Source organism: Carcharodon carcharias, chromosome 25 (genome assembly GCF_017639515.1).
Source record: "Carcharodon carcharias isolate sCarCar2 chromosome 25, sCarCar2.pri, whole genome shotgun sequence".
NCBI lineage: Eukaryota > Metazoa > Chordata > Chondrichthyes > Lamniformes > Lamnidae > Carcharodon > Carcharodon carcharias.
The window spans coordinates 41,239,372-41,383,550 of record NC_054491.1 but is presented as its reverse complement, the minus strand read 5'-3'; the positions used below and the strand labels follow the sequence as shown (position 1 = coordinate 41,383,550).

Here is a 144,179-nt window from a genome sequence, read left to right as displayed (position 1 = left end):
AGCTCGGTGCCCAGCCATCCACGGTGAGCAGGAAGGTCTGAAGTGACCTCACGTCGGTGCAGCAGCTGCCTGGTCTCTCTGTGGCTCCTCTCAGGGCGTTCTGGATGAGGGCAGCAGCTCCTCCGCCCCTCTGCCAGTGAGCGCTGCATCCAATGAGGCTGTGATGACTGGGGAGATGCCAGCTGTGGAACTGGCAGCTCCCTCCCAGGCGGGGCCAGAACAGGCTCCACGGGCCAGAGGACGCCCGCCAAGGTCATTGAGGCCAACAGGACAGCAGAGTGGACAGTCTGTCTCAGATGCCACTCCGAGCAATGGGGCAGCACCAAGACGTAGCTCCCGGAAATGTAAACATAAGGCACTTAGGCACACCACGGGTTTATCACTGGTGCTTTTGTGTTGGCCCGAGATGAGGTCTTTATGAGTTGGTATAATGTTTAATGCCTTTGTCATTTTGTTTTCTTAAGTTCCTTTTGTTATAATATTAGATTCAGACATATCACCATGGCTGAGGGTGCCTCTTTTCTTCTGCAGGTGGATGGTTACCAATAATGTTATGAGTGCTTTGTGGGAAATTCAGCTTTATTAACAAGGCCCCTAGTTAATGTTCCTATCCAGGCAGATTTTGTACTCAGGTATCGAGTATGGAGTCTGCAGCCCAGGCTTGTCCTGGAGGTCCATATGTGTTGTGCTGGTTGAAGGTTCATTCAATTAAAGCCTCCCGGGTGTCCCTGCCTCCCTGGAGTATGCCCGGGTCAGCGTCTACCCCCTCAGCATTTCCCTGTGTGTGCTCATCCTCAGACTCACTGCTGGACTCATCGTGTGCAGCCGCAGACACTGTGTCAATGTCTTCATCGTCCGTGGTGTCCCCCTCTTTCCAGCGCAAGATTGTGGAGAGCACAGCCTGCAGCCACTATCACCGAGACACAGTCTGGGGAGTAATGGAGTGCACCTCCTGAGTGGACCAGGCATCGGAAGCACATCTTGAGAAGACCAATGGCTCTCTCCACCACAACCCTTGTGGTGCCGTGGCTTCTATTGTACCGCTACGCAGCTTCTGTTCTTGGATGGTGGAAAGGCATCATGAGCCACCTTCTGAGGGGATAGCCCTTGTCACCCAGCAGCCATCCATCCAGCCGGGCTGGAGCACTGAAGAGCCCTGGCACCTGGGAGTGTCTGAGGATGTAGGCATCGTGGGAGCTGCCTGGGTACCTTACACAGACTTGTAGAATCAGCATCCTGTGGTCACACACTATCTGCACGTTCATGGAGTGGAAGCCCTTCCTGTTGACGAAGGCACCGGGCTCACCCGCTGGTGCCTTGATGGCCACATGTGTACAGTCTATAGCACCCTGGACACTGGGGAAGCCAGCAATGGCCGGGAAGCCTCTGGATCGCTGTGTCTGACTTGCCTGGTCCCGACGGTAATGGATGAAGTTCAATGCCCGTCTGAACAGAGCGTCTGTAACCTGCTTGACACAAGTGTGGACAGCTGAATGGGAGACGCCGCAAAGGTCACCCACCGAGCCCTGGAAGGAGCCAGAGGCATAGAAGTTGAGGGCAACTGTGATCTTTAGAGCCACTGGCATGGTGTGTCCACCCACACAGTTAGAGGAGATCTCAGGCCCAATCATCTGACAGAGATAGCTGACTGTCTCCCTTGAGAGACAGAGCCTCCTTCGGCACTGCACCTCAGTCATATTGAGGTAGCTGCCTCACCACCTGTAAACCCTGGCAGCAGGATAATGGCACCTTCTGCAGCCCCTTCCACCTTGGTCTACCTCTTGGCCCTGCGCCTTGTGTTCCGGCGCCTGTTCTCCCAAAGGTGGCTCCCCACTCCTGGCCACCTCCCCCTTCTAGCCCTCCGTCCTCAGATGAGTTGCCTCCAGTGGACAGATCAGCTCCCATTGCCAGGCTAAGGGAAGGCTTCCTGAAACCTGCAGGCTCAAAGAAGATTCCTCACTGCAGAGTGCTGAGCTGAAGGTTGTGAGTAAAGACAAAGCAGCTGGCGTGTGTTTTGAAATATTGCAGATACTTCAAAAACAAGTATTGGTAAGTTTCAAAAATCACTATTTGACAGAGCATACTCGTGACCCCGCTGAGCCCTCTTATCCTGCCCGTGGATGAGGTTTTTACAAATGTGTGCTACCTGACAGCCCGGTGTGCCTATACGCCAACCTGAAGTTCATACGGGCGCCAAAAAATCACCATCAATTGGCGCATCAAGGGCCTTAAGTGGCCCGTTAATTGATGGCAGGTGCGCATTGGACATCATCGAGCACCAACCCAATGAAATGTCACAAAGGCGCGCAGTGACATCAAGACACTCACCCGACATCACCGAGTGTCTTTTTATGCGTCAGTGTGCGGGTCCCACTACCACAAACTGATGGGAAAATTCTGCACCCTTTGTTAGAATGGGTTTAATAACTCTGTGTTAGAATGGGTTTAATAACTCTGTGTTGGAATAGGTTTAATAGGTCTGTGTTAGGATGGGTTTAATAACTGTGTTCGAATGGGTTTAATAACTCTCTGTTAGAATGGGTTAAATAACTGTGTTAGAATGGGTTTAATAACTGTGTTCGAATGGGTTTAATAACTCTCTGTTAGAATGGGTTTAATAACTGTGTTAGAATGGGTTTAATAAGTCTGTGTTAGAATGGGTTTAATAACTGTGTTAGAATGGGTTTAATAACTCTCTGTTAGAATGGGTTAAATAAATGTGTTAGAATGGGTTTAATAACTATGTTAGAACGGGCTTAATAACTCTGTGTTAGAATGGGTTTAATAACTGTGTTAGAATGGTTTTAAAAGCTTTGTTAGAATGAGTTTAATAACTGTATTACAGTGAGTTTAATAACTGTTTTAGAATGCGTTTAATAACTCTGTGTTAGAATGGGTTTAAAAGCTTTGTTAGAGTGAGTTTAATAACTGTATTACAGTGAGTTTAATAACAGTTTTAGAATGGGTTTGATAACTCTGTGTTAGAGTGAGTTTAATGACTGTGTTAGAATGGGTTTAGTAACTGTTAGGATGGGTTTAATAACTTTGTTAGAATGGGTTTAATAACTCTGTGCTTGAATGGGTTTATTAACTCTGTGCTAAGAGAGGACCATTTGACCCACTGGCACTGGGCTAAAGAGCAACCTTATAATAGTAATTCTAGTTACTGTCACTAGGGATGTGCAATATCTGCTGGCCTCGCCAGCAAAACTCACATTCCACGAAGGAATTAAAAAATGTAAAAAACAATTACAAGAAACCTATCTTGGACCATAATACTACCAGTTCAAAGATAGATATCAGGCTTCATGGTGCCAAATCATTCAGGCTAGTAATCTTGTAGTATGGTAATCGATTATTTTTATGAATTCTTTTTGGGAAGAGCATCATTCTTCTGTAGGACAGCTGCTACTGTTCACTGTTACTGATAATTACCCCAACATTGATGCACCTTTTAGTAAACACACCATATCATTTGTACATTGCATTAGATTATTCTGAATAGGCTTAGATTTCTTGTTATGATGAAATTTAGACAAAGAGCACTGTGAAGACAAACTCAGAGAGAAGATGAGGTAAATTGAGAGTGAGGTGACACTGGGCTAGATGGTGATCTGGCAGAACAAATCATCCATTGGGCCTGACAGATTTTCTGTGAATTAAAATGAATGTAATGAAGATCAGGTGGGTTCTATAAAGAATAAGTAATCTGGTCCAGCAGGTCACCACGCAGGCACTGAAGATGAAATCTACTCCATTGAGTTTGTACTTAAAAGCCAATAGTTTCTAAAAGGACAGGAAGACAAAATGAGGTTAAAAGTCCCACAGTTTGATTACCCATCTCGATCTTCATTCTATTTGTGGCTACAAAGTCCCCATCACAACATCCACTGCCTTTAAATTGACTTCAGAGCTTGTGCCTCCTTTCCCTTGCTTTTCTCTACCCTACTCCACCTGAAAAATGTTCCAAATATCCATCACTCAAGTTGTTAGCTGTTGCTTAGTAGGCAGTACTCTTTCTGAAGGGCCAAAAAGCCAAACCCTGCAATTTGAATACATAAGGCTGGATTTTTATGCCCTTCAGAGGTCTCCATGAGGAAACCTTTTGAATGCTAAGCTCATAAGGCCTTATCCATGCCCCTTTGCCCCTCCACTCACCCCTATGGCCCCTCATACCCTCCATTCCAACCTATGGCACTTCCATGTCCATCCACCCAGCCTACACTCTGTACCGAATCAATGAACCCCATAGTAATGCTGGTTTAAATTTCAAACAATGCTTGGCAGTTATCGGTCAGTCACCATCAGCGGTGCATTCTCCACTGGCAACTCTAATTGCCAGCCAATCAGCATTCTCTTCACATATAGTATAAATTGTTGTTTTTCCTCTTTTATTGGTATTCTTATGAGTATCCTGATGATTACAAGGTGAAAAGCTTAGACATGTCTCTTTTTTCAGCAATACTCAAGTTCTGTACTACCAAACGACTATTTGAACCCTATAATAACAATTGCATGTATGGAAAAGCTTTAAAAAACACAATCATTCAGTCATAACTCTCTACGGCCTTAAAAAGGTATTTTTACTAAGGTGCTATTAAAGTGGAAATCACCCAGACCTTTAAAGTCTCAGTAGCAAAAACTACAAGCACTTGACGCCTCTTTATCTTGTGCAAACAAGCATTGGGCAATTGATAGATTTAATCACAGAGAAAGAGATGTCAATCTCTTTTTAAATGTTATGAGAGCTTCTACCTCTATTATCCTTTCAGGCAGGGAATCCAAGACCCCAACCACCCTCTGGGTGATAACAATTCTCCTCAGAGCCCCTCTGAACTTCCTACCTGTTATCTTAAATCTATGCCCCCTGGATATGGACCCATCAACCAGAAGTGAAAGGGCCTTGCTATCCACTCTATGTGGATGGCTCATGATTTTAACACTTCAATTAGTTCTCCCCTCAGTCTGCTCTAGCTTATCCAATATTCCCTCATAGCCAACATTTTCCAGTCTGGGTGACATCCTCTTTAATCTTCTCCCTGCCCTCTCTAGTGCAATCACATCAATCCTATCATGCAGCAATCAGAATTGCCCTCAGTACTCCAATTTGGGGTTTAAACAGTTCCAGCATGATCTCTCAGTTCTAAAAACCATGCTTTGGCTAGTATAGGCAAATATCCCCTGTGTACTATTGACCACCTTATTTACCTGTCCTCTGACTTGGAATCACATCACCATTCCTTCATTCTTGGGTATAGCTGATTCAGCAGACAGGTATTTAATTCATTTTTAGTAGGATTTGCTCTCATTTTGTGTTTAACCATCTTTATAGACTCCCATTCCATAACTCTACTATTCCCTTGCCATCAATGTTCTTCCTTACTTTATTCTTTCCTATGCACTCCTTTCCTATTCTGTTTATAGTTAGGCTGCTTAAGATTTTTGTAGATCCCTCCCCAACACGCCCCTTACCAGTTTCAGGCTTTTGCCACCTTCTTATATTTTCCACTTGGACATGGGCCCCACCCCAGTTTAGGTGGAGCCCATCCCATTACTACAGTTCCTTTTTGTCCCAGAACGGGTGCCAGTGTCCCATGAGAAGGAACACCTCTTTCCTACCCCAGCCATTTGGCCATTCTGAGAGGCAGGATAAATCTTCACTTAGAAAGGCATGCATTAATCAAAGGCAGTCAAAAGGATATGTTAAATAGTAAAGGAAGGTTGTACATGATTTGAATTTTTTGAGAAAGTAACGAGGGTGGTCGATGAGGGTAATGTATTTGTTGTAGTCTATTTGGATTTTAGAAAGGTTTTTGTTAAGTTCCCACATAGCAAGCTGGTCACAAAATTAAAAGCCCATGGGATTCAAGGCAAAATTGTTTTTTGGATCCAAAATTAGTTCAGAGACAAGAAGCCAAGGGTGTTTTTGTGGCTGGGAGGTTGTTTCCAGTGGGGTTCTGCAGGGCTCAATATTGTGTCCTTAGCCTTTTGTGGTATATATTAATGATTTGGAATTGAAGATAGGTGATATGATTAAGGAGTTTGCAGACACACAAAAAGTGATCGTGTGGTGAAAATGAAGATGAAAGCTGTAGACTGCAGGAAGATATCAATGGACTGGTCAGGTGGGTGGGACATTGGCAAATGGAGTTCAAGCTTGAGAAGCGGATTTAGGGAAGGCTAACAAAGCAAAGGAATTCACAGTAAATGGTAGGATACTGAGGAGATTAGCAGAGGAGAGGAAGCTTGGAGTGCATGCTCACAGATCCATGAAGGTGGCTTATTCTTTCACTGGGTGTGGGTGTCGTTGGCTAGGCCAGCATTTATTTGCCCTTGAGAAAGTGATGGTGAGCCACCTTCTTGAACTGTTGAAGTCTTTGTGGAGTAGGTACACCTAATGTGCTGTTAGATAAGGATTTCCAAGATTTTGATCCAGTGGCAGTGAAGGAATGGTGATATAATTCCAAGTCAGAGGACAGGTAAATAAGGTGGTCAAGAGTACACAGGGGATATTTGCCTATACTAGCCAAAGCATGGAATATAAGAACTGAGAGATCATGCTGGAACTGTATAAACCCCAAATTGGAGTACTGAGGGCAATTCCGATTGCTGCATGATAGATTTGATGTGATTGCACTAGAGAGGGCACAGAGAAGATTAAAGAGGATGTCACCCAGACTGCAAAATGTTAGCTATGAGGGAATATTGGATAAACTAGAGTTGTTTTCTTTGAGACAGAGCAGACTGAGGGGAGAACTAATTGAAGTGTTAAAATCATGAGCTGTCCACATAGAGTGGATAGCAAAGGCCCTATCACTTCTGGTTGATGGGTCCATATCCAGGGGGCATAGATTTAAGATAACAGGTAGGAAGTTCAGAGGGGCTCTGAGGAGAATTGTTATCACCCAGAGGGTGGTTGGGGTCTTGGATTCCCTGCCTGAAAGGATAATAGAAGTAGAAGCTCTCATAACATTTAAAAAGCACTTGGACATGCACTTGAAGCTCTGTAAGCTACAAGGCTACAGACCAAGAACTGGAAACTGGGATTAGGCTGGATGGGTCCTTGTTGACCAGTGAGGACATGATTGGCGAGTGGCCTCCATTTGTGTTGTAAATTTCTATGATTCTATGATTCTGGATCTCCCTCACTAAACCTCTCTGCTTCTCTCCTGTCCCCTGTCCCTTTAAGACCCTCTTGAATACCCAGCTCTTTGATCAAACTTTTGACAATGGGTTGATAACACTCCTGCAAGGCACCTTGGGACATAAGGACACAATTTAAATAAAGAAATGGAGATTTTCACTTCCACAGCGCCTTGCACATCAGGGGACATCCAAATTAATTTTGCAGCCAATGAAGGACTTTGATAAGTCCAGTCGCTGTTGTAATGAATGAAGACATTATATAAATGTGAGCTGTTGTTGTGTGTGTGAAGGGGAAAGGAAATGAATTCACAGCTCATACATATGTTAATTGTTAATGCATTTTCAGTTGGATAATTCACAGTTACGCAAGGTGTGAAAAGCTTTAGGAGCCTGTGGTCAGCTAAAAATGGTGAGCTGGTTATGTTTGTGACATTAAACAAGCAAAAGCTGATACAGAAATGAGTAAGGAATGCCTTGATGTAGAGAATTTGGAGATAATCGGGTTACAACACTGCAGAGCACGAGCATGCATTGTTGTCTGGTTTTATCATTTATTTTTGATGAATTTTGGCCAAAAGGGAAATCAGGTTTTGAGTCAAAGACTATGTTTGTAATCAGAAACCCTAAGTTTAGTATTAGAAAGTGTGCTGTACTTTAATTAGTAAACACTTAAATCTGTCTTCTCAAAAAAAATCAGATGCTTCATTTTCTGCATAATCAGAATGTTTAACACAGTGTGCTTACCTGACATCACCTTTTAAATCAACACCACTCGCCATTTGGAAAGAAGGAATCAATCCTTGGGTGAAAAGGTAAAGTGGCCGTGTGTGTTACACCAACACTGCGCTTTATTTGGTTTGACCAGAAAACCAAAAGACTTACATTTAAACAATCAATCACACTGAATGTTCTTTCCATCTGAAATGAGGTCATCTGTGACCTTATTGCAGATGCCAGCATTGATTGACATTGTGACTTTGACTCAAGGGTAGTTAGACCTAGTCCCTTCCTGAAGCCTTCAGATGTTTTCTATGTTGCAGGTGCCACAAAGTGTCAAATTCCTGGATTAACAATTTACAGGTCTGGAATAATAATTCAACCAGAGCCCATAGCAGTTTGAGAATTTGAACTCAGTTATATAGAAAAAGTTAGTTTCAGTAATTGTGGCCATGAAACTGTCAGTTGTAAAAACCCGACTGATTCACTAACGTCCTCTACCATCTTTACCCGATCTGGCCTATGTGTGACTCCATCCCCACACCAACATGTAGGGTAACTAGGGATAAGTAATAGATTACCAATGACGCTCACATCCCAAAAATGGATTTTTTTTAAATTGCAAGTCGTTGTGCATGTCCTCTTGACATGTTCTCTTAAATCTTTACATGGTCTGTCCAGACCATTAACTCTGGCTGAATTTATAAAATTTATAGTGTAAGGGACATAAAGGAAGAATATGCATGCAGGAATGCAAAGTGAGTAAAAGATATAGAATAATAATCAAGGGAGATTTTTACTAGCTCCAAATAAACTGGCAAGAAGAAACATCAAAAGGGTAAAGGGACTAGAGTTTTTACAATGTGCACATGACTTCTTTCTTATTCAGTATTTTAAAAGTTCAGCAAGGCAGGGGGAGCTCTAAAATAAAAACAAAATACTGTGGATGCTGGAAATCTGAAATAAAAACAGAAAGTGCTGAAAATGCTCAACAAGCCTGGCAGCTTCTGTGGAGAGTGAAACAATGTTAATGTTTAGAGTTGAATATGACTCCTCTTTAGACGGCTTCTTATAAAGGAGAGGGAGCACCACTGGATCTAGCAATGAGAAATAAATCAGGACAGAGAAGTAAGTAAAGGGGAACACCTGGGCCAGGCTTGTCCAGCACGCAGCCCGCGGGCCAGAACGTGGCCCCCAAAGCTATTTCACGAGGCCCCCGGAGCCACTATTCAAAATTCCGATCAGACAGGTAAGTGAAGTTGAAGTGTCTGCAAGGGGCTACTCCTCCAATCACAGGCCACTCCTCTCCCGCAATTGTGGAAGAATGTGGGAGAGAAACAGACTGTGATTAGAGGAGCAACAAACGTAAGCGGCGGTGAGTATGATGAGGAAAGAAACAGATTTTCAGGGGAGTGGGGGAGGAGAGATTGCTGGCGCCACACGGGAAGGAGAGAGAGAGAGAGAGGGAGAGAGTATGTGTGAGAGAGAGTATGTAAGAGAGAGTGTGTGAGAGAGACTGAGCGAGTAGGTATGAGCGAGTGTATGAGATAGAGAGAGTGAGTGTGAGAGAGAGCATGGGCAAGTATTTGTGTGTGTGTGTAAGAGAGACTGTGAGTGTGTGAGAGAAAGAGAGGTAATGTGTGAGAGAGAGTGAGTGTGGGAGAGAGTGAGTGAATGTGTTAGAGAAAGAGAGTGAGCGCGGGAGAGAATGCATGTGAGTGACAGAGTGAGTGTGTGTGTATGAGAGAGTGAGTGTATGAGAGAGGAAGTGAGTGTGTAGCAGAGTGTGTGTGACAGAGAATGTGTGTGTGTGTGCGGCTCAGTATTCCCAGTCTCAGAATTCTCACTCACCCTCATCCCACATACCGACAGATATTCTCACCCACTCACTGTGCGTGAGGGTGAGTCAGTGAGCACCATGAGAATGGGAGCGAGCCGAACACAGACACACACACTCTCATATCTCACACTCCAATGGTTAACTTCATTAATTACTTTGTTAAAAATGTATCAATTTATTGCTTTGACATTGCTTTATTTTGCTCAGCAAGTTGTTTATTTTCTTCATACTCAACTTTTTTTGAAATTCGTGTATCTTTCCAAAATTTGCTTATTGGACCCTTGAGTGAGACAAAAATGGAAATGTCACCTCCTACACAAAAAGGGTAGACACGCCTGCACTAGGCAATAGAGAACACAACATAATATATCATCCCTAAATTTAAAAAGTGGGATAGAACAAACTGAGTGGTGTAAAGGCCAGTTAGCTTCAGGTGGTAGGAGAGATAATGGAATCCTGACTCAAACATGGAATAGCAAAACATCTAGAAACTGAAAATATAATAGAGTGATCATCACAGATAGCAAGGGATCTTGCCAGAGATGGAATCAGACTGACACAGCTTCATGCCCAGTAGATGTCTGACAGTGGCCTCCCAATGGCAAGCTATCAATGCCCTCCTTAAATTTCCCTATCCCAGATAGGGAATCAGGTTCCTGCTCCACAATGATGGCTTTACAGCTGCAGCAAAACTTAATATTTCAAATTGCAGAAGAACATGAAGACGGCCTCGCAGTCTGCTACTTACATCAGCAGCGCCCACATCTCCTTGGGGGCTTCAGTTATCCACAGCATCGAGTGGCCCTCCCACCTGCACAACTTGCCCACTGTCCCCCATTGGACACCAAGCACAGGGATGGACTCTCAGCTGTCTGCAGCTGGGAAAATCCCCCTCACCCTCCTCACCCTCCTCACTCTCCTTACCCTCCAGTCTCTCTCCTCTCCAGCTACTCTGCCTAGCCTTAGCTCACCTCCATTCCTCCTCCAGACCAGGAGCAAGATGTCTATCACCGAGGTGGTTGGAACTCAGGCAGGCTTGGGCTCAGGACACAGAAATGTTCCCAATGCCTAAGAATCTTCCGAGTCCAGAAGATTCCACCCTTTTTGTGCCTGTGTTGTCTCCCGTGGTTGAAGATCTGTGAGGTGTGTCTGAGATGTAAGTTGTTACTGTGAAGAATACGATAATTGTCATTCATGAGATTATCCACGAGTGTTAACATTCCAAGTTGCAAAATATGAAGTTTTTCTTGAGTACAAAGTTGATGATCCACAGGGTGTTGTTCCCCAGACAGGAGAAAGTGGGACACCTATTTGTCCAGCACCTTTCCTAGCCCCCTCCCCACTTGGAGTGAGCAGGGGGTATCCTGAAGACGACTGCACAGTCACAGATGCTGCTGCTCAAAGACTCTGTCCCAACACCAGTGTCCAATGACCTCATGCATCTGCCACTTGTGTACTGATTCTTGACCAGGGACTCCCAGGTTCACAGCCCTGTCCCTGTCGCCAATTCTCCATCTCCATAGGGCCTGGCAAATGGACCCTGGTGGGAGCCTGTGGGTGACTTTGTTTACACAACTACTTTTTAATTCTATCCCTCTGGTAGCCTGTGTCGCTTCTTTTAATGATTTGTACCCAACCTTCTTGGTAAAACGCAGCCTCCTCATGCACTGGTCTGGGGTCTTATGAATGGGGAAATACCATTGTTCCCTGCAGACCTGCTGGATAGAGTCTCCTCACCCTCCACACCCTCCTCACCCTCCTCACACTCCTCACCCTCCTCACACTCTCCTCACCCTCCACACCCTCCTCATCCTCCTCACCCTCCTCACCCTCCACACCCTCCTCCCTCTCCTCACCCTCCTCACCCTCCTCCCTCTCCTCACCCTCCTCACCCTCCACACCCTCCTCCCTCTCCTCACCCTCCTCCCTCACCTCACCCTCCTCACCCTCCTCACCCTCCTCACTCTCCTCACCCACCTCCCTCTCCTCACACTCCTCACCCTCCTCACCCTCCACACCCACCTCACTCTCCTCACCCACCTCCCTCTCCTCACACTCCTCACCCTCCTCACACTCCTCACCCTCCCCAGTCTCCTCACCCTCCTCACCTTCCTCACTCTCCTCAATCTCCTCACCCTCCTCATGCTCCTCATGCTCCTCACGCTCTCACCTGCCTCATCCTCCTCCCCCTCACCCTCCTCACCCACCTCCCTCCTCACTCCCCTCACCCGCCTCACTCTCCTCATCCTTCTCGCCTTCCTCACCCACCTCACTATCCTCAACTTCCTCACCCTCCTCACCCTCCTCATCTTTCTCATCCTCATCACTATCCTCACCCTCCACTCCCTCCTCCCTCTCCTCACCCTCCTCACTCTCTTCACCCTCCTTTTCCTCCACTCTCTCTTCTCCCTCCTCAAACTTCTCACCCTACTTTCCCTCCTTACCTTCCTCATCCCTTTTTCCTCTCCCTCCTCAACTTCCACACCCTCCTTACTCTCCTCTCCCTCCTCATTGTCCTCTCCCTCCTCCCCTCCTCTTCCACCTCAGCCTCCACACTCTCCACTTCACCCTCACCCTCTTCTGCCTCTTCACCTTCATCACCCTCCTTACTTTCCTCATCCTCCATTCCCTCTTCACCTTCTTCACCCTCCCCTCCCTCTTCATTCTACTCACTCTTCTCTCTCTCCTCACCATCCTTAGCCTCCTCATTCTCCTCACCCTCACCCTCACCCTCCTCAGTCTCCTCACTCTTCAGTCTCTCTCTCCAACAACTGGTGCCTAGCCTCATCTCCATTCCTCCTCCAGACCAAGACTATGATGTCAGTCACCAAGCACACCCTTTATTCTGATGATTGCTGTAGGGCGTCCATTAAGGTACATTACTGCAGCACGAACTCTGCATCCTCAAAGTGCATCTGCAAAAACTGTTGACTGAGTATTGGCAAAGTCTTGACCAAGTACCCTGGAAAGCCTCCCAATGTGTTCCAAAGGGTTCTCTTCAAACTCAGTGCAGTCTGTCAATCCGCAGCAATGTGACCAGTGATAGCTGAGTGTGGTTTTCAATGGTGCTCACAATCCTCATTAATAACTTCTTTATTCATGTTCAGCTGCTCATTGTGAGGAGAGGTTAATGACAGTCCTAGCCAGCAAAGTGGCAGTCAACCTCTTTAACCAGTGTTAGGAGCCAATTTAATTGGTTGGGTCGGTCTTTACTAGTGGGCACTCAAACTGCTTTACCAAGAGATGGCATCTTACACTCAAGGCTTGGCAACCAGGTACAGCTCGGGACCCCATCTTTTCCACCTCAGAAGCCTTTAGAACCTAAACTATCAGTGTCACAACAGCTAAACTAAACCCCGAAGATCCAGCTGGCCTTGCTGCCATCACAGTTAGAGTGCAGAACCGAAGACTGCAATCTTAACCAGAGTGGACTCGGTGCCAGGAATCCATTGTCAGGCACAAACTGAACATGAATTTGGAAAGGCGTGGGTTAATCAGGGGAGCTAGCATCAATTTGACAAAGACAGTCTGTCTAACTAACATTATTGACTTCTTTAATGAAGTAGCAGAGAAGGTTGATCAACGTATTGCTGTGTTGATCAAGGCATATCCATGCGTATATGGACTTTCAGAAAGCATTCGACAAAGAGTTACACAAGAGGCTTATTCAGAATATGGAAGGCCATGGAATTAGAGGGAAATTGATGGTGTGGATAGAAAATGTGCTCAGAAACAGAGCTTGGTGGAGGGATGATTTTCCAACTGGCAAGTGGTTTGCAGTGGTCAGTTTTATCAGTTTCCCAAGCTTCAGTTTTACATCTCTTGCTCTTGCTAATCTTTATAACAGAGACAGAACTAAGGGTGGGCGATCTATCTGCTTGCAGGAAGCGGGTTGGTCACTTAAGTATTATAATGATGCAAGCTGCCTTCATTTTAACCATGCTGCATTTGTTGCCTAGGTTGTGTGTGCGCAGTTCTAGTGTTTTACTCCATTATGTCACTGTGAGCAACAGAGTAGTCAGCTACCAGGAGCAAACATCACGCTGATCATAGCATCACGGCTGTGTTTTAGGCACGCCCTTTATTCCTAATTCAAGCAGATTGGCCGGACTGCCTGTCACTCATGGAAAGGGAGTCAGGGCCTCAGTCAAGCTCAGGCCTCAAACAGTGGATTTGCTCCAAGCTGGAGCCTGGCGAGGATTTACAGAGGAGTGGGGTGTTGGGGGGTGAAGGGAAGGAAGGGGATGAGGGCGAGGAGGAGTGGGATGGGTGTGAGGAGCAGGGGGATAGTTGTGAGGAGGAGGATGGCATATATGTATGGTGATGTCATTGGCACATGCACAGAGGCTATTGGCAGGCTGGGTGACATCATTGGATTTCTCCCTATGCACAGATCAGATTCAGGGTATCAGTGGCCATCTTGTGTGCCTATTGGTAAAGACCAAGTGTTTTAACAATCATTCTGCTTGGAACTCATTTCAGCCAGTTCTGAGGCCTCGGGATACCAGGCAGGTGCAAGGAGGGGGCAAAAGCTGAATACATATAGCGAGTGCCTTTATATCACTGCTTGTGCGCCAGGACCAGCAGCAGTGTTACCTCCAGGCCCAACCAGCTATCCGGGAAACCCACTTGTTCCCTCCAACTCCTCATGCGTTGGACCCCCACGACTAACATAGGCCATACAACCACCATCAGACCTCAACCAGAGACCCGGGGCCACCCCCTGCTTTCAGGATCCCTCTTGAAAATGGCACCCCTCTGCATGATCTCTCTGACCTCCACTCCCCCTCCAACCCCGCACTGCGCCTACATGATCTTGAGTGCCTTGTGAAACAGGCTTTCTAGCCTGTCAGTCAGACTGCTTGTGTGTGGGATTCTGACAGAAAAATTCAAAAGGAGCCCTGACGTTAAAAAGTGTAGGACATTCACTGAACGTCTTCCTCCTGGTTTCTTGATCTTACAACAACTCGCCCACACAGAACTGGCCTCTGGAATAACATCCAGGTTAGAGTAATAAGGCTTTTCGAAATACAATTCTCCAGTAGTTTCCTTCCCAGGCTATGAGCTGGGGAAGGGACAATAATCCACAAAGTGTCAAACCCTACCTCGAAAGAGAAGCTGGGAGCTTGAGGAAAAGAATCTCATTTTTGGATTTGGCAATTTACAACCTTCTGATCTCCAAACCTGAATTCAATTTTATAAGCATTGCTCCCATTTTACAGACAACAGCTGCTGGTAATTATTCGATTGTTGTCATTTGCACCTTGTCTAGACTCACTCTTTTTTCCTTTGACTCATTAAAAAAAATTCATTCATAGGATGTGGGCATCGTTGGCTAGGTCAGCATTTATTGCCCATCCCTAATTGCCCTTGAGAAGGTGGGGCTGAGCTGCCTTCTTGAACTGCTGCAGTCCATGTGGTGTATGTACACCCACAGTGCTGTTAGGGAGGGAGTTCCAGGGTTTTGGCCCAGCAACAGGGAAGGAACGGTGATATATTTCCAAGTCAGGATGGTGAGTGACGTGGAGGAGAATGTGAAGGTGATGATGTTCTCACATGTCTGAAGCCCTTGTTCTTTAAGATTATAGAGGGTGCGGGTTTGGAAGCTGCTGTCTAAGGAGCCTTGGCTATTTGCTGCTGTGCTTCTTGTAGATGGTAAACACTGCTACACAATGTGTACACAATGGTACACATTGGTCTTTGTGGGAGTAAATGTTTGGTGGTGGCAGATGGGATGCCGATCAAATGAGTTGCTTTCTTCTGGATGGCGTTGAGCTTCTTGAATGTTGGCGCCACACTCAATCAGGCAAGTGGAGAGTATTCAATCATACTCCTGACTTGTGGATGGTGGACAACCTTATGGGGAGTCAAGAGGTGAGCTATTCACTGCAGAATTCCTAGCCTCTGACTGCTCTTATAGCCACAGTATTTATATGGCTGACCATTAGGATTTTGGTCATTGGTGACCTCCAGGATATTGATGGTGTATATTCAGTGATGCCAATGCTATTGAATGTCAATGGGAGATGGTTAGACATTCTCTCGTTGGAAAAGGTCGTTACCTGGCACTTGTGTCATGACCACAGATCTTCTCCCCGCGTTACTAATGGACAGACTGGATTTTTAAGTAAGGCATATGTTTTTTTTTAAAAAGGATGTACAAGTAAATGCTGGCTGACGCTGTAAAGTAACCACTTGCTGGAAAATTCCTACGTAAATTACTTGACCAACTAATTCAGAGAGAATGGAATGTCGCACCTAAATGTGTGACACGGCCTAATTCAGACAGAGGCACTTCAATGGAAAAGATACAATGCAAAGTGAACTGTAATCTCCTGTGGTTGTGGAGATAATGGGAAATGATTACCATCTCAGCCTAAACCACCTCCTGTTGAGAACAGGGTCAAAGAGTTAAAAGACCATGAGAAGGGACAAGACAGAGAATGAAGTCGGGAGTTAAAAGAGCGCGAGAAGGGGCGAGGCTGAGATAAACACAGTAAATTGTGGTATACATCCGAATTATTTTAAACTAAGATAATAATTAAATTAGTAAATACTTTCTGCCCTGGAGTGCTGCTTTGGGCTGTATTAGAGTGCTTCAGCTGGAGTTTGGTGAGAGAGGGACTTTTAAGTGTTAATTTCTAAGTCTAATCTTTCTTTAATTTAGCGACTATCTAAAAGTTTCTCTTTGGGTTTGGAGAAGATGAGTTTTAGTCCAACTTCAAAACAGAGGTTATACAGGCTCTGCTTGCAGCTCCAGCTGCAGCTAGTTAATTAGTTAACTGGTTTAAACAGGTTTTCAGAAGCTAGACTCAGACAGCATAAAAGCAAGACATCTACAGTGCTGCTTTTGTCTGCACTGAAGTGCTACTTTAGATTGCATTAGAGTGCTTAATCTGGAGTGTGGAGAGAGAGGGAAACAGCTGATCCTTTTATTTTCTACCATCCTCAGTAAGAAGAGCAGCGGCCTTGGTAAGTAGGACCTGGTAAGTATTTATTCTGACCTTAATATTCTTTAAACTATAGGAAGTAAAAGGAGTAATTTAAGAGTAAGTCATGGCAGGGCAGCTCGGCCAAGTGGAATGCTCCTCCTGTGCAATGTGGGAAGTGTCCAGGATGACCATGAGTGCAGAAAGTGTCTCTAGCTGCAGGTTCTCGAAATCAGTATTTCAGAGCTGGAACAAAAACAGAATTACCTGGAAAAATTCAGCAGGTCTGGCAGCATTGGCGGAGAAGAAAAGAGTTGACATTTCGAGTCCTCATGACCCTCCAACAGAACTGATTTTTCTTTACAATGAGAGGGGTGAAATATAAGCTGGTTTAAGGTTGGGGGGTTGGGGGGTGGGGAGAGAAGTGGAAGGGGGTGGTGTTGTTGTAGGGACAACCAAGCATTGATAGGAGGAGGTCATCAAAAGATGTCACAGACAAAGGAACAAAAGAACAGAGGTGTTGAAGTTGGTGATATTAACTAAACGAATGTGCTAATTAAGAATGGATGGTAGGGCACTCAAGGTATAGCCCTAGTGGGGGTGGGGGGTGCATAAAAGATTTTAAAATAATGGAAATAGGTGGGAAAAGAAAAATCTATATAAATTATTGGAAAAAAAACAAAAGGAAGGAGGAAGAAACAGAAAGGGGGTGGGGATGGAGGAGGGAGCTCAAGACCTAAAGTTAGCCACACCTTTTATTTGGAGGAAGTGAGAGGAGTTGAAGGAGAAATTGTTCAGTGTGAGAACAAGTTCAGCCAGACTCTCGGCACGATACTGGACTCTTTTTCCGCCGTCTTCGTCTCCGGGCTCAGTTCTTTGGGCAGGAGTCCTCTCCCCGTTCAACGGATCCTTTCATCCACCTCCAATATTCCCCCTCCACCTGGATCCCTCCCTCTGGATTCTTACCTTCTCTTGATCTTTTCATTGAGAACTGTCGGCGCGACATTAGTCGTCTCAATTTCTCTGCTCCTCTCACCCATTCTAATCTCTCTCTCTCTGAACTTACTGCACTCCATTCTCTCAGGTCCAACCCCAACATTGTCATCAAAGCCGCTGACAAGGGTGGTGCTGTTGTTGTCTGGCGCACTGACCTCTACCTCGCGGAGGCTGAGCGTCAACTCGCAGACACTTCCTCCTACCTCTCCCTGGACCATGACCCCACCACTGAACGTCAAGCCATTGTTTCCAGGACTGTCACTGACCTCATCTCCTCTGGGGATCTTCCTCCCACAGCTTCCAACATGATAGCCGCCCAACCTCAGACGGCCCGCTTCTACCTCCTACCCAAAATCCACAAACAGAACTGTCCTGGTAGACCGATCGTGTCAGCTTGCTCCTGCCCCACGGAACTCATTTCTCGTTATCTTGACTCCCTTCTCTCTCCCCTTGTCCAGTCCCTTCCCACCTACATCCGTGATTCCTCTGACACCTTACGTCACATCAACAATTTCCAGTTCCCTGGCCCCAACTGCTTCCTCTTCATCATGGACGTCCAATCCCTCTACACCTCCATCCGCCACCAGGATGGTCTGAGGGCCCTTAGCTTCTTCCTTGAACAGAGGCCCGAACAATCCCCATCCACCACTACTCTCCTCCGTCTGGCTGAACTTGTTCTCACACTGAACAATTTCTCCTTCAACTCCTCTCACTTCCTCCAAATAAAAGGTGTGGCTATGGGTACCCGCATGGGCCCCAGCTATGCCTGTCTCTTTATGGGGTAGGTGGAATATTCCTTGTTCCAGTCCTACTCCAGCCCCCTTCCACAACTCTTTCTCCGGTACATCGATGATTACTTCGGTGCTGCTTCATGCTCTCATCGGGACTTGGAAAAACTTATTAATTTTGCTTCCAATCTCCACCCCTCCATTATTTTCACGTGGTCCATCTCTGACACTTCCCTTCCCTTCCTTGACCTTTCTGTCTCAATCTCTGGTGATAGACTGTCCACCAATATCCATTACAAGCCTACCGACTCCCACAGCTACCTCTACTACAGCTCCTCACACCCCGCTTCCTGTAAGGACTCCATCCCATTCTCTCAGTTCCTTCGCCTCCGTCGCATCTGTTCCGATGATGCTACCTTCAAAAACAGTTCCTCTGACATGTCCTCCTTCTTCCTTAACCGAGGTTTTCCACCCACAGTCGTTGACAGGGCCCTCAACCGGGTCCGGCCCATCTCCCACGCATCTGCCCTCATGCCTCCTCCTCCCTCCCAGAAACATGATAGGGTCCCCCTTGTCCTCACTTATCACCCTACCAGCCTCCGCATTCAAAGGATCATCCTCCGCCATTTCCACCAACTCCAGCATGATGACACCACCAAACACATCTTCCCTTCACCCCTCCCGTCGGCATTCTATAGGGATCATTCCTTCCGGGACACCCTGATCCACTCCTCCATCACCCCCTACTCCTCAACCCCCACCTATGGCACCTCCCCATGTCCACGCAAAAGATATAACACCCGCTCCTTCACTTCCTCTCTCCTCACTGTCCAAGGGCCCAAACACTCCTTTCAAGTGAAGCAGCATTTCACTTGCAATTCCCTCAACATAGTCTACTGCATTCGTTGCTCGCATTGTGGTCTCCTCTACATGGGAGAGACCAAACGTAAACTGAGCGACTGCTTTGCAGAACACCTGCGGTCTGTCCGCAAGAGTGACCCAAACCTCCCTGTCGCTTGCCATTTTAACACTCCACCCTGCTTTCTTGCCCACATGTCTGTCCTTGGCCTGCTGCATTGTTCCAGTGAAGCCCAACGCAAACTAGAGGAACAACACCTCATCTTCCGAGTAGGCACTTTACAGCCTTGAGGACAGAATATTGAATTCAACAACTTTAGGTCTTGAGCTCCCTCCTCCATCCCCACCCCCTTTCTGTTTCTTCCCCCTTCCTTTTGTTTTTTTTCCAATAATTTATATAGATTTTTCTTTTCCCTCCTATTTCCATTATTTTAAAATCTTTTATGCCCCCCCACCCCCACTAGAGCTATACCTTGAGTGCCCTACCATCCATTCTTAATTAGCACATTCGTTTAAATAATATCACCAACTTCAACACCTCTGTGTTCTTTTGTTCCTTTGTCTGTGACATCTTTTGATGATCTGCTCCTATCACTGCTTGCTTGTCCCTACAACAACACCACCCCCCTCCACTTCTCTCCCCACACCACCACCCCCCCCCCCCCACCTTCAATCGGCTTATATTTCACCCCTGTCATTGTAATGAAAAATCAGTTCTGTTGAAGGGTCATGAGGACTCGAAACATCAACTCTTTTCTTCTCCGCTGATGCTGCCAGACCTGCTGAGTTTTTCTAGGTAATTCTGTTTTTGTTTTGGATTTCCAGCATCCGCAGTTTTTTGTTTTTATTTCAGAGCTGGAGCTGTGCCTGGAGTCACTGTGGAGCATCCAGAAGGATGAGATCTTTGTGGATAGTACACACGGTGAGGTGATCACACTGCAGGTAAAGTGTACACAGAAAGAAAGGGAATGGGTGAGCACCAGACAGAGTAAAGGCACTAGTGAGGTAATACAGAAGTCACATGAGTCCATCTCCGTCTCTAACAGATTTTCCATTTTGGTTACTGCTGGGGAGATAGTTTCTCAGGGGAACGTAGCAAGAGCCAAGCCCATGGCACCACCAGTGGCATGGCAGGATTGGGGGTGGGGGGGTTGCGGTAAGAGAGGGAGAGCAATAGTGAGCAAGGATTCTGGGGAACAAATAGACTCTATTAATTAGCCAGCCAGCATGAAATTGCTGTTGGGGGCTGATTACAGGCCACGGGCTATTTCACAGCCATTCCCAGGCCTGCCCATCGCACCGGCCAGATAACCGGGAAATCCTGTCCATCGTGTAGGAGAGAAGGATTTTGATTCCTGAGGCATTGGAAAGGATTATGGGAAAGATAGGACCTGTACAAGCTGGACAGGCTGCACCCCAGCAGGACCAGGACCGATATCATCGCAGGGGTAGTCGCTAGTAATGTGAGTAGCAATAAATGGGTCTCTTTTGGAGTGGCAGGTGGTCACTAGTGGTATGTTGGCCTTCCTTGTGAGAGGACTTGAGTACAGGAGCAAGGATGTTTTACTGCAGCTGTACAGGGCCTTGGTGAGACCACATCTGGACTATTGTGAGTAGTTCTGGCTTCCTTACTTAAGAAAGGTATAATTGCCATAGAGGAAGTGCCACGAAGGTTCATCAGGAAGAAGGGGTCACAGTCTCAGGATATGGGGTAGACCATTTAGATGAGGAGAAACCACTTCACTCAGAGGGTGATGAGCCTATGGAATTCTCTACCACAGAAGTTTGTGGAGGCCAAGTCACTGAATATATTTATGAAGGAAATAGATTTCTGAACTCTAAACGCCTCAAGGGGTATGGGGAGAGCACGGAATTATGGTGTTGAGATAGAGGATTGGCCATGATCATATTGAATGGTGGAGCAGACTCAAAGGGTCGAATGACTTACTCCTGCTCCTATTTTCTATGTTTCTACAGATTGTGAACATAAACTGAGCTGAAAAGAAAACAGATCTCGGAAAAGACACGTTTGTTATTTTTCTCTTCCAGGAATACACAGGGAATTGGGTTTTAAAAAAAGCCAACTGCAACCTTAGTTCTGTTTGCTAGTTTGGCATTCAGTTCTGGCTTGTATGTGCTGTGAACACCAGCTGGGCACCCCTGCACTTGCAGGTAAAAAGTCTCTCCCTTTCCAATTGCTGGAAGTAAGTCATAGGTCAGCAAAGCCACAGTCTGAAAGGAAACAGGACAAATCCTTTTAGCTAAACTGCAGAACCCAGAATCTCCTGCTCAACTGCCAAAGTCAACGCTACCGGAATCACAACAACTTAACAGCCACAATATTTCACTACCTACCCCTCACGGAAAAGTTAAAGGACCAACTCCTTTATGTTTTAAACATTTTTTGGACTTACATACACGCAGATTAGAAATTAGTAATTGTGTTGTGTTTCTATTATTTTTCTCGTGTTTAGTAACTAATAAACTCAATCTTTCTTTGCCTCAAGACAGCCTGGTTAAATTGGTTCCTTTTAACACCACAAAAACATTTGGACTGGGAAAAGGTGTCCATGAGGGAAGGGATCCCTCTTAAATTAACCTTATCGCAACCAACTGAGGGGGCTTAATAAAGAAAGAGAGGCAGTTCTTCCCTCCTCAGCCAGGAGCATCACAATTTGGTGTACCTCGCCCGGGATCACAAAATATTGGAGAAATCTCATCCGGGGACAGGTCGCAACCAATGTGTGGCATGCTCAAAATCAGCTGCAGGCCCACTGACCTATCAATGGCCAATTGGGGCCATTGACAGGATCATTAATATAATTAAAGGACCTGCCCGTCCAACATTAATTTTGGCAGACAGGCCAGGAGTCCCAGCGGCAAATAGAGGAAACATGAAACCTCATCCAGTGGCGGGATGAACTTTCATGCAGGATTTTAAAAAGTTTTTTACTGTAAATTTTAATCATATCCCATCTCGTGCGACATTGTCACATGAGGGGGACATGTTAAGGATTTTTTTTTCTATTTTTAATGTTTTTAGAACTTCCATCGATCTCCCCGAGGCAGCACTCAGCCTCAGGGAGATGTGCACTTTGTCGTGCACATGCGTGAAAGAGCGCGCTCTTGCTTTTGGGGAATCCCTGCCCCTCCACCCGCACAGGGAGTGCATAGCGCTTCCCGCCGGATGTCACGCTGGGAGGGCCTTAATTGGCCCGCCCACATAAAATGGCGGCGGGGCCCGCTTCTCCGGTGGGGATCAGCTCCCCACCCGCCTGAGATTGGGTCAGGCCCGCCCGCCGGACAGACAGAAAATTCTGCTCAGTGGATTGTTGCGACTCTAACACAGACCCTTATGGGACACCATGAGCCACATTTGTCAATTGGAGTTCTTGTCTATGTTCCTTCTCTCTGTCTCCTGCGCAGCTTAGAGTTCAGTGGCGAGACCGTGATGCAGCGGTGAAGCTCGAGGCCCTGAGACCGGGGCAGAGGGCGTGGAGTTTATACCCCGAGACCGGGGCGGAGGGCGTGGAGTTTATACCCCGAGACCGGGGCAGAGGGCGTGGAGTTTATACCCCGAGACCGGGGCAGAGGGCGTGGAGTTTATACCCCGAGACCGGGGGAGAGGGCGGGGAGTTTATACCCCGAGACCGGGGGAGAGGGCGGGGAGTTTATACCCCGAGACCGGGGCGGAGGGCGGGGAGTTTATACCCCGAGACCGGGGCGGAGGGCGTGGAGTTTATACCCCGAGACCGGGGCGGAGGGCGTGGAGTTTATACCCCGAGACCGGGGCGGAGGGCGTGGAGTTTATACCCCGAGACCGGGGCGGAGGGCGTGGAGTTTATACCCCGAGACCGGGGCGGAGGGCGTGGAGTTTATACCCCGAGACCGGGGGAGAGGGCGTGGAGTTTATACCCCGAGACCGGGGGAGAGGGCGTAGAGTTTATACCCTGAGACTGGCAGGGAGTGGACAGGGTGGATGTAGGATGGGGTAGTGGAATATAGACCCTGAGGTTAAAATGAATTAAAAGCTGATGGGAATCTAGTGGTCTCAAGCATACATAATGGAAAGATATTTTGGACTAAATGAAAAACGAAATAAATTCAAGTGTTATTAAAACAATTAACGTTCTTGTATTTTTCAATGCAGATTGCTGAGGAGCTCATTTGACAGCTTTAAGTGTATTTGATAGCTTCAAGTGTACTCACTGCCTTTGAGTGCCTTTTGCCATTTGATCGCATTTGATGTCAAATGTGGCAGAACGTTGCTCATTGTATGCAAAACTAATTCCAAGCTGGAAAATTTGATGTCAAATTATGGCTGGTCATTTTTGAGCATGTTTAAACACAAAAATAATGTCAAAGTATTCGGGTAGCGGCGGCTCAGTTAACCAAAAAAGACACAACCTAAAGCAAGCTCTTCGCATAACGCACTTTGTAGTTATGCAAATGATCCTGCCAATTTTATGTGGGCAGATTCTGGAATACTGTGCTGGTTGTTAAGCAAGGCCTCATAAATTTTACAACTGGTGCTTCCAAAACCTGATTAGAACATTAAGTGAGTGTTAAGTAGTTGGGGTCCAAAGTTAAATTTCCTAGATTTCCAAATAATTGCACCCATTTTATGCTCACTTATTGGGCTGACTAATTGTACCATGTCACTCTCCACACTTTGATTGGTTGATACAGAATTCAGATGCAGTGAAAATTCAATTGATAACCATATAACTCAAATCATTTATTTTATTAGGATAGACCTCTGATGATTCATGGTTTATTGATCTGTAAAGCACAGCTCCATGTAATCTCCAAACTAAATATCTTTACTCCGAATCAATCCAATACAAGTTTAATGCCACTTGTTAAAAATTATTCATCCCAATTCAACCAAAATAAATTTTAGTCTGTGGACTGATTTTGTTTTTATGCAAAATATGCTTTGAGATATTCTTGAACACTTAAATCAGTTGCTGAATTAATGGGGAGAATGCGGCAACATCAGGCTGAGATGATGCTTCATCGTAACACCTGTCTAATTAACAGTTTGACGAGACAATCTATTTCAGATATAATAAACTACTGCCATTAGAAAATGGTTTGCAAAGAGTTCTCCTGTTTAGGGGCAATTGAATCTGACCAGCAATTGGTGGAGTCACAATCCAGAATGATTGCGAGTGCACCATCACGAGAGCTGCCGTTGATTCAAAGAGAAGGCGCACATTCAGGTTCAAAAGGTCACTTGAGATGGATAACAAATGCAGCCTTGTCAGAGTTGTCCATTTTCTAGGAAAAACAACAGAGAATTGGAGCCAATTAAAAAAAAAATTAAAAGCCAGATGAAACAACAGAGGACATAAGGGGGTAATGCAATGCTGCCATCACAATGCTAACTCAACGTGGAATTATGCAAACTAATTCCAGCTAAAATTTTTGAAATGTTGAAAATCAGGGAGCGTACACTCAGACACCAACAGATGACACACAGGTGGTTAATTTCTCTGCAAGGCAACAGCATTGGTTTGTTTCAAAGCCCAAGGGGCAAATGACAATAATTGTTGATTACTGGTCTGCATGTTCAGATTATTTTATCATCCATCGATTAAGTCACTCAGAACTAGACTGAAAACCATGGCGACCATGCCTGTCAGCCCAGGAGAACTGCAATCACATAGTCAACAGTAGCAGGGCCGATTGAAACATCAGTGGGTGGTTGTCTCTGCCCTTTCACGAGTCACCCCAGGGCCAGGTAAGGGTCCCTTGCTCGGGGTCATGAGCCATGGCCAATGGCAGAACCAGTGAATTTTCAGTGGTCTTGGCAAAAGAATTAGAACTTTGAGTGAGCATATTGTTCACAGGTGGAGGATTCTTCGGGAAGAGGACTTATGGTTCCTTTAAGAACATGTGAGGAAGGCAATGGGAAACCACCTCATGTATTCTTTTCCCTAGCCATACTGCTCATTATTCAAAGTTGAAAATGGGAAGGTCTTACAAGCAACTGAAAAGAAAGCACAGGACCAGAAAGTGTGGAGAAATGAGCAGAGGACCACTCCTTAGCACAGTCCTTCGGCAGGTCACCACTACATATACAGGGTAAAAATAATTGGAGGTAGAAAGACCAGAGAGAATTGTAAAGAATAAGCATTTCTTTTATTGAAATAGCTCTTAATAAGCTTCATAAAAACAGAGTCTTCAGTTCCATCTCAAATGGATATGGAGGCAATAGCAGCCTTACATTCAGGCCGTAGAGGGCAGAGTTTGGATTGGAGCTACAGGAGGTAGATTCTAACAATTTTGATGTAAAAATCATAGAACATTGGCACTGGTATTACATTGGAGTCAAAAATAATCCAAATTTCACAGCTCATTTCTTTTTATGAAGCATTTCCACAATTTGTAACAAAGAGCACAGTTATATAAAATATCTCCAGCAACATGATGTGCCAGCATCAGCAACTAAACTTACAGGAATCTTCACTCTGCTCCAATGAGATTGCTACCTCAGTTTACAAAGCACCAGCTTTCTTTTTGCGTTTTTGTCCTTTTAAAAAATATAAATTATTCTTAAAAAAGCTAAAAAATAAGTCTTGAACAAAATACATAAAATATCTTTTTATATCTACTATTTTAGACTTTAAACCTACAGTAAGAAACTATTTATTCTGTTGAGGCAATTATTTGGATTAGATCTAAAGATCACAGAGCCAATGGACATACAGTGGGTTAATACCTGGTCACAGCAACACTGAAGCAGTGATCTGTGCTTTTGGATTCACACATACAATATATAATACGTGAGGACATTTAGAGGTTGTCCTCTAAAGCACTTTCCACATACTTGCAACATTCCAAATCCTTGCTCACACTACCAGTGAGACACACAAATGTGTTTAGAATCATTTTTTTCCTTAACCAATTGAATAATGAACTGCACTGTATTTAGTAGCAAAGAGGCTATGCTCACATGATGCAACTTGACAGTAGTCAATCCAGGCAAACACTTTTGAGAGTTGGGTTCCAGTGGTAAGTCTCATATTCACTATTAGATAATCCCGGACAACCTTATTCAAAAACCCAGGCATCACCCTTGAAATGGCTATGGAAAGTGGACAACTTGTGAACTACCTTTCCCCTAGTGCAGTAACACTTGTCATACATCCATGGGGTCATTTGTAGCCTGTCATCCTTCACCTATTGCCCTAAGAAGACTTGCTACATCATGTGCCTCTGGGCACCATTCACAACCAATTTATGTAATGTTGAACAAGCTGAGAATCAGTTCTGATCCCTCTCCTTTTTGTGCTCTCAAGGTAAACAATAGTAAGCACTTTATTCGGAAGTCTGTCTATCTCAGCTTTATATAGTAAGTGGAGAGCCTTCCTAAGTAGGATGACTAGCCCTGTGGTTTCTCCCTCTTTCTCTTGGAAATTGAACTGAAAGTTAGAGCTCAACATGTGGGAGAAATTATAGATGCAGATCCATGTCCAGGTCAATATTTATCATTCAGCCAACACCTAAAAAAGCAGATTATCTGATCCTTGTCACAGTGCTGTTTGTGTGACTGCTGTGTTACCTACAATTAAACAGTGACTACACTTCAAAGTATGCATTGGGACATTCTGAGATTGTGAAAGGGGCTAATTAAATACAAGTATTTCATTTATGTTCTTTCACTCCATCGTATTTTGTTTCCCAACGTTTCTGACAAGGATGGTGCTATTGAGAATAGTTCGTAACAAAGCACAACTTGATTGGGAAATTCACACATTTTGCCATTCTGCCAAAATTCATTTGCCCATTGCCCCCATTTTCATCATGTTTTATTAGAGCTGCAAATGCTCATTGGGAAGGTAACATGTCCTGCGGGCCAAGTAACCATGAATTGACCAGCTGAAAACTTACAGTGCAACACCTCGGTTCTTCACTGACAGACACTTAGACTGAGCTACTTAGGTTTGTAAGCAAACTGCATGAGACGGTGCCCCAATGGCATTTCATGGATGGTATAACATCCCTTACAATGGCTGGCAGAAACACCCCTCTAGCAATGTGGCTAGGAAAAGAGAGCAGAAACATGAAGTGAAGTTACACAGTGCATTCCAGACAATGTCCAGGCACCCTGGTCAAAAATTTTAGAATAAAATTATACAACACTCTTTGGCTCATTGAAGATGGCAAAGAACAGCCATCTTCATTTTGTATCCAGTGACCATACTTAAAGTCTCCCTTGTTCAGTAGTGACACAAAGTCACCAGTAAGACTGGCCTTTCCTTGCTTCGCCTTAACAATGGAATTTTTCCTTAATTTCAGACAATCTCCAATCAGGTGAATTTCCTGTCTACCTCATTTATTCCAGACTCTTTGAAAGTTCAAAATGTCCATTAATTTAAGGACACACCTGTCCTTTGAACTCTTTGTGCCTGCAGATTAGACAAAGACTGCCTCAACTCAGTTCATCTGTGAGATTTCAGAGCTGTGAGGCCTCAGAATGGACCTAGGTCTACCTATACCTCTAGTTGGATCAAACTGGAGATCTAATTAAGAATCATATCTATCTCATTGTTTACCCATCTCTTTGGATCTCCCTGACATAACACTAGGACCAGTGTTCAATCTACTTACCTATGTAGCTTTTTAAAAACACGTTCCCAGAAGTGGCCTCGTTGCACAGAATATATAATAATACAGATTCCATATATATATATATATATATATATATACATACATATATATATATATATATATATATACACATACATATATTATATATATATACATACATATATTATATATATATATATATACATACATGCATATAATATATATATATATACATATATTATATATATATACATGCATATATATATATATATACATATATTTATATATATATATATATATATATATACACAGATATATTTATATATATATATATATGTAGTTGTGTTACATAGTATCAGATAACAACCATAGTGCTTCAGAGCATCTCATTTCCTGTCTCTTTGTAGTTCATTATTGTCTATGTAAGAAAATAAAATGTTGTAATGGACCACACTGATTGTCACACTGGACAAAGGACAAGACACAGATTCCAACAGGCTTGACATCATGTGATGTTTTTCAGTACTTCACTCTATTGCAGCCCCCTTTCAGGTTCTTAATGAATCATTCTTGATGTGGTCTTCCCACCTTCAACACTTGATCAGATCAGAGCTGGTAAGGTTCCTACACAATACTGCAAATACTGAGACCAATTTAGATATGAGCTTAAAAGAAAAATACTGGCAAATAAGTAACATAGTATACTACCTAATACATTAATTTCAGTCCACCAATGTGGCCAAGGCTGCCAATGGACAAGTTGCCTAAGACAGTCATGCAACTGCCCTTCAATGGCGATGATTTTCCTTTCAGGCAGCGTGTCTGTGCCTGTATCCTACAATGCTTTAGGTCTTCACAATCCTTGCACAGTCCGTTTGTTGCACTAGTATGGCAGGAAAAACGAGAGGGTACAAAACCAAAAACACAAATAAAAACGATTTTTTTTTTTAAGAAGAAACTGGTTTTGTTTGCCTTGTAGAGCTGTGCATTGTTTTGAAATGTCTATCTTCAAAGCGATGATTCTCGGCTTTCTCTACGAAGCTTAAGCAAACAAACCATATACAAGTTGTGTGTGTGAGCACCGCTTGGAATCCAGTCCCACAAGCAGGTACTCCTTATTCGTCAGCATCTGGTTTAACATCGAGCATGGCGTGTAGTTCCTCTGGTGTGTACCCCAGCAGGCTCTGAAGGTCACAAACAAACCGGTAAACGTAACGCTTGCCCGCTGTTTTGTGAATGATGTTCTTGTCATAATAATAACGCAGGCCTCGGCTCAGCTTCTCATAGTTCATCTTTGGCTTATTTTTCCTCTTCCCCCATCGTCTGGCAACCTGCAAAAGGAGGAGGCATTCATGGAATTACATGGTACAGAAACATGCCATTCAGCCCGAATGGTCTACAGGAAGAGGTGAGCCTCTTCCCACTTTATTTCATCTCACCCGATCAACATAGGCTTCTATCCTTTTCTCCCTTATGCACTTGCCTTGCTTCTCCTTGAATGCATCTAGCTGTTTGCCTCAATTACTCCATATGGTAGCAAGTTAAACATTCAAAGCACACTCTAGATAAAAAAAAATATCCTGAGTCCAGCACTGCATTTATTAGGGGTCATTTTATCACCTATAATTTTCATGGAAGCATCTCCTTACATCTACCCATGAAACTTTTTCATAAGTTTAAAGACCTCTACCAGGTCACTATTTAGGCTTTCCAGACAGTTATAACCGCTCAGTTCCGGTATCAGTCTTGTAAATATTTTTTGCATCTTCTCCAGTGGCCCTAAATCTTTAAAACAATATGAAAACTGTACACAATACTCCAATTGTGGTATAACCAAGAAGTTTAACATTTGCTGAGAAGATGACCTTTTAATACCAAGAAACAGTCACCTTCCTGCATCGAATTGGGTCCAGTACATAGACAATATGATGACCTAATTCACTACTAAACGATTTTCACATGTCTTTCTATTTCATTTCATAAACACTTAACCATCATGAGAACTCTGCCAAAATAATTATTTGCTGGTCTGATTGTTTCACTTATATGAAATGATTCCGTCATTTGATTTCAAATGTTGAAGGGTAAGTTGTTGCAATCTGCAATGCATTTGAATGCTAATGGAAGCACTTTCAATAGTAACTTGCAAAAAGTAATTGGCTAAATACTTGAGAAAAAAATGTTACAGGATTATGGGAAAAGAGCAGGAGAGGGGGACTAATTTGATGGTTCTTTTAAAGTACCAGCACAAACACAATAGGCTGAATGGCCACTTTCTGTTCTGTAAGATTCTATGGGGGGAATTTTACGGCCCATCACGGTGGAGGCGGGGCTGTAAAATGCGGCGAGCCGGTCAAAATCCATTGGTTTCGGAGGGACCGTAAAATCCCGCTGGCGTAAAATTCCATCCTATGATTCTATTGTGGAGAGTACAAACAGCTAACAGGTACTGTAGACTCTAGGTACTGTAACAGGTACTGTAGACTCTGGAATGGTAGCATCCCCAGTACCCAAGCAGAATAGAAGAACATGAACACATGGAATGGCCCATTCAACCCTTAAGGCCTGTTTTGTCATTCTGATCTATATCTCAGCTCCATTTATCCATGCTTGTTCCATATCCCTTGCTAGCGCTCCCGAATAAAAATATTTTGGTAGCAGTCTTGCAAATTTCAACTGACCTATTCTTTTGAGGGAGAGAGCTCCATATTTCTACCATTCCCCTCCTGAACAGCCTAACTTTTTTTAAGATTGTGCTGCCTTATTCTGGATTCCCCAGCAGAGGAAATAGCTTCTCCATATATATTAAATACCTTTATTATTTTAAACAACGCTATTATTTTTGCAATCTTCCAAACTCAAGGGAACCTAATCCTCACAATTTGATGCTTATAGCCATGCTATCCCTTCAATTGGGAAGAGTACTTGTTCAATATGGTTGAGCCATGGAGACTGGCAAGGTCCCAGTATCAGTGGTGGTCTGCGTTGCATTTGTTCATCTTGGAAGAATTCTAATCGAGTTGGAATGGAGCAACACAGAGGGAAAACAAAAAGCCAGTGCTCACACTCCTCAGGAATCTACATTGGGTGAAGCTTTGCAACAGCACCACAACCATTAGGCCAACAAATATTTATGAACCAGGGTCATGTCTCTTGAGTGAGTCAGGCCACTGATTGCCATTGAATGGAACCTTGTCCAATCACATTGCTGCTTTCAGGCTAACGAAGGCATGATGAACTCCTACAGACCAACAATAAAGGCCGAGATCTTCCGGTCTTGTAGAAGGTCAATGGACTTTTGCCTGCCCTGCCGCATTCTCCACGGCAATTCCTGCCATGGTGAAGCCAGAAAATTCCGGCCAAATTCACTTAGGAGTCCTTCTCCAGCAACGACAGCACAGAGAAAAGAGGTGCTTTGATTACTAATTAGAGTGTGGAGACTCGGAATTCTAAGCAAGTTCTTACAAGCTTTCAGAAAAGCCTAAGTAATCCACCAGCTGCACTAATACCAAGTCTGAGAGGCCCTTACCATTCTCTGGATGACAGGAAGGCTCCTGCGGATCTGAAGTTCCAAATGCAAAATGCAAAGGAACTCCAACCATCTCAAGTACCCAGATCTCAAATTGATCTGGGCAATTATGTAATGACAATAAATCCATATGATGGGGACATTGAGGGACAACAAGGCCAGGACTGCAGCTATTATGCTTGCAGAACACAGCAACAAGATTAACTGACTCAAATGTTGTCTTACTGTCATGAAATACCAGGCCTAATATTATTCAGAACTAGAATGCTATCACAAAAAGGAAATAATTAAAACCTTGGCTGACAAATTAGTAGGTTATTTCAAAAATTTCAAATGAAGCTCTGCACTCAAGGGCAACAGAGGGTTAATCTTGAAAGTAGCATTACCATTGTTGAACGCCCCCATCCCCCAACCCCCCACACTCTCCCACTCCCTACCACTATCAACATCCTGGGGGTTACCATTAGCCAGAAATTTAACAGGACTAGCCATTGATACACTGTGGCTACAAGAGCAGGTCAGAGGCTAGGCATCCTACAGTGAGTAATTCACCTCCTGACTCCCCAAAGCCTGTCCATCATCTACAAGGCACAAGTCAGGAGTGTTTTGGAATACTCTCCCCACTTGCCTAGATGAGTGCAGCTCCAACAAAACTTGGAAGGATTGGCGCCATCCAGGACAAAGTAGCCCGCTTGATTGGCACCACATCCACCACCTTCAACATCCACTCCCTCCATCACCATTGCACTGTAGCAGCAGTGTGTACCATCTACAAGATGCACTGCAGAAATTCACCAAGCCTCCTTTGACGACACCCTCCAAACCCACGGCCACTACCATCTAGAAGGACAAGGGCAGCAGACTCATTGGAACACTACCACCTGCAAGTTTTCCTCCAAGTCACTCACAATCTGACTTGGAAATATATCGCTGTTCCTTCACTGTTGCTGGGTCAAAATTCTGGAACTCCCTCCCTAACAGCACTGTGGGTGTACCTACACCACATGGACTCCAGCGGTTCAAAAGGGCAGCTCACCACCTTCCCCAAGGCAATTAGAAATGGGCAATAAATGCTGGCCCAGCCAGTGATGCCCATATCCCATGAAAGAATGAAAAAATAAGATTAACAATTACATGGTCCCAATGACTGAGCATCTGGTAGCTAGACCTCTGTCCCTGGGCTCTGTGATATGAACCTGCAGTCTGTGTAGGAATTTAAGGACATGTCACAAAACCCATGAAACCATGAAATGTTGACAATTGGCCGATGTTCATAACAAACTCAATGTCATCACGCCCTTACCTCATCAGGATCCGCCAGTTTAAACTCCCAGCCATCACCCGTCCAACTGATAAACGACTGGCAAGATTTGTCTGTCAAAAGCTCCAGCAAAAACTGCCACAACTGGATGGGTCCACTTCCTGTCACAGAGAGAGAGAGAGTAGGATGTTCATTTAAAGATCCCAGAGAGATCACAGAGTTTAGGTTCTACTTCAGTAGCCTGTGCTGCTGACAGGAAGGCACACACGCATAAATCTTAGCCTAACTGGGTGTAAAAACTTCAGCATCTCAATCATCTTAGAGCAAAAGAAAATGCTTATATACTACTCACCACCTGCACACTCGCATCAAAGGAAAAACTGGATGACACAGGGAAGGGGGGATGTTGCAAGAGCAGAGTGGAGGGGGAAAGACAGGAAGGGGAAAAGTGGAGAGAGGGAAGTGTAGGAGGGGAAAGAGGGCACATGAAACAGAACGGGTGAGAAAGAGGACGAGGAGGGTATAGGAAAAGTGGGCATAAAGCAAGGTAATAGGGAAGAGGGGGAGCTTCCAGGTAATCTCACTAGCAGAAGAGATTCACAACATTACAGGTTCCAACTAATGCGTCATTCAAAGGGAAATGAAACAGGGTTAATTGTGTCGATCTGCATCATGTTGAAACATAATAACTATCTAAAAAGTGTGAACACTTGCCATTGATCTGGTGTGAAAATCTATTTAAGACCTGCTGCAATTCCATGTATGCATTGGGGCTGAGAGGCAGAATGGAGGCTGAAGTATACATAACATTGGAACATCAACCGCAGAAAACTGCTCTGAAGAAGAGTCATACGGACTTGACACATTAACTCTGTTTCTTCTCTCTACAGATGTTGCCAGACAAGTTGATTTTTCCAAACTTTTCAGTTTTTATTTCGGATTTCCAGCAACCGCAGCATTTTGATTATAGCAGAAAACTGAATTCTGTCTCCTTATACATTCAGTCAGTTGGCAGAGGCCCTGCCTAGGGTCTTGGGTAAGAGACGGTGCCCAGCTTGTGTGAAGAGATCAGCAAAAACCTCCAAGCTGAAAGGAGCTCTAACTGCAGCACAATGGGTGATTATTGTAATCACTCATCATTGACAAACAACCTTTAAACCCATACCTCAGGCAGCTGAACTTTGTAAGTGGAACAATGAGCCCTGAAGGGGGTTCCCCTGCTCTGCTGAGCAACTTGTAGGGGCAACGTCAGCAGCCTGGCTACGCAATACCACTGTTTATCCACCCATCACAGCCCATTTCTGACGTCTGATCATATTAACCTAGAGAGAGGGGCAAATTTTACACAACCGGAACTCTCAAAACCCAAACCAGGGAAACAACATTTTCCTTTGGATAAATTAGGTAGGTTTACACCGGTTAGTTTTTTTTCAGGAGGTTGTGTGTCAAGAGGCTGACTGGGGGTAGGGGATGGAGAGGGGAAGGGGAGGCATGGGGGTGAGTTGGTGAGGGGAAGCAAATTTGCAGCATTGTCAAATTGAAAGTCAGCCCCTGTAACTCAAAGGGATTGTTCTACCCACTATACCTATGCCACACATTCTCCACCAGTGCTCACTCACTCAGCAATGGAAGTCCTGATTAAAGATCTGATTGACTATCCACTAACATGGGATTTTGCACTTTAGTATAAAGGAAAGACGCACTTTTCATCTTTCACCATCTCAGGACCTGCTAAACTTGCCAAAGAGCTACACAGTCAAAGAAGTGCTTTTTGAAGTGAAATCACTGTTGTCATGGAACATGGCAGCCAATTTGCACAAAGCAGGTCCCCCCAAACACCAATGAGATAATGAATAGATAATCTCTTGGTTGAGAGATAAATATTGGCCAGGACACCAGGGATAACTTCCTTGCGCTTCTTCGAAATAACGCCATGGGATCTTTTACCTTAGAAGGCAAATGGGGCCTTGGTTTAACATCTCATTCAAAGGATGGCATTTCTGATAATGCAGCACTCCCTCAGCATTGCACTGGAGTGCTGCACCGAGTCTCTGGAGGGGGACTTGAATCCACAACCTCTTACTCAGAGATAAGAGTTCTACCACTGGGCCAAAGTTGATACCCTAGGAAAAAATTCAAAGTCATCCACCAACTCACTCATCTCCAATAGTCAGCTAACTATGGGGAAGCCTCACAGGAGGCACACAGGCTTCACACTGCATTAACCCTGCCCTTTCCTGCGAACAACCTAAGAATAGAGCTTACACCAGGGATCACATGCAAAAACTTTCCCACAATGAGGGCAGTGTCTGCTGAGCAAAATCCCCCTTCACCCAAAATAAAAAGTTCATGCAGAAAAATTTAAGCAGAACTCACAGATGTACGATGGCATCAGTTTATTAGAATGTGGAAACTGAGCATTAGTGTCTCTCTGCTCCCAATTGGGAACAAGGCAGAGCATTGATGGGACTGTGAAATGCAGCACAGATAATCACACACAGACACTCTGTCAGTGTTTCCATCTGAGATGAGGTGACAGTTCTGGACTCTTTAGGTCTCTCTATTTTTCTGCTGATTTCATTAACAAACCCTTTTATGGCAGTGATGATCCAACTCTGCAAGAATGTGAGCAAGCAGCAAGGGTAGCTCGAGGCAAGTGCCGCCAAACTTTGCAGCCAAGAAACAGTCATTAAGAGCCTTAAATCATAGGCTGTAACTCCCAGCAACACGCTCTTCAACTCCACTCATGCTCCAACCTGAAGAATGATACATCCTTATTGCTCCATCTTTAACTAAACCTGACAGCACCAGTTGTTGGGGTTGTTTTCATTAGATCAGAAGGGATTAAGTGGTTATTTGGAAGAGCTATTGCAATTTATGAAAGGCTGGTACAGAGTAGATAAAAACAAACTGTTTTCAGTGATTCAGGAGTTCTGGAACATAAGGGACATACTACGTACTATTAAATGTGAGGGATTTAGGGCAGTGAGTGGGTGTGCATTACACTACCAGAGTTAGTGATTGAACCGAAACTGTGACACCATTTAAGAACAGGTTAGAAAGGTGGTTGAAGGAAAGGGGGGTGTAAAGAGAAATGAGGGCAGGGTGGGAACCTGGCATTAGGCTACTATTTGTGAGGAAGGTGAGTGCCAACATGCAATGGTTGGGTTGCAATATCCTACTTCTATGTATTAATTTCTACTGCATTAACCCATTGATCAGGTTTATGGTCAGGGCATGGCTGACGTTCTTTTAATACCCCATCTAACTTTTGTTCTTCCATTCCTGATATTCCATGAGAGGCCCAGCTTCAATCAAAGGCAAATCAGCAGCTTTCACATTCAAAGAAGCTGATGCAGGCACTTAAGGGGTATCTTTGAGGCAACTCTGTCCTCAGCTGGTAAATACACACACATGCTCGCACACACACGTGCACACACACACACACAAACGTGCACAAGCACACAGATACAATGACACATATATACGCACCCTCACTCACACAGATAATACACACAAACTCAGAGCGAGAGAGATGCACACACACACCACACAAACACACACACACACAAATAGGCCACCAATGGTCACCAGTTACAATAAGGGTTGAGGAGCTGGAGTGACTTTTTTGCCTCACTAGCCCATGTGGATGTGAATTTTGTTAATCAATAGATTGCAACAATACAGTCAGACAAGGTCTGACTGCTAAGGCAGCTATACAGTACCACTGTATATCAGTGTGACATTCATAGTAGCCATCTGGGAAATAAAACAGATGTCTAGCCATCTGTTTGAACTGCTTCTGTTGATACAGTTGCCAGATGACCTCATTATGACTGCTTAGCTGAGCTCTGAGAACAGTTAATGCACTTTGCTGTCAACAGGCAATTGTTTGACATCTGTATTACCTTGTAATAAGTTATTCTTTCTTTAAAGAGCTTTTTGTATGCCGGTGTGTTTATTTACACAAGATTAAGATGTGTAAAGTGGATACAAGCTTTATGTCATTCATACCATTAATGATTTTGGTTGACACTTTTTGCAAGCTGTGTGAAAAGGGTTCAACTTATTCAGTATGTAGCTGTTCACATCTATTTAATCAGAATTGATATATTAGGAGGTCAGGGGAGTGAAAAGAATCAACAAATCTCTGCAAGCCATCTGGCCTACCAGCCTCACCGTCTGCCCACCTTCACTACCGCCTCAGGCTTTCTTCCAGAAGTGGCGGACCTGATTCCATCCCATCACCACCCACCCCCAGAAAGAAATTATGATGTCAGGGGCCTGCTTAGTGGAGATGGGTTTCCCATCTCCTTAGAAGCTGAAAGGACACTTTCTCAATGAAACAAGGAAAATAGTTTATCATTTGTTACCTTCTCTGTTCCTCTTCCCTCTGGGTGCCCCTAGATGGCAAAACATTAGTGGGACTGCTCCGTGAAATGTTGTGAAGGCTGTGCCGGTCATCGGAAGGGCTGAGGTCTGATTGCTCTCCAATTTTCTTGGGGAACCTGGTTCTACAGAGGGTGCTAACTGAAGCACTCTGTCTTGTTTAGCTGGTAGTTTTGAGATGTATAAGCAATGGGCAGTGCTGCATGGTTGCCAGTGAGGGTTGAAATGTGCAATCTTGGCAAGCTGGGGCGATGCAGTAACATTCAAATGTGTTCAACCTTCATCTTAATAGATCAGCGATTGAAAGAAATAGGGTACTATTGGTGTAAAAGGCCAGATTACAAGAGGGTTGGCAATGAACCAAAGGTTTATTAAATGTCCAGACACTGAGTTTGGAAATGGCACATGAACAGACCATAAACACGATAAGAGTCAGAGTGCAGAAGCCACTACATAAGAGATTTGTTGATTCTTTTCACTTCCCAAGCCTCCTAATATATCAATTCTGATAAAATAGATTGACCAAATGTGTAATGTAGAGTTTGAATTCATTCCACACAGCAGTTCTAATCATACCTTTCATCTCTCACTGATCATCCAAGTGTGATACAGCAGCAGAGCTGTGGGGAGACTAAGGAATCCTCAGAGGAGACTGCACACTCTGAGGAAGCACCATAACAGGATCATGCCCACCCTTCACTTGCTCAGGTACATACACCTCAGTGGGAATGCCAAGGGTGATAGTTAGGCATACATCACAAGTGAGCAGGTGTTGGAGAAAGAGGCAGCATCAGAAGATGCAGGACATGCCAAGCTCTCCTCATTTAGTCACAGCTGCTGTGCCTTAGGGGTCATCCACAAAGAGAACAACTGTGGAGCACTGACAGAAAATGTGTGGGGGTTCTGTCATGATGCCTCCACCAATCCCTGTCCAATGCTTTGTAGTGCCTCAGCAATTTGTTTTTTAAATTCATTTACGGGATTTGAGCTTCGCTGGCTATGTCAGCATTCATTGCCCATCCCTAATTGCCCTTGAGAAGGTGGTGGTGAGCTGCCTTCTTGAAAAAGGACTGCAGCAGTTTAAGAAGGCAGCTCATCACCACCTTCTCAAGGGCAATTAGAGATGGGCGATAAATCTTAGCCTAGCCAGCGACACCCACATCCAATGAATGAGTAAATAAATACACTGTCAAGGTCCATGTATCCATAGTGAGAGAAGCCTCCACATTCAGCCTCAAGATCTGTGCAATTACAATAAATATTGCTTTTCCACTTCTTCTTACTCCTGAACTGAGCAGGTCTCACTTCTAACAAACAACTTCACTCAGGGAATGAGTGGCCGAACTATCAGGAAGTGGTTCACCAGCCAATCACTGCAGGGTATGAGGGTTAAGTTTGTATTTTAGTTTTTGTGCTTTGTAGTGCACTGGTACAACAGCAGGGAAAAACATAACGCAAACCAACAGTGTCAAAATAAGGGAGGGGCTAATGGTGCCTTCTGTTATTTATTGAAAAATGAAGCAACATTAACAACAGTAAATGCATGACTTAACAGGAAATTCAGACATTGCTGTGCAATAGGTTTGCAAATATGTTCCTTCACTGTCTATTCAAATACATTGAAGAGTGTGAAGTTGATGTATTTGCACAGCCAATATAAACTAAGTTCTTGACTTGTCTTATCTCAATCTAAGTCCCCTTTTAACAGTGTGATTAGTCTCAATGGCTGCCAGTTAAGCTCTCTGGCACTGAAAATTAACTATTACAGGTGAGGAGTCTCACTGTTTCAAGTTTTAATTGTTGCTGGAGATTATTATTAAAACCGCAAATATAAAATGAAAATATTTTTGTTTTACTTTCCCCATTTTTTCTCTCTCAATCTAATCTTCCTTTCCCTCATATCTCTTTCTGCATTTGATTTGACATTGAGTTCACCCATTGTAATTAACACTTGTGCTGTTAATATTCTTGGCGAGGAGAAGGTTGGGAGGAAATTTGATGAAGGTGTTCGCAATTGTGAGGTCTCTGGATAGAGTGGCTAGGAAAGAACTGTTCTCACCGGTGGAAGGATCAAGGAAATGGGGGAACAGGTTTTAGGTAATTTAAGGGGGCAATGAAGACATGAAGAGAAATTTTTTGACGCAGTGAGTGGTTAGGATCTGGAGTGTGCTGCCTGAGAATGTAGTGGAGGCAGTTTCAAAGTATTCAAGAGGGAGTTGTATTATTATCTGAAAAGGAACAATGTGCAGGGTTACGAGAAGATGGCATGGAAATAGCACTAGGTGAACTGCTCATTTCGAGAGCCAGCGCATAAACAGTAGGCCGAATGGGCTCTTTCTGTGCTGTAATGATTCTGTGATTCTGAATCTGTGATCATAATCTTTCGATCTGATTAATTATATGCCCAGTATCCTCACTGTGTTATTATCAACTCACATTTTGAGCAACTTGCCATTGAAAAAGTTTTTAACCTAAACATGTAAGAGTCAGTCTAACTAACAGCAAATGTCATTTGATGCCCAGCCACAACGAAATATGGCCCAATACCCACTAAACAATACAGCTGTGGAGAGCATTCTGTACAGTATAGCACTCTATTGGAAAACTCACTGCACTGAACTGCACCATATCAGAGCACCCACTGTCCTGTCCAGCCTTATTTCAAAACACTCACTCTCCTGTATGGCCCTATTTTAGAACACTCTTGGTACAGTTTGGCCTTATATTAGAACACTCTGCACACTACGGCCCTAAATCAAGGTGTTCATTGTACAGTATAGCCCTATATTAAAACACATTGAACAGGGTAGCTAGCAATGTATTATGTGATAATTTGGTGAAAAGCAGCCTTTAACATTGTTTCACTGAATTGAGAATGAACAAACACAGTGCTGCTCTCCTCCTGTGCATTGCACAGCTGGAAGCAGAGACTGTGATAAATGTGAAGTGAATAGCGGGTATGATATCACCGTTGTGAAACACTTCCACATTCTAATGCTGCAGAGTGGAGCGCTGCAATTGAGCAGCACACAATGTTTTCTATGCTGATGGTGTGGTTAGACATGTGTCAATACACAGCACCCTGAGCCCCAGCATAGGCCTTGCTAGAACAAGGGCAGCACCACATCTGAGAACTGGTAGGCAGCTGTACCATACACGTGACTGTGTGGGTGTGCACCATGTTGCGAGACCAAACAGTCTTTTGCATGAAGCCTTCGTGGGTGGCCTATTTACACATCAGGAAGCACAACAACCTTCGTCTTAGTCACAGTCCCAATGAAGTTCAGTAAATTGAAATTGGGTTACATTGCTGAACAGAAACAGAACATTCACCCCAACCAGTCCACACTAATATTATGCTTCACTTGAGTCTCCTTTCATCCTTCCTCATCTACCCCTATCAGCATAACCTTCTATTCCCTTCTTCCTTATAAATTTATTCTGCTTCCCCTTCAGTATTTCTGTGCTATTCCCCTCAAGCACCCACTGTGGTAGCGAGTTCCACATTCCCACCCTTCAATGGATAACGAAGTCCCGATTGGATTTCTTGGTAAAAGCAATCTTACATTGATGACCTTTCAATTTGGTCTTTCTCACAAGTGGCAACACTCTCTCTTCAAGCCCCACAATGTGATTGAACATGCAAGCTGAGGATCAGGATGCACTCTTATACTTAAGAGCTACTCTAGCCCTCAGTTACAGTTCTGGGAATAGAAACGTTGTCCATCAGCCGGAACGCTTTGTGGCACCTCACTGGGACCTGCATGCAATTAAGGTAACTGTTGATAGCAAGGTTGAAGGAAGTGTAAATATGAACCACTCTGCCTGTTAAACAGTATATATACCATCTCTTTAACACTTGTACACAAACGCATACACGCATACATACACACATCGGAGTGCATAAATACACTCACAGACACAGCAAATTAAACCAGAAAATAATGCCAAAACCACACAGTATGTGTTCAAATTCAATTCAGTTTGAATGAATATTCAAGAGCTTGTCTTCCAGGAAAGGATGGCTGATACCAGCTTGAAAGTACAACACTTGTTGGAAAATAATTCCTCATGTCCTCAACTTTGGACCAGGGTTTGGATATAACTCAGAGTGATAAAATAAAAGTTTTGACACTCTCCACTGGCTACTGGAATGCTTCTCAAAATATGTTTGGGTCAGTTAATTCATTAGTGTCTCAAATTCAACACAAACTTTCTCTAAAATTAGCAATGTCACTTCAAGTAGCTGCTCCTTGAAGTAAAAATCCATTCACTTCACTATTATATGGCTAATGGAGAGGGACGGACAACTGTGAACAGCTTAATACAGTGCAATAAGAGACTAAGAAATAGGAGCCGGAGTAGGATATTTGGACCTTCAAGCCTGTTCTGTCATTCCAATAAAATCATGGCTAACCTCCCTCAACTGTATGATCCCACACTATTGCCATATTCCTTAATTCTTTTAATACCCAAAAGAATTGTTTGACCTCAGTCTGAATATACTCAACAAGTGAGCAACCACAACTCGCTGGGGTACAGAATTCCAAAAATTTGATTTAAGAAATTTCTATTTCTCTCAGTCCTCCGACTCCTTAATTTGAGACTGTGGCCTCATGTTTAGATTTACCAGCCAGAGGAAACAACTGCTTAGCAATAACTCTGTCAAGCCTCAACATCTGGGTATGTCCAGCACACCCTTGATTTCAGTTAAGTAAGGTTGCTAACCCTCCAGGCATGGACTGGGATCTCCAGGAGCTGGGGATTAAACTCCAAGACAGTGCCAGGAACAACTGGAGAGAAAAAGCACATTTAAAAAATTGTGCTTTTTTCATTTTCTTTGAACACTTCATGTTTCATAGTAATAAAACATTGGAGAGGGAACAGGCTGTTGGACAGTCAAGGATCATTCGGATTAGCAATGAATTGTCTATTTGTGTTTTAATTGGATTAGGAAGGTAAAGCACCACAAGGCTGCATGTGCTAGGTGACTAATGGTTGCTATGGGGGGGTATGTGATGGAGGACAAGCACGCAATGAAACATCAGGAATTCAGCCACCTGGAGATGGGAACCAGACAGGTAGGCCACAAACACTGACAACCCAGCAGGATGGACAGAGAAGTCACTGAGTCACTCAACATGTACATGCATGGGAGTAGTGCGCATCCTGCCCTGTTGATCAGAGTATAGTGCAGCATGCCAGTGGTGAGGGAGGGGTAAAAAGGACGATTCAGCCGCCATTTTAGATAAGGAATGTTGCAAAGGGAGGTTCCTTTCCATTTCTGTTCAGCTGACTGGTTGGCTGCAGATATACTCTAAAATTCATTTGTTAAAGCTAACATTAGCCAAAATATACCCTTTTGATGTATTACACTGTTTCCCACTTCCCAATCTAGAGGTCTGGCTGTGGTCAGCCTATCTTCACTCAAGTCTTAATTTTACATGGACCTTCCCAAGAATCAGCCTTTAGACCAGTTCCAGAAGACCACAGTACAATGCGATCCTGCTTACCTAGACTGGCAAACACAACAATGTGCCTAAAACAACTAAAAAGCTGCTACAATGAGGTTTGTAGCAAAAGAAGTGAGCTCACTGGCCTCTCCCTTTAACCATCCACCTAGCATTCAGTAAAACCCATGAGGACAGTAAAGGACTGCTGCTTTTCCTGCAGTAGTTCTCTTATCTCCTGTCGTGAAGACAATAACTTTTGGTGCTTCTAATACCTCACCCAATTGTAATGTGCTCCAGATTAATCTTCTTCTTGAGTTCTCTGTTCAAAGGCAGATTGGCTCACAGTGCCACCATCACCACCACAGGTGGGGCAAGGAAGCAGGTCTCAATTCCACCCCAGCCAAAAACGGGATCAAGCACCATGCTGTTGGCACTAATCTGATCCACACCAGCACCCCCAAGGAGTCCAAATTGCTATGGTAACATACGCTTTTACATGCATGTTGTAGCATGGAGTGATGAATAGTGATAAGAGTCCAATTTCTTTCCATCACATGGTGGACCAGAAATCTCTCTCGCTCTTACTGTCTGCCATTGGCATATGTTGGAAGGATCTACAGGTTGATGCGCAACCTGTTTGACCACACTATGAACTCACCATCAAGTCCTGGAGTGGGACTTGAACCCGGAGCTTCTAGCTCAGAGGCAGGTGTTCTACTCATTGCACCACAAGATCTCCACTGTCATATTTTATTCAGTGGCCTATTCAAAGGCTGAGGGCATCCCATCCAAGCTCAACATTGACCTCATGCCAGAACCACACACTTGCCTTGACTGAATTGAAGGGAGAGCTCGAAATTTCTTTTCCCCACTTCTCCAGCTCAAAGCCAATTGCAGTTCTCTCATCACTGCTGAGATTATCTGACAAATGATGACTGAAACTTTTCTACACCCAATGCTGCATTAACCAAACAAGTCAACAAATGAATTGAAAAAGTATCTTCAGTCTCAATTCCAGCGAATGGCCATTCATCGTATTTCAGAACACAGAAAAGAGGATCAATCAAAAATAATAGGGAGGTCTCCAAATCTAAAACCTCTCTTCTGCCTTCACATTACTACTAACCCTCAACCCAGGACCACTGGTCTCTGACTCATCTGTGACAATACTGGGTTCTATTTTATTACAGATAAAGATTTGGGTGACTGTTACTAGCACAGTGAAGCATGCAATCACCTGAGCTGTTGTTCATTATGAAAGTATCTCAGTGCCCGTTGAGCAGGCAGGGTAACAGGCGAAGTATCACTGTAGACCAGCAGACCCTGCACCTTTCTCTCAGTGGGATTCAGTGGCTCTTTTAACAAAGAGAGTCAGCTGGAACTGTTTTTATCTTTCTGATTTCCAGATTAAGCACAGCAGTGTCAACCCACAGTTGGCCCCAATAATGTGGTTTAACCACAGTCCATCAGCAGTGCACTACATCACCAGTGTAACATCGCCTTGACTCACATCAACTATCTCTTCGTCTCTTTTGAGAGTGAATGCCATTTTAGCACCAGTGAGGATAGAATTTTGGGTCGTTTTGATAGAATCATGGAAGATTTATGGCACAGAAAGAGGCCACTTGGCCCATCGTGTCTGCACAGGCCAAAAACGTGTCACCTAGCCTAATCCCACTTTCCAGCATTTGGTCTGTAGCCCTGTAGGTCCTGGCTCTTAAAAGGTGTCTGCATATGCACATCAAATGAGTTGAGGATATAGTCAATTTTAGGAACCATGTAGACGAGGGGCTAGGTTGAGGGTGTCCCAAATACATTTCACTCAGGCTCCTAACAACCAGCACTACTACCCATCCTGCCCCTCAATATAGCCTACCCTCAGCATTAGGGGCAAGCTGAGAATTGATCTTGCAACTTCCCTTGGACTAAAATGTGTTCTAAATTGGCAAATGTGCTGCAGCACCCCGAAAATAAACAGGAAAATGCCTGTAAATGTGTCCATTGGGAAGGAAAAGCGTGAAGAGTAGGCAAATACACCTTCAATAGGCCCAGATATTAAAGAACACCTCAGTCAGAGTCGAGACTCAGGGCGAGGCAACTTCCAAAGCAAACATATAATTCTGTGTCTTTCACTTTCTTTATTTAAAAAAAAAACCTTATTAGTGTGATTCTATCAGTCTCCACAAACTGACCTACTTCTACTAAAGGGTTGAGGTTTCCATGACAACCAAAGGAGGTGAGAAAAAAACAAACTAATTTTTAAATTGTCTCTTTGCAGTACACCTGCTAATGTGTTATAATTGGTGGTGGGCTAAACTAGACGGGAAAATCCAAGTTTAAAAGGGAATTCAGTCTCTAGTACTTGTAGCTACGTTGGGCCCCAACAAGACCTTTGCTCCCCATCTCTAATCTCTAATCTCTCTTCACCATAGTGCTAACCACAGATGATCAATAACAAGCACACATTACTAACTGCCGCGATGTACATTAAATCTTCAGCATTTGCTCAGGTTTGACTTCAAACTATCAAAATAAGCGCACAGCATGTGCTTGAGACGAGGTTCAAAGTCAAATCAAAAGTCAAGCAGGAGGGTTCAAGCAGGAGCAACCTTTTCCTGTTTAAAATGATCAGCTCAAGATTTTTTAAGACAAAGCCTTAACCGGTTGTGAACCAGGCATTAATTTATACATTACCACATGCTTCTAAATGGATTTTTTTTCAGCTTCATGTTATTTTAAGGCTCATTTGTGTAACAACAAAGTGGTTACATTACCAGACCAGTAAGCCTAAGGGTGTAAATTCAAATCCTACCATTGGCAGTTTCAGAATTTGATTTAAAAGTGAGTGGGTCAAAGTAAACGTGACCATAAAGCTGTTGGATTGTCCTAAAGACCCAATTGGTCCATTAATGTTCTTTAGGGAAATAAACCTGCCATCCTTTTATCATGATTCTCGTCACACACAAATGTGGTTGACTCTTAACTGCCCTTTGAAGTGGCCTAGCAAGTTGTATCAAACCTCTTGCAGTGGTTCAAGAAGTTGGTCTGACACCAGCACCTGCTCTGAGCAACTAGGGATGAGCACTAAATGTCAGCCTTGCAAGTGACACCCACTTCTTCAGAATGAATTAAAAAGTGAAGTTGCGATCAAAGGCAGCCCAGGATTTAGCTATAATGTAAATGAGGTGGACATAGAGACCATCAAAGGAAACAGCTGCCCTGTGTTTTGAATTATAATGCTGCTTTTATGCCATTTTATCTCCATCCCAACTGGATACTCAGCCCAACCGGAGGTTTCAGTAACTCTTGATGTACAGAGGCTGATCCAGAAATAACTACTGTGTGTCACTGTAGAATCTCTCTGGAACATTAATTGAGCAAATCCCAAGGTAGTTCAGTTACATAATGACAGCAGCAGAGAAGGATCCACTACTCACACAATGCAGAAAGGCTAGCAAGCTGGACAGTGGGCTGTAGAACTTTACTTTCCAGCTAACCTTGTCTTAACTCAATGGTGAGAGGCTAGAAGTTCACCACTGAGTTGCTTGTGCAGACTCTTTGATACTCTGTCCAATGTCCTGCAGCACCCAACCTTATATTTCTTTTTATCTCTGTTCCCTGACCAACTCCTCAATGCTACTAATATTAGGCATGGCTCAATGGTAGCACTGTCTCTTCTGAATCAGATGGTCATAGATTTAATCCCCCTTCCAGAGACTAGGGCTCAGAATCAAGGCCGACACTTCAGTACAGTACTGAGGGGGTGCTGCATTGTCAGAGTTGTCATCTTTTGAATGGAACATTAAACCGAAGCACTGTCTGAAATATGAGGTGGAAAGCAAGATCCCATGAAAGAAATGGAAGGGAATTCTGGCCAACCTTTATCCCTCAACACGCTAAAATGCTCTTATTTGATCATTACCTTATTGCTGCTTGGGGAGCTTGCTGTGTGCAAGTTGACTGCTGCATATCCTACATTAAAGAGTGACTACACTTCACAAGGGTTTTGGTATGCCCTGAGGATGTGAAAGCTGTTTTATGAATGCAATTCTTTATTTATTTCTGAAAAAGACACATATTTGTGAAAACTAGAGAAGAGCATCCACTTCCAAGCATGAACCAGGACTTTGACCTGATCCACATCTCATCAAGCTATCCAGATTTGCATGCAAACTTCATAATCTCTCCAGCTGGTACTCCCGTTGTTGTACCATCCAGTACACAGGTCACACCCTATAAGCCCAGATAGAGAGGACAGGCCTTACCTGTATATCCAGCCAGGGCAGCTGCAGGGATCACCGGCTTGTCCTTATTTAGGTCAGTTCGTTCTCGGACATAATCCTTGAATGTCCCTTTGGGCTTGTGATTGGGCAGGTTGCTGGAGTAATCCTCTGAGTCAAAACCGTCATAAGAGGGCACCCGCTGGAGGCTGCTGAAAGAGGACTGGCTGCTCCATGATTGTGTCAAGCGGTCACAGCTGTCAAAACTGTCGACACTTTCAAAGGAATCTTGACCACCAAGCTTACCTAAAGAAGCAATATGAGGACAAGTGGTCACCAGACAGTCTGAGTGCCTGGAGATGCAAATCTCTGTCTCCAATCTCAAAAAAGCAATTTTAAGTTAAAGGGAATTCCCCTGTAAGCTGGCTTTCAAAATGCCTCAGTTTGGAATTAGAAGTCACAGACTTAAATTGAGAATTAAACCATACTTGCAGGTCACGACTCAATTAGCAACATATCCTGAAAGCCTATAAGTCTCTGCTTGAGTCAGTTGGCAGCACTTTCAGGCACTTTAGTTTAGGACAGATATCATGGTGATGATATAGAAGAGATTCACTAAAATGACATTAGGATTTGAATATTGCTGAAAAGAGACATGTCAAAGTTTTTTGCCTTGCACTCATCAGGAACTTCGCAAGAATACCAATAGAAGGGGAATACAACAATTTATACTGTATGAGAAGAGAGTGCTGATTGCTTGGCAAGTGAACTTCAATTGGTAGAGTCGATGCCATGGAGAATGCACCAGTGATGGTGGCTGACAGTTAACTGCCAAGCATTGTTTGAAATTTAAACCAGGCAGCTTGACCCTGATTGGTCAAGGCATTGCTCTGAGGAATGAGTCAGCGAATGGCTGTCACTTATTTTGTTTAGTTGAAACAGATGCAATGCGTGTGCATGTTCATTCTGTCTGCTTAAAACAGGACCCTGTGTATTAGAGGCTTCAAGTATGAAACAAGACTCGAGACTCATTATTACAACGTAGGAAGATTCACAGATCTGTCTGAAGTGTTCATATTATTAGGAGATTTTGATAAGATGAATGAGAAAAAATTATTTTCACTGGCCAGTGAATCAATAGCTGTAGCTCAACCTAAGATCATGGGCAGAAGGATAAGACAAAGATTTAGTAGCATTTTCTTTACACAGTTTGTTAGGATATGGAATATCCAAGCAGAAATAGAAACAGTGGCGGAAACAGAATCCATGATCACTTTTATGCGGCGGGGTGGGGAGTGTGGGTAGAATATATTTAAAATAAAAAAATTAAGGGAAAGGTCAAGGAAATGGGACCATGGGTAGACCTTCGGAGAACAAGGACATATATGATTGGCCAAATGGCCTCTTCCTCTGCTTCAAAATTCTACAATTCCCATTCAACCCAGAGCCAAGTCCAACTGTGATCATGCCAATTAGGCCAACATCTCAGTGCCACAGCAAAGACTGCTGCACTGCCACAGATTGAGGTCTCACATCTGTTCAGCTGGATGTTCAAGATTGCATAATCTTCCAAAACAGAACAGGGTTTTCTCCTAATTTCCTGCCCAACATTCCTCTCCCAATGAATGCCACCTTTCATCTCTTTGCTGCTCATAGGTTTTTTTTTTATTCATTCACAGGGATGTGGGTGTCGATGGCAAGGCCAACATATTTTACCCATCCCTAAATGTCCACGAGTAGGCTAGTACACAGAATGATTGTCATGTTAGTCCACGGCAGAGGTGGGGAACCCCGAGCCCAGTGGTTGGATGTGGCCTGTTGCGCTCTCTCATCTGGCCCGCAGGAGATTTCAAAAAAATATATCACGTGCGTATGATGCTTACATCGCCACCATTTGCTGAGTAAAAGTTAACACTCACTGCGGGGCTATTTTGTCAAAATGCGCAGCCAGACTGGGGGAAGGACAGCACAAACAGTTCAGGCAGGAGATTCAAGGAGGACAGTGTCCCCTTCTCTGAATAATCGATATCCAGTCTTTTAAAAAGGGTGGGCAAATCAGTCTGAGAAATGGTGTTACTGTAGTTCATTTGTTGGTTATTTGATTCCTTCACTTTAAACAGAGGTGGAAACTAATTTCAAAACTCCAAACCCCAGAGAACCAACCTGAGAATGGGACTGAAACCAGCAACGACACTGAGAGGCTAAAGACTAAAACTGATACAAGAGCAAAAAGTGAACCGTTCCCAGTCCAATCTCTCTTCAGTTTAAACTCCTTTCAGTGATGCTCTTGGATAGGCTTGGTTGAGAGCTGTCCTGGGATAGCCCTGTAGAGGCACCCCGGTCTCTACTGTTTACTTGGCTGCTGGTTTTGTCCATGTGTGATTGGCCCTTGATAAGAATAAAGTTCCCCACCCCAATCTACAGAGTGACAGTGACTGCAATAGTAATTCAAGAACGTAAGGTGCTTTGGGATATGTTGAAAAATTCAATACGATAAAATAAAAATGCAAGCTCGTTTGGATTTTCTAAATGGTGTAAAAACAGTTCCATGTACGTGATGGGGAGTACCGGGGACATGAGATTAAACTGCGTAAGAGTAGGAATGGACTGGGTGTTGGGCAGCTCTTATTTTCCTGGGGGGTACGGAGCCTGTGGAATACATTGCTGCCTGATTTTCTGGGTGCTGACTCTCTGCATTGCCTTCAAGAGGGAGCTGGGCAAGTTCCTGACTGAGGGAGAGATCGCATCATATAAAAAGTGAGAGGTTAAACAGAAGAAGTATACATGGGCCATTTGATCTGCTGACTTGGTTTCGATCACCTAAAGGGATCAGAGAGGAATTTTCAGTACTTTTTCCCTCTTCTTGGCCCTGGGTTTCTGCCTCCCAGGAGTGCGAGGGAGGAAGGAAAGGGGGAAGGGGGTGTAGAGCAGACTCGATGAGCCAGCTGATCTTTCCTGCCCATCATTTTTAAAATGTAAGATAATCAGCTCACAGCCCCACTCCAGTCGAAGAATGGAGTCAAAAATACTCTGCCACTTTGAACAAACTGCACCTGAATTCCATTAACAAGAGAATTTAATCACGATAGGACTGGGGGCTTCCATAAGCAGGAATGGACTCCCGAGTCAGGGATGTCATGTTACAGTTACACAGGGGCTGGATTTTCACTGAGTTGTGAAGATTCCATGGAGCTTTAAAAATGGAGGGCAGTACCAGATCCTGGAGTCCTGCCTCCCCCACCCTCCTTTCCAACAGATCCTGATTTTGCCAGTGGGGGAAGGAGATATAGGCCCCATTTTGGCTGTAGCCAGGGACTTAAACAGCAGTGTAGGAGCTATGATGTTTTGGAGTAGATGTAAATGCCTATGAAGGACAGATAAGGTCTGTAGAGCCATCAAGCTGTGAAGTTATTTAAATCCCCAGCCCTTTAAAAATGAAAAAAATAGGCTTCCTGTGACAAAATAGCCCCACAGTGACTGCTAACCTGTCACTGAGAGTTGGAAAGAAATCTGTTCTAGCAGCTAAAATTTGTTAACCTTTCTCCAAGGGCTGTCTTTAGGTCATTACTAATGCTTGGTTCCTTTCCACATCTATGGTTAAATCAGCAGGGAGAGTTTAAATTCACAGTTTGACTGACAGCTCAACGAGTTTATTAAAACATTAGCTATCTTTGATGTGGGGTTACAAATACAAGTCTGTTTGTTTTAATAAGGGGTTAAGTATTGAGGGGATTTAAAAATTTTAATAGGCTTTCATGAATGGGTTTTTTTGTTACTAAGTAAAAGCTGTAATAGTTATTTAGGCCTTTATTTTATTTTTTCTGGGTCCTGAGATCTGGACACTGGGTGAGTTGGCATCAGAGTGTAACGGCCAAGGGTAGTGTTTGGAGAGCATGGATTGGCATAGTTAACATGAGGGCTATAAGGGGCAATGGGGGTGGCTGGGGCCCTGATTGGTATGAAGTGACATGGAGACATGGAGATGACTTGGGGGATAGGTGGGCGGCTTATGGTGTATAAGGGCTGAGGTCTAGAGGGCCTAAAATTTAAGGAAACAACTGGGACAAAGTCCTTTAGAACCAAGGTGGATCTTTTGAACAGCCTGCCTCAGCATTCGGCAGCCCTATGGCCAGATCCGATCTGCCTCCAGTGGCAGTGAGCCAGACTCCATTCACATCACCCCCACGCCACCGGCCCGGAGAGAAAATCAGCTCTGACAGGACACCTCTGGCTGAAGCAATTGCGGTGAGGTGAGAAATTTCCCAACTCATGCTGCCTGCCTCAGGAGTGAAAATCTGGCCCACAAAGTTCTGGTTAGACCACAACTGTAATACTGTGTACAGCTTTGGAAGGGGCATTATGCAAATTCACCAGAATTGTACCAGGGATAAAAGGGTTAAATTATGAGAACAGGTTGCATAGCCTTGGCTTGTATTCCATTGGTTGTTGAAGATTAAAGTGCGTTCGAATTAAGATGTTTAGGATGGTTAAAGGTTTTGATAGTTCCTCTCTATGTACCCTATCTCCTCTGGTGGGGTGTGCAAAACAAGGGGTCATATCCTTAACATTAGGGCAAGGCCATTTCAGGATGATGTCAGGAAGCACTTCTTCACAGAAAGGCTAGTGAAAATTTGGAACTCTCTCCACCAAAAACCTGATGAGGCTGAAGGACAATTAAAAATTTCAACACTGGTACTGATAGATTTTTGTTAGGCAAAGGTATTAGTGGTTACAGGACCGAGGCGAGTAAATTGATCTCAGTAAAGTTGTAACAAGCTCGAAGGTTTAAATGGTTGACTCCTGTTCCTATTTAAAACACAGTGAAGCATTCATCAGGCCACTGGAGATCTGAGATACTGTATACCATGACTTTAAAGGCACTCGAATTTTTTGATAGGGCTCCATGATGTCAATGTTTCCAACAGTGACACGTCCTGCCAGATGGGCAGAGATAATTACTGAGATAATTATTGCCCCCATTAATCTTTAGACTCTATATCTTAGTTGTGAAACTATAGTCAGTCGACCCTTTCCACCCAGTCTCTGGTAGTGATATGAAAGTATCTAGTCTGAAGCAAACACCTCGTCTTTCTCAATGCAGGAGAGTTCTGTGGCTTATCTCTGCACTCAACCAGTTGTCCGTGAATGTAATTTTTCTCAATTGTCATCATAGACTTTCAACTTAAAAAAAAAACCGAAGAGGCAACAAAGAAATAAAGCTGATGAGCAGAAGTGAAAAATGTAGCCCAGCACAAGCACTCAGAGATTGGTATCACTCTTTGCTATCACAGGAACAATTTTTGATTCACATATGGATTAGTCACAGGGCACACCTAAGTGTTACCACCAGCCTCCAGCTATATTCATCTTTCACTTTGCCACAGCCTTACACAGTTTTACAGGGGCCATCAGTCCAGGTCACTTTTTCAAAGAAAGTATACATTTTACTGAATTTCAGCAGCAAGTCTCCAACCCACCACTACCCCATTCAATAGGCAAGTCTCGGGTCGCCAGCTCTTCCAGTGTCTTCCTGGGTGATACATCACATGGCCACCCACCTGGATCCACTCTGACCCTGCACTCCTGCCATTGGTCTATCCTCTGGGAGAACCACCTTACATGACCAATTGGAAAGGGAACAACCTCTGTTACTCATTGAGCTCATCTTGCCTATTATTGAAACAGCTTTCTCCCTCATCGCTGATATCATCAACAGCAACAACTCATATTTAAATACAGTTACTTGGTAGTACCGAACTTGAGTATTGCTGCAAAAAGACAGGCTGTCGAAGCTTTTCATCTTGCACTCATCAGGGCAAGAATACTAATGGTAAAGGAAGCAGCAATTTATACTGCATAAGGAGAGAGTGCTGATTGGTTGACAAGTGGACTCTGGTTGGTAGGAGCATTTATTCAGTGCCTTTAATGTACTGAAATGTCCGAAGACGTTTCACAGATGCATGACAAGATGAAGTATGATACTGAGCCACATAAGGAGGTATTACATCAGATAACCAAAAGTTTGGTGAAAGATTTAGGATTTAAAGGAGGCAGCTGAGATAGAGATCCAGAGAGATGTTGGGAGGATATTCGAGAGCTTGGGTCCTGGATAACTGGAACTACAACCACCAATGATGGAGAAATTATAATTGCAAATACGCAAGAGGCCAGAATTAGAGGAGCACAGATATCTCAGAGGGTTGTGGGGCTGGAGGAGATTACAGAGATAGGGAGGGGCGAGGCCATGAAGGGATTTAAAAACAAGGATGAGAATTTGAAAACCAAGCCGTTGCTTGACAGGGAGCCAATGTAGGATTAGCCAGCACGGAGGTGGTAGGGGAACAGGACTTGCTGTGAGCTAAGGCACAGGCAGCAGAGTCTATGGAGTGTAGTAAGTGGGGGACCAGCCAGGAGTGTGTTAGAATAGTCAATAGAGGTAACAAAGGCATTGATGAGGCTTTCAGCAGCAGATGAGCTGAGGCAAGGGGAAATCAAGTGATGTTAAGAAGGTGGAAAAAAGTGGTCTGAGAGATGGCATGAATATGAGGTCGGAATCTCATCTCAGGATCAAATGTGACACAAACTAATAAATGAAAATGTTCAAAGAGAAAGGAAACACTATTTTTGTTTCCTCTTCCTATAATTTTCTTCCCAGGTGTTTTTCTCAGCTGTGGTGGGGAGATGAATCTTTGATTCTTGGAGGCTCCATGACAATTCTGGAGAATTACACAACCCAAACCAAAGCCCAGTCTCTTCTCTCAGGCACTGAAGTTTCCACAGAGTTAACCATTATCCTGGCAGGAATACCACAGGTTTCTTGGCCATCTAGTACCATGTCACCAACCTACCTCGACTGATACGGCCCACACACATGTTGTCGGGTGACACCACCTCCTGTTTGATGTAATATTCAGTCGGCAGTGAGTCCACGGGAGGGTCACGAGTGATCACAGCCTGATAATCCGCCTCATATTTTAGAGACAGCAGCTCCTCCGAGCTGATAGGATGAAGAGTTTGGTAGGATTCCGTAATAAATCCTGGGTCAGAGTACTCAGAGGGAGGGACACACTGAGCATGCTCACTGCCGTATCCTATCGGGAGAGAGACTACAATCAATGCACATCATGGGAAATGACAATCTCAGAGAATCCGAATCGGACCTGCGGCCAGCACAAGGATTATACAAACACAACCAGCCACCTGTTTTACACCGCTCCCGAATCACAACGCCGCACCCCCGAATCACAGCGCCCCCGAATCACAGCGCCCCCGAAGCATACGACCTCTGATTCATATCTCCCAGTTTACACTATGACTGGTTAAGGCCAATGGAAAACAAAATCAGGCTCCCTTTAGACAGCACCAATTGAAATGAGGCTGAACATTCACTACGAAACCATTTGGTAGTATTGATACTGATCAATTTCATCCCTAAATTCTGCAATTCTCCATTCCCTCTAATTCTTTCTGGTGCTGGTACATAGCAGCCACCTTACCCTAAATAAGTCATGATGGTATGAGGTGACTGCTTATTCCACCTTAGGGGCCTGATCCTGTCCTCATGTAAATTCCACACACAACACCGTTCCCAGCACTGGGTTCCTGTTTAGTGAAGGTCAGGGTGATCTTGGCTGACTTTTCCTCCCCCCGAGCCACTGAACTCATTCTAGCTCATTGCACTGCATGGCTGGGTTCAACAATGTGTCATTTTCTTCCTCCATCAGTTACTCAGGAAGTCATCGACCAACGTGTGCGACACAGCCCGGTGCTGCCTCGCGCCCACACCTGGACTCTGCCTCGCGCCCACACCTGGACTCTGCCTCGCGCCCACACCTAGGCTGTATCAGACACCCACACTTTGACTATATCTCACACCCACACCTAGACGGTACCTCACATCCACTTCTAAACTGTATCGCACACCCACACCTAGACTGCCATATCAGATGTACTGCTGTGGTTCAAGATGACAGCTCACCACCACCTTCTCAAAGGCAATGAGGGATGGACAATAAATGTCAGTGTTGCTCACATCCCATGAAAGAACAAAAAGAATTGTCCCCATGTACCAAGTCTGGATTGAAGCCCAATGCGCACACGTGAGAGGAAACCTGGCATCCCCTTGGCACTGCACTCATCCTAGAGACTGGTGACCCTAGACTGACTCCTCTGGAGGTCCAACTATAACTTACCCATGGTATATGTTGAGAAGAGACTGTTCTCGGAGTAACTAGAAACCACCCCATTCACCACATAGGGCTTGATGTCTTCTTGGCATTCTGTCAGAGGTGAAAGGTGGACATTCAGTAAGCAACTTTCCTTAAAACAAGCTTTTGATATTTTAATCAAGTTGAGACAATGTTTATAGATGCTTGCCCTGCATAATGGAGCACAGTGTCAGCATCATACACTCCCAGCCAGATACAGCATAGCTTAATGCACAGAAAGCTCCTTCTACAGAGTCCCCATCAAACACTCCCAGGACAGGTACAGCACGGGTTTAGATACAGAGTAAAGCTCCCTCTACACTGTCCCCATCAAACACTCCCAGGACAGGTACAGCACGGGTTTAGATACAGAGTAAATGTCCCTCTACACTGTCCCCATCAAACACTCCCAGGACAGGTACAGCACGGGGCTAGATACAGAGTAAAGTTGCATCTACACTGTCTCCATCTAACACTCCCAGGACAGATACAGCACGGGGTTAGATACAGAGTAAAGGTCCATCTACACTGTCTCCATCAAACACTCCCAGGACAGGTACAGCACGGGATTAGATACAGAGTAAAGCTCCCTCTACACCATCTCCATCAAACACTCCCAGGACAGGTACAGCACAGGGTTAGATACAGAAGAAATCTCCCCCTTCACTATGCAAACGTCAAGTATATTGCTTTGCTATACAAGAGTCCCACTGTTATTTGGCACATCAGCCATCTTGTATTCTTTGAGTGAGATTGTCAGTTTATTTTCCAAAATTTTCCTCTCCTTATCTGTAATGTACCATGTAGCATTCTCCATATTAAAGGTGTGCTATAGTATATTGGGAGCTGAGTTCAGATTACCCTATTTACTCTGTGCCGAACCTTCTACAAGGCTGAAGACTGAAGTAATCTTCATCCAGCCTGGGACAATGTGGTAAAATTATACAGAAGTTTTCACAACCATACTCAGGTTACACTATGCACCCAGCATCCCAATATTGGCACATTTTGCCTTATGTAACCTGTGAATTACCTGCCATATCAGATGGACTGCAGCGATTCAAGATGGTAGCTCACCACCATCTTCTCAAAGGCAATAAGGGATGGACAATAAATGCCAGTGTTGTTCACATCCCAAGAAAGAATAAAAAGTGCCCCCATGTATCAACATTGCATCAAAACTTGACACATCAGATCAAAATAAACTTGATTTACTGCTGATGAAACAGATGTGTGTGCGTGTGTGTGTCTGTGTCTATATGTGTGTCTGTGTGCAAATACGTGTCTGTATGTGTGTGTGTATGAATGTGAGTATATGTGCGGGTGTTTATATGTGTGCATGTGCATGTGTGTGTAGATCTGTCCGCATGAGTATAAGCATGCATATGTATTTTTGTGTGTCTGTGTCTGTGTGTGTGCGTATGTGTGAGTATATGTGAGTGTGTGTTCACATTCGCACTCAAACAAATTAACTGCTCAACTTGATTGTATATTCTCCAGGTCAAATCCTACTTCCTGCTGCATAAACAAGACCAATTTTGCATACACTGTCCCACGGGATATCAGCAAACAGTGTGAGCGTAGTGTTTGGAGGAAGCCTCATCAGGGTAGGACATGCTCCCAACACCACTTGGTCAGGACAGCAAGAGGAAAAATAAATAATGTTTGAAAAGGAAATGCAAGAAACACACAGCAAGGTCTTAACAAACAAACATCTCATTATATTTAACCATGTTTATCTTTGAATACAGACGCAAGTCAGATAGGGCCTAGGAAAAATAATCATGGCAGAAATGTGCACTCCTCACCAGCAACACTGCAGGCTAGTGCCAATGGTTTACCCTTTTTTGATCAGTGCCAACACAAAGTACGCTAACCTGCTCTTTATGGCCGATGGGCACAAAAATCTGCAGCACTAGGTCATCATAGCTGGAAACAGCTCAGTAGGATGCTGCAGGACACCCTGGGGTAGAGTCTGCAGCATAGTAGGTCAATATCCAATCGATATGCAATATATTGTAATAGAACTAATTCCATGCACTTCTATCATTTAAACTAAGTGAGAGAGCAGTTAAAAATCCCATGGGAATATCCAACACTTAGAATGGAAAGGTTAATGCCATGAATCTGTGGCTTACCTTTCTGAAGCTGCTCAAGATGTTCCCACAGGATGTCACCCACAAAGTCAGGGGCCAGCTCCAGAAAGCTGTCCCTGCCCAGGGCACACAGACTGGCCCCATTCATTCGGAACTGGTGGAAATCCACATTCTTCAAACTGAATTCATTGACAGCCCAGACTAACCAGTGAGTCACGTGCTCATCCATCCATTGCCGTGGGTCTGGGGGAGATATAAGAAATGTGTGATGTTTCTGTATCTGCTAGCAGTCCTTATGATTCTCAAAGCACAGGTTGGGCCATGGTGCGGCTTTACCTACTCCCACAACACCAGAGAGTTTCACAAAAGGTTGTACCCTGGGTAGGGTTACCAGCTCTCAAGGATTGACCTGGAGTCTTCAAGAATCAAAGACCAACCTCCCAGACACAATCATGAGAAAACTCAGGAAAGCTATATAGGGGTATTCAAAAAAAAAATTGTGTTTTTTCTTTCTTTTTCTTTGAACTCTTTTATTAACATATTCGAGGCTATTTGATTGGGCGAGGTGGTTGGAGGATTAAATAATGTGATGAAGCCTCCAGATATATATTCAACAGAGACCCTAACTTGGAACCAGGTTACCTGCAGTAGCGCAGACACTGAACAGAGCTGTGTTAATCACTCTGAGTGATGGCTGGTTGATTCCTCCTGTCAGATAGTTTGGGCACGATTAACTAACATCATACAAACTAACTCACCGACCGAAGGTCAGGGCTGATGGGACCGCGTGTGGGAAGTAGTGGCTAGTAATCCCTAAAGCTCATAGTGGACACTGTATTTTTCACGAGGGACAAAGTATTTGGGACTAAAGGCAGACAGATCGCCAGGACCTGATGGTCTGCACCCAAGGGTTTTAAAGGAAGTGGCTGCAGAGATAGTGGAAGCATTGGTCAAAATATTCCAGAACTCACTGGATTCCGGGAGGGTCCCAGCAGATTCGAAAAGTGTTAATGTGACACCCCTGTTCAAGAAGGGAAGGAGACAAAAAGCAGGAAACTATAAGCCAGTCAGCCTAAAATGCTCGAGTCGATTATTAAGGAAGAAATAGCAGGACATTTAGAAAAACTTAATACAATCAAACAGAATCAACATGGTTTTAGGAAAGAGAAATCATGTTTTATAAATTTGTTAGAGTTCTTTGAGGATATAACAAGCAGAGTTGACAAAGGGGAATCGGTAGATGTAGTGTATTTGGATCTCCAGAAGGCTTTCAATAAGGTGTCACATGAAAGGTTATTGCACAAGATAGGAGCTCATGCTATTGGGGGTAATATATTAGAATGGATTGAGGATTGGTTAACACACAGAAGACAGAGGAACAGAGTTAATGGGTATTTTTCAGGTTGGAAAGGTGTAAATACTGAAGTGCCACAAGGATCTGTCCTAGGGCCTCAATTATTTACTATCTATATTAATTACTTGGAGGATGGGGGCAGAATATAATTTATCCAAATTTGCAGATGACACAAAAATAGGTGGGAGAGCATGTTGTGATGAGGACATAAGGAATCTTCAAGGGGATATAGATAGGATGGGCAAAAACTTGGCAGATGGAGTTTAAGGTAGGAAAGTGTGAGGTCATGCACTTTGATAGGAAAAATCAAAAAGCAGACAATTATTTAAATAGAGAGAGACTCCAAAAGAGTGCAGCACAGAGGGATCTGGGTGATCTTGTGCATGCAACACAAAACATTAGCATGCAGGTGCAGCAAGTAATTAAGAAGGGAAATGGAATTTTGCCCTGTATTGCTAGGGTGTTGGACTTTAAAAATAGGGAAGTCTTGTTACAACTATACAGAGTGTTGGTGAGGCTGCACCTTGCGTATTGTGTATAATTTTGGTCCCCGTATTTAAGAAAGGATATACTGGCATTGGAGGCAGTTCAAACAAGAGTCACTCAGCTGATTCCTGGGATGAAGGGGTTGACTTATCAAGGATGGCTAAACAGGTTGGGCCTTTGTTCGTTAGAGTTTAGAAGAATGAGGGGTGATCTTATTGAAACGTACAAGATTCTGAGGGGGCTTGACAGGGTAGATGTTGAGAAGATGTTTCCACTAGTGGGGGAATCTTGAACTAAGGGAAATAGTTACAGAATAAGGGGACACTCATTTAAAACTGAGATGCGAAGGAATTTTTTCTCTCAGAGGGTAGTGAATGTCTGGAATTCTCTATCCCCAAGAGTTGTGGAGGCTAGATCACTAAAAGTATTTAAAGAGGGGGTAGGTAGATTGTTCAAATATCGGGGAGCTGGCATGAAAGAGGAGTTGAGGCCTGGGGCAGATCAGCCATGATCTTATTGAATGGTGGGCCAAGAGCCCACTCCTGCTCCTATTTCTTATGCTGTTATGTTCTTGTGTTCTTATGTTAATATGCTCAGTTGGTTATTAATTTAACATTGGAGGTAGCCTGTTTGTTTCAAATTGACTAAAAATAGGTCACTGCCAGCATGAAAACAAGACTTAAGCTCAATAGATTGATATTTAGAAATGCAAGTTCATTTTTTCACACATGCCACTTGACTTTGAGACATGAGTTAGGAATTTTCAGTTATGTCAAAAGCAACGGTCAGGACTCAAGCCAGGATTCCAGCAGCTTTATCACAATTGAAGCAATTCAGAAGGCCAGCCGGACAGCAGCCTTTTTCAGCAACACAGGATGGCCAATAAACACCAGTCTTGCCAGCCGCATCCCAAGGATCAATGAGAAAAGGTCCCTACCCACAGAAAGTTAATGTAGTGCCAAAATAGTGGAGAATTTGAATCAGAACTTCACTGATTTGATTGTCCACCTTCAGTTCACAGGCAACTTCCCCCAACCCACTATCCTCATTCCAAATCCAATGTCAGCTCCCAATTTTGATCCAAATCCACAATTAAGAAACTTCACTGCTAGATTCAAATAGCATGAATTTAAACAAATGGTGCAACCGTAACTCATTCTCTACCTCAGAAATGATGTTCATCCACCTTTATCCTGGAAATGTCTGAGCATTATTTAAGAGATGTCCCTGATTAATACACAAAGGGTCTATGTTATTTGATTTTGGAAGAGCTGGGTGCCTTTGAGGTTAAACGTAAGTATAAATGGAATATTAACAATGTCAATAACATCATTTGCTGCTTCTAAAGAGGGAACAAAGCTTCTCTGACAATGTGAGAGAACACTTTCACAGTTGCATTACCCAGGCCACAACAGCTTTTGACTGGAAGATGCCCAAGGTAAAATCAATATATAACCTTTAAGGTCTTGACAGGGCAGATGTGGAAGGGATGTTTCCTCTTCTGGGAGAATCTAGAACTAGGGGTCACTGTTTTAAAAATAAGGGATCACTTGTTTAAGACAGAGGTGAGGAGAATTTTTTTCCCTCAGAGGGTCATGAGCCTTTGGAACTCTCTTCCTCAAAAGGCGGTGGAAGCAGAGTCTTTGAATATTTTTAAGACAGAGCTAGATAGATTCTTGATTAACAAGGGGGTGAAAGGGGATAGGCGGGAATGTGGGGTGGAGGTTACAGTCAGATCAGCTATGATCTTATTGAATGGAGCAGACTCGACTGGCCAAGTGGCCTACTCCTGTTCCCAATTCGTATGTTCATATGTATAAAGAACTCCGCCATGGCAGTGAATTGTTGTGTTTACCTTTTGGGATTCCCAGTCTCTGCTGTTCCCTGGTGAATTCGCTAAATGTGGCCTTGAGGGCTTGAGACATCATTTTGTTGCTGCTGGGTGTCAGTAATGGTATATCTCCACATTCCAGATCTGAAAGGAATTTAGAAAAAAACAGACATATGTTACACTAAATCCAGAAGGCAAAACACATTCTTTTGGATGTGTGAACAGATGATAATGTATTTGGGTGACATGCTAGTTGGATATGGGATATGTCTGCAAGATCCACTGCCAAGCAATAAATATTTTGGGCGTGATGGTTCAATTGTGGGAAGTACTAGAAATAAACATCTGAAGACTAAGAGTTGTCATTGGCTGCTGACACTGCATTAACTATCCAATCCACACACATATCTGTGAGGCACCTTTAGATAGAAGTAACTGGGGAATTAAACTGGACTTCTGTTCAAGCTGAAGACTCTGGAATCATCTAATATTTTACAATAAAGCAAAAGCAAAATACTGCGGATACTGGAAGCCTGAAGTGAAAACAGAAAATATTGAAAACACTCAGCAGGTCAGGCAGCATCTGTGCAGAGTTAGGGACCTGAAATTCCTTGCTCCACCAATACTTCCTGGGTTGAGTGTTTCCAGTATTTTCTGTTTTAGTTAACATTTTACAATGTCTGCCGGCAGCCCCCCTCCACCCCAAACTTCTCTTCCGAAGGCACAAGTTGGTGCCGGAGTAGAATTTGGTGAAGATCCATTGTCCCCTCATACGCTATCCAAGTGGAATTCTTCATGTGATTATCTTTCTCTTCATTATTGGAAACTCTGCTAAGCATGCCATTGAATTACTAATAGCAATATGATGCACACATTCTGGCACAGGTGTCCAATACCTAACTTACATCAGAGACTGTAGCTGATAACTCAACTATCAAAGCCCAGTTCTGTATTATCAGTCCATTCATGCATGGATGGGTAAATCAGGAGTAGTGCAGAAACATGGAACAGTGAGGAGCAGTATTATGTCACGCAGAATTCAAGGGAATGGAAAGAGATAGTAAAGCTGACAAATCCTTAGTCATATCAGAATGCAGCAATAGGCAATCTGCTCCAACCTGCATTAATTCAACCACAAAACGCCCACTTTCAGTGCAGCGAGAACAGAGTGAAAGCCAGAACTGAGCCATTCCAAAGTAACTCAGGTGAATTGGTCACACACACACACACCACCAACTTAGAATGTAGCTTTTCAAACCTGTGGCTTACACACTAAAATAAAAGCAAAATGCAATGGGCAGAATTGTTAGCTTGGTACGTGGGCCCGCAGCGACCTGCTTGGAGCGAGCGTCCTGACATCATCCCACGCTCACTCGATATTTCGGTCGGCGGGCACGCCCGAATGTCGAAAGCACACCCACCGGCAAGGGGGCAATTAAACCCATTCAACTTCCAATTGACTCCAATTTTTCATGGTCCGTTCAACCTTATGGTTGGCAGACGGGCGAATGTGCCAGGTGGACTTTGCATTTTTGATTCAAAACCTCATCCAAGGGCGGGATGAGGTTTCAATTATTAAATTTTTAAAAATGTTTGGGAAGAATTTTCATCCCCTATATGTTCAGGTGATTGATTCTGATGCGTGGACATTTTTTTCCTGGACTTTAAAATCTTTATTGATTGATTTTGAACTCTTCAGCTCCCCCCGAGGCAGCTCTCGCCCGACCTCTTCCCACCCTCACCCTGGCAGCGCTGAGCCTTTCACGCTGGATGGTCATTCCACAGCCACTCCCAGGCCCTCCGATCACACGTGCCTAACAAACTAAAAATCCTGCTCTATGGCGTCTGAAGAAGGGTCACATTTGAATTTAAAGTTAACTCTGTTTCTCTATCTACAGATGCTTCCAGATGTGCTGAGTTTTTCCAGCACTTTCTATTTTTACACAGCTTACACACTCTTAGCAAGGATTGGCTTGACACAGAGTATATGCTATATAGTGAGTTACACAATGTTCGAAAGCTACAATGAGTGCAGGTCAAATCCGCAGCTCGCAATGTGTTTCCCATCTGGGAATTACGAGTAATGTGGGGTTGGGACAGGTACAAGGCGAGCAGCCGGCCCAAGTTGCGTTGGCAGTTAATACACTTTTTTCTAAAGGCATATTTCAGTTTGTAGCAATACTATTGGTGGGCCTCACCAATATACTGATCCACAAATTAATTACCCCAAAACAATGAGATAGTAATTAGAATTCTCACTTCACAATCCTCACCTCCATAGAATGAAATCCTGGAACTGACTGGCACTTGAGTCTGCCCATCATCATCAAACTTGTTAGGGCTGTGTTTGGTATAAACCATTCAGTGAGTTGCTATGGATACAGACAACAGCAGACCACACTGACCCCCTCTCCTGCTAACAATTATTAACAGCTCTAAGTGAGCACCAACCAACGAAAAGTTTTAAACTCACTACAAAGAGAGGAGCTTTGAAAGAGATCGAATTAGATGCCACCTTGCCGCAGGGTAATGGTTAAGGACAGAGAAGAAAGGGATGGGGTGGGAGAGGGGATAAGGGGGCAGAAGAGCAATGATGGGGAGAAGAGAAGGCTAGGAGTTCCTGGGTGAAAGATTGAAGGATGTGGAGATAAAACCAAAAGCAACCCACCAGAAAAGTTGGAAAAGCAGGCCAGAATATCACAAAATGTAAACTTTCTCAGCATCAATTACAAGATAATAATACACAGCTCCACATTTTCATCAGGCTCTGTGGGTGTGTGTGTCTGTGTGTGTGTGTGTGTGTGTGTCTGTGTGTATATGTGTCGGTGGATGTGTGTGGGCGTGTGTGTGGGTGTGTGGGCGTGTGTGTGGGTGTGTGGGCGTGTGTGTGGGTGTGTGGGCGTGTGTGTGGGTGGGTGGGCGTGTGTGTGGGTGGGTGGGCGTGTGTGTGGGCGGGTGTGTGTGTGGGGGGGTGTGTGTGTGGGGGGGTGTGTGTGTGGGGGGGTGTGTGTGTGGGGGGGTGTGTGTGTGGGGGGGTGTGTGTGTGGGGGGGGGTGTGTGTGTTGGGGGGTGTGTGTGTTGGGGGGTGTGTGTGTTGGGGGGTGTGTGCGTGGGGGGCGGTGTGCGTGGGGGGCGGTGTGCGTGGGGGGGTGTGCGTGGGGGGGTGTGCGTGTGTGGAGTTGTGGGGGGGGGTGTGGGTCTGGGTGTGTGTGTGTGCGTGTGTGTATGTGGCCATAAGGAAATGCTCTTTGCTAGCGACGGCCCTATTACAAGAATGAAAAAAAATGACTTTGCAAAGTTCCTTAATGTCACCATTGGGAAGAACATACCACCTGATTCGCTACTTTATCATCCAGTTGACCAGCGAATGATGGGCAATACTTACTGAACACATGCATCCTTTCTCGTGTTTCATCCTGTAGACTTTCTTTAGAAGGAAGGTAAAGGGCCCAGGCTTGAGGCCAACATCATGACTAGGTGACCTAGTGATAACAGGCTTGGGTTTTCAAGCCTGTCAATTGTCTGAAGGAGAGAATCCCAAAGCATCGCACGCTTGCATGGTTCTGGCACAGAGCATTTTGCAGCAAGAGTGCAATGAGTCTGGAATACTTATTAATCCAATGGAGCAATAGAAAAGCAAGCTGGATGATATGAATCATGGGCAATTGATCTACCAACACTTCTCTGCCCTGCCAGACTGAATTTTACATCAATGTTTTGGATCCTGAACTCAGATTACAAAGAATAAGAGATAGTGGTATTGGAGGACAGGAGAGAGAGGGGAGGGGGAAAGGGAGAGAAGTGGAATGGAGAATGGGGAGAGAGAGGTGGGAGGGGGAGGTGTGCACTTAAGATAATGGGGAGAAAGAAGAAAGACAGCGGGAGAAATAGAGTATACCACACAGCACATCGAGCCAGTTCTGCAATTCAATACAATCATGGCTGACTTTAGACTCAACTCCATTTTCCCGCCACTCCCTATATCCCTTAATTCCCTGAGAGACCAATAATCTATCCCAGCTTAAATGTATTCAATGATGGAACAGTCACAGGTCTCTGGGGTAGAGAATTCTAAAGATTCATAATCATTTGAGTGAAGTAATTTCTCCTCAACTCAATCCTAAATTATTGGCCCCTTATCCTGTGACCATGCCTCTGTGTTTTAGATTTCCCGACCAGCAGAAACAATCTCTCAACGTCCACCCCGTCAAGCTCTTTCAGAATGGCCTACTGCATTGTTCCAGTGAAGCCCAACGCAAACTGGTAGAACAGCACCTCATCTCCCAATTAGGCACTTTACAGCCTTCTGGACTTAACATTGAGTTCAACAACTTCAGACCACGAACTCTCGCCTCCATCCCCACCCACATCTTCTAATCCCCTTTTTTTCTATATGAGGGATGGAAATCTGCCATCCTTACCTGGTCTGACCTACAAATGATATCAGACCCACAGCAATGTGGTTGACTCTTAAATGCCCTCTGAACATGGAAATTAGGGATGGGTAATAAATGCTGGCCTGGCCAGTGAGCCCCACTTCCCATGAATGGGAAAATAAATAAAAAATTGCCTTCCTAATGCTTGCTGCACCTGTATGGTGGACAGGACAAAATTATTTCCCTTGGTGGAGAATTCTAGAACCAGGGGACATAGATTCAAGATAAGTGGCAGAAAGTGTAGGGGGGACATGAGGAAGAACTTTTTTATGCAGAGGGTAATGGGTATCCGGACTTCGCTGCCCAAGTTGGTGGTAGAGGCAGAAACTCTAAACTCTTTTAAAAAAGTATCTGAATCTGCACCTAAAGTGCTGTAAGCTGCAGGGCTATGGGCCGAGTGCAGGAAGGTGGGATTAGAAAGGGCACCTGGGTGTCCTCGGGCTGGCATGGACAAGATGGGCTGAATGGCCTCCTTCTGTGCTGTAACTTTTCTATGGTTCTATGGTTCTATGGAATGCTAACTTTCTGCATTCCTTGAACAAGTACACCCAAGTCTCTTTGAACATCAACACTTGCAGGTTTCTGACCTTCTACAAAATATTCTGCTTTTTCATTCTTACGACCGAAGTGAATGATTTCTCACTTCCCTATATTGTATCTTGTTGCCCACTCACCTAACTTGTCTACAGGATGGAGAGAGAAAGGAGAGAGATGGGGAAGAGTGGGACAGAGATGGAGATAGTAGAGTCATAGGAGGGAAAGAGGAAGGGAAGAGGAGAAACAGGGAGAGGGAGAGAGCTGGAAGGAAGAGAAAATGTGAAGGCAGAGAAGGAGCGAGAGGATGAAGAGAGAGCGGGAAGAGAGAGGAAGGGGACAGAGAGAGAGAGAAAGAGACAGAAAGGCAGAGCGAGGGATCAAGAGGAGAGAGAGGGGAATAAATATATATAAATTTTTGGCAAACAAGAATTTTGGATTTTAATTTCTTCAAACAAGACCTTTCTCTAAAGCTGGCCAATGTTTACACAATAAACTCGGGGTTAATGGCAGTTTTTGTTTTAATTGGAGAAGCAAAGACACACAGGGCAGCCCTCACCAGCAAACATCGTGCAAACCTCTCACTAAGCCATCATCACCAGCAGCTCTCCCTCCGACTGCAGCAATACTGCAAGCTTGGGATTTGAACTAATGTCAGCTCAGCATACACTGATTAACATTCTAACTCAGAGAGAACGCAGGCAGATGATGAGTCAGGAGACCTGGCTGCTCCAGATTGTTGAGCTGCCGGTCATTCACTACTCACCCTCAAAGCAAAATAAATCCCAAACTTGGCCATAATTACACTTCAGGAATGCAGATATTATGGACTATCGTGAGCTCTGCTGCTCTGCCTGGGAATGGAGCCAGCCAGGCTAAGTCAGGGATGATGACCCCTTTCCATTATCACAGTTCAACATCCAAACTGGACATGGAACATTTGGTCCGATCCCTTAGAAAAAACTTAACTGCAAATTACACAAGATTGTGTTAACAATATAAGTTCATGCAGGTCTCTTGTCACAAAATCACAATATAATGGAAATTGGCCATTGGTTTGACTGCATGCAATAGCACACACTGTTCACTCCTATAAACGTCTGGAGTTTCAACTCTGCCCAATCCTGTAGTTGGCCCTGTCCATTCTTATTAACATCTGGACCCTCAGCCTGTCCACTTCCATTAATTTTACCGAGTGTGGCATCAAGGAGCCCCAGCAAAACTGGAGTCAAATGGGAATCAGGGGGAAAACTCTCCACTGGTTAGAGTCATACCTAGCACAGAGGAAGATGGTTGTGGTTGTTGGGGGTCAGTCATCTCAGCTCAAGGACATCACTGTAGAAGTTTCTTAATGTAGTATCCAAGGCCCAATCATCTTCATCTGCTTCATCAATGATTTTGCTTCCATCATAAGGTCATAAGTGGGAATGTTTGCTGATGATTGTACAATGTTCAGCACCATTAGCAACTCCTCACATACTAAAGCAGTGTGTGTACAAATGCATCAAGACCTGGACAACACCCAGGCTTGGGCTGGCAAGTGGCAAGTAACATTTGCACCATACAAGTGCCAGGCAATAACCATCTCCAACAAGAGAGAATTGAACTGTCACCCCTTAACATTCAATGGCATTACCATCACTGAATCCCCCACTATCAAAACCCTGGGGTTTACCATTGACCAGAAACTGAAGTGGACTAGCTGTATAAATACCATGGCTACAAGAGCAGATCAGAGGCTAGGAATCCTGCAGCGAGTATCTCACCTCCTGATTCCACAAAGATTGTCCACCATCTACAAAGCACAAGTCAGGAGTGTGATGGATTACTCTCCACTTGTCTTGACGAATGCAGCTCCTACAACATTCAAGAAGCTTGACACCATCCAGGACAAAGTAGCCCCCTTGATTGGCACCACATCCACAAATATTCATTCCCTCCACCACCAATGGACAGTGCCAGCAGTGTGTACCATCTACAAGATGCACTGCAGGAACTCATGAAGGCTCCTTTGAAAGCACCTTCCAAACCCATAACCACTACCATTTCGAAGGACGTAGAAGCAGATAGATGGGAACACCACCATCTTGGGAGTTCTCCTCCAAGCCATTCACCATCCTGACTTGGAAATATATATCGCCGTTCCTTCACTGTCGCTGGGTCAAAATTGTGGAACTCCCTCCCTAACAGCACTGGGGGTGTACCTACACCACATGGACTGCAGCGGTTCAAGAAGGCAGCTCACAACCACCTTCTCAAGGGCAATTAAGGATGGGCAATAAATGCTGGCTCAGTCAGCGAAGCCCACATCCCATAAATGAATTTTTAAAAATCTGGAGTTATGGCCGTGTCCACTCCAGTTAACAGCTGTAGCCCGACCAATTTTAGACGTTCTGTGATGAAGGATTGGTTTGTTTTGGTGGGAGCCCATCAATATCAAACTATCACAGACACTGATTACTTGGGTAATCTGTTTCAACAGAACTTGTTTTGCTGCCAACTTGTTTGTTTGCTCAGAGTTGGACAGGTACCAAATGGCAGTGATGTGGTCAAACTGTTTCGGGCATGTTCAAAGCAAGTTACTGTGAAGGGACAAGTTCACCTCAGAGTGCATCAGTCTCATCAACTAAACCATCCGGCAAGTTAAACAGGGAGAGACTGATATGACACGTGTGTTAACCCCAGAGAAATATCAGTGGGTATTATTTACTGAGGAATGAATGACAGGAAGGGGGAGCCGCAATGATGGTTAATGTGTACAAACTGAACATACCAAAGATTTCAGACTTCAAACACAAACCAGAATCTCTGCTCAAAGCACAGCCCTTCAGATCACATTCTCTCTCTTTGAGGCTGTTGGGAGAAAAATGGAACACAGTTCCTTCTTCCCCACTGAAACCCATCTTTTTTCACAAAACATGCAAGATTGGTCAGAGCACCAGATGTTACTAGGAGTGAACAGGACAGAGCTCCAGATGTGACAGGAGTGGACATGACAAAGCTTCAGTTGTTATTGGAAGTGGATGGGACCAATCTCCAGATATTAACAGGAGTGGACAGTACAAGAGGTCCAGATGTGACAGGAGTGGACATGGCAGTGCTCCGGATGTTACTGGGAGTGGAATGGACATGGCAGAGCTCCACATGTGACCAGATTGGATAGTGCAGAGCTCCAGATGTGACAGGATTGGACAGTGCAGATCTCCAGATGTTACAGGATTAGACATGGCAGAGCTCCAGATATGACAGGATTAGACAGTGCAGAACTCCAGATGTGACAGGGATGGGCAGTGCAGAGCACCAGATATGACAAGATTGGACAGTGCAGGGCTCCAAATGTCACAGGATTGGACAGTGCAGAGCTCCAGGTGTCACCGAAGTGGATAGTGCAGAGTTCCAGATGTGACAGGATTGGACAGTGCAGAGCTCCAGGTGTCACCGAAGTGGATAGTGCAGAGTTCCAGATGTGACAGGATTGGACAGTGCAGAGCTCCAGGTGTCACCGAAGTGGATAGTGCAGAGTTCCAGATGTGACAGGATTGGACAGTGCAGAGCTCCAGGTGTCACCGAAGTGGATAGTGCAGAGTTCCAGATGTGACAGGATTGGACAGTGCAGAGCTCCAGGTGTCACCGAAGTGGATAGTGCAGAGTTCCAGATGTGACAGGATTGGACAGTGCAGAGCTCCAGGTGTCACCGAAGTGGATAGTGCAGAGTTCCAGATGTGACAGGATTGGACAGTGCAGAGCTCCAGGTGTCACCGAAGTGGATAGTGCAGAGTTCCAGATGTGACAGGATTGGACAGTGCAGAGCTCCAGGTGTCACCGAAGTGGATAGTGCAGAGTTCCAGATGTGACAGGATTGGACAGTGCAGAGCTCCAGGTGTCACCGAAGTGGATAGTGCAGAGTTCCAGATGTGACAGGATTGGACAGTGCAGAGCTCCAGGTGTCACCGAAGTGGATAGTGCAGAGTTCCAGATGTGACAGGATTGGACAGTGCAGAGCTCCAGGTGTCACCGAAGTGGATAGTGCAGAGTTCCAGATGTGACAGGATTGGACAGTGCAGAGCTCCAGGTGTCACCGAAGTGGATAGTGCAGAGTTCCAGATGTGACAGGATTGGACAGTGCAGAGCTCCAGGTGTCACCGAAGTGGATAGTGCAGAGTTCCAGATGTGACAGGATTGGACAGTGCAGAGCTCCAGGTGTCACCGAAGTGGATAGTGCAGAGTTCCAGATGTGACAGGATTGGACAGTGCAGAGCTCCAGGTGTCACCGAAGTGGATAGTGCAGAGTTCCAGATGTGACAGGATTGGACAGTGCAGAGTTCCAGATGTGACAGCGCAGAGTTCCAGATGTGGCAGGATCGGACGGTGCAGAGCTCCAGATGTCACAGGAGTGGATAGTGCAGAGTTCCAGATGTGACAGGATTGGGCAGTACGCAGCTCCAGATGTGACAGGGCTGGACAGTGGAGAGCTCTTGATGTTACAGGATTGGACATGGCAGAACTCCAGATGTGACAGGATTGGATAGTGCAGAGCTCCAGATGTGACAGGATTGGATAGTGCAGAGTTCCAGATGTGACAGGATTGGATAGTGCAGAGCTCCAGATAGGATAGGACAGGTTCAGGCGTAGACATGCTAATGGGAGTAAACAGAGCTGGAATGAGACGTTAATAGGAGTGGGTAGGGCTGAGCTCTTGATGTTAACAAACTCGGGCTTGCTAAGCCAGCTTTAAATGATAATACTGTCCAAACGATCTGTTACCTGAATATTTAAAGCAGTTTGAATTAAAGGATTTGACACAAAAAATGGTTGAAATAATTTCCCTGACAGGTTTCCTGCTGTGTACTGGATATTACTTAAACTTCCCAATATAATAACTTCACAGGTACATCGCTATAAACAATTATATAAAGATATATCACTATACATATATATTTCCAACTTCACAGGTTTCCTGCTGTGAACGGGATATTACTTAAGAAACTTCACAGTACATCTTGCAAAGTTTCCACCTGACAGGAACAGTATCTGACTATTTCCTTTTTTGCAGTGTTACAGTCAGACCTGTCCCAGTGTTCACTCACATCAAGCAGCATTGCAAGGTTTATCAGTATGTGATTCCCTTCTCCCTTCTCCCTTCCCTTCTCCTGTGCACCCTTCACTGATTAAGGTACTGAAATTATTGCACCATGATTCTTTTGCAATAAACATCCTGCACATTTCTTGATACCCCAAGTGTTTTTCCTGAATCCTCGTATCTTAGGAAACCCAAGATCCAAACAAGGAGGTGAGGACATGCCAGCCATAAAGCAACACAAAGTTAGACACAAGTTGCGGGTGTGGGATCGGCTACATTGGAGGGAGGGTGGGTGCAGGACTGATCTTTTTTCCCTGCAATCGATTCCTTTCGAAGAGAATAATTATTGGTTTCTGATATAAACAAGACCTGTTCTGCTGTCTCCTGCTTAAAGGGCCTTTGTTCATTTCACAGTATGGAGCACATCCCCACCCAAGGGACAATCTCCCTCCCCAAACTAACACCATACCTTCAGCTAAAGAAAGAACAGTAGCTTCAGTGTAATAAGATGTGATTGAGGGCAAAACCCTTGCAGTCCCTGACCCAGGGTGACTTGGCCCTTGTAACTGAGTCAGAGACAGGCTGCAGGTCATGCTCTGATACATTGCAGGCTCTGTTTCCAGCAGCCCCCCTCGGACAGTGAGTGGCTGGTGGTTGTCCTCAGTGAATTGGGATCAAAGTGGTCCTTCTTTGAGAGCTGTATAAAATCTCTTGGAAACACAAGGCTAAAATTTTGATGCATGAACTGCATTTGTTGTGCTGCAGCAGTGTGAGTACATACATTTTTCTCTCACTATCTCTCTCCCCTTTCTCTTTTCCTCTATTTGTCTCCTTCCATCTCTCTCCCTTGTTTTTTCTCCCTCTTCACCTCTTCCTCTCTCTCACTCAATTTCATTCCTCTCTTTCCCTCTCTCCATGCTTTACCCTCGATCTCTCTTGCCCTCTATTTCTCTCCTTTGATCTTTCTCTCTGGTCTATCGCTCTCCCGCTTTCTCTCACCCTCTCCATCACTTCCTATTTGCATTTCTCTCCCTCTCTTTCCATCTCTCTCCCTCCACTCCCTCTCTCTCCATTCCAAACTACATCTGCCTCATCTCCAAACTCTACTTTTAATTCATAATTTCTCTGTTTTCATTTAGCAATATCTGTCCCAAAAACAGCAAAAAGAAACTTCAGGTAAAAAATAAAACATTCCATCCAGAATAGCAGAAATCAGCTAAGAACTGCCCAGATTTTCAAACATTGAAATAATCGCGACTCACATCCCAACAAAGCCCTGTAAGTCCTGGCACAGTGTGTGGGTGAAGGACAGCGTGCGGGTGAAGGGCAGCGTGCGGGTGAAGGGCAGCGTGCGGGTGAAGGGCAATGTGCGGGTGAAGGACAGCATGCGGGTGAAGGACAGCGTGCGGGTGAAGGACTGTGTGCGGGCGAAGGACAGTGTGTGGGTGAAGGACAGTGTGTGGTAGCTCGGTTGGTGAGCAGGAGTTCCATTTCCAATCCCCTGTTGCATCGGAGATGGGTGATCTCAGTCTGGCAGTCTTTCAGAGACTATGATGATCTCTGTAGAACTGGGTTATGGAGACGAGAGGAGGGAAGGAATCCAGATACCAACTACTGGTCTCTCTTTTTCTCAGTTATCCTTACTGGAAAGTAGAAAAGTGTGGCAAAGAGTGAGGATTAAAGAGAGCTCTGGTGTGATGATACATGTAGTTGAATAGGCTGCTGCCACTTAATCATTAGCCTCACACTTGGGCGATGCCAATTATGAAACTCTGTCAGAAACATTATAAATCGGCAGCATTTGCTCTGTTCATACAGTGATTTCCTTCAAACACATTGTTACAAGATGGTTGAGGGACATTATTTTTTTTGTAGGAGCCTCACATGCCCCTGACTTGGAGAGCCAGCTCTCTCTTTTTCTCTCTCTCTGTCTGTCTGTCTCTCTCTCTGCCTGCCTCTCTTTCTCTCTGACTCTCTCTCTCTCTCCCGCTCTCTCTCTGTCTCCGTAACTGCCTCTCTCTTGCTGTATCTATCTCTCTCTCTCTCTCGCTCTCTGTTGTCAACTTCCCTGCTTCCTTCTGTCAGGCGAAATGATGTATTTCAGGTGAGAGCTCCTGAGCAATGCTCCTTTCCCATGTTTAATACATAGCTGATGTACAGTCTAGTTAACAAACAGTGGTTGTTTCTCTCAACTGGTGTACAGAATCAGGAACAGTTAACCCTTCACACTTTAGGAGACGTCTGTCCTATTTCTTATCTGAAATTCACTCCTTTTCACTGCTCAGTTTTATTGGTTTTTTGCTCGTAGTACAGTACAGTCAATATCCTGAAGCATGCAGATAACAGAATGTGTGCTGGATGTTAAGGTCCAGAGGCTCTTGCAGCAGGAGTGAATCTAGCTGGCAGCGCCAAACAGTTATCCAGCTGGTTAGGAGAGACGAGTGACTGCGGTCAGTGTGACCTTCATAGAATTAACGAGTGGCTGTTTGACCCTGTAGCTTCAGCTTGAAGGAAGAAACATTGAGATTTAATAAGATGTTGGTCCAGGTCTCTCAAGGAGTAAATAAATAGCAGGAATAGCCCAGTGCCAACACTGTGACAGTCTGGAGCTCAAAAAGTGCCTAGTTCTTTCTTCAATGCAGAGGTGCCCTCAGATCCAATGCCAATCCTAAATAGTGTCTTTACCAAAGAGTCAGTAACTGGTACAAAAAAAACAATGCATTGTATTATTGGCCTGTGCTGTGAGGTTAACATCATATCCACCGTCCCACAAAATCACCCGCTACTGTATTCCCTCCCTCAGCAGGTTGTTAGATCTCTGCTCAGATCGGTCTCCCTCCTACTCCAGTGTGATTTTGCACATTCAAGAAAAATTGTTCAAAAGTCAAAACAAAGACAACAAAGGGAGATTTTGCTCACCCTGAGCAGACAGGTCTCAGAGTGTCCACAGGTAGATCCAGTGTGAATACCAGCCAATAATTAATGGAGTCTCTCTGTGTTCCAACTCCTGCTCAGACTTAACCACCACAATCCTGCTGGGGCAGGGTGAGCCTCTCCATCAGCAAATAGCTCTGGACACGGGAATTCACCTGAAAGGGATTCTTGGAAAGCAGTGCTGGATTGTAGTGAGAGGCGGAAAGAATCCTGTGATAGGATCCAACTTGACAACAGATCCAAGGGAACTCTGCCTTCGAAACGGCAGCGCAGTCGGAACACAGGACTAACTTAACAGCAAAGAGATTTTATGATCCAGTGTGAGGCTGGGGTTAGATGTCTGATTCTCAGTTTGGACTGAGCTGCCTAATCTACCCGGACTGGGAAAATCTGTCAGGGTTCGCGCTCTTGCTCGCTGAACTTTGCTGAAGAGTAAACATATGGCGTGGATAGCATAACACTTGCCTACAATGCTTTCTTCGGTTAAACAGTCTATTGACACCCACTGGTTAAGCTCACTCATTAAGGATGACCACTTTGGTGATATGTGTAAGTGTTGCTTTTGTCTCGGGTAATTTTCCCAACAATTGGCAGCACTTTCAGAAGAAGGGTTGAAAGCTGGAATGAGCTGAGAGGCTTCTCACAGGAAGCATGGGGCAGTTGAGTGAGAAACTCTCCTCAGGTGTTCCTGCCAGAACATCATGGGGCTTTGTCACATCTCAATGGAAATAGGTAGACTTTTATCCTCAAGTCTTCTGCTCTGCTGGCGTTGCCTCTTCCTGGGTTGCAGGTTGCACAATCTCAGGGCCTGCCAGTACCCAACTCCTTTTTGCTTCATGAACCTTGACAGTGAATGTCAGCAAGCTGTTCAACCATGTTAGCAAGTGTTAGCTGAACGCACTTAGCTCAAGGTGAAGAATGCTGAATCACCATCAGAGCCAAGGCATATTGTTCTACATCCCCAAAGGAGCTGATGCAACCACCTTTACCTTCTATTTAGCCCTAATCATTCACACCCTCTGAGGAATTATCAAAGTATCAGTGGCAATTGGACTGGAACTAAAATAATCAAACGCCCCCGTGGGGACTGAGCTGAAACCCTTAAATCCTCCCTTTAAATAGGAGAGGCAAATAAGGGATATGGGGAGGGGAGAGAATGAGAAGGGGTAATTAGTGTGAGGGGAGGCTGTGTGGAGTATAAACACTGGCTTAGACCAGTTGGGCCAAGAGGCCTGCTTCTGTTCCTGTCACTTCAATGTTTAAGAATTGGTGTCATTGATACCAATCGTGACCAGCCTGAATCACCTCATACTTTAACTCACAAAATCCCACTTTTGAGGGGCCGAAACCAAAAATGGGCATTTGTCACATTTTCCGTAAAAACAAGACGAACATTCAGGCAGGTCAACAATCTTTCATCAGGTTATTGACCTGAAACGTTAGCCCTGTTTCTCTCTCCATAGATGCTGCCAGATCTGCTGAACATTTTAAATTCGGTTTTCGTTTTATTTGAGGTTTTCGGCATCTGCAGTGTTTTGCTTTTGTACCGTTGCAGTAATAACAACTATTGCATTTCACTGAAATCCCAAAAATAGCAATACCCAGGCTAAATCTGCAACTTATCATGTTGAACATTGACATTTTAAAATATCTACAGTGTGCAATTATCCCTCTCATTTACCACTCTCAAACATATAATATTGACAAGGGGCCTTCTGTGCTGCATAAACTCCAGTTTAGACCAGTTCAGCAAGGTGGCCTGTTTCTGTGCAGCAGATTCTGTCATTCTGTGTAAAAACACAACAGCAAACCAAGCAAAAGAGACTAATCACCCTGAATTCTTCAGCATCAATACTGGTTCAATGTTTTTAATGATCCAATGTTCTAATTATAGGCTGAACACTGCACATTACGCTCGTGCTCAATTCAATGAGATGTTCAAACAGGCAGCAAACACCAATCAATCGGACTCTCCATCTCAGCAACGCCAGAGAGCTCCCCCACCAACAGGCCAGATCCAGATGGAGAGGGGAAGCAGGGATTTTTAAAGTTGCAGAGAACAAGTAAAATAAGGCCAGGGCTTAAACAGGAGCAGAACCTGCAGTGGAAATGGAGTGTTAATTAAACCGAATCATAAAGCTGAGGGTGGTGAGAAAGTTGGAGCTTGGGTTAGTGTGGGGATAGAAAATCATAGACCTCTCTTGTACTGTACAACTCTTTACACAGATCTTGATCTCCCTGAGCACATGAAAAAAATGCTGTGTGTGTTTAACCCAATTAAAGATGAGGCTCTCGGAGGCCATGGCTTCCTGCAGATTAAAATGTACATGACATTACGGCTAACCAAAGCTTTCATGTGGCCCAAGTGTGAATACCCTGACCTATAAAATGTTGCACAGATCCCATCTTTGCAATGCATCTGAACATTATTCATAACTCAGCCTCTCTCACCGTGTTACTTGTGGTCAGTCATTATTAGTAAGGCTCCAACCTAGCTCCTTTCTGCTCATGATGGGAATGGGCAGAGGGAAAGTGGAATAGATCTTGAAATCCTCCTAATGGGACCAAGATGTGACAGGTTTTTTTTCTGCAGGAAAGGGAGCGGTTCCCATGTTTTTTCAGGCCTGTTATGACCTTCAGTTTCTCACCCAATAAATAGAAACACCGCATGTCCATGAAATGGCCTTTCTACCATCAACCTTTAACTGAAAAGTACACTTCAACTCTAAAAACCGAGAACTCCACTCTTTCTATGTTTACTCTTGAATCCTAGTTAAAGCATTTTACACCCTGATAGGTTCAACAAGCTGAGTTGCTATACTTTATAGCATGGACATGAACAATGATTTTGTCTAATTTTATAGGGCAGCGCATTTGTGCGGATTAATTATTTCAACTGAATTGTTTATGGAGGATACAGGGAATCTTTTACAAGTTATGTAAGGCAGAATTAGCTATATGATTAGGAGGTTCCAGAGAATAGTGGGTCTGTAGAACAGGTTGTCACCTTGTGTGGTGAACACTGATCTACCAGAGTTCTTCAAGTGAGAACTGGATCTGTCGCTGTTAGGCAAAGATTGCTTTGTACAAGCAATGGATATCCATTAATAAAGTCCTACACTCATTTTGATTACTTAAGGGGATCATAGAGGAATTTTCCTGATATTTCCCCGCAGTTATTTGGAGCTGTTACTTAGTTTTCCAACTCCGCTGGTGACTGTATGGTTCCAGCTGGGATGGGCGGTGTAAGTATTATGTTTTTAGTTTTGCGGGTGTCATATGCAAGGCCATTTCAGAGGGCAGTTAAGCAGCAACCATGTTGCTGTGGGTCTGGAGTCACAGAGCAGGTAAGGATGACAGATTTCCTTTCTTAAAAGGATTTAAGTTCCATCAGCTACCATGGCAGGATTTGAGCCCACGGTCGCAGAGTGTTAGTATGGGTACCTTGATAATCAGGCCAGTGACATTATCACTGCATCACTGTCTCCCCCAAGTTATTACAGATGAGTGGGACAAGCTAGATGGATTAATGAATCATTGCGTGTCTTTCATTTTTCATATGCTTACAGCACTACAATACCAATAATCTGTCTCACTTGCCCAGCCACTATAGTCTGGTTCCAAGATTTCATCAGCTATTTAGTTTTTTAGCTATGCCTGTTCATCAAAGCCTATCACAGGATAGAATACCATCAATTAACTGAGGTCAATGAATGGATAGATATTTTATTTGGTACAAGAGGGAGACAGTGGAGTAGTGCTAATATCACTGGACTAGTCACCCAGAGGCCCTGGCTAATGCTCTCAGCACGGATTCAGATCCCATCATGGCAGCTAGTGGAATTTAAATTCAATTAATAAATCTGGAATTATAGTCTAATGGTGACCACAAAACCATTATCGATTGTCATAAAAGTCCATCTGGTTCACTAACGCCCTTTAGGGAAGGAAATCTGCCATCATTGCCTGGCCTACATATAACTCCAGGCCCACTGCAATGTGCTTGGCCCTTAACTGCTCTCACTCAGTCGTAAAAAACCGCTGCAAAGTCAGAAAAGGAATGAAACCGGACAGACCCGGCATCGACCTAGGCACTGTAAACGACAACATCCAGCCCTGTCGACCCTGCAAAGTCCTCCTAACTAACATCTGGGGGCTTGTGCCAAAATTGGAAGAGCTGTCTCATCAACCAACATCTGATGTAGTCATACTCACAGGATCATACTTTACAATCACCACCCCTGGCTATGTCCTACCCCACCGGCAAGACAGACCCACCAGCGGTGACAGCGCAGTGGTATACAGTCGGGAGGGAGTTGCCCTGGGAGTCCTCAACATTGGATCAGGTGAAAGATGGACAAGGAAACCTCCTGCTAGTCACCACCTACCATCCTCCCTTAGCTGATGAATCAGTACTTCTCCATGTTGAACACAGCTGAGAGGAAGCACTGAGGGTGGCAAGGGCACAGAATGTATTCTGAGTCAGAGACTTCAATGTCCATCACCAAGAGTGGCTTGGTAGTACCACTACTGACTGAGGCCTAAAGGGCATATCGGCTAGACTGGCTCTGCGGCAGGTGAGGAAACCAACAAAAGGGAAAAACCTACTGTTGTTAATAATGCTATCAAGTGGCACTTCCTCAACAATAACCTACTCATTTGATGCTGAGTTTGAGTCCCACTAGAGCCACTCAGCTGCTGACCTCATTACAGCCTTGGTTCAAACATGGCCAAAAGAGCTGAACTCAAGAGGTGAGTTGAGAGTGACTGCCCTTGACGTTAAGGTAGCATTTGACCGAGTGTGGTAGTAAGGAGACTTGGCAAAACTGAAGTCAGCAGGAATCGGGGAAAACTCTCCACTAGTTGACCTAGCACAAAGGAAGATGGTTGTGGTTGTTTCAAACCAATCATCTCATTCCTGAGATATCGCTGTGGGGGTTCCTCAGGGTAGTGACCTAGGCCCAATTATCTTCAGCTGTCTCATCAATGACATTCCCTCCACCATAAGGTCAAAAGTAGGGATGTTCACTGATGATTGCACAATGTCAGCAACATTGCGACTACTTAAGATACTGAAGCAATGGCAGCAAGATCTGGATAATATTCAGGCTTGGGCTGAAAAGTGGCAAGTAACATTCGTGCCACACAAGTGCCAGGCAATGACCATCTCCAACAAGAGAGAATCTAACCATCTCCCCTTGACATTCAATGGTATTACCATTGCTGAATCCCCCACTATCAACATCCTGGGGGTTACCATTGACCAGAAACTGAATTGGACTAGCCACATGAGTACTGTGGCGATAACAGCAGGTCAGAGAATTCTGTGGACAGTTACTCACTTTCTGACTCCACAAAACCTGTCCACCATCTACAAGGCATGAGTCAGGAGTGTGATGGGGTACTCTTCACTTGCCTGGATGAGTGCAGCTCCAACAACACTCAAGACATTCGACACCATCTAGGACAAAGCAGCCCACTTGATTGGCACCCCGTCCACCACCTTCAACATTCACTCCCTCCACCACCAACACACAATGACAACAGTGTGTACCATCTACAAGATGCACTGCAGGAACTCACCAAGGCTCCTTGGGCAGCACCTTCCAAACCCATGACCTTCACCACCTAGAAGGACAAAGGCAGCAGATAGATGGGAACAACACCACCTGCAAGGTCCCCTCCAAGTCACTCACCATCCTGACTTAGAAATATATCGCCATTCCTTCAATGTTGCTGGGTCAAAATCCTGGAACTCCCTCCTTAACAGCACTGTGGGTGTACCTACACCACACGGTCTGCAGCAGATCAAGAAGGCAGCTCATCACCACCTTCTCAAGGGCAACTAGGGATAGACAACAAATGCTGGCCCAGCCAGCGAAGTCCCACATCCCATAAATGAATTAAAAATGATGGTGATAGAGTTGGGGGGACTTCAGAAACTTGCTCTGTAGAATCACCTACTGGCCACAGCCTCCAGTCACATCCAAACAGCTGACTTGGCAAGTTATGATCAAAAATGTTGACAGCAAATCGTGACAAAAACAATGCCACCAAGAAGTGATGTTGGGGACAGGAAGTCTATGCACAGCACAAGATTTTTTAATCATTACACAGAGGGTCCTGAAAGAAGTCTGTACAAAGACTGCCAGGACATGCTAACCAGAGCTGGGTTTTCAATTCTTGATCTATAACCCAACCATTGGTTCAGTTCTAGGTCCCGACACTACGGCATGTTCTAGGCACACCCACTGGAGTTTTAAAGGATCAGGCCAATTATGGCATAAAATGGACTCTAGGCCAATGGGAAGCCTGGCAACACTGATACACCTGCAGCCTCAGTGCCGAGGGTGATGGAGAGAAAGAGGGAAGAGGTCAGTTTTACTGTCAGTTAAAATAGACACAGGTGCCTGGCAGTGATCATGGAGGGACAACTCCCTCCGTGAGATAGCCAGTGACTGCAGCTGTGGTGCAGCAGTTGTTAAGGTTCCGGGGGGATGGTTGGGGGCGGGGGGGGTGGGTGGATGAAGTCCTTGGTATAAGCCTTTGCCCCACCTGCACTTCCTTCCCTGAGTCCACCATGTTGGCCTTGATGTGACTGCCTCCATTACCAACTGAAAATCTCAATCCACATGGGAACAGTGCCTACTAACATTAAATGCCCTGAATTGGCTGTCCTCTGGGAAGTGCCAGGTAGCCTATCTGACCCAGAGCTGCCCTTATTAAAATGACGCGGACTCAGGACGGTGGCAGGAAATCGGCACGAAGGCCAGTGGTACAAAATTGCACACCTTCCCCCCTCCAATCTCAGCCCTGACCCATTTGAAAATCCGCCCCTATATTCTGTTCCAAGTAGCAGTATTGAAGACCTCCAATAACTATTGTTATTCATTCATGGGATGTGGGCATCACTTAGCAAAGCAAGCATTTCTTGCCCATCCCTAATCGCCCTTAAGGTGGTGGTGCACTGCCTTCTTGACTGCTGCAGTCCATGTGCTGTATGTACACCCACAGTGCTGTTAGGAAGAGAGCTCTAGGATTTTAACCCAGCGACAGTGAAGGAAGTCACCATCCAAATCAAGATGCTGTGTGATTTGGAGGGGAATCTGCAGCTAGCGGTGTTCCCATATGCTACTGTCCTTGTCCATCTCGGGGGCGTCAATGGAGGACAGGCTTTGGGGTGTCAGGGGATGAGTCACTCACCATGGAATTTCCAGACTCTGCACCGCTCCTATGGCCACTGAATTCATATGGCTGGCCCAGTTTTGATTCTGGCCAATGGTAACCACCAAGATTTTGCTGAAGCAGGATCGGGCAGAAATTCAGCACTGATAACGCCATTGAATGTAAAGGGAGGTGGTTAGACTCTATTGTTGGAAATGGTCATTGTCTGGCGTTTGTGTGGTCCTAGGTATGATGGGCATTCAAAAACCACAACCATCTTCCTTTGGGCTAGATATGACTCCAGCCATTCAAGAGATTGACCCCTAGTTCCCATTGACTTCACAAGGATTCCTTGATGCTACACTTGGTCAACTGAGTTGTTCACACCGAATTGCTCACAGAACAGTGATCATGCAGCAGTGTTTGAAGTAGACAACAAACAGAAACATCCTCAACAAGTCTCTCCAATTTTGTTCAATAATCAGTGTGACAATGAAATTCCAGCACCGGGTTGCTATCAATTTTAGTGTAACGGGATTTGCATTTCTGGACAAAGCACTGAAAATTGGTTTCTTGCTTCAGCATAAGAGCACAGAAAAATTCAGTCAAAGAATGTTACTGAACTCAAATTTAAAAACAGCTAATCTTAAACTTTTGAAAGATTGCATGTTGGAAATGTTACAGAAATTTCTCGTCTTTCAACTGCCTACAGAACGAAACTCATATCTGTTGCTTTATTTGGAACTTATTATGTTGAGTTTTGATGAACTTGTGAACCATCTGGAATGGGACCGACTCACACACCCACACAAGGAACTGTTTACTTTACGTCAATCCCTATAAACCCTTCTGCAGACTGTGCTAAGAAATTGCAGCGTGTGTGAAGGGCTGCGGTTCTCGAACTTTATACACAGAGTCCTCCATGGCAGCATCACATTCCAGTTATGTCGTTGCTACATTTGAACCAGGATTGCATGCCCACCCTCGTTCTTTTTCCTCATTCACCCTTCCATATGAACGATATGAGGATGGTGCCTTACTCTACCCCTTCTTAAGTTGTCAGATTTCACTCGGGATGTTGGCCATAATCATCTTTTCAGAGCTGAATCTGATCCTGTTACACTCGACACCCACATACAATTTCCGGCAGGGATTAATCAGCAAGATGAGGTTGGATGTCTTCCCTGACCTAGAGTACCAAGGCAAATCGGTAACCGGCTAACTATAGTTGAGTAGCACAGCAGTCGCAAGTGTAAACATGGACTCTGCAAGGCTGTATGGCTTAGTAATTCACAATGTGATGTATCTGATTAGAATTTTAGTATCAGGGAATATGTAGTTAAGGTGGGTAAATAGAGGTAAGGTACAGGTCAGCTATGAACTAAATGAATAGCGCGGTAGGCGCAAGGAGCTGAATGGTCACCTCCTGTTACGATGTTCCTCTTTCGCAGGCTGAGGAAGGAAGGTGGGAGGGCAAAAGGAAAGGAATTGCATTGAAAATGCCCTTCCTGGCGACACAGAAACACTCTGACTAAGCATCATGGTTACCTTGTCACCAGCTGCCTCATTATTTTAGTCTTTCAGTCAGAAATGACAATGCAACTCCAGATCTCACAGCAAGTAGGGTTCATCAATGGTGCTATCAAGCGGCACTTGCTTAGCAATAACCTGTTCACTGATGCTCAGTTTGGGTTCCACCAGGGCCACTCAGCTCCTCACCTCATTACAGCCTTAGTTCAAACATGGACAAAAGAGCTGAACTCCAAAGGTGAGGTGAGAGTGACTGCCCTTGACATCAAGGCATCATTTGACCGAGTGTGGCATCAAGGAGCCCCAGCAAAACTGGAGTCAACGGGAATCGGGGTAAAACTCTCCACTGGTTGTAGTCAGAGCTACCAAAAAGGAAGATCATTGTGGTTGTTGGAGGTCAGTCATCTCAGCTCCAGGACATCACTGCAGGAGTTCCTCAGAACGTGTCCTCGGCCCAGCCATCTTCAGTTGCTACATCAATGACCTACCTTCCTTCCTTCATAAGATCAGAAGTGGGGATGTTCGCTGATGGTTGCACAATGTTCAGCACCATTTGCGGTTCCTCAGATACTGAAGCAGTCTATGTCCAAATGCAGCAAGACCTGGACAATATCCAGGCTTGGGCTGACAAGTAGTAAGTAACATTCGCACCACACAAGTGACAGGCAATGACCATCTCCAACTAGAGAGAGTCTAACCATCACCCCTTGATGTTCAATGGCATTATCATCGCTGAATCCCCCACTATCAAAATCCTGGGGGTTACCGTTGACCAGAAACTGAACTGGGCGAGCCATATAAATACTGTGGCTACAACAGCAGGTCAGAGGCTAGGAATCGTGCGACGAGTAACCCTTATCCTGACTCCCCAAAGCCTGTCCACCATCTACAAGGCACAAGTCAGGAGTGTGATGGAATACTCCCCACTTGCCTAGATGAGTGTAGCTCCCACAACACTTAAGAAGCTTGACACCATCCAGGCCAAAGCAGCCCACTTGATTGGCACCACATCCACAAACATTCACTCCCTCCACCATTGACGCACAGTAACATCACTGTGTACCATCTAAAAGATGCACTGTGGAAACTCACCAAGGCTCCTTATACAGCACCTTCCAAACCCACAACCACTACCATCTAGAAGGACAAAGGTAGCAGATAGATGGGGACACCACCACCTTGAAGTCCCCCTCCAAATCACTCACCATCCAGACTTGGAAATATATCACCATTCCTTCACTGTCACTGGATCAAAATCCTGGAATTCCCTTCCTAACAGCACTGTGGGTGTACCTACACCACATGGACTGCAGTGGTTCAAGAAGGCAGCTCACCACCGCCTTCTGAAGGGCAACTAGGGATGGGCAATAAATGCTGGCCCAGCCAGCGAAGCCCACATCCCATGAATGAATTTTTTTTATAAGTAATTAAGAAGCCTAATGGAATGCTATCTTTATTATGAGAGGGATTGAATATAAAAGTAAACATGCTTCAGTTCTACTTTGGTGAGACCACACCTTGAATACTGTGTGCAGTTTTGGTCTCCTCATTTAATGAAGAATATAAATACATTGGAGACAGTTTAAAGGAGGTGTAATAGATTGATATCTGGAATGAATGAGTTGTCTTATGAGGAAAGGTTGGACAGACTGGGCTTGTTTCCACTGGGGTTTAGAAGACTAAGGGATGATCTGATTAAAGTACATAGGATCCTGAATGGTCTTGACAAGGTGGACATGGAAAGGATGTTTCCTCTTGTGAGTGAGTCCAGAGCTGGGGGTCACTGATTTAAAGTTAGGGGTCGCCCTTTTAGGACGGAGATGAGGAGAAATTTTTTCGATTATTCAATTATTTTTCGATTATTTCTCTGCCTCAGAAGGCAGTGCAGATGGGGTCATTGAATATTTTTAAGGTAGAGGTAGATAGATTCTTGTTAGGCAAGGGAATCAAAGATTATGGGAAATTGAAACACAAGAAGATCAGCCATGATCTTATTGAATGGTGGAACAGGCTCGAGGGGCCAAATGGTCTACTCCTCTTCCTATTTCTTATGTTCTTATGTTCATACACTTTAATTATATGTTCAGCGAAAAGCAGAATCTGATCTGCAGTACATCCCATGTTGTATTAGTTTAATCGATGTCTGAGATGAGCTACAACAACTTCATCGACTGGCAAAGTTCACATAACAAAGTGTGAAAACACAGCGGAAACAATGAACTGATAATTTGAGGTGACTGCACTATGGATACCAGCTAAATGCCAACCCTATATAATGGAAATGTTCCAACCTGCATGCCACAAAAAGTGGATTTCATGCCCAAGGTTGGCATAAAGCACAATTTAGCTTCCCGTTTCCATTGTCATCGCCAATCATTTCCTGGTTAGGACAGGCCAGTTAGACACAGAGAAAGCTCCCTCCACATGTCGTAGTCCCAACCTCATTTATCTCTGGCCAAAGCACAAGAACATAAGAAGTAGGAACAGGAGTAGACCAGATGGCCACTTGCACTTCAATATGGTCATAGCTGATCTTCTGCCTTAACTCCACTTTCTCCCCCGCTCTCCATATCCCTTGAGTCACTGAAAGATAAATGTCTTTCCCAGCCTTGAATATATTCAATACTGGAGCATCCATAAACTTCTGTGGTATAGAAACACAAAGATTCGCAACACCAAAAAATTTCTCCTCATATCAGTCCGAAATAATCCACCTGTCATCCTGAGGCTGTAGCCCTCTGCTCTAGATGCCCCAGCTAAGGGGAACAACCTCTCAATGTCAGCCCTGTCAAGTACCTTCAGGATGCTGAACATTTCAATGAGGTCACCTCTTGCTCTTCTAAACTCCACAGTGTACAGGCCCCAATTTACTCAGCCTCTCAGCACAGGACAGCTTTCTCACTACCACAAATACAAGCATATCCATTTTTAGACATGGAGACCAAAGTTGCACACAGTATCCCAGGTGTGGTCTCACCAAAGCCCAGTACAATTGCAGGAAGACTTACAAGTATAGAACGATTGCAGCACAGAAGGAGGCTGATTGGCTCGTTGCGTCTGTACCTGTTCTTTGCAAGGAGAACCCAGCTGGTCCCACTCTCCTGCCATTTCCCCATAGCCCTGCAAAGTTTTTCTCTTCATAGCATTATCCAATTCCCTTTTGAAAGCTACAATTGAATTTGTTTCCACCACACTCTCAAGTATTGCATTCCAGCTCCTAGCCACTCATCGCACATTTTTTTTAAAAGTTGCCATTGGCCAGGATTTTATGGCCCCTCTTAGCCCATGGGATATTACAGCCTCACCGAACTGAATGGAGATTTAAATGGCTCGCTGCATCCACCGGGAGAGACATGTTGCAGCAGGGCCATAAAATCCTGGCCATTGTTTCTTTTACCAATTACCATAAATCTTCTGCCAATGCGAACAGTTTCTCCCTATCTACACTACCCAGCCCCCTCATGATTTTGAACTATCAAATTTCCTCTCAGCCTTCTCCTCTCCAAGGGGATCAACCTCAGCTTCTCCAATCTATTCACACAACTAAAGTCCCTCATCCCTGGGAACATTCTTGTAAATATTTTCTGCATGCTAATATCTTCACATCCTTCCTAAAATGCAGTGTCCAGAATTGGGCACAATACTCCAGCTGAGGTTGAACCAGTGTTTTATAAAGGTTCATCAATCTGCCCTACCACCATCAATGGTTCGTGCACATATACTGCATCTGCACACCCATTAGAATTGTATATTTTATTTTATATTGCCTCTCCTTGTTTTTCCTACCTTCTACATTCTTATTTTTATCTCCAATCTTATACTCCTACCTTCCAAACTGCATCTAACTGACGACCACTCTCCAACAGGCCAGGGGACGCCTGGCCCATGAAGTGGAAAATGTCACTTGTATTTGGGTATTTTTTGGTTGATATTGCATACAGAGGGAACTTTAGTTTGAATTTACCATTGTACCTCCCCAGTGGGACGCCACAGCAAGAACTTTACAATGTATCAAACCTTTGTTGTATCTTTCCTAGTAGTTTTTAATGAGATAGCATAGAGGGAGCTTTCCTCCGCATCTAGCCTGTGTTGTGCCTGCCTTGTGAGAGTTTGATGGGACAATGTAGGGAAAGTTTTACTTTGTAACAAACCTGTACCATACCTGCCTTTGGAGTGTATGACAGGACAATGCAGAGGGAGTTTATTGTTGTATCTAACTTGTGGTAAACATGCCCTAGGCGTTTCTTGGGACACTGCATCCCTGAAGTGGACAGTGCTACATCAGCAGAACCAACACCTTGGGGCCAGATTTTACCTCTGTTTTGAATGAGCTAAAATCTCACCTCTGTGTAAAAGATCCACAAAAAGGTTAGACAGATCCATATGTAAAGGGTCATGAGGACTCGAAACGTCAACTCTTTTCTTCTCCGCCGATGCTGCCAGACCTGCTGAGTTTTTCCAGGTAATTCTGTTTTTGTTTTGGATTTCCAGCATCCGCAGTTTTTTTGTTTTTATCCATATGTAAAGGCTTGTGTGTAAAGTGTTGCCTGTCATGTTCCCTATGTGACTTCACTTCAAAACGTACTTCATTGCCAATTGCAGGGACATCCTCAGCTCACGCAAGGTACTACATAAATGCATGTCTTTTCTTTTAAGTAAAGAAATCCAGTCATTTAAAGCTGGTTGCCTCTGACCTGGAGCTTGAAACTACATTTTCCAACCACAGTGCAATTAACAATTGAACTCTAATTGACATGAAGCTGTGTTTACTTAACAACAATTAGACTTTGTGGCCTTAGAAGGACATTGCTCCACCTTAGAAGCAAAATGACACATTGTATACTACATGACACAATATCTCTCCCTATTAAAGAATGGTGCATTCAACTTACTGTAATGCCACCTGAAACCGGTTAGTTTCCTATGAAATTAATGTCTACAGTTCCACTACTTTATCCACTCAAAGTTTCAGCATAATTTCTACTCACTTAGAAATGTTCATCCTTTTGATTCTCTAGCCTGCGGTAGCCTTAGGATAGGCCCAAAAATCAATGAGAAGTAACCTTCTGCTCTCCTATGAATAGGATAAAATACAGAATTTATATCTGCTCCTCCAAGATCTACTCATAACTTACAGGCTCTTTGAGCATCTGAGAGGCCAGGGGTTGAAGAGTGGTCGGGTGTGACGCCCTCAGAGCTCCACCCAACCTGGAGGGGGAGAAGGAGACGACAAGCACCGGTCTTGAGATTGGGAACGTGTTTGCTTAGAAAAGTAGTAAGAGCCTGCCTGCCGTTTAGAGGAGGCGGTCATGAAACTGAGAAAAAAAGAGGCCTATCAATATCTATTGGCTCACTTGAGTTATTGTGACGATACCTTCTCAAAACATGTTATCTCACAAACAAAAGCTAAGAATTTGCTACACACTCAATCAATTTAAACCTAGCTGAGGAAAATCTCGCCTTGCTACAATAACCTCACAAATAACCTAGTCATTTCCCCATTGTGTTTCAATCAGTATGACCCTCGCGAGGTTTATTAAGGATAATAAAGAACTGGCATTTGCATCACACCTTTCACAACCTCAGGATACTCCAAAGCATTTTACAGTCAATGACGTACTTCTGATTTGTAGGGTTGCAATGTAGGAAAATGCAGCAGCAAATTTGCATACAGCAAAGCCCCACAAACAGCAATGCCAGATAACCACAAGGAGTGCTTGAGATGATTGGATAGGTGCTTGTTCACTGCCGAGTGAAAGCTAGGTAGGTATATGAGGGAGAAAGGAACAGAAGATTGTGTTGATGGGAGTCAGATGAAAAAATGCTCGAATGGAGCATTAACAACAACACAGACCAACTAGGCTGAACGGATTGTTTATCTGCTATAACTTCTATGTAATAATCTGGTTTTAGTCATGTTAGTTGAGGGGTAAATAATGGCCAGGATACCATGGAGAACTCCCCTGCTCTTCTTTGTACAATGCCATGGGATCATTTGTATATATCCTGGGCAGTCAGATTTCCATTTGATTGCAACATAAATTACTTTGTGAGCGTTGAAAGTTTCTATTGAAAAACATCTCCTCTTCAATAAGGACTACAATTACTGTCAGTTTACTCTTGGTTTAATGTCTCATTTGAAATATAGCACCTCTAACAGTGCAGTATTCCCTCAGCACATAAAAAAAAACAATCGGTCAAGTATACTATTCATGTGAAAAAATACAGGATTTCTCCTCCATTCCACTCCAAGTCTGTACGACTTTTTGTCATGAAAATGGTGAACCCTCAACCTCAAGTGAACAGCCCAAATCCTCTCCGCCATTTATGAAAAAGTCACATTTCAAGCTTCAGATCTCAATCTCTCTGACAGTGAGCACAGGAAACCTCCCCCAAAAATAATGAATAAAAATATTTCATTTTTCTTTCCCCTTAAAGAAAAGAAGAATGAAATGAGTAATGTCGCTCTTCTTCGAAATTGTGGTTTCGTGGAATCTGCCTGGGCAGGCTGCATGGACAGTGACATTCCAGCAGAATTATGTCAACTAATCAGGAACACATGATTCTCGTTCACTAAATAGAACTTTATTAAATTTAAGCCAATGAATTGAGAGATCATAGTTAGAAAATAATGTAATTGCAATAAAACACTACGCCATTATTTATAAAGACGACAAAAGTAGAACCCAGAACACTCAGCTGGAAATTCATCCAAACAAACTCATCCAGCATTGCTGTACTGGCTACTAGATTACTGGTACACTGATACACTAGTTATTCGTGTACTGATCAATGCTGTACTGGTGAATTGGTTATTGGTATATTGGCTATTTATGTACTATATACTAATGTACTGGTGAACTAGTGTATTGGGTACTGGTATGCTGTTCAACATACGGTTTCACTGACCTCAGAAGCTATGCCAATTTACTCAATAACACTCCAGAAAACTGGGACCACTGAACAAATTATAGAACCAACCCAAATGGTCGCTATCACACTATGAGATCCAGGAGGACTACTTTACTATCGAATAAAGCTCACATCTCATTGTTTTGTTATCAGAGTGTTATGAACAGCAGATAGAGTAGACAGGCAAAGTGAGGTACAGAGAAGAGCTACACTGAGCTTATCCCAGAGCTTATGGGAAACAGTGCATGAGAAAAGATTGATTACCCAAGGTCTTTTCTCTCTTGAAAAGAGAAGGGTGAGAGGGAATATGCTGACATTTTTGAAATTCTGAAAGGTTTGGATAAATTGGACACATCTAAGCTTTTTTACAGAATATAAACCCAAGGGGTTTTATTCACAAACTAACAGCATCAAAAGAAAAGAGTCAATGCTGATGGGCTTTTCTTTACTAAAAAGGATACAAGGAACAGATCACAAGCACAGGATTAAGAAACATTAATAGATTTCAAGAAGGAATTGGACAGGTTCTTGTCAACAAATGAGATTCAGGGGTTCTGAGAAAAGTTATTGTGGATAAGGGGGTTAGATGGACTTGTCCTGCCTGAAACTGTTTCTATGTTACAACATCCAGAGCAGTTTCCTCTGATCAAAGTAACTCTCAATACTGAATGTTTGTGACTTAACAATGTTGAATTTATGTTAGGTTAAAAACAATCGGCCATCTCAAACCAGTGTTCATAATACAAAGCTACCCTTAAGTCAACACTAAAATTAAAACAGAAAATACTGCAAATACTCAGCAGGTCAGGCAGCATCTGTGGAGAGAGAAAGAGTCAATGTTTCAAATTGATAACATTTCAACAGAACTGGGAAAAGTTAAAGACGTAATAGGTTTGAAGCAAGGGGCGGGTGGAACAAGGACCAAAGGAAAGTCTGTGGTAGGTGGGAAGACAGAAGAGATTGAATGACCATAAGAGTTGGCCTTAACAGGGCCAAAGGGAATGGTGATGAAGCGAGAAAAGAAACAAAAGATGTGTCTCGAGCAAGTGTTACTGACTGCAAATGGCAATAAGAGTAAAACCAAAACTTGCAAAAGAAAACAAAATTTGGTGGGGGGCTTGTTGCTTAATTCAACACTAATTGGCTCTCTTATTCAGAGATCAGAAGTGTTGCTGCAGCTAGAAATATCATATTAGTGCAGTAGGGAGGTCACTTGGTCAAAGAGCAGCGACAAGATATTGTGGGAATCATAACATAAGGCAATAGCCGATCAGTGTAAAGAGAGCATTACTCTGGATCATACCTGCCCTGTAAGTGTTTGATGGGGCAGTGTAGAGGGAGCTTCGCTTTGTATCTAACCAAGGGAAAAATGTCAAAGATTTTTCTTTTAAAATTCTCTTAAGATTTAAAAGGTTTGCGGTTATGAATATCTTTGCTCATTCAGTCTAGGTCCAACGTACACTGTGAAACAGCTGTACATATTTGGACAGCATCAGATACAGGCAGATCCAGGGGATCTGTTGACTGGAGGCTGTGGTCAGGAGGGAAGCCAAGCCAGAATTCACATCCCTCACTTTGACACGCACAAAAAAAATTGCGACTTATTTTCAGAAATTTTATGTTGGCTCCAAATTTGATGTTTCATTTGTGCTTTAATGGAAATAGGGGCATGGGGAGCAGCAAGAGAGAGGGGGGCTGAGGGAAAAGATGGACGGTGAGGGAGCAGGAGGAGAGTGAAAGAGAGGCAGGGTGAGGTAATGGGAGCAGACGGAGGGTGAGGGGGATGAGGGAGCAGAGGCAGGGTGAGGGAGCAGAGGGAGGGTGAGGGAGAGACAGGGTGAAGTAGGGGGAGCAGCAGGAGATAGAGTAAAGGGAGGGTGAGCAGTGGGGAGGGAAGGGCGGGTGATGAAGAGGGAGATAGAGAGCAGGGAAAGAGTAAGAGGTAGGGGAGGAGAGAAAAGGTGAGGGAGAGGGAAGAGAGGAAGGGAGAGGGAACATGGGGAGAGGTAATAGAATGAGAGTGATGGCGAGAGGGGAGATAGGGGGAGAGGGTGGATGAGGGGTAGGGACCAATGAAGGAACATGTTAGAGATGTTTTACTAGGGATATTTTATTATAGATGTTTTATTACTGATGTTTTATTTGTATTAGTATTTTGAAAAGCTTATAAGTGGAGAGTTCAGGCAGGGGTGCAGGTGTAACCCAACCAAAGGCATCAATGATTAGGATAAAAACAAGTTGCAATGCATCTGCCAAGACCTCCCTCTATCCATCTGGCTGCAGGTGGGGGCTGAGCATAAGCAAGGGTCTGCATCCTCACCCATTACAGACCGTGGGGCACAAGTTTGGGAGACTATGATAGGAATTGCAACTAAAACTACAGAATAAAGGGATTGAATTTCAGATAATAAACACCACACATTCCATCCAACACATTAAATGTTCTTGTTAACTTTATTTTACACACCCACATCCCCATGAAATCAGTAAGACGCCAGCAATCTAGAGGGATAATCTACTCAGCATAGCATTGAGGTACAAAGTAACCAACACCGCGACAAGCTGGTCACTCATCTCACTCTGACATACATCACTTACTGAAGAATCATTGAACACTAAAGCAGTTGACATTTCTGAGAGAGGTTATGAAGCACTGTATAATGGAAGATGAGGAACGAGCCTATTCTACGTTAGCTGATTTGAGATAGTATAGCTACTAGAATCACCATATAGCTGCAACAGGGTGCAGGCAGAAGAAAGTCAACAGGGTTCCCATCCCTGGTCTATATCCATTGACCTTTGACCATATCCTACATCTGTGAATGTTGGGTGAGGGGGCCAAGCCTGATTGCCTCCACCCACCAATACAAAAGCCCCTAATGTCGGCCTCCCCTTTAAGTAAAGAAGCATTTGTGAAGCTCTATGTGGCTAGCGCTCCAGGCTGCCTGCACCCACTCAACACAGCGAGGTCCAGACGCCCAGGGCCGGACTATTCAGACCAGCCAACGGATAGCAGCCCCAACAACAATCCTCTCACTGAGGTTTGCTGAAGGGTGAGCTGGTTAAACAGAAAAAGATACGTGCGGTGAGATTTAGCGTGGGATGGCAACAGCCCGCAATCCGCTTGGAAGAATAAGCAACCGTTATTTTAACTGCATTTAGTTCGCCCCCATTGGCGCTTTCCCCGCCGTCGGAGTCAGTCTGCAGTCCAATGCTATTGTATGCTAATGAGCATGGGGTTGAGCCTATTTCGGATCGCGTATTAAAGCTCGGATGTGATGTCAGCAACAAGACAGCCAGAAATGTTAGTGAGGAGCCAGTTTCCGTGGCCTCGCTTTGCCCTGGACTTGCTCTGATACAGCTGCTTCCTTTCAGAGCACTGGACAGATCTTTTCCCATATGTACATTCAACGAAAACCCTTGTTTGAAAACTCTTGTGCCTGGACCTGGAATGTTAAATAAACTCTCTTTTCATTTTTAAAGAAGTCTGTAGCTGTCATTAGAGTCAAAGTTAATCTCACACCCTGCCTGCCTCCCTCCCTGATTGAAATTGGGCTGCCGGTTTTAATGACTCTGAGCTGGGGACTGCACTCTCAGATAAAGGAGACTTTGTGTATGTTTTGCAACAATAAGCCAAACACGTTAACTCCCACAAAGTGGTGGGCAGACTATAAAACACAGCAAGAGTAAGGGGGCGAGTTCCTGGAAATCTTGTTAAAGGAAAAGCTTTATATATATATATATATAGAGAGAGAGAGAGAGAGAGAGGGGGGGGGGGGGGTGGGGGAGAAGTTCACAAGTGACGAACGAAAGCTGAGTCAAACCGGATTGAAACCCGAAATAAAATGGGCTCTGAGACAGTAACCGCAACCCTTTCAAAAGCTGCTAGTAACATCGCAGCTCGTCACCCTCTGAGTGCCTCTGAGAGTGTACTCTCTGGATTCCATCTCTGAAGCCTGCTCCATAAGAAGCTACAGTTCTCAAAACAGTAACAGTCGGGAGAGACATTCTTATAGCGTTTCAGGCGTTATATAAATGTGAGTTTACTATTTCCGACAAAAATTTACGTTCTAAGTGAGGCATTATCACCCAATGTGTAATATTTTTGTACTCGGATGCTATCTTTGTGTTAATAAAACCACCCCCAGCCCGCCTGAATCAGAGGCTGAATGACTGGCGTCTTGGCACAAACTGATCCCTCTAAGTGTGGCCCCTTGCACCTTGTGGATTTACACATTTTATTATAGCTTGGAATTTTACAATCAAATCCCAGGGAATTCATCCTGAACGTGGGTCCATCGTGACCAACCCCCAGCGGCTGTCAATGTGAGATACACCTGCATCAGGGATACTAGGAGCCCTATCAGTAACCGCTATAACACAGACTAAGCTGCACTCAGCCCTATGCACCCCCACCCCCCGCCCACACACACACCCACACACACACCCCACACACACACACAAACACACACACACACACAAACACACACACACACACACAAACACACACACACACACAAACACACACACACAGGAATAAATCAGAGACAGCCAGGAAGAGGTTAATGGATAAGAACATGCAGTTAAATGAAGGCTGTAAGTACATTGTAACCCACTGGACCTGTGTCCATGAGAACTCCAGTTCAATAAACATGAAACGCAGAGTTTGGGGCCAAGACAGTGATCAGTGAAAGCACACACTGGGGGTTAGAAACTACAACAGAAACCGAACAAACTGCTTAAAACTGGAGAGAGATTCGAGCCCCGATCAGGGGTACCACGTCCGATCACTCTTTCAACTTTAAGGGAGAGCAAACAAACTGTCACTTAAATAAGGAAGAGACTTGCTCTGGTACCTAGACCTAGGAGTTAAGGTCAGAGTGACAGTTCACCAGCTCATCACCAACTTCAGCCTCACGCAGCCAGTCTAGCCCAACAAAACCCGCGGCAGGATGAACTCATTTCTTTCTCTAAAGAATAAATACTTTTAAACAGGAAAGCAACACGCTGCCAGATTGAAATGTCAAGCCCGGCCTCACAGGATACCCGAACCCCCAAACCTAAAACACCAAACACAAGCCAACAAACAACATTATAGCCAAAGGAAGAGACGTTCTCAATCTGTCGACACCGAATGACAGCTCGCAGTCTGTACTGAGAGAGAGAGAGAGAGAGAGGGGGGGGGGGGGTGGTGTAAATCCGCACTCAAACTCACCATCAGTCTTCTCCGTCTTAATGATAGTCAGGGTCGGCTGGTCTACAGCTGCCTTCATCTTTCTCGCCTCAGACCAGGATTGGCGACGTAACAAAACTCAGTTAAATTGGTGCAGAAACTTTTAGGCGCGTTGCTGGTTTAGGAATCGGATGGTGTTCTGTTTTTTTTTCTCTCTCTCTATTATCTGTGTGTGTGTGTGTGTGTGTAGCTGAGATCTCACTGATCGAGTCTCAGTTGTTCGCTCATTCAGGGCGTCTCTCAGTATGTGTGTGTGTTTGTGTGTGTGTGTGTGTGTGTCTTGGGTGGGTTTGACTCGCATCGAACTCCAGTTAGGCTCACAGGCTGCTCCAGCACTCAAAGTAGGTCTCAATCTCCAAAACACTCAATTTTTTACTGTCAGGGTATCAGTGAGGACTCCCTTCGCAACAGCCTGATAATTAAATCTCCCCCTTTCTGCACTGGATCAGGCGGATGTGACGCCAGGCTTGTTTCTGCTTTTTTCTCTCTTTTTTCTCTCTCTGTCTCTCTTCTGGGGAAGTGTGTGCGTTTTAACAGATTACAATCGCTGTTTCCTCTCTTCCCATAACCTCCCAGACCTTGAGAGTCGTGTTTACACTGAAGTATATTTGAAAAAAAAGACTGCAATCTGGGAGCTCTTCCCAGCTGTAAAGCCACAGCTGGCCGGCTACAGCCCAGAGAGAGAACAACATTAAACAGAAAGCTCACTATCCCTGCTATCAGCGTTTTATAAACACCACACATCTGAACACATGCTTACTCCTTCCACACTACCCCCACTTCAGCCTCTATTGTGATAATCTAGCCATTCTCACACACCTTGAAGATTCCTTTATTCTCTACTCTGTTTTAACAAGACCCTAACTTTCTCCCAGTCGCTGGAAGTTTTTTTTCAGTTTTGGATTTACCCCTACTCTGACTTACTTCCCAGGTTATCTCCTTATCAGTGCAACTGATGGACGATGCAGCAGCCTAGTGAAGCTGGGTGAAGACAGTAAGCCTTTACCATTCAGTCTCTCCCCTGAAGCATTGGAATTCCCTCAGGTTCCACAGAGGTTGAATGCCCCTCTGTACTTTGCTCTGAAGGCTGTGCATCCTATGTGAATCCAAACAGTGGGTGTCACTATTTATCTGGAGGAGGCTTCACATTCAGTCCTAATTCTATCTTCATTCAATGCCCATTTGTGAACTTCCAATCGGGAATCAACAGGAGTAGAAGCCCAGGTTCATTTGCCTCTCAAAGGCCCAGCGGTACTGAGGGCAATTAGAGTATCCAATTGACGCCATCTAGGTCAGCAATGGCACATGGTCGGATGCTGGAACATTCTGAAATTGGATAGCTCCATTACAACTAATCCAAAATCAAAATACTGCAGATGCTGGTAATCTGAATAAAAACAGAAAATACTCAGCAGGTCTGGCAGCATCAGTGTGGAGAGAAATAGAATTAATGTTTCAGGTTGATGATGAAAGGTCACAATCCAAAATGTTAACTCTGTTTCTCCCTCCATAAATGTGGCCAGACCTGCTGAGTATTTCCAATATTTTTTGATTTTAGCTCATTGACTTAACAACTGAGACACCAGGGGAGTAAGAAGCACCTAGTTTACACTAATTACCTTCAGTATGTTGCTCATGGTTAATCTCATATCTGGGGTGTGGTTTTGACATTCAGTTTCTAACTTGGCCTCTGCTTTAAGGCAACTGTTCTAATTGGAATATACAAGTGATTGGAGCTGCTTATATATTTCTGAGGTCAAGGAGTTGAAACTGCTCATAGATCTGAGCTTCCAGGTCAAAGACTGGCATATACTGTGCTGGCAGACATGTATTGGCTCCCAGTCCTGGAATACTTTGATTTTAATATTCTCATCCTTGTGATCAAATGCCTCATGGCCTCATTCTTCCCTCATCTCTGCAACCCTATGATCCTCTGTGAACTCTGGGTTCCTCCAGTTCTGGCTTCTTGTGCATCCCTAACTTTCTTGACTTACCATTGGCAGCTGTCCCTTCAGGTACCTAGGCCCTAGCGCTGGAGTTTGCTCCCTAAACCTTCACAATCTCATTTGCTTTCTAATGTTCCTTAAAACCTACATGGCTGACCAGGTTATTGGTGACTTGCCCCAGTGTCTCCTCCTTTAGCTTGCTGTCAAAGATTACGCTACTGTGGAGCATCATGGCATGTTTTCCCATGTTAAAATTACTATTTTTATTTTTGTTGGTAGGACCTGTTAGGTTTGGGAATATGTGATGCAGAGCAGGAAGGTCCGAGGCTCAATTTGTAGTTTGTCTGGCATTAGCTGAGAGTTTATTAGGAACAATTTTCCACTTGTGCGCTGTGGTATGCCTCTCTCACTCCGAGTATGTTCTAAGGAAAACAGCCCAATCACCAGAGATCATGGGACAACATTCAGGAGAGGGCACCACAGGTGATTTTCTTTTCCTTAGCCCAGATGTGCCTTAGTCACTGACTGGAGTTAGACCAGTTAACACAGTACTCAAACCTTCCAGTTTCCATGGCTTAATATTGATCAGCCATTATAAGACAATATGCTTTGCGGGTAATGACATTGAATCATATTTATAAAGTGTTATAGAGGGAAATATGCTGGTTGAAAATTTGCATTAATAAAATTCAAAAATACTTGGCAATGTTTGATATTGGTCTAAAATTGTATTGATTAGGTGACAGCTGAGGCAGTGTTAGTAGCAATCTTCCCCACTGAGTCACAAAGTTGCAAATTCAATCCCCTCACCAGTTACTTAACAGTATAATCTCAACTAATCCCTCAGTGCATTACTGAAGGAGAACTGCACTGTCAGAGACTGCACCTTTTTGGATAACACATTCAATCAAGGCCTTGTCTGCCTTCTCAGATGAATGTAAAAGATCCTAAGACACTATTTGAGGAAGGGCAGGGGAGCTGTCTTCAGTGTCCTGCCCAACATTTATCCAATCAATTAAAAGCATTAAAAATACAGACCATCTGGTAATTCATCATATTGCTCTTAATGGGAGTTTGCTCTGTAAAAATTGGCTGCTGCATTTTCTACATTATAGCATTGATTGTGCTTCCAAAGTACTTCATTTACTGTAAAACTCTTTAAATCATTCTGAGATGTACTGTAGAAATGTAAGTTATTTCTATGGAGCCACTGAAATACTTCAAACCACACCCTCAAGAAGAGAAATTCAAGATGTTCGGGGAAATAGGTGTATTTCAGAAGCAGGAGTGGCAACAACAATGCCACAGAGCTGGGTCAGAAAGATCAAACGCAATGTTTGCAGTCACAGCACACGGTGACTCAGCCAGTAGGGTAGAAGGTCAATGCGGAGGATACAGAACAGAGGCAGTACCAATGTAGCACATACAACTCAAGCCACAAAGCTTGCAGAAACTGACCGATGGATTCAAATCAGTAAGAAAGAAAGACCTCGGGGTATATGTGGAACCGATTGCATTCAGAACATTCCAAAGAGCCTCACAATCATTAAATAACCTTTAAAGTGGAGTCATTGTTATGGAGGCACAAATGAGATGAGTCCATTTTTGGTGGTGTTGGCTGAGGAAAAAATGTTGACCAGGACATTGAGAGAAGACTCTGTTCTGCTTTGAATAATGGTGTGGAATCATTTGCATCCGCCTCTTCAAAGAGACAGGTCCTCAATGTTGATTTTCAGCTTGTCACCTGGGCACAAACCTGGCATTGTGGATGAGCTGTCCATGTAGAAACCACTTGAATTACATTCAATGGCGCTATGAATTCAGTGAGTCAACAGAAATGAAAATTACAAGGAGCTTTGAAGAAGAGTCATACGTACTTGAAATGTTAACTTTGTTTTTCCCTCCCCAGATGCTGCAAGACCTGAGTTTTTCCAGCAATTTTCTGTTTTTATTTCAAACTGACCTCTACCTGTTGATGCTGCAGACTGTCCGCTGTCTGAAGTCAAAATCGACCCTGGAAGGCTGAACACTGCGGAACGCTAGATGCTGAACTTTAACCTTCGGACTAGCGTTCAAGAAGTATTGGTATGAAGCTCTCACTCATCTACTCCTTGAAAGACTTCAACATGAAATGAGTTTTCCACAACTCTCATTTCAGCTCCTTATCTCAGAGAAAACCTCATCTTGAATGGTTTTAATTGGTAATCTCGTTGAATGAGGAAATGGAAAATCAATCACACTGATTCTGTAAAGGATACTTGTAAAGTTAGGGTTGAGGAAGATGATAGGGATATTTTAGTAAGAGATTTACTCTCTACATGCCATGGAAGTGTTCGATGACACCAGTGTGGAGAGAGCTTTACTCTGTAACTAACTTAAGCTGTGCCTGGCCTGGTAGTACCTAAAGCTGACAAATTGGAAAGTAACACATTCCACAACACAGATTTTTACATAATGTAGCTTTTTCATTTAAAAAGCAATAACAAAAAAGTATCACCTTAAATGGAACAAAAAACCAGCCATTACCTTTTTCTCCCAAGTAACAAAATCTCAATTGCAGTTTATACAAATGACCCTCCACCAACCTACGCCCCACCCCTCTCCACACCACCAACCCCCCACCACCTCCTACCCCCTCCCATTCCCTTAAATATGCAGGTCAGGACAAACTTATTAAACTATTTACATGGTTCTGTATATTTATAAATTTCACATATCAGTAATGGAGCATGTCGTGACAGCAGATCACAGCTCAAATTATTTAAAGATATATTGAACTTTTTGAGGAAGATGTGTTTTTTCAGAAAGGACATACAATCAACCAAGGGGTTTGAATAAAGAAGGGGAGCCAGTTCATCCCTCCTTACCCGGGAGCACAACAATTTGGGATATCTCATCCGGGATCATAACATATTAGTGGACCTTGACCTAGCACCAGTCGTAACAAACAAAAGATACAGGTGGTGGCAAACAGATGTGACGGGGTAAGGAAACAACTAAGGGAGATACAAAGCTTGACAGGTCTACCTTTGCACTGGGGCAGGACTATATAATAACCTGCATCAAAATAAAATGCCCTGTGGCTCTCCTTTACATATATTTGTTAAAGACTCACACCTGCAATTCCTGTTGGAGTTTACCCGATCCTACCCTAACTTAGTTGGAACATCACCAGGAATCCCGGAGAAACGGCATAAATGGTCATTGTTGCCCCTCCTCCACTGACATTATGACACAAGTTTGAGGATACCACTAGCCTCCCCAACTCCCCACAACCCCTCTTGTGGTTCCAACTCTGGACAGGAGCCTCTGCTGTTCTGACTACAATAGTTGAATCATACAGGCCAGTAGCTCAAAATTCACTTTCTGGTCTGTGTGAATTAGTTGGTGTCAGTTGGAATGGCAGTGGAAGCATTCAGTCAGGCCAAAGCACTGGTGAGTTAGAAAGGGAAAAAATCCTAATGGAAGCCCAATGAACCCTACAGACATTTCACGGGTCGGGGCTGTTGGCTGTGGCGCAAGACCTGACTCAACTTGGAATGCGTACAGTTGAATCAACTGCCAACGTTCACTATCTGAATTCACATGGGCAACTCACTCCAGCATTAGTCACTACATTTCTGAGGTGAGAAAATTAGAAAAAAACATAAATAAAATAAGTGTGCCAGGTTCCATCTGATGAGAAAATTAATATCAATAGCCCCCTCACAGGTAACTCCCAGTCACAGATAAACACACACTTACATATCATACCCGCTTATATTTAACACCCATTCACTGGGCACACCCAGTTACAGGTCACAGCCCCTTACTGATCACCACCCAATTACAAGTAGCACCCACAAACATGCAGATAAGATCCTGCAGAAAACACTTGCACACAGATGACATATTCCTTTGTCTAGGTGTTGTGCACTTGGTAATATTTACCTGCAGTTAATATATGTGTGCACAAGTAACATATTACTGAAAGTAACATTGATAGACAGGGAAGAACCACAGCTAACACCCACCCACGGGTAAGGCTGCACACAGGTAATTCCCACACACAAATTACATCCATACACAAAAAAACTGAAGTGTTGCTTTGAAGCAACTTAATAGGGTTACAGCTTAGCTCTGTCAGGGATGAAATAAATTCCCAGTTTCCAAAGAATGATATAAGGTTACAGTATTGTCCAAATGCTGAGTAAACACCCTCTAATTATAAGCAGTCTCCACCCTTTAAACAGTCCAGCTCATCCTTGCCAATGAAGAACATTATCATTCCAGCTGCCAACTCTCTAACTGGCTTTCATACTCTGGATTTTAAAATATTTCTTCACCAGAAACAATTAAATATTGTAACTTCAGCACTGAAATGAGGCTAGAATAAGAGCTGAAAAATTTCTTTCATCGCCCATTCAAAGCATAATCATTGACAGGTCTGATAAATTTAAAACCAAGAATAGCTCTCCAACTGGACAGTTACAATACTCTGTCTCACTCCATCTTTAATCCTCCAGTGTGTCTATCTCACCCTTTCTATTCCCTGTGTATCCAGCCCACTATCTCCAACCTGTGTGTGTCTAGCTTTCCACTTACCATCCCTCAGTGTGTCTCTCCCTCCATCACCCATCTCTCAGTGCGTCTATTCTTCCATTTTCCATTTCTCAGTGTTTCTCTCCCTCCATCTTCCATCTCTCAGTCCATCTACTATAATCCCACTATCTCTTCCCATTTGTATTAAGTATAACAGCAGTAATGTTTCTCCTGAGCAGAATTTGTCTTCTCATGGGTATGTATGAAATCTAAGTGTCCTGATCAGAATTGTAAGGGTGGGATTGAAGAGGGTGGGTGACTTGTGTATTTAGAATGCTAGGTATTTTCTTCACTTGACAATTTCACCCCCCTCCAAACCCGCCCCCCCCCACAACCCCCACAACACAATTCCACCCCCCCCCACCACTCTTATTCTTTGATGGGTTACATTTCCCTCCACCGGTTGTCAGGTGACACCTCATTCAATTGGCAATTATTCATGAAGCTGAGACATTGAGCAACCATAGCTATTAAGACCATAAGACATAGGAGCAAAAATTAGGCCATTTGGCCCATCAAGTCTGCTCCGCCATTCAATCATGGCTGATACGTTTCTCAACCCCATTCTATTAAATGGGGGCTATTGCAACCAAATCCAATCTTGTCCTCAGCCAACTTCAGAAACCTATTGAACTGCCTTAAGTAGGAGAAATATTAACTACTTTTCTCTGGCCTACCTTGAAGCATCTGTAGAACCTAGGTGTCCACTCCAGAGGACATCAGCTAACTCAGAACTGGGCTCCAGAATTGCATTAATGCTAGTTAATATAGCCCAGCCACATGATGGCTGAGCTTTGTTGCCAAGACAGCATATGTCAGTAAAATTAATACAAAAAAGATAGAAGAATAATGACAGGTTAAAAGATTTGAAAATCGCATCACTCTGAAGTTGACCGATGTTTACAACATTACATTGATTGTGGCACTGTGTGAGTACGAAATGAATGAGAGTGAGATACCAGAAGAAAAAAAGCTAAAGTCCAATTGTTAACAAGTGCAAGACCCAAGTTAGTGTCAAGGTCTCACCAATTCTTCAAACTATTTGTAGTAACTGAGTGACTTGCTCACAATCAATGACAGTTTCCACACCATTTGTTGGAACCAAAGATTGGAAACTAAAGGAACAATGGAAAATTATCAAGTCTGTCTGAGTTAAAACTCTCCAATCAATGGTGTTGTTGATGTAGTTAAGGAGATCCCTACTCACCATCATTACTCACTCTCATGCTTGTCTACTATCCTGGCCACAGGGGAGGGTGCAGTTGAGGCCAGTGGTAGGATGCGTCACAGAGAGTTCAGCATTGTCACAGATGCTGCCTTTCAATGGAGATGTTATCTGTATGTTGAGGTTGGCGTTAAAGATCCCAAAAGACTGTTCCTCAGAAGAGCAAGGAATTTTCCTGGCAACTTCACCAACATGCCCTAATCTAACAAAAAAAACATTAACTGTCCAATAATTTCATTGGTTTTAAGGGCCTTATTGTACAAAGTGATTGTTTTACTGTTTTCCTCTAGTTAACTGACCCTTCCTTTCCTGAGGGAATGGGAGGAGCCTCAACTCCACCTTTCCCCACACTGGATTGAATGGTATCCTGTTGTTCGAGGGTGAGTAAGATGCCCACTAGCCAGCCTGCCCTTAGCCTACTGAGGGCCTCAAGTGACCAATTATTGCCCAGTTAAGTCCCTCAATTCATTCCACTGCCATAAAACGCTGGGAAGTGTCAGGCAGGCAAGAGTGAGAAGGCCGGTTTTTAAACAAATTTGTTGAAAAGGCAAAAGAAAGGAGGGGGGGGCACCTCATTCGGTGGGGTGTCTGTGTGCCTCGGGGGCACTCCACACCCTACAAAACGATAACTTCCCATTTGTTCCTCCCTGCTTGGCCTGCAAAAATCAGCCCCCCCACCACCCCCACCACCCCTCCCCCGCCCAAACACCACCTCAGCCCAATCTTTAGACTCCCTGATACCTTCCCGTCCAAAACCCTGGACTTACCTCTCTCTGATGGCCATGTCCTCTTCATCCCGAGTCCTCCTTGTAGTACCAGCAGCATCCACTACTGAACTCATGCACTGCTGGGACTGCTAGACCTGCCAGCCAATCAGATTGGCCGGCAGCTCTTGACAGCGAGACTTGCTCCCACTGAAAGGCAGAAGTCAGGCCCTCAGTTTATTTAGCCCACCTCCAATCGATTATTGCTGCGGTTCAGGATCAACTTCCTTCCTGGTGGGAGAGCAAGCACTACGTCCCTCTTTAAAATCCAACCCATGATTTTACAAAGGAAATAAATGGTTATAATCCATAGTCAGACTTCAACCTAGCTTCAATATATCCAGTTAAATTTACAGGTATCAAAGAGGAATCCCATTATTGAACAGCAATTTCTATAGCTGTTGAATGTTTTTATTAGTGTACAATAATGTAACTCATACAGGGGAATGCAAAGAAAGGAGTGGAGTTTGGAAATATGTCAGTTATTGACACCAAGCAAACGATAATCCAGGTCAAGTTTACATCAGGACCAAGAATAGGTACTTACTTCACTCTGCCTCAATATTCAGCAGAACTATTTGTCTTCTCTGTTTTTGAGATAGTCCTACCATTTGAATTTCTGATTCACCACATGATGCAGATTCAGTAAAAGAAGGACTAGGTTCTTGATGATCATCAATGATGCCATGTAACGTAATGAATATGCGTCAACTCTTTATGTAAGTCACAGATCTGCATATTTCATGCAATCAACGAGCATGAATCTTTTAGAGTTGAAATGCTGTACCAGCAACAAAACATTTTATGAAGCTTTCTACTGGTTTCTAATGTGAATTTAGCAATAACAAACTTAGAGCAAAAGCAATAAGTGGCAGTGTTGCAACAGGAAGTTATAGCGCAGGCACATCTAACACACAAGAATAAGAGTATTGGCAAATACTGCCTCTTTAAATCGAAACAGTTATCATATTAATGAATATGATCAAACCACTCAACATACAGACTTGAGTCAGAAGTAGAATAAAGTTACTTTGTCTCAACGGTGTGTTCAGTGTTAACCTCAGAAGACTTTACTTCTTTACTGCACTACTGTGACATTTTTCCATTTCCCATACCAGCCATTCTGTGGTTTCTCTGAATGAGCTTGCTAAACACTGCAAAACTAGATCTGTTCTGCACTGTGTGCTGCCTCTCACTGGTAATCCCAGTTCAGTGGGTGGCTAATGCAGTAAAGCAAAAGAAATATCATACTGCAAAACTGCCTTCTTCCAATAAAATGCAAAAGCAACTCCACACTTTGTTCAGGGCCTTTTAAATTAACCACACTGACAGGGGCCTTGGCTCCATGCTAGCGAGGGCAATCTCCAGGAGAAATCTTCAGAAAACCTCCTCAAAGCCCTAGGACGATATACAGACGGCACGATATACAGAAGGCACGATATACAGAAGGCACGATATACAGAAGGCACGGTATACAGAAGGCACGGTATACAGAAGGCACGGTATACAGAAGGCACGGTATACAGAAGGCACGATATACAGAAGGCACGATATACGATCACATGATACACAGATAGCATGATACACAGCATGATATATAGACAGCATGATATACAGATGGCACAACACACAGCAATGCTGAAAATGGCAAATAACATCTTAAAACGCATAAGCCAAGAGAAAGTACAAGCCGTGAGAAGCAGCCATTAATTTATATGTAACACTGATTCACCCACAATTTATCTTGAATATTGTGCAGTATTCTGGGTAGATAGCATCTCGGCCTTGGGGAGGTGAGAAAGGAGAGCAACCAAGCTAAAAGAAGCATAAACAAAACTGATTGATGGCACTGGGATGCACCAGTATGAGAGAGGATTAAGGCTGGTATTTTCCTTGTAGATGCTCCTGTTCCGTCACTGTAAATTTGCCATAAATGCATTGGAAACTCCATTTCTGCACACCAACAAGGCTTCAGCCTCGTTTCTGGCAAAATTACCGCAGCAGGAGCACCTTTAAATAAATTCTCAGCCTAAGTGTACAGGAGCCAAGTAGCTTGAGGTGATCTTACTCAGGTATTTACAATCAGAAATTGACACTACACAAGTGCCCATTACACACTAGAAAGAGCCCCAACCCATTATTTAGATCACCTATGTATGCAAATCAATGGAGTAAATGAAGGGTAGAGGGAGAAATACAAACCTTAAGATAGATAACACATCAGCAGCTGTACATTATGAGCTATGGCATCACTTTGTTATATATTGCATATGTAAGGTTTTGTACAATTTCTATGTTTACAGATGGTGTCTTCAATTTGGGGCAAAGTGCAGGAATGTGACTTGCTCTGAATTCTGCTAACAGCAAGCCTGGGTGGCTTCAGTGTTAAAGATTAAAGGGTCGGGGGGGGGGGCGGGTTCAGGGAGGTTGTTTTACTGGGAAGAAGGTGCAAGGTATTTACACCTGTAAACAATGACCCAAACATCTGTGCAGATGGACTGTTAGACTCCAAAGTTCAAAGAAGGTGTTAGGAATGTCAGGGTTTGTAAACAGTTACACTTTAAACTGTCTATTTAGTTTCAAGATAGAATGAAGTTAGCAGTCTAAAGGATAGCTAATTAGTATTTCTACTTGGATACAAGGTCCATGTGATTCACATTGGCATGGAGATGGGCTTTGAGAGGGAAGAGTCCACAGGAACCCTGTGTATGGATTGGCTCACAGGGTGTTTTTTCAAAATATCGCTGAACCTCACAGACATGTTTCAGTCTGCCAGAATCGAGAGAAAGAGAGAGCTGAAAGTGAGAGGCAGAAAGTCTCTATGGTTCACCATGCAAGAATGCAGGTAGGGATCCACCCTCAGATTGAGGAGACTGAGTTCGTAAGGATTTAAACAAGACTTGAAGATTCACCTAGTTTGGCTAGGGGGAGGAATCTCCAGGGTAACCCTCACTATAAAAGCTAGTTTGGGATTTAAAAGCTATCCAGCTGTGAAAAGAAAAGGAAAGCAAGCCCTCAGGAACTTTGAACTGCTTCTAGGAGAATAGAGTGTCCACTTAAGGGACAGAGTAAAATATAACCAAAAAGGAAGATTTTCAGTTATGCTAAAACATAAACAAGATCATTTTTCTGTAGTTTAGAGTATGAGTTACCTACAAAATAGTCAACGTTGCTTTTAGTTTGTTCGTTACAGAAAAAGGTTTAAAACTTGAAATCTGTTGCGCAATTCCTTTAAGTAGGCCACTTGGAGTTCAATTTTATTTTTTAAAGTTATCTATGGGGGATCATAATAGATTTGTATTTCCAGAGTTTGGGAATGGTTTATGTGGCAGGTAAAGCAGAACTTACTCAAGTTTGGGTGGAGCATTTCTAAGTGAAATGTGAGAGGTCTTATCACTAAGAGATAATCTTGAAACTGATCCCACTGTATTGGACTATTTTCAGAAACTTGTAGCAATTTCTTTTAAAAAAAAGCATCATATTGCTCTGTTGACATTACATCCAGAGTAACTCTAGTCATTGCAATGTGGAGTCAATGTCAGTCTTGCTTCAGTGTCATAAGGAGACGATTGGAGTCTTGGCTCTGCCAGAAGTCAGAAGGCTGTGAGTTCAAGCGTCATTCCAGACAGTTACATATATAATCTAGGCCAAAGCTTCAGTGTATCACTGAGGGATTGTAATACTGTTGAGGGCGCAGTCATTTGAATGAGACATTAAATTGAGGCCCTGTCTGCCATATCTGGTGAATGCAAAAGATACCTTAGCAATCTTCAAGAGTAGGGGAGCTCTCTCGATGTCTTGACCGACATTTATCTCTCAATCAATATCATTAAAATTGGTTAACTGGTCATTTATCTCAATGCTGTTTGTGGGACTTTGCTGTATCTTAATTGGCTACTGAGTTTGTTCATGAGTACTTCAAAAATACTTGATTAGCCATGAAATAATTTGGGATCTCCTGAGATCATGAAAGGTATAACTAATCTGTCTGAGTATGGGGCTAAAAGGATTGGATAAATTTGATCTCAGAGACATGTTCAATACTAACTCAAATTTTGGAACAAGGTGGTATAGATTCAAACTTAGACCAAAGTAAAATAACTATTTACCCAGAGGAACTGATATGTGTGTTACGACTGATTTCAGGAGGCAGTGAGAGCACATAGAGGAGGTTATACATTTCAAGATGGTAATCAGTCAATCTTTGATAGAATAAGAAAAGTCAATGAAGAACATGAGAGGTAAAGTAGTGTAGGAAGTTTAGCTCATTGAATCATTGGTGGTTACCTAGAGTTTGCTCAAGTACTTATAGATTGGTTTGGAGATTTGTTGGAAATTAATGAAATTTTTTGGAAACGTTTGTTGGTGATTTCCCTAAAATTAGTCAGTTGTGTTTCTATGTATCTGTCTCCCCTAGGAGTTAGGAATACTGATAATTAAGGATAGTGGAGAATGTGGTTACCTGTCTGATATACAGGATAAACACCTAAGGGCATTTTCTCCCATTTCTGTTCATGTGTTCATATACAAACATTTTTGGCAAATATTTTTGTTTGTTTTAAGTCCTTTGTTTCCTCTACCTTTGCAATGTTTCTTTAACCTGACTGCTCATTACTTGTCTATTGAGGCAAAACAGTTAAGGTCAAGAAGATTCTATTCAACCCATTGAAACTTATTCTTCTAGCCTTCAAACTTTCCAAGACTGGCACCTAATGGCCGTGACATCTTTATTCCAGTTATCTGGGCTGGCAGCTGAGTCCCTGCATTTGCCATCATTTGTTGCCTAAATTTATTGTACCACCACTTACAGAAATGCTATTCAATATGCAAGTATAGAGCAGGCTATTAGTTAATGAGCAATACTCAACCAAAATTAAATAATATGAGTTGACACTTTATACAGGGCAAATCACTTGCCACAAACCACAAGTTTCTGTGTAGACGATTAATATGTAACAGTTCAGTGAACCAAAAACTGGGCTTACAGCAGATTTTTTACAAAGAATCAGTGGAAGAGAGCTGCACTTTCAGTGAATAACTGCACCATTGGTTATGGTACTGAGCCCTGCAGCTTAAGGAAATGATACACTTGATCCTTTATCTTCACTGGGGTTTGCTTATCTCACCCAGTTGCTACATATATTCATAGCCACGCCCCTTGACCAGGGAGAACTCAAATCCATCCAGTGAACCTGAAAGAAACTGCCTATTTACAGATGTTGGGTGGGACAAAGGGACAACCATTGCTTGTGATGCTCACGAAATTCCCAGCCAATGATTTCCTATTGCCACTCCACTTCCTTATTTCAAACTCTTTCTCCCTGTTTTACCTTAGAGTCCTTCTTCCTGGCTGATTCACAGTTCCTTTGACTGCCTCATCTCTATGCTGGTACCTGCACCAGAAGCTTGTAATGTTGCAGGATTTAGAATAGATTTAAAGAATGAGGCAAAAGGAAGAGCATAAGAGAGGAGAAAATTGAAATCCAAAGCATAAGAACAGAGAGGAATGGAAAGTGAAAGAGGGAACAAAAGTGAGGAAAGAGAAGGATAAGTGAAAAATGCAAAGAGAAAAACAAATGGTGAAGGAATGAAGGAGGAACCAAAGTGAAAACAGAGAGCAAAACATTGAAGGACGAGAGAGGAAGAATTGGAGTGGAGGATCAGAAAGAGATAAAGAGAATGAGAAAAGGAAATAGTGGCAGTGTTTTCAGGAAAAGGTAAAGGCAAAACTTCCCTGAAATCTTAAAGAAATCCTCCGGGGTTTCAAACATTTCCATATCCTTTGATTTGGAGCAGAATTGAGCATTTGGGTCCATAACGAGCATGGAATATAGAAACTGCTTGGTGGATTAAGTGGCAGCACTGGATAGATTACTGAATTATTTCATTAGTTGACTCCAGCCTACATGGTTGGTGACAGTGATATTGCGACTCTCAAAACTAGAATGGTGGGACAGCCATTCATTGGAATGGTAGGGCAGAGTTCATAGTCACATTTCTCAATACCCTGAGCTCATCCTTGTATTAGAGGAACCAGAGAGTAGAGGATGATATTTTCCAAAAGAGCAAGAAAATCATAGGTGAGACACACGAGGCTCCACCATAGACCTTCCAGTATTTGTGACAAAGTTGCATTAAAAGAAATGTGGGAAAGGTTACCAGCCAAGCCTACTGAATGGGATGGGATGGAATAAAAGCAAGTGTCACAGAGTGACAGGAAGCAACAAATGATATTGAGGTCAGGGATCATAAATTCAAAGTCCTTCTAGAAACATTTTTGTCAAAAATTTAAAATCTGCAGATACTGTGCTACTTTACAGCTGTTTATGGAAATGCATCTTGGTTTGGTTTACTACATTGATAAGAGAGACTTTGCATTAACTGTGTTACAGGGATTTAGAGTTTGTTTGACATAGATGTGTCAGTGAAGGTGAAGGGCCAAAGTCTACATTGCAGGACACCGCCTAGGATGAAAACGAATAGGAGTAAAGGTGAATTAAGAATAGTGATTAGGTCACATAAAATTTTTAGGGATTTTAGGAGGAAGGGAAAATTGCTGGAGGTGACCATGCATTGTTTTGAGAGACTCGGAAATGAATGAATTAGAGCAGGACATGGCACAAAGATGCTCGAATTCAACTTGATCAATGTGAAAGAAGGAAGAATGTGAAGGGTAACTTACTTCAAATCTATAGAAGGAACGAGAGTGAAAATTTGGGGGAAAAAAGCACTAACCTTCTTAATAAAATAGAGAGACACAAGAAAAGTCCTGATAGAGTTGCTGTTTTGGAGGTGATAACTCTGAGTGGTTCGTGATAAGGCTCAGATCAGATGTGTGGTAACTCTGCATTTGGTGCACAGGTTTGCCTTCCTGTTTGTAGTTCTCTGTTGATCACCAGGCATTATTATTGTGTTGGCTTGTGGTGCACAACTCTTCTCTCTAGAATAAACGCTTTACCAATTTTGTTTCAGAACATAACACATTTTAAGTGAATGCCAACCATAAGCACCAAATTATACCATCTTCTCTCCATTGCTCTGCTCACCAGTGTTGGGAATGCCAGTGAAATTTTTAGTGCAAAACTAAGTGCCAACTGTACTGTTACTTCTTTATTAACAGAAAAATTGGATGGGCCTTTTTAAACAATCAAATTGAGCCTAAATTTGCTTCAGATGCTGTTACACTGCAGGGCCTGAGTGATGTGAAACTATCTGCTAATGACAGTCTCACACCACTTGCTAACTATTCAAGCCATGGTCAGATTGCAAGCCTCAGTCTGAACTTTGTGTTACAATCAACACACAAATTGCAATTTAATTGTCCTTTAATTTTGTTGAGTGCTGAGAGCAGTGGGTGGAAAGCTGGGCAGGAAAACCAAGGGAAGGGTGACAGGGATGGAAAATGCTAGGATGCATTCCCCAAGGGAAATGCTGGGACAAAACCCAAGAAGATATACTACACTATCAGCACATTTGCAGCTCCTTTCATTCCTTTCTCAACTACCACTAAGAATAACAATAACCTGTGTCTATATGGGTCCAGATTTTCACATAGTTGGAATGACTCCGGAGCCATCCAGCAGACCGGACCCAATTCCGGGATTCCTGCCCAATTCTCGGTGCCCCAAATTTTCACTGGTGCGGGATAAATGTGCGGGTAGTGAGTGTGCACACTGCACTTATGACCTGGCTAGCTGCATTGCTGGGGTCGGCATCTCCTATCCCCCCGCAATTTTCTGGACAATTTTAATGAGGACGGGTGTAAGAATTATTTCAGCAGAACTCATTATGCAATTTGGTTGAGAGCCCAGACTCCCAAAAGCCTTTTCTCAGCAGGGGTTCTGTTTTGACAGCTGCAGAGAACTGTTGACATTTCTTGAATGATATATTTAGGCAGTTATAATAAATTATTCTTCCTGTGATCCCTTTTGTCAATGTTTCAATGTTTATTTGCATAAGATTAAGAGCAGTGAAGTGTTTGTAGCCTCTGTTATTGATACGTTAATGGTCTGTTTGACACTTTTTTACAGGGGTTGTAGGAACAGCAGTTTTATTTCCAAAAAAAGATTTGTGAACAGGTGCTTTTTTTCTGAGCAGGTCCACACATGTCACTGTTTGTATATGGTTTATTGCTTCTGTACATTGTGTATACTGGGTGATGGACAAGGAGAGCCCATGAGTTGGCATGGAAGGTATCAGAGAACATGGATAGGTGGAGGGCATGAGTTGGCCTGGCGCTTTATGGGGTCATGGAGATGGCTGGGGAGCATCATGATTTGGCATTGGGACGTATGGAAGGGTCATGGAGAGTGGGCGGGAGGTGAACGGTAAAGGCACTCACATCCTTTAATACAACTGGGTGAAGTTCCAGAGAACTGAAGAAGGCCTTTAAACCAGCCCACCTCGCTACTCAGCTGCCCATGAACACCTCTGACCTTCATCTGGGGACAGCGGGCCCAACTCGATCTCGCACCTGCCGCTCGGAGCAGGAACTGTGCCATTTGGGGGCCTTCATACCAAGTGGGCCTGACGAGTCAGGTATTGGAAATCTGGGCCATAGAGTCTTTAATGTAATAAAATGTTCCAGGAAGCTTTGCAAAGACATTATAAAGCAAAAGGACACTGAGCCAAATAAGGAAATATAGGTCAGTTGGGCAAAATGTTGGCCAAAGAACCACGTTTTAATAAGTGTCTTAAAGGAGGAAAGTGAGGTGAAGAGGTTTAGGGATGGAATTCCAGAGCTCAGGGCCAAAACAACTGAAGGCACCAATGCTTGAGCAATTAAAATTGGACATGCTAAATAGTTGAGTTAGAGGTCTTTAGATATCTCCGAGTTGTAGGGTTGGAGAAGATGGCAAGGTCAAGTGGGTGGCTGTGAATATGGGTGGGGAGCTTATGTGGAAAGTGAGATTAAGGGAGAGTAGGAGAAGAATGAATTCAGAAGACAGGCAGAGAACATGATGAAATGAGATGGAGGTTAAAACCATCTAGGATGAGAAGTTGCTCAGTCCAAAGGCTGAGGGAGGAAAGCAGTGTAGATAACACATTGGGAAAATTGGCACTTGGATGGCCAGTAGAGAACAGTATTTTAAATGAAACTTGAGAGAGGTGGAACAAGTTGAGATGTTCAAAGGAGGAGAAAGTGTCATAGGAATATGGGTCAGACCAAAGTGAGATTTGGTTATGAGAGCCACACCACTACTGTGACATTATAGACTGTCACAGATACAGTTAGAGGGAAGGTGGTAGCAGCCCTCAGCCAGGGTTCCATCGGCCATGATGTCGATGCAATCATCCACAATAAGCTCACAGATTACAAGGGCTTTGTTAGCAAGTGAAAATACATTACAGAGGGAGGTGTGGAAAGGGGTGGCAATAGCAGGGCCACTGGCAGAGTCTACAGGATCACCACTGGGAAGTTGGAGTTGAACAGTGAGTAGATTGTCAAGATCGGCCCCCAACAGGCTTGCTGGACAGGAAGGTTGATGAAAGAGTTGGATGGGCAGTTGTGGTTGCTGTTTGTGAGGAGGCAGTGATGGGTGCCTCAATAGACCCTTTAGAGAATTCCAACAGAGGCACAGAGTGAATCTGGAGGCTTATCTAAGAAGAAGTCAAGCCTAGGATGGCAGGAGGTGAGTAGGATGGTGATGGAGTACTGAAGAGTTGGGCAGAGATTTGGGAAGGCAGATTAACTGATAGGGGAGAAAGTTTGAGGAATGGTAAAGAGAAAATAAGTAAAAAGGAGGAAAATGATAAAATGGAAATGGAAGAGATGAGCTCAGGTCCAGAGCAGCAGCCAAAGTACACACACAAATAGATACAAGAAGCAGCACTTGTAGGTTTCACGCCATGAAAGAATGGATTAAACCAGGTCAAACTGACCTTACATCATTTACATCAGTTTTGATGAAGGCTTTCTACTCAACATGTAAGCCTTCATTTTCCCCTCCAAATACCAATGGAATTGCTATGCATTTGAAATATTTTCTTGTATTACTTCAGTTTTCGTTCATTTATCTGTGTTTATAGCCTTCATCAGAGAGAGATCACCTGACAGAGATAAAAAGGATATAATAGTCAAGGTCAGGGCACCTTAAATGAAAAGGGAGAGTTTCTCAGGAGAGATAAGATCTTCATCAGAGAGAGAAAATCTTCATCCATGTGAGTAAAACTTCAAAGGTTCAATCTTCGGATGACCTTCCTCCTTCTGATCAGTTTTAATTTGAACCCATTTACAAGGATGAAATGCCACCTCCATTATGAAGTCAGATACATTCAGCACTGGAGTTGCAACGCACAGGGTTTTTGGGAGTGGGGAGAGGGAGGGGTTATTGATGTGCTGTGCTTTTTTCTCTTTCTTACCTGGGGTGAAGTACTCGAGGCCAGTAGGTACCTCCTGAGCTGCAAGCTCATCCTGCTGTTGGTAGTAGAATCTTTGCTGGTAGTAATCAGGAAATCCAATCATGGGTGGGTCCCCACACATGTCAACAGGGACCTGCCTCTGAAATAGAGAAACAATAAAATACCACATGATATGGAAGCCCACTTCAAATACATACAAACATAAATAACTAAATTCTTTATATCAGACATAATGCCAGCCAATATCTTGGTTGATGGCTTCAGAGAGGTTACACATTGCTCTCGTTTGAGCATGGTCTGAATCAGAACAATGAGAGATATTTGCAGACAATATTACCACATTAACCACTCTCAATTCAGGTACAGCAGGATGGATGCAGACTAAATATCCCTCTATAGTTCCATTAACCTAGATTCTAGATTAGGTGAAGCATGAGTTAGATACAAAGTAAAGCACATTCTACATCACCCCATCAAATGTTCTCAGGGCAGGTACAGTGCAGGTTAGATACAGAGTAAATTTCCCTCTACAGTGTCCAGTGTTATTTTCCCCATGGGAAAACTATAAACCAAAACAAGCAGATTAACTGAATGATCCCCAAAAGAAGAAATTATCCAACAAGACTATTTTTGTAACTTTTACTTAAACCAAATTAGAACCAACCTAAATTAAACATGAGTTAACAGGCAAATGATACTTCCAATAAAAAGGTAAATTTCACTTTAAATAGTAAATACAGCAGATATGTCTCACACAACCACATTCATTCACATCACTCTACACAGACATGTGGCCCTACATGGCTACACAGTTCCACAATATACTGTTCTTTATTCAAACAGAGTTGGTCAGGGGTCCTATCTGACAGCAGCTTTCACCTCTGAGTTTCACAGGTATGGATATCATCAGTAAGACACACTTCTTAGAACTCTCTCTGTCTGTCTCTCTCTCAGGTCATGATGGTGCTGAATGTGTAGCTTTCCAGAGTTCCTTTTCAACCAACCAATAATTTCCCAGTTAACGTTTTGGCAACTTCTGATGAAATACCTAGCTCTTAAGCATCTCCGGGCTATTCACACAGCTTTCCAGGATTTAGACCTTTTTAGCCTGCTCACACAATACCTCCAAGAGCTCCTGTCTCCTGTTCTGCCAAACAGTAAAAACTGAACTCTTCCTGAGGGAGATTTGCATATTCTCTCAGGAATTTGGTGTATTCCTATTTCTGTCTCTGTCCATTTTCTCTTCGTACCTGCATCTGTGTTGTGATCACTTTATGCCTCCAGCTCTGCTTTGTGTCTCACATTGGGCTTCCAGATCTTAACTTTCTCCCTGTTAGTTCTGCTTCTAGGTCAAGGGTCATCAAGTCACATGGACCACTTTTTTTTTATTCTCCAAGAAAAATACAATTGATCCCTATACAATTGATGCAAATTCTTAAAGATACTCTTCAATATTCTTAAAAACAATTACAGATTCCAGAGATATTTTAAATAAATTATAAATTTTCCATACTGTACAGCTTCTGGGTTAAAAGTTGTCTCACCAGCCAGAGACCCACAAGGAAGGCACAGCATGGGTTACATCCAGAGGAAAGTTCCCTCCACTCAGTTCTTACTATGTGCCTCAACCTTAGACAAGCCTCTCCCACTGTACTAGTGATACTTCTATTTTTCCATTCTTTATTTGTTCTTGGGATGTGAATGCCGCTGACAAGGCCAGCATTTACTGCCCATCCTCAATTGCCCTTCATTGGATATACTCTGTTTCAGGTCTCACAAATGGAGTCTACGGGGATAGATCTGTCAGGGATTGTGGTTCTTCCCACTCAGATCGGGATAGCCCTGTATTAGGCCAACAGTTAGAACCATTATTGCACTATGAACCATATACTTCAATAAGTGCCTATGTGTGGCAATATGTCCAAAACATGGACTGCAGCCATGCGGAGTAGGAAAGTGGAAATCGTGTTAAAAATACATGTTCTGGCCATCTTGTGCTATGTATTAGTTTTCCAATGTACCACGCTGTCTTAATGTTGTGTGTTCATCTGCAATCAGAAACTAAAGGAAACATATCTCAGTCTGTGCTAATAATAAGTAAAATCTGCAACAGAAAAGACATAAATTAATATTTAACTAATTTAATAGTATTTAATGAATAGAATTTACACCACCGAAACAGGTGATTTGGTCCAACAATATGCCATTGTTTATACTCCACACGAGCCACTTCCTTCATCTAATGCTTTCATTCCCTAATATTCCTTTTTCTGTCATATTCTGTAGTTTCCTCTTAAACACATCTATGCCATTTGCCTTAACTGCTCAATGTCTTAGCAAGTTCCACATTCTAACTGCTTAAAGAAGTTTGTCCTAAATTCCTTATTGGATTTATTAGTAACAATTTGTCCTAGTTTTGGACTCCCCATATCACTACCTCTACCTTATTAAACACCTTCATAATTTTAAAGACCTCCATTTTTTCTTATTCTTTCATGGCAAGGCCAACATTTGTTGCCTACCCCTAATTGCCTTGAAAAGAGTGGCTTGATGGGCTATTTTGGGGGGCAGTTAAGAGTCAACCACATTGCTTTGGGTCTGGAGTCACATGTAGGCCAGAACAGGTAAGGATGGCAGATTTTTTTCCCTCAAGGGCATTAGAGAACCAGATGGGTTTCTGCGACAATCAATGATAGTTTCAAAGTCACCATTTCTGAGATTAGCTTTATATTCCAGATTTATTAATTGAAGTTAAATTCCACCCACTGTCATGATGGGATTTGAATCCATGTACCCAGAGGATTAGCCTGGGCCACTGGATAACTAGTCTAATGACATTATCACTATGCCACAGTCACCCCTCTTTGGTCAGCTCTATCTTTCCTGGTACTTGTATGGTCTCAGTTTTTGAATCAGCTTTGTCAGAGGTACTGCACGATGCTCCAAATGAGGTATTAAACCTACTTCTGGTGATTCAGTAGACAGTAAAATCTCTGTGCTCTCACAGTGTTTTAACCAACATTCACTCTTCAATCAAAATCCACCAAACAGATTAACTGGTCTTTCATCTGATTGCTATTTGTAAGATCTTGCTGTATGCATAATTCCTGCTCTGCTTGCCTAAATAGAATCACTATTTCAAAGGAATTCACTATACAGAAAGCATTTTGAGATGTTTGAGAAACATGAAGTGCTCTTTTCTATAATAGTTATTATATGCATTTTAGAATCTGCAAAATGACTTTCAATACTCAAAGGCTTAATAATTATTTTCTACTTTATTGTAATACTTTATCATTCTCAAACCTAGATTAAAAAATTAATGTGATTGCATCAAATCAACTCAGCAGCAAACTGAGCAAATCAATGTCACAACAAGAGTGACATGGATCAGAGGATTACTAACAGTTCTGCAGATAATAGATAGCAATGCTGCCTCTTACCATATCTAGAATTGATGGTGCCCTCAGCTGGGAAATCCTCTGAGTTGGTTTTAAAGTTTCATTTATGGTATTGTATAAAAAATAACTCCAGTTTTTCAATGTATAGAGAAGTGAGAGACAGCCTGAGGCAGAGAGGTTTATCACTGATCACCAGACGCAGTGGCTGGCATCTGCTGTTTCTTTCCCATTTGCCTCTGGCATTGGCCAATCCCTGTTCTAATCACAGAGAAGTCAAATGAAGAAAGCTGTGCTCCAGCAACATCATTAAACCATTTCAATTACCCAAGCCCACTGTCATCTTCTAACTAATGAACTCTCATTGAAAATTGCCACCCATCATGTCTCCATTAATAGGGTCATGTGCAAAGAGAGCCTTCCTTTCCACCTTTCTTCTTAATTCAACTGAACCTTGCCAGGGACCCAGAAATCAACTTGAAAACTCCTGATTGGCCTACCTCAGTGCTACCCTAAGAGATCACTGGAAAGCCTGAGGATCACAGTGGCTATGTTACTAGACTAGAAATCTAGAGGCCTGAAAAATTTATTGGGAGACATGAATTTGAATCCTAACAAAACAGTTGAGGAAGGATTAGGCAACTTACAGCCTTCTGGACTTAACATTTTGAGTTCAACAACTTCAGACCATGAACTCCCTCCTCTATCCTCACCCCCTTCTTTTATCCCCTTTCTTCTACGTTCATTTTTATTTTTTATCCACTTATTTTATTTTTATTTTTATTCATTTATCTGTAGTTTTATCCCCATTTTTATCCCATTTTCTACCCTTTTGTTTCCCACCACCATGTCCTCCCCCAACCCCATCCCCTACAGGGCCGTCTGTCACTTGTTCCAAGTTGCCCTTTTATACAATGCTTGTTCTGCAATAACCACATTCTGCTTTCTTACCTTTATGCCACTACTAGCATTGTTTTTAGCACTAAACACTACCATTAACGCTCCCTTTATCTTTTGGTTTATGACATCTTTGAGAATCCCTCCTTTATCCCCACCTATCGCTGGCCTTCTATCCAGCTTCACCGGCCCCACCCTCCTTAACCAGTGCAAATTGCATCACGTTTCCACTTCTCATCAGCTCTGAAGGTCATACGGACTCGACATGTCAACTTTGTTTTCCTTTCTCCACAGATGCTGTCAGACCTGCTGAGTTTTTCCAGCAGTTTCTGTTTTAAAACGGTTGAGCATTTTAAATTTAATTAACTAAATCAAACTCTGGAATTCCAAGCTAATATCAGTAATGATGACCATGAAACGACTGATGGTTGAGGCAGTCAGATCAGCCATGATCCTATTGAATGGCAGGTCAGGCTCAAGGGGTCGATTGGCCTACTCCTACTCCTAGTTTGTACGTTTGTAAATGGCCCAGCAAGCCACTGAGTTGGACTCAAGGCTCACCACTTTTCTCAAGGGCTGTTAGGGGTGTACAATCAATGCTGGCATTTCCAGTGGTGCCCACATCTTGTGACTGAATTTTAAAAAATTACAACTGCTTTTTGAGACATTTTGAAGAGACACTTCATTAAAAAAATGTCTCAAATGCAGAACTTAAATCCCATGAAAAAAACTTAACTGCCCACAATCTGGTGCAAATAGTACAGTATTCTCCCAAGTTTCCTCCCTCTTCAAACAAAGTGAGGTTTTGGTAAAAGTTTTCTATGGACAATGCCCCTTTAACAGCACAAGAATTTCAAATAATAAAAATAAAGAAATCCCTCTAGGGTATCCTAACTCTCCCATTGAAGCCGACATCTCCAGTAATTTAAATTTTCTGTAGAAGCCCGTCCTTCCAGTACCATCAATGGACCATTAAAGCTCATCCCCCCACGGCTCTTCGACAGACACTGGGCCAGAAGTTCCATGGAGCAGCAATCACATTGGATTGCCACTCCACTCCTATTCACTTCCACCCAAATGTAGTCGCACCTTGTTCACCCGACCTTTGACTCAGGCCAGGTGAAAATAGTGCAGTACAGCGGTTTCACGAGGCTTTCTGTCAAGTGCAGCGGCATTGGGGGAAAGGAAGACATAACCCTCTTTTTCTTTTGCAGCACTAGTTGCTGTAAAGCAGGTAGGTTTAAGATCCAGCCACTTTAAGAAGCCGGGGAGAAGGTAAGTGTATAAGGTAAGTGGGTAGGATGGGGGGAAGGAGTGTGGGTGGAGCATGGCCGATAGGGGTGCAGTGGGGTGGTGTTTAGTGGGGGGGTGTGGTGGTGGGGGAGTGTGGTTGGGGTAGTGGTCAGTGGGGAGGGAGGGATAGTTGTGACAGTGGAGCAGATAGGTGGTCACTGATGGGGATTGGATGATCAGTGGGATTGTCGGAGTGGGGTGATCAGGAGGGTATTCGGGGGTGGGGTGGTAATCAGGGTCGGGATGGTGGTCCATGGTTCGGGGGGAGGTGAGGGGGTAGTGGGTGGATTGGGACAGTAGTTGGGAGATCCAGTGGGGAGTCCCAGTGGGGGTGGGGGCAGGGCAATACTATACTTACTGAGGAGTTAGAAGTGGTTTTAATTCTTCTAATGCTTCCTGCGTAACTATTCCTGTAAGAGAATTGGAACCATCCAAAATTGATCAGAGTAAATCAGAGTTTCGGATATGTTCACATAGCAGAGGAATTTCCCGACATGCAATCTTTGGAAGTTATGGCTGACTTGCTCATTGAAGCCATTGTCTGGTACCCCAGTTCTCTCACTGCAAGCCGTATTTCTGGTACACTAACTCTCCAGACAATCTCCCAAACATGTGCACATGCACACAGTTGCACACACTGAGTAACAACTCACTCAGTTGCATATATAGTCAGACTCTCCCACTCACATTAACACACATACACACACTTGGTCACATAAACAGGGTGGAATTTTCACCTCTGTGGTGGAAAACCGGGTCCAGGGACTGTCCCAGGATCCTGAATCCGCTCCCTTGAGGAATCAGCCACCGACCTGGAATTTTGTCCCAAGTGCTCCCTTATTTGGCACGGAGACAGGTTCCCTTGTCCAGTTAAGGATGATGGGCGGGATCTCAAAGCTAGTGGACCAATCAGAGGCCTACAGTGGCCTTTGGCTGCAGTCCCATCCAGGCAGATAGGGAGGGCCTGAGACCTGTCCAGAGTGCTGGGCACTGTGGCCTGCCACAGAATAAGCACTTCCAGGGAGCTTAACTGGCCCCGTTGTGCCAGGAAACTGGAAGTAGACTAGAAAAATTTGTCAGCCTTTATTATTTACCCTTAGCTAAGCTTTTAATGAGACTAATTGCCTGGGGCAGCCTTGCTGGGCCCCAAATTTTGGCTGGCATTTAGAATGGGGTTGGGGAGCAGCATGCTGGCTGGCCTTGTAATTTTCAGACCGTAATTTTTGGGCCCTATCTGCCTCCATTCCCAACCTCGAGAGGGTGTGAAAATTCAGCCACAGTGTTACACAGTCACATATACTCATTTCCATATTTAAATATCTTTTGGCCTCCAATCTTCTTCACCAGGTAAAGTTCTGAGACCAGCTGAAACAAAAATAACAAGAATGCACTGCACTTATAGAATGTCTTTCATGTGGAAACACTTCCCAAGGTACCTCACAGGGATGTAAGAAGCAAATGGACACCAAGCCAAAGAAGAGAAACCAATGCTGGATCAATGATTTGGGTTATAAGAGAAAGTGTAACGTGTATAAGAGTATGGATGTATTTCCAGAACTTGGGGCCTAAGCAGCTCAAAGCACAGCCACCAATGATGGGCCAAGGGAGAGGGGGTGCACAAGATACCAGAGTTAAAGAAATGGAGAGTTGATAGGTGTTGCACTGGGGGAAGTTATAGAGGTAGGGAGGAGTAAGGTCTTGAAGGGATCTAAACATGAGGACAAGAATTTTAAATAGGTGTCTTGGAGTGATTGAGTGAAAGTAGGATTGACAGGTGAAAGGGACTGCAGTAGAGTTTTGGATCAGCTGAAATTTACAGAGAGTAGGGAATGGGATGTTAGCCAGGCGAGCAATAAATAGTCGCACCGGAGACGGCAAAGAGTTTCAGAGGTAGATGTCAGATGGGCTGAGGCTGGGGTGGTGACAGGCGAAGTTATGAAGGTAAACGTAAGCAGTCTGGCTGACAGAGAGAATATTGGCTCATAAGCCCAGTTCAGGATCAAATGGGAAACCAAAGTTGTGAGCAGAATGGTTAGCCTGAAATAGTGACTGGAGAGGGGAATGGAGTAAGTGGCAAGGTTTTGTGATAAGCAGCTGAAGACAATGGTGTTGCTCTTCCCGCTGTTCAACTAGAGGAAATTGCAGCTCACAAAAGATCAGTTGAGAAAAGTGGAACTTTAGAAGACGTTTGACTGCTACAAGTAGATCTAGAAATGCTGAGGATTTTGGCCAAGATTGGTGAATGCTGTTTATCTTGGATAAGTACAGTGTTCCACATGTGGGCATGTCAGATGCTGAACATGCATATATCCTTCAGGGGAATAAAAAAGCTAAAGCCAGGGTGAAAGAGAAAGATCTGGGGATTTTAGCGCATCAATCTCTAAAGATTCATGAGTAATGGTATTGAGAGAGGAATTAGAGACACGCATTCAGGATGAAGTGCAGGAGAGATGGTGGGGTAGTGGTAAAGTCCCTGGACTGATAATCCAGAGACACAAGCTCACAATCTGGGGACACAGTGGAATTCAGTTAATAAATCTGGAATTGAAAGCTAGTCTCAGTAATAGTGAATATGACAGCTATCATTGATTGTTGTAAAAGCACATCTGGTTCACTAATGTCCTTTAGGGAAGGAAATCTGCCATCCTTACCTGGTCTGGTGTACATGTAACTCCAGATCCACAGCAATGTGGCTGACTCTTAACTGTCCTCTGAAATGGACTGGCAACCCACTCAGTTCAAGGACTATTAGGGATGGGCAACAAACGCTGACCTTGCCAGCGACACCCAGATCCCATCGAAGAATTTATTTCAAAAAAACACCAGAGAGGGTTCATGTGTGAGGAGGTTTGGCTTGGATTGCAAAGGGAAGGGGAGGGGGCAGCTCAATGGTCTCTGTAGTGGTAACAAAAGAGTGCTTGAACTTCTTGCACTTGTTTATAAAGTTGAGGGTGGAGGGGTAGGGAGAGTCATGTAAGGGGATGCCTTGTGGTGGAGGAAAGAAGTTGGGATGGGGAGTATTGTCATTGTTCTCCAGGATGAACCTAGAGGAGCTGATTGTTTTGAAGTAAAGTGTGGCCTGGAAGAGCTTGATGTAGCCCAGCTGGAGCTGGCAATGGATGGACAGGTCATCTGCCCATCAAGACTGCATACTTTGGTCTAAAGGAAGGGAAGTTGGGGGCTGTACCAGGGGGAATGGTCAGGATGAGAGACAGTGAATGCTTCATTGTGGATAAAGTCATCAAAGGTGGAGGTGAGGGAGTGCTTAAATAAATCAGCAGTTATCTCAGTCTTGTAGTGAATGGAGGAGTGAAAGCAGGGCATTTGGGAATTTCAGTTGTGTCCATAGGAGCAGGTCACCAGTCCCAGGGGCCACTAAGATCGGTCAGTTTAGACACCGGATAAGGGTGTTAGGAGAGGCAGAGGATGTGGGGAATGTGTGAGGATTGTCAACAGCAGCCCACAAATTTCTAGGTATTCACATTTCTATTTCACATGGAAGTCTTCAGCAACCAGTTTAAGGATGGTTAATTTGAGCACCAAGCAACTGAAGAAATTGACTGCAGCATACATGGTACATGCTATGGCCACACACAAACAATTTTAGCAAAGTAGGTCTCAAATAGGCAGTTGGACTTCTATTTGCACCTACGCTGGATGCCTACAAGGGAACCTTTCCCAAGTAACACATAGCACAATTCTGGCACAGAACAAGAGCACATAAGCCATCCATCATATTGAACCCTTAGGCTCCTGTTTTACATTTGTAAAACAAGTACAAAAATAATCAAATTTCTAAGCCTGTTTGTTATGCAGTAAATTGTTTAGTTGCCAAATTGAGTGACTATATCAGACATGGCAATGCCTCTTTCACTTTGGTCCTTTAACACACTGAAATAGCTGAGAACACTGAGTTTTCTTCTCTGCTGTGTTTCGACTTTGTGTTTCTTTTTGCCAGCCCTAATGGCACATTCTAATGATTATGTTGGGTGGTTGTAAGCTCTTTCTTTTACTCCACTTGAATACTTAGAAATTTGTGGGCTGCTGTTGACAATCCTCACACATTCCCCACATCCTCTGCCTCTCCTAACACCCTTATCCGGTGTCTAAACTGACCGATCTTAGTGGCCCCTGGGACTGGTGACCTGCTCCTATGGACACAACTGAAATTCCCAAATGCCCTGCTTTCACTCCTCCATTCACTACAAGACTGAGATAACTGCTGATTTATTTAAGCACTCCCTCACCTCCACCTTTGATGACTTTATCCACAATGAAACATTCACTGTCTCTCATCCTGACCATTCCCCCGGTACAGCCACCAACTTCACTTCCTTTAGACCAAAGTATGCAGTCTTGATGGGCAGATGGCCCCCCATTCACTTCCCCTGTCAACTATCCTCCAAATCCATGCTAGGGCTGTTACAGGGTGAGTAATGTTTCCTTTTGCTCACACCTCTGTCAAGGCTTTGCGATTTTACCATTTCCTGCCTCTCTCAAGGCTCCAAGTGCCTGGCTGTCCGTACAACTTACCATTAAGCCCCTGTAAGATGGAGAGTAGGAGCTGCAGCTTCCAACCATTGCTTCAGGGTAATAATTCATCTTCAAGATCTGCCTAAAACCACAAGACACAAGAGCCTGTTAAATGTTGGATCCACTGACAGTCCCCGGGGAGGGGAAATGCTAAACTAGTTTATTCCCACTTCACAACTTGTATCTTTATCTTGGTGGATTTCTCTTAATCTGTTTTACACATTTATATCAAAATTAAATTTAAAGTGTGACAGGTCACAACACCTTGCTTCCTTTCCAAACACAAATGCAGTTTAACAATGGTTGAGTGTTTAAAATGTTGATGTGATGACTGTAATACAGAGATCTCTATGAGGTTGGCACTGATCTACCAATTTATTAATGGTGCTAACATGAACAGTGGAGCACACACCATTGTGGTACACAATGTTACACGCCGCATTGTACACACTGACTAATATATAATCTTGTACACAATGACTGATATACACTTGCACACAGTGATTAACACAATATGTTGTGCACAATGGTTCATATACTCTACTGTGCACACTGATAGATGTATACACAATAAATGATGCACATTCTTGTGTAGAATGATTGTTCACACTGTGCACAATGAACATTGCTTAACGCTTATTGATACATATCTGCGCATAATGAGTGTGCACACATTAACAAATGACTGTTCACAATGATTAATATACTTTCCTGTGCATTCTGTTATGAACATTCATTGGTACACGCACTCTTGCTGTGCAATGACCGCTCCTGTGCTGTGCGGGATTGATACAAATGTTGCAGTGACCAATGCATTCGTGCACAGTGACCAACCCATAGACCTTGTTATCCAAGACTTATTAACACCCTGGGACACACTCAATACACGGAGTGGCACGCCTTTCCTGAAAGAGTTCAGGGCTGTAGGCTAAGGGAATAAATGTTAAATCTGATTTTTAACATCTGAATTTTTCCCCCAGAAAAACAAACTAATTTGTAGAAACTGAAGCACTAATTTTCTTGCTCAGAATTGCACGTTCTCACTGATAATACCAAACCTCGAGGCCATCCCCTCCTGAATCTTAAAGATGTTTTAGAATGAGACATTTTAAATTCAACCGCGACTTGTGGCAATTGCATAGAAAGACGGACAGAATCACAGACAGTATTTACCTTGAGACTCAGTGCAGGGTTTCTCAGTGACTGGATTCCCTTCTCTCCAGGCACTCTGTTCTCCGACTCCTGGTCCCAGACCAGCTCTCTCACTCCTTTACACCGCTACCTTCTCCTCACTTAGTGCAAACCTTCAATTCCTCGAGGCTGGATTGTCAGGGACAGTGAGTGGACTCCACCTATTTAACAGCCCAGTGTAATTTACATCACGTCCTACCGGATCCCAACCTTCCTGAAACAGGAATTGCGAGAGGTCGCCCGGGGACTGCTCCACTTACAATTATAGTCTCTCAGCCGAAACAAATCCTGCCCCGGGAAGACTCTGCTGGCTGACCGACATTGGGATAGTTGTAAAATTTAGGGTTTAGGCTGACAAGAACATATAGCAGCCCTGTGCACACTAGGCTTAGTGTGGCTGGCGGCAAGGATATGAGTCCAGGGACATAACGACTAGAGAGACAGTGGCCAGAGGGACACAGCCCACAGGGATACAGACCAGAGTGACAGTAAGCAGACCGACAATGACCATAGAGACAAAGTGACCAGAAGACACAGTGACCAGAGGGACACAGACCAGAGCGACAGTGAGCAGAGACACCGTGACCAGAGAGACAAAGACTAGAGAGACATTGACCAGGGAGACAGTGACCAGGGAGACAGTGACCAGAGACACAGTGACCTGGGACACTGACAAGGGAGACAGTGACCAGAAACATACTGACCAGGGAGACAGTGACCAGTGAGACCCAGAGAGACAGCAACCAGGGACATAGTGACCAGGGCATAGTGCCCAGACAGACCGTGATCAGTGACACAGTAACCAGAGACACAGTGAGCAGGAATACAGGATACAGTGACCAGGGATGCAACAACCAAGGACACAGCAACCAGGGACCCATTGACCAGGACATACTGACTAAAAGAAAGACTTGCACTTAAACAGCATATTTTACAGCATTCCAAAGCACTTTACAGCCAATGGAATGTGGTTACCATTGCAATGAACAAAATGCAGCTGCCAATTTGCACACAGCAAACTCACACAAACAGCAATGTGGTACTGATAACATAATGACTGGAACATTAGGGATAACTCACCTGCTGTCTTGGAAATAGTCTCATGCAACCTGTTGCGTTCAATTTAGTTTAATTTCTCACCTGAAAGACTTGACAGAGCAGCATGACCTCAGTACAGCTCTCAGTGTCAGCCAAGAACTTATTGGTCAAGTCCAGGGTGCAACTTAAACCTACCACCTGACTCAGTGGCAAGAATGCTATTCAGTAAGCCATGGGTTACATTGGCAAGGGGTAAGTAACCAGGGAATCAATGACCAGAGATACATTAGAACAAGAGTAGACTACTCAGTCCTGTTTGTAAGTATATGCTGTGTCTCAGTTGGTGGCACACTCATCCATTAATCACAAGGTTCTGGGTTCAACTCCTACTACATGGCTTGAGCACAAAATATTAAGGCTGACGTTGCAGTACTGAGAGAGCACTGCACTGTTGGAGGTGCTGTCTTTCAGATGAGACATTAAACCAAGACCCATCTTCCTGCTTGGGTCGAAGTTAAATAGGACCTTGGGATTATTTTGAAGTGAAGCCGCAGAGCTCTCCCCAGTGTCCTGGCCAATATTTATCCATCAACCAACATCGCAAAAAAAAAATCATCTGGTCATTATCACATTGCTTGTTTGTGGAAGTTCACTGAATGCAAATTAGCTGCTGTGTTTCCTACATTACAACAGTCACTACACCTCAAAGAGTATTTCATTGGCTGTAAAATACTTTGAAATGCCCATCAAAGTCACTATATAAATGCAAATCTGTTTTTTAATCTTTGTTCCACTGTTAGATCATGACTGATCTGGATCTTAACCCATCTGTCTACTTTGGTTCTGTGCCTCTTAATAACCTTACATTTTCATTTTATCCAATCTCAACAGATTTTGGGGGACTGGGTTCCATATTTTCACTATTCTTTGTGAGAAAAGTGCTTCCTGACATCACCCTGATTTGCCAACTTCCTTATTCTAGATTCCTGTATCAGAAGAAATAATCCCGACCTTGCTGTTAATTTCTTTAATTTTTTTGATCACCTCAATTAGATCACCTTTAAATTTTAAAATCTAAGGGAATACAAACCTAGTCTATGCAACCTGACCTCACAATTTAAACCTTTTAGGAACATAGGAAAGTAGGTCTTCGTCCGCCATTCATTTAGATCATGGCTGATCTGCATATTAATTCCAGCCATCTGCTTTGGTTCCACATCCTTTATACCCTTGTCTAGCAAAAATCTATTGATCACAGGTTTAATATTATTAATTGAACCAACATCTACTACCTTTTGAGGAACAGAATTCATCACTTCTACCATCCTTTGCATGAACTGTTGCCTTCCATTTCTCCTTGATGTCCTGGCTCTGGCTTTAAATTATGCCCTCATCTTCTAGACCAACCACTGGTGGAGCAAGTTCCTCTCTATCATATTCCTAAGACCCTCAATCAAATCACCCCTTAATCTTCTATATTACAGGGAATACAAGTCCACTTTATGTAATAAAAACAGAAAGTGCTGAACAGGCTCAGCAGGTGTGGCAGAATCTGTGGACTCCAATATGACTGTCCTTGGGAAGAAGGGGTGTGTGATGACTGAGAATACAGTCATCAGAGAAGCTATGACGATAACTAACCTTTTCTTCAGTAATCACAATTTGACTGTTTTGCAGAAGCATCAAAAGACACAGGCTTCCCCAATTTACCAACTTAGCTTTACATTGCATAAAGGATGACCATGTAATAGAGTAATAATTATATTCTAATCTATTGCCTGTAAAGAGGCAGACATCCATTAAGGGAGTAAATTATATTCAGAGACCCTTAAATATCTGCAGGTTACAGATGGGATACTTTTACAGAATTTGCAAAGGTATTGTACAGATCAATGTCCATAAAAGGCTGTTAGAGCTGAGCAAATCTTACATCTTAGGACTCTGAAAAGATTACTGCCCCATCACGTCCCTGAAGTCCGTATTCCTGAAAACCCAAATGTTGACGCCCTTCTAGAGTTCCAGAATAGAGTCCTTCTGGTTCTGTGACTATCAACAAAACTGCTTGCAGAAAATTGGCAACCAATGTGCACCAGGAAGGAAAACAGATCAGTTTAGGGTTAAGGAAATAGATAAAAGAGAAACATGCATTTATATAGGGACTGGTGTCCTCAGGATGTCCCAAATTTAGAACCAATTAATAACAAGAATTTATATTTATTTAACAATGTTCATGTAATAAAAGGTACCAAGGAGCCTCATAGGGGCATTATAAAGCAAAAGTAGACACCAAGCTAAATAAGCACCAGCAGGAAAAGAGACCAAAAGCTTGTCAAAGAGATAAGTTTTAAGGTGCATCTTAAAGGAAGTTAGTGGGGTGGAGAGTCAGTGAGGTTTAGAGAGGCAATCCCAGAGCTTAGGGCCCAGGCAACTGAAGGTCATCAATGGTGGAGCAAATAAAGTTGGCGAGGTTCAAGAGGCTAGAATTAGATAAGCATAGATATCTCAGAGCATTGTGGGGCTGGAGGAGATTATCCAACAGGAAGGGGCCAGGCAACGGAAAAATAGGACAAGAATTTTAAAATCAAGATGTTGCTTGAATGAAAGGCAGGACTTGCAGAGTAGGTGAACAGAACTTGGTGCGAGTAAGGACACAGACAGCAAGGTTTTGGCTGACCTCAGGTTTACAAAGGGTAGAATTTGGAAGATCAGCCAGGAGGGGATCAGACTGGTCAAATCTAGAGGTAACAAAGGCATGAATAAGTGTTTCAGCAGCAGATAAGCTGAGACAGGGACGGAGTTGGATGACATTATGAAGGTAGAAATAGGAGGTTTTAGTGATGGCGCAGTTACCCAGTTGGAAGCTCATCTCGAGGTAAAATATGACACCAAAGTTGCAAACAGTCTGATTTAGTCTCAGACAACTATCAGGGCGATGGATGGAGTTGATAGTGAGGAAACAGCTTGGAGCGAGGACTGAAGACAATGGCTTCAATTTTCCCAATATTAAATTGGAGCAAATTCATACTCATCAAGTGCTAGAAGTCAGATAAGTAGCCTGTTTTTTTTATTTGTTCAAGCGATGTGGGCATCACTGGTTCTATATTACCCATCCCTAATTGTCCTTGAGAAGGTGGTGAGCCACCTTCTTGAACCGCTGCAGTCCATATGGTGTAGCTACACCCACAGTGCTGTTAGGAAGGGAGTTCCAGGATTTTGATCCAGTGACAATGAAGGAATGGCGATATATTTCTAAGACAAGATAGTGTGGCTTGGAGGGGAAATTCCAGGTTGTGGTGTTCCCACATATCTTCTAGGTGAGAGAGGTTGTAGGTTTGGAAAGTGCTATCGAAGGAGCGTTGGTGAGTCGCTGCAGTGCATCTTGTAGATAGTACACACTGCTGCCACTGTGCATCGGTGGCAGAGGGAGTGAATGTTAAAGGTGGTGGATGAGGTGCCAATCAAGCAGGCTGCTTTATCGTAGATGGTGTTGAGTTTCTTGAATGTTGTTGGAGCTGCACTCATCCAGGCAGGTGGAGTGTATCCCATCACACTCCTGACTTGTGCCATTTAGAAAGCAGACAGCCTCTGTGGATTCAGGAAGTGAGTTACTCTCCACAGGATTCCCAGCCTCTGGCCTGCTCTTGTAGCCAAAGCATTTATATACCTGGTCTAATTCAGTTTCTGGTCAATGGCAACCCCCAGGATGTTGATAGTGGGGATTCAATGATAACAAGTGGATATGGTTAGATTATCTCTTGGTGGAGATGGTCATTGCCTGGTGCTTGTTACTTGCCATTTGTCAGTCCAAGCCTGTGTGTTGTCCAGGTCTTGCTGCATTTGGACATGGACTGCTTCAGTATCTGAGGAGTTGTGAATGGAGCTGAACATTGTGCAATGTTCAGCAGTGAATGTCCCCATTTCTAACCTTATGATGAAGGGAAAGTCATTGAAGAAGCAGTTGAAAATGGTTGGGCCTAGGACACTACCCTGAGGAACCCTTGCACTGATGCCCTGGAACTGAGATGATTGACCTCCAACAAGCACAAACATCTTCCTTTGTGCCAGTTATGATTGCAAACATGGAGAGTTTTCCTCCTGGTTCCAAGTGATTTCAGTTTTGCTAGGGCTCCTCAATACCCAACTCAGTCAAATGCGATCTTAATGCCAAGGGCAGTCACTGTTGCTGCACTTCTTGAGTTCAGCTCTTTCGACCATGTATAGAGCAAGGCTGTAATGAGGCCAGGAGCTGAGTGGCCCTGGCGAAACCCAAACTGAGCATCAGTGAGCAGGCTATTGATGAGTAAGTGCTGCTTGATAGCAATGTTGATGCCCCCTTCCATCACTTTGCTGATGATTGAGAATAGACTGATGGGGCAATAATTGGCCATGTTGGATTTGTCCTACTTTTTCTGGACAGGACATACCAGGTCAATTTTCCACATTGTCGGGTAGATGCCAGTGTTGTAGCTGTACTGGGACAGCTTGGCTAGGGGCATGGCTAATTCTGGAGTACAAGTCTTCAGTACTATTGCCGGAATGTTGTCAATATATATGCCTTCAGCCATTTCTTGATATCATGTGGAGTGAATCAAATTGGCTGGAGACTGGCATCTGTGATGCTGAGGACTCAGGAGAAAGCTGAGATGGACCGTCCACTTCGCATGTCTGTCTGATGATGGCTACAAATGTTTCAGCCTTGTCTTTTGCACTGTTGTGCTGGGCTACCCCATCATTGAGGATGGAGATATTTGTGGACCCTTTACCTCTGGTTAGTTGTTTAATTGTCCACCCTCATTCATGACTGGATATGACAGGACTGCAAAGCTTAGATTTGAACCATTGGTTGTAGGATCACTGAACTCTATCTGTCATATGCTGCTTCAGCTGTGTGGCTTGCAAGTAGTCCTGTGTTGTAGCTTCACCAGTTTGACACCTCATCTTTAGCTTTGCCAGGTGCTGCTCCTGGCATGCTTTTTTGTATTCTTCATTGAACCAGGGTTGATCCCCTGTCTTGATGGTAATGGTAGAGTGGGAAATATGCCAGGCCAATTTAGCAACAGTGGAGGAGTTGAAAGAGGCGGCGGTGAAGTTGAACCAGACATCATCAACAATCACTTGGAAACTAATGCTGTGTCTTGGGATGATGTCGCCAAGGGTCAGCATGCAGATGAAAAATCAGAGGAAGCCAAGGATAGACCCTTGAGGGACACCAGAGATAACATGCAGGAGAGCAAAGAGAAACCATTGCAAGTGACGGTATAAAAGGGAATCCGGACATCTTCGACAGACATATAAATAGTAAGAGAATGGTAGAAGGAGGAGTGGGGCCAATTACAGACAAAAATGGGATTTACATGTGGAGGCAGAGGCTAAATGAGTACTTTGTGTCTGTCTTTACCAAGGAGAATGGTGCTGTCAAAGCCATACTGAGGGGTTTGCTGAGACACTGGATGGGCCAACAATTGATAAAGTGGAGGTGTAGAAAGGTTGGCTCCACTTACAGTTACTAAGTCAGAACCAGATCAGATGCACCTGAGGATACTGAGGGAAGTAAGAGTGGAAATTGCAAAGGCACTGGCCATAATCTTCCAATCCTCCTTAGATACAGGAGTGGGGCCAGGTGGAGAACTGCAAATATCATAAAAGGGTTGAAGGATAAGCCCAGTAACAACATCCCAATCTGTTTAACTGCAACAATAATCCAGGACAAAATTAACAGTCAATTAGATAAATGTGGATTAATTAAGGGAAAACACCATGGATTTGGAAAAGAAAAATTGTGTTTAACTAATTTGATTGTTTTTTGATGAGGTAACAAAGAGGGCTGAGGAGGCTAATGTGGTTGATGTGGTGTACATGGACTTCCAAAATGTTTTTGATAAAGTGCTACATAACAGGCTTGTCAGCAAGGCTGACGGCCATGGATAAAAGGAACCCTGGCAGCATAGATACAAAGTTGGCTGAATGACGGAAGCAAAGTGGTGGTGGATGATTGTTTCTCGGACTGGAGGAAGGTATACCTCAGTACAATAGGACCCCTGCCTTTTTTGATCTATATTAATGACCTAGACTTGGCCATAAAGGGCACAATTTCAAAATTTACAGATGACACAAAACTTGGAAATATTGTGGGCTATGAGAGTGGTAATTTACAAAGACATTGGTGCTAACACTTAGGCCAGGATTTTCAGCTGAGTGGGCAGGTGCATGATGACGCATGACACGTGATGATGTCAGGCGAGCGTCCGTCATCTTGACACACTCGCGCGATATTTCAATCGGCGGGTACGCCCACCGACAATTAAAAGGCCTATTAAGGCCATTAACAATCCAATTGATTTCAATTTTTCACTGGTCGTCCAGCCTTATAGTTGGCCAGGCGGCCTTTGCATTTTTTGTGAAACCTCCTCCACAGATGGGATGAGGTTTTGTTCTGTCATTAAAAAATAAATAAATAAATTTCATCCTAATTTATAACATGTCCCTGCTCATATGACAGTGTCACATGAGGGGACATTTTTTTTTACACCTTAAAATTCTTTATTTTTTATTTTGAAAACTATTCATCTCGCTGAGGCAGCTCTGTGCCCCAGGGACCTTTACCAGCCAGCACCCACGTGCATGCGCAAAGTTTGTGCTTGCCCTCCTCCCACACACTCCCCACCTCACACAGGCAACACTGAGCGCTGAGCGCTGCAGCACGCAATTCACCCTGGGTGGGCCTTAATTGGCCCGCCAGAGTGAAATCGCAGTCCGGCTCGATCGCAAGCGGTGTTATGCTTCCCACTGCCCCCTCCAAGCCTGCTCAATGAGGGCAAAATCCTGCCCTTAGATTTTTTGAGGAGAGAGATGATGATGGTAGATTTAAAAGAGAGAGACGTAGGACCTGAAGAGAGAGAACCATCGATAATATTGGCTAACTTGGGAACCAGGAGGGGAACTTAGGTGGTCAGTAGTTTGGTAGGAATAAGGTCGAGGGAGCAAAAGGTGTGTCTCATGACCAAGGTAAGCTCAGAGAGAACACGGGAGGAGATAGGAAGTTAACTGCAGAAAGATGCCAGTTCAGGGCTAGACAGGGGAGTTTGGCCCAGTGGGTTGGAGGAACAGAGAATCGTGGCACTCGCAGCTGAATGGATGGTCTCGATAATAGTGACAAAGAAGTACTTGAACCCCTTGCAACTCCTTATTGTTGGAATTGAGTAGAGGTGTCAGAGGAGAGGGGTTTAAGAAGACAAATTTAATTCATTACTTTTTGGAAATGTACTTACTGTAGGAAATGCAGCAGACAACTTGTGCACACCAAGCTGTCATAAACAGTAATGTGACCATGAACAGATGTCCTGCTTTCTGTAATGTTACTTAAAGGATAAATATTTCTCCCATCATCTCCCACTCTTTTTTGAAATAGTGCTGTTGGGTCTTTAACATGCACCTTAGACAAATTAAGAAGTGCCAAAGTTAACATTAGGTCAGAGCAAATAGGATTGTTATATTTAAATTAATATTTGGATTCAAGTGAATAGGAATATGGTTATAGATAGCTGTGAGGTTAATGTGAATGGGAATGGTGTTCATTCTTGGGTCAGAGCAAATGTAGCGCTGGTGGTGGAGGGTGTGGTGGAGCGGCTTTAAGGTGGCAGATGGGGTGCCAGTCAAGCAGGCAAATGGATGGCGTTGAGCTTCTTGAGTGTTGTTGTTGCTGCACCTATTCAGGAAAATACAGAGTATTCCATCAAACTTCTGCCTAGCGGATCATAGAATAATAGAATGGTTACAGTACAGAAAGAGGCCATTCATCACATAGTGTCTGTGCTGGCCTCTGAGGGAGCAATTCACCTAGTGTCACTCCCTCCCTTTTCCCCATAGCCCTGTAAAATTTTTGTTTCAGATAATGATCCAATTCCCATTAGAATGCCTCAGTTGACTCTGCCTCCATCACACTCTCAGACAGTGCATTCAAGATCCTAACCACCCACTTCATGAAGAAATGTTTCCTTATGTTGCCATAGCTTCTTTTGCAAATTACCTTAAATCTGTATCCTCTGGTTCCTAATTCTTCCATCAATGGGAACAGTTTCTCCCTATGTACTCTGTCCAGACCCCTCATGATTTTGAACACCTTTAACAAATCTCCTCTCAACCTTCTCTTCTACAAAGAGAACAACCTCAGCTTCTCCAATCTATCTAGGTAACTGAAGTTCCTCATCCCTGGAACCATTCTCATGAATCTTTTTTGCACTTTCTCTAATGTCTTCACATTCTTTCTAAAGTGTGTTGCCCAGAACTGGATGCAATGCTCCAGTTGAGGTTGAACCAGAGTTTTAGAAAGGTCTTCCTTGCTCTTGTACTCTGTGCCCCTATTAATAAAGTCTAGGATATTGTATGCTTTATTAACCACGCTCTCATCCTGCCCTACCACCTTCAATGTCTTATGCACATACCCACCCAGGTCCCTCTGTTCCTGCAGCTGTTTTAGAGTACCATGTTTTATTTTATATTGGTTCTGCATTCTTCCTACTGAAATTAGTCACTTCACACTTCCCTACATTAAATTTCATCTGCCACTTGTCTGCCCATTCCACCAACCTGTTTATGTCCTTTTGAAGTTCTACACTACCCTCCTCATGGTTCACAATACTTCCATGTTTTGTATCATCTGTAAATTTGAACTTGTGCCCTGTAAACCAAAGTCTAGGTCATTTAATATACATCAGGAGGAGCAGGGCTCCTAACACCGACCCCACTATAAAGCTTCTTCCAGTCCGATAAATAATCGTTCACTTCGCTGTTTCCTGTCACTCAGCCAATTTCATATCCATGTTGCTACTGTCCCTATTATTCCATGAACTCTAACTTTTCTCACAAATCTGTTGTGCAGCATTTGATCAAATGCCTTTTGGAAGTCCATGTACACCACCACATCAACAGCATTGCCCTTAACAAATCTGTGCTGGCTTTCTTTTATTAAAGCACTTTTACCCAAGTGACTGTTAATTTTGTCCCAAATTTTTGGCCAAGATTTTCTGGTCCTGCCCACAGAAACTTTGACCAAAATTCAAGATTCACCAACCAGAAGGAAACAGCCTCTCACCATCTACCTGTCAAGTCCTCAAAGACTTTATGTTTCAATGAGATCACCACTAATTTTTCTAAACTCCAGAGAATTCCACTCAATCTGTCCTCATAGGACAACTCTCTCATTCCAGAAATCAATTCAGTGAACCTTTGTTGCACTGCCTCCAAGTCAATTATATATCCCTTCCATCAAATGCAAAATGTTAATCAGCTAAAAACCTTGTGCTTTGCCATCACAGAGCAGTGGTTTCTGCTTGTCCAGTTAGCATCAGCCTACCAATTAGAGAGCTGGCCTTCAGGGTTGATCTGGAGCTGAGTAAGAAAAATCCCAGCCCCCAGTGACAGGTTTACCCTCCGGGTTCTATTAACAAGCCAGGCTGGCTGGTCAATCATTAGCAAAGCCCCTGCCTAGTTCATGGATCAGATTACAGAACCAACCATGGAGCGGGGGGGGTGGGGTTGACACTTGAAAATTCCATTGCCAGATGTGTCACCCCGGCATCACTTTGACCCCATAGACTCACATGACAGCTTCAGTCAGTTCTCTGTGAGGAGAAACTGTTAGGTTAAATAATGTAGACTGTTGTAGTGTTGAACAGATACTCATGCATTTTACTCCATTATCCTTTGTTGCAGCAGATTCTGTTTTCAGGGCTCAGTGTGAATGAGCGATGTGAAGTCTGGAAGAACAGGTTGTTCACTGTTTTTGGAACAACTTTACAAGAGCTAGTTTGGCTGATTTGGTAGTTCACTTGCTTCAGAGTTATATGGTTGTGGACCATCATAGACTTGAACATAAAACCTAGACTGACATTTCAGTGCTACGTTGAGGGACCAGGATTTTAGATGGAGAAAGTGATAACCACCCACCGGCCAAAAAATCAGGAGGAAGCCTGGCTTCACCAGCTCTGGAAACTCAATTTTTAATGGAGCAGTCAATTAATCACCTGCAGTCATAGCTTTCGCCCTATTGATGCAGGATGACCCATCGCCAAGACCTGCTGGCCAATCAGAGAGTGTGGCAGCTCTTCAGTCCCAGCAGTGCCACTGGGAGGAGTGGCCACTGCTGGGAGTGCAGATCAGCCACAATGAAGGAGGCCGCGGTGCAGGGAAATGCGGTTGGAGCTCACAGGACTAATCAGGCAGGGCCTGGTGAGTCAGGGGTAGTTTGATTGTGAGGGGGGCGTGTGGGATCTTCTAGCAAGGCAGTCCTTGTCTCTGTGGGTGTGGACCCTCCATGGACCACAGGGTGCTTGAGCAAGAGCGACTTCTGCATTCCCTGAGCCCTGTTTTACTTGGCAGCCTACGCAGGTGGCAAATTTCCCATCCACCTGTTACAGAGTTGATTTTCCAGGCAACTCTTCTTGGTGGAAACATTGAACTTTATTTATAAGACAGCAGCAGCAGCTACATGTGTGCATCAAACTCTCTAACTAAAGAAGAACTCTCTCCTAGATGTTCCCTACACTGCTAACTCATTAGTTTATACAGATCATGTGATCTTACAACACGGGATTGTACTTAAAGCTAAAGTCCTATGTTTATCAGAGCTATAATTACTACACTCTTCCCCCTTTAACTTTTCTATACATTTTGTATTTACAAGGATATTTATCTCATGACATTACAATATTTACACAGGTCATGAAATTACAACTTCAGTCTTTCAGGTGGTTTACTGATCCATGAAGAACATTGTAGCTCCACGACTTCTGATTCTTTTGCAGGAACCACATCCTCTGGAACTGCGTTAATATCAGGTACCTCATTAAGCACAGGCAGTTCAGTGTCTTCCACTCTGAAAGTGACATCGGCATGTCTAAATTGGTTGAGTAACCTCAACAGGAACCACAAGTTCAGCAATGGTTACAGGTGGAACATCATTTTGTTAGGGTATCTCCCTTCTTTCCAAATGATCCACATGCTTATGGGTGGTACGACAATGGCCCAATCACAGAGTTCACTTTAGCAGGTAAACACTTCGGTCCTCCACCGAAATTCCTTACATATACTGTTTTTCCAACAATAAATTGTTACCCACGACTATGCAAAGCATGAGTCACTTTGATTCCCTCATCTTTTCTCCACCTTCCCCCCCCCCAAATTGGGAAGTATCAGGCTTAGTCTCATTTGGAGATTGCTCCTCATCAGTAACTCTGCAGGTGTTGTTGGGTGGGGGGGGGGGTTGTTGGAGGGGGGGTGGGTTGGGGTTGTTCTGTAGTGAACTAGGAAACGAGCAAGTCTAGTTTCCAATAATTCACCTGTTAACTTTTTCATTCCCGCCCTAAAAGTTGGTACTGCTCTTTCGCCAGTCCGTTAGATGAGGAAAATTATGGTGCAGTCTTCACGTGGTTGATACCACTTAGGCTGGCAAATCTTTGAAATTCAGCACTAGTAAACATAGTACCATTATCTGAGATGATTACTTTTGGCAATCCTTGGATAGAAAAACTTTGGTGTAGTTTTGCTATAGGAGCACCTGACATTGGCGACTTAACCTCATAAACATCCAACCACTTGGAATAAGCATCTATAACCAGTAAAAACATAGTTCCAAGAAAAAGACTGATGTAATCTATATGCAATCTCACCTAGGGTCCAACAGGCCACTCCCATGGCTGTAATGAGGCTGCCACTGGCAACTTTTGTAACTGTTGGCATTGCACAGTGTTTGACCACCTTCTCCATGCCACCGTCCATTCCCGGCCACCAAAGATAACTTTGCACTATTGTCTTAATTCATGAGATTCCCAGATGGGCACTGTGTAGCTCTACTAAGAATGGTTCTCTTCCTTGTGAAGGAACTATTACTCGTGCACCCCATAATACAATACCATCTTGACTGCTCATCTCATGTCTTCACTTGAAAAATGGCTTCAATTCATCAGAGACTGGTTCCTGGGACCAACTATGTAACACTTGGTCTCTCACTCAAGACAGGACTGTGTCACGATTTTGTCCAGTTCCTTATCTGCCTGGCACAGACTGGTGAGCAATCCAGGAAATTCATCACTAATATGAGTTCTTGGGAAATTGGGACATGGTCATTGTTCTCTTGCAAAGGAAGGCGACTTAGGGCATCGGCATTGGCCATGTGAATCCCTGGTCTATGCTTAAAGGTGTATTCATACGCCACCAAAATTAGAGCCCATCTTTGAATTCATGCAGAGGCTATGGGAGGTATAACCTTTCCCTCTGATAGTATCATGAAATGTCACCCATGCATGTATTGGTGGAAATATTTTACACAAAAAATAATCAACAGATCTTCCCTTCTGACCTGAGAATACCCTTTTTCAGCCTGTGGTAAGTGTCCTGGATACATTGCCTATCAGCCAGCCTCTCTGTGCATCGTCCATTTTGTGAGATAGAACCGCTCCCACTCCATAGGGGAACGCATCTCAGTTTAGCACCAATTCATTTATCGGGTCGTTGTGCACTAACAAATTTGAGAGTGCAAGAGCTGCTTTACTTTCATGAAGGCTTCTTCTTGGGGTGACTTCCAAACCCAATACTATTTTTTCTTTAGCAGCGAATGCAGAGGGGCTAAAACCGTTGATAAATTTGGTGTAAATCAGCCGTAACAATTTACCATCCCTTAAAATGATTTAAGTTCAGAGACGTTCTTAGGTGCAGGTATCTGTCCGATTTCTTTAACTTTCTCTTCAACAGGGTATAGCCCTTGGGCATCTACCCGGTGGCCCAAATAAATGACTTCATTTGCCTGAAAAGTACATTTTTCCTTCTTTAGGTGCACCTCTGCTTCTAAAAATCATTTCAGGACTTCCTCTAGATTGGCCAATCTGTGAATCCAGTTATTAGTACATCGTCCAGGTAGACAACGTAGCAAGCTTTCCATCGTCCGCTGAAAAATGACACAGGCCGAAGAAACACACTTTGTGGGTGTTTATGGTCAAAAATTCTCGAGAGACATCATCCAGTTCCAGTTGCTGAAATGCATGACTCATGTCAAGCTTTTTTTTGGCATAGAGTTCTTCAGTCTTGGGAATAGGTTGCCTGTCCAGTTTGGCTGCTTTGCTGACTGTTGGTATACAGTTCCCACAGATCCAGATGGTCTGATCTGGTTTAAAGACAGGAACTATGGGTGCTGCCCACTCTGAGAACTGAACCGCTTTTACGACACCCAACCTCTCCAGCTGGTTCAGCTCAGCATCAACCTTCTCTCTCAGGGCCTATGCTTTGGTCTTGAAGCTGGTCTTGCTTTCAAGAAACAAGGAATTGCTTCTGGGTCCATGTAAAACTTGGCCTGTAGGCCTTTGATTTTTCCCGGATCACCCTTGAAGATGGTGTCATATGTTTTTAGCAGCTCTGGCTGTCCTCCTGTTTACAACTGGAAGATTTTGGACCAGTTTAATTTAATCTCTTTCAATCAATCACAACTTAGAAGGCTTGGTCCTTCACCTCAACCATCATCACTGGTAGCTGTGCTGTTTGGTGTATATAATAAACAGTTACTCTGGTGATATCTTTTACCCGGATTTCTTCGCCTGTGTACATTTTCAGCTTGGCAGAAGTTGCCCCACATTTAATTGTTGATTACTTTTATTGAAATATCTGAAAGTGTGTTCTCCTGTTACGGTGGTAGAAGCAACCGTGTCTACTTCCATTGTGAGGGTTTACCATTCACTTGCACTGTGACAGTAATTGGCTCTGTCTTCCCAACTTTCATGCTGGATAATGAATAAATGTCAGAATTGGTTGTTTCTGGCTCTTCCACACCATATACTTCATTCGATTTCATTTGTTACCTGGAAGCCTGTTTTAATCTCGCTTTGCAATGTTTCAATATGTGTCCACTTTTGTGACAAAAATAGCACTGTAAATTGCCAATCGTTAGGAGTGTGATTGTTTCCATGCCGATAAAAATTAATTTTCGACTTTGCTGCTAAGCTGCTTCCTCTAAATTTGTGGTTAGCGGGGTCTGTTTCTCGCTTTACGGCAGAGTCCTGGCTTCTTGCACCATTTTCAGCTGACCATTTCTGTCCAACTAGGAAAACGGTGCCACTTTGCGCACATTGAATGGCTTGTGAATCCCTTACAATGCTTTCCATCCCAAGTGTTATTTCTAACGCTTCTTTAAAATCAAGATCCACTTCAGCCGGCAATCCTCACGGAATAGCATCCTCCTACACACCACATACCAAACGACCCCTGAGCATGTCATTCAGGGTTTCAGCAAAATCACAACATTCCGTTAGTTGTTTTAATTTTGCCAGGTAGGTCTGCTCATTCATTCATTCATTTACTCTTCGTGGGACTTTGTTATGTACAAGTCAGTGGCTTGGACCACACTGCACTTCAACAATAATCCATTGAAATGTGAAATACATTGGGACATTCTAAGGGCCATATTCTTGCAAGTTCTTTCTTACTAACAATCTTGATGAGTTAATTTTACCTGAAATGTTTAATTGTTCTTCAGCCTGCAATGTTGTGGATACTGCCAGGGTTCTGCCTAAAATCCTACCTGATAGCGGGAAATAATGTGACCTGAGCTATTCACCTCTGACTGACCAGTTTCATATTGAAGAGTTCAATTAGTGAAAGCTTGTTACTGGAAATGGAATAAACGTTGGCAGTAAGGGAGCTGTAGAGAATCGGATTGCAGAGCGGATAGACTGAAATGCCAGAGACTGGGAGAAGCCTAGCCCTTTGCCCTTTGTGCTCATTCAAAGATTTACATGTGTGATTGAGGTTCTAGCTGATGATGGCTGAGAGCTGGTAACAGAACATCTGAGGGCCTGGTGCCATTCTCAGCCATCATTTATAACGCCCGCCTCCTTGCCCCTTCCAGCAACTACTTGACATCTGAGCATCAGGTCTGGAAAAGGTAAAAAAAAAGCAGCTGGATTTTATCGCGGAAGTTTGGAACTGATTTGTGATTATTGCAGTTCTGTTCTGTGGAATTAGCTGCCTTATTTAAATCAGGTACAAACAGTTCAGGAATATGCTTACACATAATTTGACAAACAATTCATGTTTAACCGCCTCAGACAGAGGAAAGGTAAATGTTCTGACAGAGGTGTCGGGGGTCTGGCAGGCTGCACATGGTACAATATAAAGTGGAGTCAGTGTTCTCACTGAGTGCCTGGAGAGCCCTGGTCTGAAATGGAATCTGCCAAAGTGGTAAACTGCACTGAGACACAGCAAAGAAAAAAATTGCAGACGTCAGAAATCTGAAAAGTTAAAGAGAAAATGCTGGAAACATGTAGCTGGGCAGGCAGCAGCTTCTCCAGAGAGATAGGATGGAGCACAGCCTCCATAAAAACGGAGGGTTATTACAGATGGAAAACGTCCAAAAAGTAACAAAGCAATGGAAAGAGAGTAAAAGACAAATGGAAAAGAAATGGAACGAGCTGTAAAATGCTTAATTAGACACGTGATGTTTAAATACCTTGTTGGGAAAATTGGGATCTGCAACCCCTATATTTGATCTGCTTGCCCTTCAACACCTGTCATTGCCTCACCCCCACTCCCCCTCCCACCCCACCCATCACACCCCATCCCACCCCCATCCCCACCCAGCACTCCCCCCCACCACCACCAGACCCCTCACACCATGGAGGTTAGAATATTCAGGGCTCTAGCGAACGGCTATCTTTGGTCACTGCATCAGGTTTCAATTTTTAAACACCTCCATCAATGACACTATTCACACGTTCCTTCTGTTTCTAAATGACTTTCATTTCTACCATTCCCTTCCATATTTTTTCACCATGCCCCCAGCTATTTCAAGCTAACGTTATTCTTCCAGTTCTCCATCTCTGCTATTCAATAAAACATTTTACAGGTCATTCAGGTTCTTTTGTTTGTGTGAGTGAGAGCACACTCACAGTGACTGTGTACACTCAATGGCTGTGTACACTTGCAGTGACTGCGTGCAGCTGCAGTGACTGTGTACCCTCGCAGTGACTGTGTACACTCACAGTGACTGTGCACACTCGCAGTGACTGTGTACACTCAGTGAATGTGTACACTTGAAGTGACTGAGTACACTCACAGTGACTGCACACTTGGAGTGTCAGCGCACACATGCAGTGACTGTGTGCACTCTATATACACCCAGAGTGACTGTGTACACTCAATGACTGTGTACACTCACAGAAACTGTGTGCACTCACAGAAACTGCGTGCACTCACAGTGATTGTGTACACTCACAGATGGCTGTGCACACTTGCAGTAACTTGTGTACACACACAGTAACTATGTACACACACAATGACTGTACAATCAGTGACTGCATACAGTGACTGTGTACACCAACAGTGACTGTGTACACTCGCAGTGACTGGGTACACTCGCAGTGACTGTGAACACTTAGTGACTAGTATGCTTACAGTGACTGTGTGTGCCCACAGTGACTGTGTACACTCATTAACTGTGTACACTCACAATGACTGCATACACTCAATGGCTGTGTTACACTTACAGTGACTGTGTACCCTCGAAGTGACTGTGTACACTCACAGTTACTGTTTATACCCATAGTATCTGTGTGTACCAGCAGTGACTGTGCACACACATGTACACACTGGGTATGCATTGTGAATGCATATGATTTCCTCTCCCTTCCCTGAGTTCTTTCTAAGTGCCATTCGTCTGTAATATTCTCCAGGTTTGATGAAACAATAGTGTCTGTCCAGATAATATTAACTGTGAAATGTTTTTGGCATGAATTCAGATTTGTAGTGGAAACAAAATAGGATACAAGGGCACATTTTACAGCTATTTTAAAAAAGCACATGCATATTTATGTAAGAACAAGGGACAAACTCCTTTTGGGGAATGAACCCAATCTCACCCTTCAATACTCGCAAAGCCCTGAGTGCATTGACACTATTTGTATTAGCAGAAGGATCCAGGAATACAAGGGTCAGAAAGACATTTGTGCTGGAGAATAAGGGCCTTATTACCCTGACAGAGATCCCATGGGCTCCTGGAAGGTTAATGGGGCCGTATCTGACAGCCTGGAGCCCCTGCACTGGAACCCTGAGTAACTTAGTCAATCAATCAATTAGCAGAATGAATTGTTTCAGAGTGACACTGAAACAGCCCCAGGTCTTAAATCACAAGGTGCTAATGTGTGAAAGAGCAGACTGTTCTATCAGCCATGTGATGAGTGTACTTGCGCTGCTAAGGATAAGCTTGCAACAGTGTCAGATTTTCCTCCCTCCCTGATTCTCATATTGTCTCTGGCAGGGGAGATAAGTTTGTTTTCATGTCCCGTGAATGTATTTTTGTTTCTGTTTCTGAGTGTATGGTGCAGGGCTGGGCTCTGCTCTCTCTCTCTCCCCCTCCGGAACTGCCTTTATTTTTAGCTCAGGTTGACGTGTGGGATGTGAGTCCGTCTGTTGTTGGAGGCTGTCAGGAAACAGCAGGGAAGCTAGTTGTAATTTTCAGAGGGATCAGAGTGAGCTGTGTCAGCACCTTGACATTCCTGCTCTTTATCTCCAGTCCCCTCACCTCGCAGACTATCTCCCTAGCCAGACTCATTCATAAAAAGTGCATCTAAACAGGCAAATCTCTGCTGCACAGAACCTAATCTCTGGAGCTGCAACATTTCCTACAATAACCCAGTAACTAGAAACACACACAGCCCCAGTTTTACTGCCCCAATACCATAGCACTTGCTTCTTGATAATATTAATTTAACTGAAAACCCCTACTGAATTATGTGTGCAGTGATTAAAGTGAACAGCCCAGCTCTATAATCCAGGCAGAAAATACAAATTCTAATTCTTCTGCTGCCATATGAGTGAGCGGCTTCATCCGGTGTGTGTCTGAGCCCTACAAAGCAATTAGGCTCCAGGATTGATTCTTGTCCTGCTCTGAATTAAGTGACCAGTCTGAGTGTCACACTTTCTGTCAGCATCTCTATATTGGACAGGGGAAATGCAGCCTCCAGATTTCCATGCTGATGGCTGCCCTGTGATACCCAGCTGGAAAATGTGCTTGAGTGCGTTTGTCAACTGAGGAAGGGGTCGATCCTGACTGCTGTAGCCAATGTGGTTGAATAACCAGCTGGTACTCAATGACCTGAGCAATAATCACTTTGGCCAGGTACATGGGAACCTGTGGAACCAGCAAGAATGCCAACATGAAGTCATGGCTTTGGGAATATTGGTAAGGGGCAACAAGCTGGAGAAATAAAGACAATTTACAGAAAGAATCAGGCTCTGTATAGCTGGCCCTAGTTGCAATTTGTTAGTTGAGTAATTATAATATATAAAATATTAACTCTTTAAGCATTGGTAAGTAAATATATTCAGTTCACCAATAGGATTTAGTTTGACACTTTGGAGGTTAACATTCAAACATGGTAAGGCCACGTAGATAACAGAGTATTGGTTATCGCGGGTGGGGGGATGGGTGATTGCCAAGCAGTCAGCATCC

At 43.8% G+C, this 144,179-nt stretch overlaps 1 protein-coding gene across 3 annotated transcripts; it reads right to left on the bottom strand.

Moving 5' to 3' along the window:
• Positions 1-28,123: 28,123 nt before the first annotated feature.
• Positions 28,124-124,820, bottom strand: ets1 (v-ets avian erythroblastosis virus E26 oncogene homolog 1). 3 transcript variants are annotated; one of them, XM_041174318.1, is made up of 10 exons: positions 124,634-124,820; positions 123,461-123,542; positions 113,340-113,478; positions 60,663-60,782; positions 57,010-57,210; positions 54,857-54,943; positions 53,513-53,755; positions 46,710-46,970; positions 32,645-32,763; positions 28,124-29,143 (listed from the first exon to the last, which is right to left on the bottom strand). In XM_041174318.1, exons 2-10 carry the CDS (start codon positions 123,527-123,529, stop codon positions 28,928-28,930), a joined length of 1,455 nt encoding a protein of 484 aa, XP_041030252.1. In that variant the 5' UTR covers positions 123,530-123,542; positions 124,634-124,820; the 3' UTR covers positions 28,124-28,927. The 3 variants fall into 3 exon arrangements, with proteins under 3 accessions (XP_041030252.1, XP_041030253.1, XP_041030254.1); XM_041174319.1 differs by lacking the exons at positions 113,340-113,478; positions 123,461-123,542; positions 124,634-124,820 and adding an exon at positions 94,444-94,885; XM_041174320.1 differs by lacking the exons at positions 113,340-113,478; positions 123,461-123,542; positions 124,634-124,820 and adding an exon at positions 92,370-92,406.
• Positions 124,821-144,179: the final 19,359 nt, after the last annotated feature.

What these genes read in the sequence shown, in the direction of transcription:
- ets1 (XM_041174318.1), bottom strand. Translation starts at nt 123,529, where the DNA reads ATGAATTATTACCCTGAAGCAATGGTTGGAAGCTGCAGCTCCTACTCT. An exon ending in GAGACTGGGAATCCCAAAAG is followed by an intron (nt 57,211 to 60,662) that starts GTAAACACAACA and finishes TATCTCCCCCAG; the next exon opens with ACCCACGGCAATGGATGGAT. An exon ending in TCTTGAGCAGCTTCAGAAAG is followed by an intron (nt 54,944 to 57,009) that starts GTAAGCCACAGA and finishes CACCTCTGACAG; the next exon opens with AATGCCAAGAAGACATCAAG.